This window comes from Dipodomys spectabilis, unplaced genomic scaffold (assembly GCF_019054845.1).
Source record: "Dipodomys spectabilis isolate Male_0828 unplaced genomic scaffold, ASM1905484v1 ptg000005l, whole genome shotgun sequence".
NCBI classification, from domain to species: domain Eukaryota; kingdom Metazoa; phylum Chordata; class Mammalia; order Rodentia; family Heteromyidae; genus Dipodomys; species Dipodomys spectabilis.
This window is the reverse complement of record NW_024870682.1, coordinates 198196-342374: the sequence shown is the minus strand read 5'-3', so window position 1 is coordinate 342374 and position 144179 is coordinate 198196.

The window sequence follows — 144179 nt, the reverse complement described above, 5'->3', positions numbered from 1 at the left end:
CGGAGTTGGGCCCTGGGTAGGTAGATTTTGGGTTAAACACAGGGACAGGGTGCTGACCTTGAGCTCAGAGGAGAAGCTCTTTGCTTTACCATTTGGTGTCACTGATTCATTTCTTGTATCTTTGTGTGTGTGTGTGTGTGTGTGTGTGTGTGTGCGTGCGTGTGTGCGTGCGTGTGTGCATGCATGTGTGCGTGTGCATACACCAGCCCTGGAGCTTTTATTCAGGACCTGACCACTGTACCTTAGTTTCTCCTGTACAAGGACAGCACTCTACCACTTGAGCCACACAGGCTTTTTTTCTAGGGATGTGGTACTGAGGATTCAAACCCAGGGTTTCATACATGCAAAGCATTCTACCCCTAAGGCACATTCCCATCACTCCACTTCAGGTTTCTTGATTTCTTTTCTTGTAAGTTGGAGGAGTTGAAGCCTGGGCCTGGGTGCTGTCTCTAAGCAATTCAGCTCAAGTCTAGAACTCTACCACTTGAGCTACAGTGCTCCTCCATGCTTTCTGGTGTTTCTTTGGAGATAACCATCTCAAGGAATCTCCTGCCGACGCTGGCTTTGGAACATGATACTCAGCTCTCAGGCTCCTGAATAGCTAGGGTGAGAGGTGCGATTCACTGGTGCCCAGCTTCCACTTTAAGTTTCTAAGTGGTGAATATGAGATAATAGTCGAGATAATAGTCTCATGGGACCTTTTGTTTCTGGGATAGTTTGGAACCCAAATCCCAGCTTCCTTAGCAGGCAGGATGATAGACCTCAGCTAAAAACAACTAAGCGGTGACACTTTCTACAAGGGGGTTTTTGGTTCCGCATGGTAGAGTGCAAGCCATGAGCCCAAGAGGAAAGTCAAGCGCCTAGGCTCTGGGTTGAAGGTTCATGATGGAGAAAACGAAACCAAACCAATTGTCAGCAGGAGACAAGTCACTAGAGTTCAGTACATACATAAATTTGGCCCTGCCTTGGGGACATATCTGAGCCTCAACTTTCTCATCTGCACAAACATCTTACTTGTGGAGCTCTAACAAGGACCAGATGAAAGAATACACCCCATGAAGGACTCAGCACATAACACCTCAGCAGCCTGCCCACCAGGAGGACTCATCACATAGCTCTATCCCACAAGCTGTCATTAGAATTCGGGTGCTTTCATCAGTATCACCATTCTTTCAGAAAAACGTCACAAACCACAAAAGTTCACATCTAATGGTTTAAAGATGTGGTTAATGGAGGGGAGGGTCCTCAGCCTTGGGGATTGCACTCATAGGTTGAGGGTGCTCTCCTAAGACCTTTTCCTCAAGGCTAGGACTCTACCACTTTGAGCCTCAGCTCAAAGTCTCACAGACTTCCTGCCAGGGCTGAGTATGCAAACCACCAGTTTCAGAACTCATCCCCGAGCAGTTAGCGGTGAGACAGCAGCATCTGGTTCCATGGAGTTGGTTTGTAGCTGTTGACCTCTGGGTAAGTCAGGTTAGACGTCAGCCATCAGCTTCAGACTCCTTGCTTGCTCTGTCATGAGGTATTTGAAGCCCTGTCATTCTATAGTTGCAGTCATAACATTCTAACTTGTTTTTGGTGCTTCAGTGACAGCACCACTTCTGGCTTTTTCTTTGCATGTGATAGTGTGGAAATGAACCCAGAGCTTCATATATCCTAGGCAAACACTCTACCACTGAGCTCCAGTAGTAACAAGTGTAGAAATAGATATGGTTTGTTTTATATATATATGTATATATATATAAAACAAGAGAGAGATGTCTGTATATTATTAAGTTATATATACTATATTACTACCAAGTATCAATAATTAAATTATTTCTTCCTTTATTGAGATATCATGTTTGAATTCATAAAGTATTAATTGAAAATTAGGCAATGTACTATGATTATTGTGTATAATTTTATAATATAAACATACACTAAGTACTAATGTAATTGTTACTTTTACAACATTCCATTCATATGGCTGTCTATTGGAATGCATTTTTTAGGATCTCCTGACATTTGTAGGTGGCGGGGATTTGAACCCCGGACCTAGTTTGCTGGTATGGGCTATGGCTTCCCTGATAGCCCATCAAACTTCAGCAGTGCAAGATCACGTACACTTTCTGGGCCCTGTCATTTAGACCCAAGATGGTCACAATTCAAAGGAAAAAAACTATGTAAAACCACCTTCTGGAACTTCCCAGTTTTATCCTTCTACTTCCTTCACCCTCTTTTTTTTGTCAGTTGTCAGGAAGAAGTCTGAGTCTGTACACTGTCCCTCAACTCTTCAGCTCAAGGCTATCATTTTACCACTTGAGCTATAGCAACACTTCCGGCTTTTTTCTGATTATGTGTTGCTGAGGAATTGAACTCAGGACCTTATGCATGCAAGGCAAGCACTCTACTACTGAGCCACCTTCCCAACACTTCACCTTTTTTGCCACTCCAAAGATTTGAACTCAGGTCCTAGGATCTCAGGATGGGCTGTGGGTCTAGAGACTGCACCTCAGCCTAGAGTGATCAAGGCTGAGGCAGAGTTGCCACAAGCTGAGTTCAAGGCCCGGGCCTGGCCAAAAAAATTAAGGCCCTGGCTTGGAATTGGCACCATTTTTCTGGAGGCCTGGGATTTGAACTCAGGGTCTGGGGAACTCTGTGGCACTGTGGGGGAGGGGAAGCTCACCGTCTTTGAAGACAAAAATTTCAGACCAATTTCAAGGGCCTGAATTCAAGCCCCATCACTGGAAAAATAATACTCATATATGAGATCTTTTTACATACATGGGTTTACTCCATATGACATTTATTACCCTTCTTTATTCATTGCTTATTTTATTTAGCATTATTACATATATAATTTTTTTCATTTATTATATCTTATCACATGGATATATTTGCATATGGATTATACATCATACTGAGACACAGGACTTTTACAGAGAAGGAAAAAATGTGTCAAAGTTGACTTCTTACTGCACATATAAACTTTTGGCAATCCTGGGATTTGAACTCACAGGCCACAATGCATAATTTATGAATGGGTCAGTTGTAGAACAAAAGCCATTGGCAAACTGAGCTGCCAGCCAGTTCTGAGGACCTGAGATTAAGCCATAGTAGTGGGCTATATATATATATATAAATAGATACATTGTTAGATATAGACATAGATAGATAGACAGATAAATAGATAGATACATAGATAGAAAGACAGTAGATAGATAGATAGATAGATAGACAGACAGACAGACAGACAGACAGACAGATAGATAGATAGATAGATAGATAGATAGATAGATAGATAGATAGAAAGACAGTAGATAGATAGATAGATAGATGTGTAGTTTGCTATATATATGAGAGAGACAATGTGAGGATATTAAATTATATATATTAAGAATTATTAGTTATTAAATTAGGTCTCCATTTAATGCAGTCTCATGGTTGAATACTTACTAAAGTATTAATGTAAAAGAAGTCAGTATTCTTTAATTAGGAGAACCAAACCAGGGTGTTAGAATGGAAGACATAATCCAATAATTTTTGTGTATTCTATAAGAGAATCATTAACTCTCAATTTATTTGTAACTTTTATAAATTCCATTAAGCATTCCCATGGATAGGAATGATTTTCTCAAGATCTCCCACCATTTGTAGGTGGCAGACCTGGCATTTCAACTCCAGGCCTGAGTAGTTTACTCAGAAATGCAAACCATTAGAATGACAATGTGAAGATTTCAGATTGTCATGAGAAAAATAGAACAAGAAGAAAAGAAAGCCAAGTGTCAGTGGATCCTGCCTGTAATTCTAGCTCTGCAGGAGTCTGAGAGGTAGAGAATGACAATTTAAATTCAGTCGGGACAGGAAAGCCCAAGACAATCTTATTTCTAAGGAATCACAGGAATCAAAAAATAAACATGAGTGGGGCTGTGGCTCAAGGGCATAGCACTACCTTTGAGCAAAAGGAGCTCAGGGACAGTGCCTAGGCTCATCGTATAACCCCCAGACTTGCCAAAAACCAAAAACAGTAACTCCATGTCTACCCATGTATGTATGCATGTATTTCTATCGGTGAAGATCCAGAGTCCCTATGTTGAAAGGCACTCAGCTAGGAAATTTGCTTTGAATAAATTTTTTTCATAGCACAGAGAGTGCTTTCAAGACAGTGCATATTCTGGGGCTCCCCTCACTGTCCCCAGTGTAACCTGAGGGTTTCTGCAAACCTCAGGCTGCTGGAGGAAGTCTGCCTCATTGTTGAAACAGGCAGACAAAAGGCCTCACTCCTGTACAGCTGTGTAATAAACAACTCCATCTGGGCCAATTAGTGAGGATGAGTGTGGGCGGGCTCTGAAGGTCAGGAGAAAAAGACCTCTTTGTATCCAAAACTATCTCTTTCCCCAGTGCTCTTTTTGGACAAGAAACCTTCATTTGTGCCACCTCCTCTGGCAGGCCAAGTTCCTTGTACTTATCCTGTCTTTGTTAGACTATGTCCAAGTGTTGAAACAAACTGCTACAATTAATTCAAGGGTCCTTCTGGCAGACAACTAGAGAGCTGAACCGAATTAAAAGATTCCTAATTGGCAAAGTTGCCCCCTTAGGTTTCCAGAAGCTCACTGAATCTAAGAACATGGGTAATATCACAATGCTTCCTGTCAGCTAGGGCTGGTGAAGCTCATCAGGTTTTGAAACCTTTGACCCCTCCTAGTTGAGCCCTGGATGGCTAGTTTTTGGAGTTGAACACAGGGCCTAGGTGCTAACCATGAGCTCAGAACCGAAGCTCATTGCTTTACCACAATTTGGTGTAACAGCTTCACTTCTGATATCTGTGTGTGTGTGTGTGTGTGTGTGTGTGTGTGTGTGTGTGTGTGTGTGTGCATACACTTGTCCTGGAACTTGAGGACCTGAGCACTGTACCTGAGTTTCTCCTGTACAAGGATAGAACACTAACACTTGAGCCACAGGGCCACTTCAGGCTTTTGTTTTAGTGATGTGGTACTGAGGAATCAAAACCCAAAGATTCATACATGCAAAGCAGTCTAAAGCTTCCTCTTCAGGTTTCTTTCTTTCTCTTCTTGTATGTTGGAGGAGTTGAAGGTCTAGGCCTGGGTGCTGTCCTTGATTCTTCAGCTAAAGCCAAGTGCGCTACCACTTGAGCTACAGCATTTCTTCAGGTTTTTGTTGGGTCACTGGAGAGTAGCATCCATCTCAAGAATTTCCTGCCCAGGCTGGCTTTGGACCCTAATCCTCAGCTCTCAGGCTCCTGAGTAGCTAAGATGACAGGCGTGTGTTAGTGGTGCCCAGCTTCCACTTCAAGTGTCTAAGTGATGAATAGGAGATAATATTCTCATGGGACGCTTTGTGTCTGGGATAGTTTGGAACCCAGATCCTCAGATCTCAGCTTCTTGAGTAGGCAGGGTGACAGACCTCAGCTACAGATGCCTAGATCTAACTCTCTGTTGCAAGAGGGTCCTTGGCTGCACATGGTAGGGCGTTAGCCATGAGCCAACAGGGAAGGGTTAGTGCCTGGGCCCTGAGTTCAAGGTTCACGACTGAGAAAAATAAATAATTGTCTGCAGGAGACAACTCACTAGATTTCAATACATACATAATTTTGGTGAGCCTCAAGTTTCTCATCTGCACCATCATCTTACTTGTGGAGCTCTTACAAGGATCAGATGAAAGAATGAACCCCATGAAGGACTCAGCACACACCTCATGAAGGACTCATCACATAGCTGTATCCTACACGCAGTCATTAGAAGTTGGGTGCTTTCATCGGTATCACCATGCTTTCAGAAACACGTCACAAACCACACAAAATTCACATCTAATGATTTAGAGGGATGGGTCTTTTTGGGAGGGCTGGGAGTCAGCCACAGGGAATGCACTGTTGGTGGTACTGTTGTAAGATCATTTGCTCAAGGCTAGTGCTTTACCACTGTGAGCCACAGCTCAGAGTTTTGCAGAATTCCTTCAAGGGCTGGGTTTTAAACCCACCAGTATCAGATTTCAGCCCCTGAGTATCTTGGATGACAGGGTTGAGTGAGCCAGCAGCATCTGGCTCCATGGGGCTGGGTTGCAGTGGTTTACTTCTGGCTAAGTCAAGTTAGATGTCAGCTTTCAGCACCAGACTCCCTGTTTGCTCTGTGATGAGGTATTTGCAGTCCTATCCTTATATCGTTGCAGTTAGAACATTCTATTTTCTTTTTTGGGGTGCCAGTCCTGGGTCTTGAGTAAGGCTCTAGACACAGTCCCTAAGCTTTTATGCTCAAAGCTAGTGCTCGACTGCTTGATGGACAGCATGACTTCCAGATTTTTCTGTGCACGCGGTAGTGAGGAATCAAACCCAGGGCTTTGTACGTACTAGGCAAGCACCCTACCACTGAGCCCCAGGAGTGACAAGAGTATGAACAGATAAATGTATAGATTGGTTGACACATAAATGGATGTATATGTATACAACAAGAGAGAGATGTCTGTATACTATGTAACTGCATATAGAATATTACTACTGATTATTGGCAATTAAATTCCTTCCTTTTTAAAGTATCATGATTGAATACATAATAAAATATTAATTGAAAAATAGTCAATGTATTATAATTGTTGTGTATAATTTTATAATATAATCGTACACTAACTACTAATGTAATTGTTACTTTTATAACATTCCATTCCTATGGATGCATATAGGAAAGGGTTTCTTAAAATCCCCCGCCATTCATTAGTGGCAGTCCTGGGATTTGACCTCCAGACCTAATTTGCCTGTTTCAGCTATGGCTTCCTTAATTGCTGCCAAACATCAGCAATGCAAGGTCATGTACACTTTCTGGACTTTGGCATTTAGACCCAGGATGGTTACAATACAAAGGAAATAAAAATGTAAAACTACCTTCTTGAACATCTCAGTATTATGATTCTCCTTTTTATTTTTTATAGGTTTTGCCTGTCCCGAGATTTGAACTCAGGTCCTAGGATCCCAGTGCTGGCAGTGGCAGAGATGCCAAGACCTGACTTCAAGTCCCGTACTTGGCAATAAAAATAATAATAATAATAATACCCTGGCTTGAATTTGCACAATTTTTCTGGCAGGCACGGGATTTGAACTCAGGGTCTGGGTAACTCTGTGACATTGTGGGTAAAGGGGAATGGCTCACTGTCCTTGAAGACAAGAAATTCAGACCAATTCCTAGGGCCTGAATTGAAGCCCCAGCACTGGAAAAAATAATGTTCATATATGAGATCTATTTACATACATGGGTTTACTGCGTTGACATTTATTACCCTTATTTATTTAGTATTATTACACATATAACATTCCTTTTATTATATCATATCACATAGGATATATTTTATACATCATACTGAGACCAAGGACTTTCGCAGAGAAGGAAAACAATGTGTCAAAATTGGCTTCTTATTACAAGGAATAAATTTTTAGCCATCCTGGGATTTCAACTCATGGACTACAATGCCCAATCCATAAATGGGGTCACAGTCTTAGCAGATCGGACTCTGGCAAACTGAGCTGCCAGGAAGTTCTGAGGACCTATGACCAAGCCACATTTGACCCATATATATGTGACTAGTACATATATATATATATAATTTTTAATGAGACTAGTACATATATATATATATATATATGGGACTAGTATATATATATATATATGGGACTAGTGTGGCTTGATCATAGGAATCATGATTTATGTATATTATATACAAATATACATATATGTTGATAGATGTGTAGATTGAGATATATATATGTATATATAAATATAATACATATATATATATAGAGAGAGAGAGAGAGGGACTGTGAGGATATTAAATTATATATATTATTTCCAACTATTAGTTATTTGTGCTTCCATTTAATGAAGTATCCTGGTTGAATACTTATGAAGGCATTAATTCAATATCCTTAATCATACCATGATGCTAGAACGGAAGATATAAATCCAATAATTATTTTGTGGCATTCTAAAATAGAATCATGAAGCAACTGCACATTTAATTATTACTTTTATAGCATTCCATTAGCATTCACATGAATAAGAATGAGTTTGTCAGGATGTCCCTCCATTTGTGGGTGGCAGACCTAGCATTCAAACTCCAAGCCAGTGTAATTTAACTTGAATGCAAACCATTGGAAGGACACCATGAAGATTTCAGATTGTTATGATTTAAAAAAAGAACAAGAAGAAAAGAAAGTAAGGTGTCAGTGGCTCCTGCCTGTAATCCTAACTCCTTAGGAGCCTGAGATGTAAAGAATGCCAATTTGAATTCAGCCGGGGTGGGAAAGTCCATGATACCCTTCTTTCTAAGAGGTCACATGAAGAAGAAAAACCATGAATGGGTCTATGGCTCAAGGGCAGAGTGCTACACTTGAGCAAAAGGAGCTCAGGGACAGAGCCTAAGCTCATAGTACAACCACAGACCTGCCAAAAAAAAAAGAGGAGGCAATAACTCCTTGTATCATTGTATGGATGATGAACATTCAGCAGGTTGCCCATGCCCAGACACCCAATCTGGGCAAGCTGGGACAAGCCCTCAGAGAGTACTAAGTCTGAGCTGGCAACTTGAACAAAGCATCCTTCTCTGCCATTTAAAGAACTGAAGCATTATGTTCTGGCCGAGGTGTCCCATTGGGACACCTAGAAGCCAGACACTACCTCCAGGGAGACCACAGTTCTAGGCTATAGGAGTTGTCGAAGGTTCTGGCTTCATATTTTCTATCCCTCTGTATGATGTGAGCCTAGACCTCCGGGGCTCATTCCTCATTTCCAAGTCACAGGCTAGTCCCAAATATTGGCAAAGATATGAAATAGTCAGTGATTTCTACAACAAAAGGAGTAAGCTAATAAACCCCACCTTCATAACTCCCATTAGAAGTGAGCCTTGTGTTGTGTATGTGGCTTAGTGGTAGAGTGTTTAGATAGCATGCATGCACGAAGCCTTTGGTTCTATTCCTCAGTACCACAGAAACAGAAAAAGCCAAAAGTGGCACTGGGGCATAAGTAGTAGAGTGCTAGCCTTGAGCAAAAGGAGCTCAGGACCATGACCAGACCCTGAGTTCAAGCCCCAAGACTGGCAAAAAAAAGTTAGCTTGGTGAGATATATTGTTCTGGGACTCAGAGGAGGGTCGAGGTTATAGGTTAGAGGTAGGGTAGAGGGCAGGTGCTGGTGGCTCACCCCTGTAATCTTAGTTACTTAGGTGGCTGAGATCTGAGGATGACAATTGCAAGCAGGAAAGTCTTTATGAGACACTTTTCTCCAGTTAAACACCCAAAAAGCCAGAAGTAGAGCTGTGGTTCAAGTAGTAGAGCGCTATCCTTGAGCACAAAGGCTCAGGGATAGAATAGCATCCAGACCATGAATTCAAACCCCAGGAATGGCACACACATGCACACACACACACACATACATACACACACACAACCTCACACACATACACACACACACACACACACACACACACACACACACACACACACACACATCAAGATAGAGAATTTGCCACTCAGCCTGCACAAGAAACTTAATACTAAAAAAAATAGAGGGAGATTGGAAGGAAAGACTTGCTCCATGAGGTGATATAACCAGTGCCAAAATTCCACAGGAGTTCTAAGATGTGAAAGAGGACAGAGAGCCTCAGGCAGAAGGTCCAGCATGGGCAACGGTCCTGAGGTGTGGTTTAGAGCAAGTGGTGTGGGTGGAATGAAGGTACTGTGGCTTCAAACAAGTCTGGCAGGACATTCAAGGCTGTGTCAAGGTTTGTACTTGAGTCACAGGTAGGGCAGTGGTTAGGGTCCCAGAATGGGGCCCAGGGGGAAGATTATCTTGTCTTTTCACCATGGACCCCAGCCATTTCCTGTGGCTGGAAGCCTATTTTTCACAGCTCCTGACCCTCAGACCTCCTTTGCATGGAGGAGTCAGGGCAAATGCAGGGAAGAAATCTTGCTTAAGAAAAGCTTCTAGGGGCTGGGAAGGTGGCTCAGTGGTAGAGCGCTTGCCTTGCATGCCTGAGGCCCTAGGTTCGATTCCTCAGGACCACATAAGCAAAAAAGAAAAAAGCTGGAAGTGGTGCTGTGGATCAATTGGTAAAGCACTCGCCTTGAGCTGAAGAGCTGAGGGACAGCGCCCAGGCCCAGAGTTCAACCCCCAGGACTGGACACCCCCCCCCAAAAAAGAAAAGCTTCTAGCCTAATGCCACCAGTGGCTCAACCCCTGTAAATCCTAGCTACTCAGGAAACTGAGATCAGAGGGATGAAATTACTGAGACTCTTCTTGCCGATGAACTACCAAAAGCCAGAAATGGAGCTGTGGCTCAAGCCCCAGTACTGGCACCTAAAAAAATTTAAAAAAAGCTTTCAGGAGCTCCTAGTCCACTGTAGTGAAACTCCAGATCAGCCCAGCACCGGTAGCTCACACCTGTCTTCCTAGCTCCTCAGGAGGCTGAGACCTGAGGATCACGGTTCAAAGCCAGCCCAGGCCAGAAAGTCTGGGAGACTCTGAACTCCAGAGAACCTCCAGAAAACTGGAAGTGGCGCTGTGGCTCAAGTGGTAAGCTGAAGAGCTGGGGAACAGCAACTAGGCCCAGAGTTCAAGCCCCATGACCAACAACTGGCCTGCTTGGACTTCACTCTGTGGCAGAATATTTTCCAATGGGCCCCTGATGGACTCGCAATGTCTAGGTGTCACACCAGTCTTCAGAGCAGCCTCTTTGGATATCTTTCCCTACAGAGTAGGCCACAGTATCAGAGAAGGGTCAAACCTTGGGGCACGGAGGTCATCAGTCGAGTCATCAGAATGGCATCTATCATGGGTGCAGTATGGATCTGAGGAGTAAATCTACGTCTCATACCAGGGTTCTGGGCCAGGAGGGGCAGGAGCTGCAAGATGACACAACAGGTAATGCCCACTCACACAAGTATCACAAAAGTGTGAATCTGTCAGGCACACCTTTGACGGGTGTTGAGTTGGGCTCATGAAAGACTTGTAGGCTTAGGAATCCACGGGTGGCTGGTTGCTGCTTGTAGCAGTCACTACTCCTGGAGTCCCAAGGTTTGGAGCCTTGCTTTCCTCACCAGTGCTCAGGGGCAGATGAAGGTCCGAAATCGTGGGCCAACTACAAAGAGCATCCATAGTGTCCTTCTCTTGGTCCTGTGGCCCCGGGCATTAATGGAGGGGCAGGTTCCATGGAACTTACTGCCATGACCCAGACCCCTCAGCTCAAGAAGGACTTAGGGAGAAACAACTTGATCTGCCTTGAGAGTTTACTATGATTATGCCTCAGGACTGCCCACAGTTCTACCTCAGCTCATCATTAACACCTGTGTGTGTGTGTGTGTGTGTGTGTGTGTGTGTGTGTGTGTGTGTGTGTGTGTGCATGTGTGTGCATGCATGTGTGCGTGCACATATTTGTACAGGGGTTTGAACTCAGGACTCAGGCTCTGTCCCTGAGTTTTTTCATTGAGGGCTAGTACTTTACCACTTGGGCCAGAGCTTTTCTTCCAGCTTTCTGTGGTTATTTGCAAAAGAGAGTCTCACTGGCTTTTCTAGCTGGGCTGCCACTGAATGGCAATCTGCAGATCTCAGCCTCTGAGGAGATAGGAATATGAAAGAATGAGCTATTAGTATCTAACTGGCCACACATTCCTTCTTGGATAAAACAGAGTACCTCTCTGTCCCAGCCGAGCATCCATGTTCAGCTACTTCTCCAACCCAGGCTTCAGACAAAACATACCCTCCACTGAGGACAAAGAAATGGGATCAGGTTTGAGCTTTATGTTCTCCACACAGTCAGGGGCTGCTAGGAGCTGATGTAGAGATCAGAAGTCTAGGCCAGGGCAAGTAGACAGCTGTAGAACAGAAGAGCGTATGAAAAGACATCCTTGCAGCTGGGTGCCATTGGCTTATGCCTGTAATCCTAGCTACTCATGGCTGACACCTGAGGATCGATCAAGATTCAAAGCTAGCCTGGGTAGACTCTTATCTCCAATGAATCATCAAAAAGCTGGGAAGGAAAGTTACACTAGTTCACACGGTACAGCACCAACCTTGTGCAAACAAGTTAAAGGACAGCACCTAGGCTCTTAGTTCAAGTCCCAGTAAACACACACACAGACACACACACACACACACACACACACACACACACACACATCTTTAGCAGATGCCAATGTCTCATACCAGCTATCTAGTACTCAATAGGCTGAACTCTTAGAATGGCAGCTTGAAGCCAGCCCAGGCAAGTAAATCCGTGAGACTCTTCTCTCCACTAAACTACTAAAAAAGATGAAAGGTGAGCTGTGATTCAAGTGGTAGAGTGTTAGCTCAGGGACAGTGCCTAGGCCCTGAGTTCCAGTTCTGAGATTTTTTTTGGGGGGGGGAGGTCCGGTCATGGGGCCTGACCTAAGGGTCTGGGCGCTGTCCCTCAGCTCTTCAGCTCAAGGCTAGCACTCTACCACTTGAGCCACAGCGCCACTTTCGGCTTTTTCCTTTTTGCTTATGTGGTGCTGAGGAATCAAACCCAGGGCCTCAGGCATGTAAGGCAAGCGCTCTACCACTGAGCTACCTTCCAAGCCCTCTGAGTTTTTTTAAAAAAATAGATACCCTTTGCCATCCCCAACCCCACAGGCCATAAATCCAGATTTTGGTCATCCTAGATCTCACTTCCGTTCCTGCTACTTCCACAGCACTGTCACAAGTAGCCTGTGTGTGGCTAGCTCTGGGTTAAGAATTGAACTTACACAAGGGGGACATAACCAGGTCAAGGCTCATGCCCCAGATCATTGAGGTACTGGCCATACCAGTCTCTCACCCCCTCTACCCTGACCCTGGAATCTAGTCTGTGCTCTGTATTATGGTTATCCGGAATTGTTTAGAAGGACTTGAGAGGCTCAACTGGGCGGGGGGGGGGGGGGGGGGGGGGGAGGGGAGGGGAGATAGACTTTCCTGCGATAAGGTACTTTTACGTTTCCTAGACACCAATGGGTACTTCGAAGACAACTTGGCCTCACCTTCCATGTAGCCCCAGGTCCTCTTTTTTGGGCGGCCTTCAGTCAGCTATCAGGCTGATGTTGGCCAGAGGCTTTGGCAACCACCCTTCCCCCACTCCATTGCCAGCCTGCTAGGATGGACATGCATCCAGAGGCCCAGCTGAGGAAAAGGAAAGGACATGCATGACTGAGCCCCTCTCCTCCATGGGCAGGAGAGAACCTATGTCAGCTGGCCCTGCTGACCCAGAAGCCTCTGGAGGTGGCCAAAGTTATGGACAGCCAGACTTGGGCCCCAACAAAAAGCTAGAATATACAGGTCTCTGGCAATTTAGGACTCATTGTAGACCCAGATAGGGGGCTATAGGCAGGGTGCCATGGAGGAGGGGCTCCCTCTGAAGTCAGGAAGAGGCAGACAGGTGCCCAAGAAGGGGACAGAGAAAGATGAGGGAAAAATACACACACACACACACACACACACACACACACACACACACACACACACACACACACACACACACACACAGGAGTAGCCCAAGGCCTCAGCAGTCCCTGAGCACCTGAACATCCCAACCCCCGAGAAGGTAGCACTATCATCCTCAGACCAACTGTAGAAAAAACACAGAGCATCTCACAAGTCTGGAATGGCTCATAACACAGCATGGCATTTCCTACTTTATACACTCCTATGCAGAAAATTCAGCTACCTTATTTTTGGTTGTTGGTCATGGGGTTTGAACTTTGGGCCTTCACACAGTCCTTTAGCTCTTCAGCTGAAGGTGCGCGCTCTACCACTGGAGCCATACCACCACTTCCAGTTATCTGGTGGTTCAAAGCCAGCCTAAGCTGGCTTTGATCTGCGATCCTAAGATCTCAGTCTCCCAAGTAGCTAGGATTACAGTTGTGAGCCACTGGCAGCACCCGGCTTCAGTTACCTTCTTATACCCAGGGAAACCCAACTTGTCAGGCTATAAATCACATGCAGTCCTTTGCTTCGGACTTTGAACCAGCATCCAAAACCATACTTCCATGGATGGAGAGAATAAAATTGACACTACCCTCCCACCCCTGCTCACATTCACCCCACTCCCTGCCTAAGACAGGAAACATCCTCTGGAGTTCTTGGTAAGGCAACACCCACCCTGCTGTGATTTCATAATCAGGCAAACCTGGGGATATCTTAGAAATTTCTGTACATTGAGGCCAGCACCTGGTCTCCCAACCACAGCACCCCCACTCCTTCACTATCTCTTGCAGGCAAGGGGTGTCTTTCCGTTGGTTTTTTTTTGTTGTTGTTGTTGTTGAGGAGCTTTAACTCAGGGATTGGGTACTGTCTCCGATGATTATTTTTGCTCAAGGCCAGTGCTCTACCATTTGTGCCATGGAACCACAACCAGTTGGAGATTGGAGATGAGAAGTTTCCTGCCTGAGCTGGGAAACGGGATCCTCTGGATCTCAGCCTCCCAAGTAGCCAGGATGACAGGTGTTGGACACCAGCCCAGGGCTTATGGTGTCTCATTCTTTAGAATTTCCTCCTAGTCCTCCTCTAGACACTACCAACTAGATACTCCTCTACCGCCCTCAGGGACAGAAAAGGGAGGCTTGGAATCTGGGTAGGGCCATGGGCATTAAAGGGTCCCCTCCACATCTCTACCCCTCTCTAAGTTCCCATCTGCCTCCTGTGGATGGTCTGGTCATCCGGAGCAGATCAGACCCACTAGGACTTCTGGGGCCTGCCTGTATCCCCCTGCCCCACCCAACAGGTACCTGAGTATTTCTAGGGCCAGCTGCTTCATGTCCTGGTGGAAGGTGTTGGGAGGGTTGCTGATAACCGGGTCCAGGTTTTCAGGGCAGAAGGAGTGTCCAGTTCCCCACTGTCAAAGAAGGAGACACAAAGCATGGATGGATCTACTAAAAACTACAGGGCATAGCCATCCACCCATCACCAAGGACCCTTGGAGTGCTGTTTTATGTTGACAGTCCTAGGGCTTGACCTGGGGGCCTGAGCACTGTGTAGGAGCTTCTTTTGCTGGAGGCGAGCGCTCTTCCACCAGAGCCAAGGTGCCACTTCCTAATTTTTCTGTGTATGTGGTACCTAGGAATTGAATCAAGGGTTTCCTGTGTGCTAGCGAGCCAATACTGCTAAGACACAATCCCAACCTTGGATAGCTGTTTTTCTGTGACTCCTTGGGCCTGTCTCGGGACAGTCTTGCACATCTGTACCGAGTTTCTCAGCAGCAGCCATGGCTGGAAATGATCATGCCCAGCTATGTTGTCCTTTATCTACAGCATCTTTGCTGGGGAGAGGGAGAAAGAGAGAGAGAGAGAGAGAGAGAGAGAGAGAGAGAGAGAGAGAGAGAGAGAGAGAGAGAGAGAGAGAATGAGTTTCAGGGATACCTACACCCATCTCTGTGGTGCCTCATCCTCTCAGTGGTGAGTCCATCCTGGATCCCCACCCCAAGGAAGGTGGGTAGGGAGGGTATGTAAGGTCACATCGAGTGGAATGATCTGAATTCTATTCTGCAACTGAAGCCTGGAGAGATAATGAAGAGAAGGAGAGGTTTAGAGGAACATCAAAGGAAGCCCCTTATCTTTGGCTACAAGTACCAGAGAGAAGACTGAATTCATCCTTTTCGGTAGTAAGATAACAGGTAAGATAACATTTATTTTATTTTATTTTTTGTGAGTCCTAGGTCTCGGATTCAGGGCCCGGGTGTCATCCCTGAGCTTCTTTTTCTCAAGGCTAAGGCTCTACCACTTGAGCCACACCACCACATCTGGCTTTTTTGTGTATGGGGAGAGGTTGTTTATGGGAGATAAGAATCTCACAGACTCTCCTGCCTGGGCTGGTTCTGAGTCACAACCCTCAGACCTCTGCCTCCCAAATAACCATGATGACAGGCAGGAGCCAGTAGCACCTGACTGCCACCTTCCATTTATAATCTCCTAGGGCCAGTTCTGGGCTACCCACACTGCACCCCCTTGTGGTGAGTGGGAAGCCGACATGGGTGGGTTTTATACATCAACAGCCTGTGAGCATTGTTCTGGATCAGTCTGATGGCAGCTTCCTCCTTATTGACAGCAATGACTTGGCTCTGTCACAAGAACAAATGTTCCCCAAGAGGTATCAGGCCTAGGGTCTTTCCTCTACATACTGCCCATCCACCCCAAAACAACCCACTCCAGCAAAGCAAAGTAGAAATAGAGTGGATTCATTTTCTTTTAACCAGGGTCTGGCGAGATAAGTGGTGGTGAGGATCAGAGGCCCAGGATCGTGCTGGGTGGGAAGACAAAGTGACACCTCCTTATATCCACTTTCCTTTAACTGTCTTAGCAGAAGGTAGTGGGGAAGGACTCGCGGGAGGGACAGACGATGAATATCCAACACAGTCTAACCCAGGCACAGAGGGGCTTACCTCAGGGAGCTAGTTCAATAGGCTGAGCGCGGCAGCTCCTGACCCACAGTCCACCTCCAGAATGGGAGGGCCACCTTGACTCCCAGCCACATGGGGACCCTGGGCTACCTCCTCCAGCACCCATTCAACCAGTTCCTGTGTGAGAGAGATAGGTAGGGAGAGAGACAGAGACAGAGAGAGACAGAGAATGTGAGAGAGAGAGAAAGAAAGAAAGAAAGAAAGAAAGAAAGAAAGAAAGAAAGAAAGAAAGAAAGAAAGAAAGAAAGAAAGAAAGAAAGAAAGAAAGAAAGAAGGGAAGAAAGAAAGGAAGAAAGAAAGGAAGAAAGAAAGGAAGGAAGGAAGGAAGGAAGGAAGGAAGAAAATCTGAATTGCACTTTAGCCGGGTGTCGGTGGCACAGGACTATAATGCTAACTACACAGGAGGCTGAGATATGAGGATCATGGTTCATAGCCAGCCCAAGCAGGAATGTCTGTGAGACTCTTATCTCCAAAGAACCACCAGAAAATTGGATGTGATGCTGTGGCTCAAGTGGTAGAGTGCTAGCCTTGATCTGAGTAGCTCGGGGACAGTGCCCAGGTCCAGAGTTCAAGCCTCACAACTGACAAGAAGTGGACTTGCCACCACAAGAAGGGGACTGAATAACATTCACTGTCCTAGGGAACATGGCAGATAAGTCAGGCTGAGCTTGCTATCAGCTGGGGATCATGAGAAGGTCGCCTAGCATCTCCATGCCTCGTTTTCCCCAGCTACAAAACTGAGCACAGTGAAAGATCCTTTTCCTCATGGGGATAGGGTAAGGATGAAAGAGAGCCATGTTTTGTTTCATAATCCCGTACCTGTTGCATCATAAATAACAGGCCCCATCTGAGCGCTTTCTGGGTATCTTCCTGTCATATGCTCATAGAATTTCCAAGAACCATATCTGACAGCCTCTCCCTCTATGCCTGGCTCTGCCCCAGAGATCCCCTTATATTGATTCCTTGTTTCCTCACAACTGTCGCGGGAGGAGACTGAGGACCAATGGTCGAGGCCCAACGCAGAGCTTCACCTTAGGTCAAGAATCGGCTGCCATGGACTAAGAGTTTGGGACAATCCATCTAAACCAATGACTGAGCATGGCACTACATGTCTAGCATTCCAACTAAAGAAGACCAGGCCTGCTGGTGCATGCTTGTCACAGATAGGAGGCCTGTGATCCAGCCCAGCCTGAGCATATATTATCTATTTCGGAGATGCCCAAGACAGAAAGGCTTAGCTCACATGGTAGAAGACCTGATTGGCAAGCCTAAGGCTTTGAGTACAAAACCTAATATACCAAAAAGAATCAGAGGTTTTGTGCCAGAGGCTCAAGCATGTAATTCTAGCTACTCAGGATACTGAAATCTGAAGATCACAGGTCAAGATTTAAAATAGGGTTGGCCTCACACATGAGACGTCATTATGAGAAGAACCGGTCTCTGACCCATACCAGTGCACTCCATACTAACAGGGCTCACATCCTTACTAAGGGCTGGCTATGCTGTCTGTCTCCCTGGGGAGTCACCCCCTGCGAGCCCCACCCCAAGGTCCTCCTGAACTCTCTCTGCCACCAACCAGGCCTAAGGGAGTAGACATCTCCAGGGCACACAGATCCTTTGGTCTTATAATTTAATGGTGCTGAGTCCCCTTCAAGTGTTCCACCCTTCCAGGCCCCTAAACCTCTGCCAAAAAACCCATGCATCCCCCAAAGATAGCAGTTATAAGTTACCAAAGGGTCCAGTGCTCCGTGTTACAACCTACTTCTACACACAGACACACACACACATACACACAAAGCCGGCACGGGTGGCTCATGTCTGTCATCCTAGCTACGCAGGAGGCTGACATCTGAGGATCACGATTCAAAGCCTGTCTATGCAGGAAGGTCTGTGAGGCAACTATCTACAGTGAACCACCAAATAGCCAGAGGTGGAGCTGTGGCTCAAGTGTCAGAGCACTAGCTTTAAGCACAATAGCTCAGGAACAGCACCTAGCCCCTGAGTTCAAGGCCCAGTTCTTCTACCTCCAAACACACACAAACACAGTCACACACACAGACACACACAGACACAGACACACACACACACACACATACACACATACACACACATACACACACACACACACAGATGGACAGCCCAAGGCTTCAGCAGTCTCTGAGAAGAGAACCATGAACTCCCTCCATTAAGATCACATCCCACCCCCGAGAAGATGGCACTCCCGACTTCAGACCCACTGTAGACAAAACATTGAGCTTCTCACATACCTGGAATGTCTCATAGCCCAGCATGGCATTTCCTACTGTACACACTGCTATGTGGAAAACTTAGTCACTTCTTTTTTTGTTGTTGTTGGTCTTGGGGTTTGAACTCTGGGCCAGGGCACTGTCCTTCAGTTCTTCAGCTGAAGGTGAGCACTCTCCCACTTGAGCCACAGCGCCTCTTCCTATTCTCTGGTGGTCCACCGGACATCAAGTCTCACAGAACTTTTCTGCCCAAGCTGGCTTTAAACCGTGATCCTCAGATCTCAGTTCCTGAATAACTAGGATGACACACATGAGTTACTGGCAGCCTGCCAAAGATACTTTTCCATGCCGTTCATCCTATCTCCTCAGGAGACTGAGATCTGAGGACTGCATTTGGATGCATCCTTCTCAGCAAAGTACATGAGAACTCTTTATCTCCAATTAAACACCCAAAAAAGTTGGAAGTGGAGCTGTGGCTCAAATGGTAGAGTGCTAGCTTTAAGCATCAAAGACAAGGGATAGGACACAGTATCTAGTTTCAAGCTTTTTCTAGCAAAGACCCACCCAAGAAAAGGAAGCAGATGGGCACACTGGAGCTCAAAGCTCACACATAATACTTAAGACTCCCAGAACAGACCCAATCCTGGTCTGATTCTCTAGATTCTATCTCTTACATCATGGCAATCTGAGATGGAACAGACCATGCACCAAGTTAGGACGTTCAAGTACAATCTCATACTGAGGATTCCTGACCTTATAAGAGACTCAGGATCTCTCACTGTCCTGCATTGACACTGGGCAGTGAGGTGAGGTCTAGTTATCCAACCACAGGATGTGGCAACAAAAGGATTTCACAGCCAAGGGAAGCAGACAGGAGGGATCTATGTCCCTCTCTCTCAGGAAGGAGAAAAGGCCTGATCCATCCCAGTAATGTTCCTGGGTTGTGAGTATACTCAAAAACAACACTGCTCAGAGCGCAGGGCCTCTGGTTTTCCCACCAGCCTCTACCCAAGCCTGCACCACCTTCAGCTGGCCCTCTCTGAATCCCAGATCTGCCATCTAGACTAAAGGCTGAGCCAGAAGAGAAACCCACCTCTGCCTCTGAGAATGGCAGTCAAGAGGTCCTAGTGCCCCCTAGAGGAAGTCTCTGGGCTACATGGGTCCCTACTCCCATCCTCATTTCCTGTCTGTTCTGTGCCAGTGGCACACTTACCTCTGTCTCTGGTGGAGGAATGAACACCGGGGGTGTTGTAAAGCCTAACTCGGAAATCCTTACCCAAAAGACCACCAGAGACTATCACCAATGTAAAAGCAAAGGAGTCTTTATTGGAAGCTTGAGCTTGGTCCCCCCAGTGTCCATGGCAGCAGCCCATGATGTTGAGAGGCCCCGAGCCCATAGTTACAACACTTTTCATACACTTTTTCGGGAAGGTAGGGCTTTGTGTACATCATAATTTCTTGTAACAAATCACTACAAACCCCAGGAAAATCACCAAATAACTCTATAGTATGATTGGCACACTAAAAAGAGGGAAAGGACCAGAAACAAGTTGTTGGTTAGATCAAGGGGGCTGACGTTCTTTAAACTGGTTGGTATGCACCACAGGAGAGTCTCAAGAGGATACATGCTAAACTGCAGAGTTCCTTTTTTAAACAAACACCACCTGTGGCCTGACTGCAGGGTCACCAAGCACTCCAGCACCTGCCTGCCTGCGGTTTTCCCAAGGATTGTTTATGTTCCTAGTCCCCTGGGAATTGCTTCTTCTGTTCATCCCCAGGTCGGGTTCATTGCCAGCTGCATAACTCATACCTCAGAAGATGCTCACTAGCTCAAGATGGAGTCACCCAGGCCTCAGTCTTCTCAGTATCATCTTCAGATTGAGCCCGGGAATGTCCAAGTCCCCAAGGATGTACTGCACAGGCATCCTGTGGCAGATGACAGCCAGGTGGTCAGTGGTGAACCCAAGGTGCCAGGACTTTTATTAGCCATGTGGCTGGGTCGAAGGCTCTATCACTGACGGTTGAGGTTGTCAGGTGAGGTCATGGCTCCAATGTCCTGACACACCTGACCTGGGATCATCATCCCTCTTCATCCTCCTTGCTCCACCTCCCCCGCCTTGACACTCCCTCACCCCAAAACCTCCCTAGATCTTGGACCAGAAAATAAACTTGTTGGGGCTGGGGATGTTTGAAACCTGGTGACACACCCTGAGCCCTACGGTCTACCTGAGGCTGCTTCCCTTTGCAGTCGGTGACCACAAAGCTCCTGGATGTCATAAAGTAGCTGAGGGGTCATTGTCTTGGTCCTACATACTGTCTTTAAGCTCTGAAACTGTCCCCACAGAGATTGTGAATGGTTGGCTGCCTTGATGCAGGGACTCCAAACCAAGGCTCACATTCTCCCTTCTTCCCTTTCTTTCTTCTTTTTCTCCCACCATCCTCCTCTCTCTTTCCTTCCTTTCTCTGACTCCTGAGCCTTGAACTCGGAGCCTGGGTGCTGCCCCTGAGTCTTTGTACTCAAGGCCAATGGACTAAGGCTTGACCCACACATCCACTTCTGGCATTTTCTTTTTGGTAGTTAGTTGGAGATAAAGTCTTACAGGCTTTCCTGCCCAGAACTTAAGCCTCGATCTTCCCATCTCAGCCTCCTAAGTAGCTAGGATGACAGGCATGAAGCACAGGCATCCAGCTCAAACAAAGGTTTCTTTATGTGTTGTGGAACCAGCACTGGAAATTTTCATCATCTATAACCACCCCCCCCCAGAGCCTGGCGCACACTTTAACTCTGTGTTGGATAAATAAATAAGCATCTGTCTATGACAATACTACAGAAAAGTCCCATCTGATTCTGGTAAGCATCTTGGGTGGACAAAATATGATGTAGCTCTCCCACAGTTCTCCCTACTCCCTCTTGCTATCCTTCTTGCGCAAACATTTAACTCTTTTGGCTCTGAGGACGTGAGCCATGATGTACTCGCTGGATTCTGGGGCCTCTGGGATGCCTAGCTTCTCAAAGATCTCTGTCCAGCTGCTGACCAGCTTTGTGGCACTCAATTCCCCACTCAGGTGTGAACAAGGTTCCCGTGAGCTAAACGCCTGGCTCAAGGGGCATACTCTCCACCACCTGGGGCCAGACAGGATGGTCTACCATATCCGGCCTCCAAGTTTCATGTTGCAGAGAAAGGATCCTTGAGACATCCCAGGTCTCTGAATCTCCCAGAGTCCAGTGCTAGGAATCGTCTCTGCTCACAGCTGGCAGGCTGGGGATGGCGAGGTCACAATCTCTGCTCCCCACAACATTCTAGACTGTGGTGTCCACCCTAGAGAGTGCCGGAGCTAATCAGTAACTGCTGGAGAAAGGCAGTCAGGGCACAACGTTCATAGCAGGAGACCATCTGGCTAGGGAACTCTACCTGTGCTGCTTTGAACATCATTGTTTGGCAGCTGAAATGGTCCATCTAATTTGACCCATAATCCCAGGTGTTAGTGGAAATTGACAAATTCAAGAAAAAACTTTGGAAAAGATGACATTTCACTTGTCCCAATCAAACTTAAAAGGTTCCAAAGTCAGTGGACCCTTTTCCTTCCAGCCTACAGCAGGTTACAGAAACTGGCAGTCAGAGAGCCCTAGATAACTGCCATGTCCTGATACTGAGCAGGCTCCAGCAGAGAGAACACACTTGCCTACCACTGCTCAGCTGGAAATGGCTTAGGCGGGACACAGACTGGAGTCTGCAGGACTCCAGGGAGGACTGCACAACAGTGCACTGACCCGGAAGGGAATCCACACCACCAGTGGGGGCCTGGAGCCCCCTGCCCAGATGCCCACAGACACCATCAATGCCCTGGGTATGGTTCCCCTCTCATCCTTTGTCGCGGTGAGCCATCTGCCATATCACACCATTCACCACTTCCCAGACCCTCCTAGCTTCACAGCCCCTGCTCTCTTCCCCCACATCTCATTCCCTAATTATGTTTGGCAGACACATTCCCAAGCCTTGAATTAGCTCCAACTATACACACGAGAGCAGAGTGTCTGGATGGAAGAGTGCGGCTGTGGTCACACTCATGAGCCTTTTGGCTGAAGACAGAAGGACAGGTGTCCACTCTGGTCTGCGTTTCCCACAGGTCTCCTAGTGGAGACCTACACAGGCCCAGCAGCTACAGTTGGCTACAGGAAAGGGGAAAATGGAGGTGGAAAGAAGTGGAAAGGAAATCTACTGAAACCTTCTCCAAAATGATGGAGAAAACAGAATTTGTGGCTGGGCTTGTACTGGGCATTCATGATAAAAGAACAACAAATACACACATACACACAAATAAAATGCTTTTGCTCTTTTTAGATACGGTGACTTAAATATATTTTCATTGTTCTCATCTCCTTACTCTCCCAACACACACACACACACACACACACACACACACACACACACACACACACACACACACACACACACAAATCCAAACCGGTGACAGAAGACTAATCCATGCAGCACTTGCAATTTACCACCTGATCATTCACCTGAGCACATTCAGTCTGTACAAGGAGAAAGATGATCTCTCTCTCTCTCTCCCTCTCTCTCTCTCTCCCTCTCTCCCCCATCTCTCTCTCTCTCTCTCTCTCTCTCTCTCTCTCTTTCTCACACACACAGACTCAGAGCATTGTCTCTCCTGAGTTAGTTGGTTCCTCATATGGGAAATGTACAAGCTCTAGCATGGGGGTCCCTGGTCAGAACCAGGGGATCCCACCAAGGGGAACATTGCTCTAAAAACACAGAACCACCCTGCCTCTCCCTTTCTCCAGGGACAGACCCTTCCCATTGGGAACAACCAGCATTGAGTCCCCATTCATTAAAACCCTATGCTAAGACTCTGGGTGAAGGCATGCTGAGACTGATGGCTCCTCAGAACCAGGAGAGAAAACAAAGAAGGGGTCATGGTGCCTCCAGAGGGGTGTCTGACCTGGGGTGGGGGCATTGTTGGGGAATTTGATGGGTTCCTAAGGGCTATATACATGGATGGACCTCCCTACTTCCAGACTAGATGCTTCTGGGTGACTTGGTGGATTCTTGAGGAGGACGAGAAGACCAGATGAACCAGGAGCACTAGCAGAGCTGGCAGAGCTGGGAAATGTGATCACCCTGGGAAAACTGTTAACACCTGAGGTGGGGGGGGCAGGACAGGTGTATGTGTGTTGGAGGAACACGCCTCCCAAATATTCACCTCCTATCTGACCCCCAGTGCCCTCACCTCCCTTCTGGGCTCTTCTGGAACATCCTCAGATGAAGATGTGACTGAGCACAGAAGACAGACAAGGGCTCCCACAGCAATAAGGGGGCTTATCTTCTGCATCCAACACCCTCCACCCCCAGAAAAAAAGGAAAAGACCCGAGAGGTGCTGCTAACCACCTCTGACTAAAGCCATCAGGTTCCCACCAGGGAGAAGAAGGGTGCAGATATGTGGCTGTGTGGCTCACACTGCTCCAGGTCAGGGGCTCTGTGGTGTCTCCTCCTCACTCATTTCTTCATCTCCCCTTTTCCTGGGGACACTGGCCGCTAGGGATGGGGGTGGGATCCCAGGGTCGACACCCCACCCCAGCAACTAGGTCTCATTTGTGGCAGTGCCAGGGTGGACTGTGGGACACGAGGCAGGTGCGGGTGGGACAGGAGAGGGGAGGCAGGAGACGCAGGTCTGGATCCACTGGGGGGGGGTGACAGGGAGTCATGAGGTACAGGGGTCACGGGGTGTGGCCCCAAGGGGCAGCCACTTATGTATGCTACTGGGGAGAAGCTGTAGGTGGCGGCATCTGGTGCTTGAGGGCCCTGGAGTCTGAGGTCGGGGCTGCAAGCAGGCTAGGGCCGGGCCATTTCTGCCAGGCAACTGAGAGAGGCACCAAGGATCCGAGCTGGCAGCACCATGTGTGAAATGCGGCACTGCTGGGAGGGGGCGGGGGCGTCTGAGGGTGCCTGGGAAGGCTGTGAGCTTCCTCTGCTCCTCCTCCTCAGATGCTGCTGCTGCCTGTTCCTCAGCAGACTCTGCCACCACCTCAGCGGCCTCCTCCCCAGGAGACAGTACTTCCACCACCGCCACAGCCTAAGCAGCCACCATCTCCATTGCTGCTCCTCAGCCACTACCACCTTGCTCCCCCCGCCAGGATCTCAGACTCAGGGGCGCCATGGCCACCTCTTCTCTATGGGGCTGCTCGGCAATGTTCCTGTCGTGCTGGCTCCACGTGCTGTCTGCTCCTGGCCAGGATCTGCACTATGATCCAAGTGGCCATCAGCTGCTGAAGCCGCTTCCCCTCCTGCATGTGATTGCTCTTCTCTCTGACTTCACTCTCTGCCCTCCACTCCTCTCCTCGGCTGCCCCACCCCCGCCCGTGCATTTGCGCCCACCCCCTCGGGTCCCTGGCCTTGGCTGCCACTGCACTGTGCCCCTGGGACCCCCTTCCCCTGGGTTCTCCCCCTCACCCCTGACTGCAATCGCAGCTCTGACTGGGCTCTGAACCTTCCAGGCCAAGGAAGCTTCCTGGCCATGGCAATTGCAGCCTCAGCATAGCACTCCCCACCAACCCCAGTACCTGCCTGGGGGGAACTAATCTCCCCTCAGCCCCATGGCTTGAGGAGACTCTCTTCCATGCCCACCCACTCTACACACCAAGCAGGTGCATGGAGACCCTCGTGTGTGTATATGTGTTTGTGATTGTGTTTGTGTGTGTGTGATTGTTGGGGATAACTACCACTCAAGAACTCAGAACATAGCAACCTTTGGAATGACTCAGTACACAGCACAATTCCAAAAACAGCACAAAGCACCCTGTGTAAAGGATTCAGCACACAGTTAACTTTGAAGGACTCAGCAGATAGTATCCTTTGTAGAGTACTCAGCACACAGCACTTTTTGAAGGAGGGAGACCATAGCCCACAGTGTAAAGGACTCAGTGCATGACATGTTTTGAAAAACTAAGCATGTAGCACTCTTTCCCAGGTACTCATTACATAGCACCCTGGGTTAAGACTCCAAACACAGCACCCTCTAAGGGCTGAGTACGTAGAACACTATGTAAAACACTCAGTGCACAGCACCCTTTGAAAAACTCATCACATAGCACAATTTTTAAGGACTCAGCACAATCAAATTGTGGAAGGTCTTAGCACACAGCACCATTTGAAGGACAGTACAGAGCACCCTGTGTAAAGGACTCAGCACACAGCACTTGAAAAACTCACCTCATCCCTCTCTTCCCAATGGTGCTGCTATGTGCTGAATGGAATGAATTAGCACACCACACTGTTTGAAGGACTCAGCATACAGTACATTGTGTAATGGACTCTGCACACAGTACCTTTGGAAAAACCAGAACAGCCCAACCCTCTTAGGGACTCAGCACATAGCACCTTTTGTGATGACTCAGCAAACAGCACCTTTTTGAGGACTCAGCACAAAACCCCCATGGGGGAAGGACCCAGCAAACAGCACCCTGTGAAGGAATCAGCACATAGCTGTAATGACACAAGTTCAGCTGTCATTAGAATTAGTGTGCTTTCTTCAGTATCACCATTCTTCAGAAATACTTCATAAATCCTACTAGTTCACATTTAGCTAACCTGTATTTTATGGAGGAGGGTCAGCTGGGGGTCTTGAAGTCAAAGCTTGGGAGCCTTGTCTCTGAGCTATTTGGTTCAATGCTAAAGCTTTACCATTTTGAGACACAGCTCCAATTTTGATTTTTTGGGGGGTGGGGGTTGTTCTTTGACAGGCCTTACAGTGATCAGAAAGGCTAAGTAGGGGTGTCCGTGGGCAAAGGCTCTTAGCTTGGCCTGGAGCTGACATCTCCCTTCCTTGTGCCCCTCGGAGCCGGGCCTCCTGGAGCTCTCTTGGCCTAGGGTGGAACAGACCTGCTCTGGCATCAGCACTCATGGTGATCAAAAATCAGCTTGGACCTGGTCACTTTCCCAAATTGAACTGTAGAGGACTATGGGGGGGGGGAGGGGCGATGTCCCGTGTCTGGCCACCAGGGAGCAGGAGTCTCCCACCATAGGGATTGTACCTGTGTTGTGTTTACTCTTGCTTCCCTGGGGCCCCCATCATGCTTCAAAGCCACCCTGGACAGGAAAGTCCTTGAGGCTCTTACCTACATTTAACCATAGAAAAGCAAGTGGGGCTGTGACTCAAGTGGCAGAGCACTAGGCTTGACCAAGAAAACTCAGGGGTAGAGCTTAGGCCCAGAGTTCACACACACACACACACACACACACACACACACACACACACCACATGCATGCAAAATCAAGGATTTCTACACTGCAATCTTCGGGTATTCTCTACCTTTTCCCCACTAAGCCTGGTGGTTGTTGACCTAAGAGTTTGATGCATACAACACTACCTGGCATCTTTGATTTTAGGGAACAGAATGGATAGAAAGTCAGACTTCCCCCATCCCAGCTCCTTGGTTGTGTCAAGGTTTTTCCAGGCCCTTTGGGGCTCCTTTTACAGACACGCCAAGAAGCCTTGAAATGGTATCACATGCTGGACACTGGTAGCTCACTCCTGTCATCCGAGCTACTCAGGAAGCTGAGATATGTAGCATTATGGTTTCAAGCCAGCATGGGCAGGAAAGTGTGTGAGACTCTTATCCTCGCTGAACCTTCAGAAAACAAGAAGTGGCCCTGTGGCTCGTGATGAGTGCCAGCCTCGAGAAAAAGAGTTCAGGGACAATTCTCACAGCCAACAACAACAAGGAGAGGTATTGCATGTTGGCTTTGGGATTAGCATGGGCCAAATGTAATTGGAATTTTCAAGTGCCCCAAGAAAAAGCAGTACCTCCTTTAGTCCCATGCTCCTCCATCTCATCTCACCCCCTGACCTTGGCCATGCTTTGGATCAGCTTGGTCCTGGCTGGACAGGAGTACTTCAAGGAGGAAGATCCCAGAACAATCTCCCCGCCTCCTTCTGCCCTGCTCACCCTGCTGTTTCTGCTCTTTGCCATAGACCTTCTTCCTGGAATCCATCTGTGAGGTCATCACCACCAACATAGTGGTGAGTGGTGGTGGTCCAGGCTAACACAGGCAGTCAGAGGTGGAAGTGGGTCTGGGACTAAGACCTTCCACCCTAAGTATGGGCTGAGGCCAGGACTGACCTTTATTTCATCCTGAGCCTTGCAGGGGTGGGGAGTCAGTGTAGACTACACATAGAGTCAGGTAAGATTGGAATCTGGAGAACCATTTGTTTGGGGAAAGATGTGGGGCTCAGGGGGGCACTGTTGTTGGTACTCCTCTCTCAGGACTCCCCTCTCCCTCTCTCATCCCTCAATGGTAGAAGAGAAACTTCAACTAAGAGTGTAGGAAGCGAGGGCAGAGGAATATTTCTGTGTGAACCAGACTTGTGCTTCATAGTCATCCTAACCCTACTTCCTATTTATCTGAGGAATGGCCATATGGGTTTGGGAGGACAGGGTATCATCCTAGCTGAGAATGTGTCTTAGCTGTAGAGTGTGTGCCTAGCATGCCTGAAGCCCTGGGTTTGGTTCCACACAGAAAAAGCCAGAAGGAGAGGTGGCGCTCAACTGGTAGAGCAACAGCCTTGATCAAAAAGAGCTCAGGGACAGTGGCCAGGCACTGAGTTCAAGCCCCAGGACTGGAAGAACAAATCTTTGTTGGAGGCTTTTTTCCCTTTGAAAACAAATTATTCTTTGTGATAAGCATAATATGGGCCTCTTCCCTGGCCACCAATGGTCCATTAGATGTCCCTTGAATTTGGGCCACCTCCTGGCTGCCTCTGCCCTACCCGACCCGCAGTTTACCCTTCCCATGACCCAGCAGATTGAGGCCTGAGAGAAGGCAAACTGGCAACCTACTTCTGGTGACTGCTGAAGATTTTGAGAGTCATTATGTCACATAGAGAGTTATCATCCTCATGAGTCTACAGAAGAAAAGGAGGGAGTGCTCCTTGCCCAAGCCCTCCAGCAGCCTACAGCTGTAGGCTGCTCTGGTTGTGGGGCATCTGCCGCAAGACGTGCTCCGGGGGGAGTCCTCTATGTGGTCGGGAACCCCGACCTCTCCTTTAGCAGTTTCCAAGCTGTCTTGAAGTTGCAATTCTTCAAAACCTTTCTGCTCCAGCCTCATTTCACCCACTCCGGAGCCTGAGGCGTCTGAAGGAGCGTGGTGGCAGGGGGCTCAGCCTGTGCAGGCATCTGGAGCATTCTGTCAGCCCCTTCCCCTGCGAGGACCAACAGCAGCTCTCACAGCTCTCTCTTCTTTCTCCATCTTCTGGGAGAGCTGGCACACATGCTTGGCTTTCTCTAAACACAGCTCATGAAGGACGAACAGCTGCTCTTTACACGCCACTAGGGACTCCTCTATGGTGCAAATGTCTGCCGACAGCTAGCTGCATCGATGGTGGAGTTAATCTGCTGGACTATGGAAGTCCACCTCATCATGCAGGTCATGGACGAAGCAGATTTTCTTCTCGGATGCTCACGTGTCCCACTTCCCATCCTCATGCCTGCTGTGGTAGTAGCTCATGGGGCGGGGTGTTTGTGGCTCCAGCTCTACCTTGCACTGAGCTGCTGTGTTGGGAGGGTGCCTGCGATAGGGCTGCCGCTCCTGCAGGAGTTTCCCCCTGTGGAACTCAGCCTCTGAGAGTGCTCGTAGAGCCATGTCACTCTAGGTCTGGGGCATGTCTCCGTCTTCTGCGATGGTCACGTTGGGAGAAGTCACCTCCTCACATTTTGCTTCTCCAGGGCTCACAGCTTCCCCACCCCAAGAAAAGCCAGGAAGCTCAGCAGGGCCTGCAGCCTCTCCTCCTGTAGTCTGGTCACTTCCAGGCACTTAAAAGTGTCCTGCCACTTTGGGGGCACCACCTGGTCCACCCTGTTGGTTGGGCCATGCACTTGCTTCAGCTGCTCCAGCAGCTGGGTCTGCCTCTGCAGGATCTATTGTAGGGCCTCCTCAGAGTTCAGCCACTCATTGGAGGCAATGTGCTGCTCACAGGTGGCTCTGAGCTCCTGCAGATGGGCCTGGGACTGCTCCTGCCGCTGTTGCAGCTCCCAAGATGCTTGGCTCTCTCTCTCTCTCAGCCACCTCTTTACATTTGTCTATCTTATCCTCTGAGTGGACTAGCTGTTCCCACAGATGTTTCTTCACCTGCTGCTCTGAGTCCAGGATGCTGATGAGCTCCTCCTTCTCACCACTTACCCTGTGGAGAGCATCCCACAACAGAGCCAGCTGTTCCTCTTGCTATGGGTTGCACACACATGTGCATCTTGGGGTCTCGGGGATTTCCTGCCAATCCTTGGACTTCTCCTCCAGGCTCTATAATTGCTCCTGCTGCTCAGCATTCTGGAGACAGAGCCGTTGGTTTTCCTTGACCTGGATGTGAAGTTGTTTCTCCAGGTTTTTCAACTCCATCTGTCTATGGTATTCCTGGGCCTGCAACTGCCGCTCAGCCTGAGATGGTTCTGCCAGCTTCCTCCTCAGTTCCCCCAGCTCATTCTCTAGGTCCAGAACCTGCCTCATCCTTTGCTCCTTCTCTTCTGTCAGTTGGTTCACCTGGTCGGTGAGCCAAGGAACCTCCTCCCTCCATGCAGACCTGTCAATGCTCAGGTCCTCTGTGAAGGAGTCTCTCTCCAGATTTGCTGAGTTCACCATCCAGCTCAGGTTGTCCAATAGTCTCTTCAGTACCCACGCCCTGCCAGCACTTGGGGGAACTTGCAGATTCTGTTCTTCCTGTTACTCTTCTGTGTCCAGAGCACTTCCAGCTTCTCCTGAAATTCTGTGTTCAATTGCTCCAGGTCATCAAAACTACTGGTCTTTTCCTCGAGTTGAAGTGTCACATCTTTCAGCAGTTTGAAGAATATTTCTATCTCCTTCTGTGCAGTAGTGACCACAGAAGCTGCCATCTCCAGCTCTGCCATGCACCGCTTTTGACCTACAGGTGGCTGGTGAGAACTCATTGCTCTATTTTTCTGCCATTGGCTGCCTGCTTGACTTGGGCTGGTGCAGATTGTAAATCGCTTTCTGCTGAAACCAACCTCTCTGTATGGGTGGCTTGTGGATCTCTAGCTTTGTTTTTGGTGCTTCCTGCACCTGAGCTATCTTCTCCCTCTCTTTCTCCAGTCAGTCCCTCAGGTCTGTCTTTTCCTGCTTCAGTGGTTGTACCTTGGCATAGAGCGCCTGGTTTCTTTTGTTGCAATCCAGATGAGCATCACATGTGGCCAGCACCTCTGCAGATCCTTGGTAGTATCGGGAACATTGACACTCTGACCCTGGTGACTGTGACTGTGTCCAAAGGCAAGGGAGGCCCGCAATCAGCATCAGCTTTGGCCAGGTGCTCCGTTGAATCACGCTCTTCAGTGGTGTTTGTCTTGGGGATCCCTCCCTTTTTTGTGTTCTTTGTTTTTTTGAATGATGCAGGTCTGATGGGAGGATTCTTCTGCCGGTGTTCTGGCAGTAGTTTCTTGTCTGCAGCTCTCTCATGGAGTCTTGTTGTTTCAGACATCTGAGCACTGGGATGGGAAAGATGGGCTGGCCACATTACCAGACTCTGGGAAATCCTCTATTCTCCCACTCACTGACTAGGTCGTCAATTTCCTATTCTACTCCAAAGTCTCCTCCTTGAGTCTCCTGCTCACCACTCAGCAACCTCTACCTTCCTCAACTGCTGGTGGTAGTGTCAACCAACTGAGGGAATCTTGGTGCTGGGCAGCATGGAATGTGGGCATGGCTACAATTCTTGTATCGCATTGGTCAGAAAGAACCATGAAAAAATGGGGGTGTGGCCAGAATTCTGTGATGCAGGCAGCATGGGCGGAGTCAAGATGACAGTGGTGCCCCCAGCCCCTTTCCCAGGGAACTCTGTCCAATTCAGTTGGGTACAAGAGGGTGACCTGCTTTAGCTGGATGGTTGCACAGATTGTTGTGTATGTCTGTTTGTTGCCAGTCCTGGACCTTGAACGCAGGATCTGGGCACATTCCATGAGCTGTTTTTGCTGAAGGCAAAAGCACTACCACTCTACCACTGGAGCCACACAGCTGTACTTCTGGCTTTGTTGACACTGAAGTTGGACCTGGGTTTCAAGGACCTTCCTGCCTAGGGTGAATTTGACCATGATCTTCCTATCACAGCCTTGTAAATATCAAGGAGGACTGCTGAGAGCCACTGGTTCCTGCTGAATCATTGATCTTGCTGTTCTTGGACAGACCAGTGAGTTCCCTATCCTTGCGTTTAAGTGGTGGGAGCTGGAGCTCACAGTTTCAATCCTGGTCCTGCCACCTCCAAATGGCAGGAGAGCCTTAGAAATTCATTCCTATCTATACGAATATCAATGGAATGTGATGTATGTTATGACTGAATGGGCAGTTCTTGAATGATTCTACGATAAAATTATACACAATTTTATTATAGAAGACTGAATTTTATTCAATACTTTATGAAGCATTTAAACAATCACATTCATTAAATGGAGGCATAATGAAATACCTAAGAATTGGGCCTCACATAGTATAAAGGTATCATTTTTTTCTGCCAGGACTGAGATTGGAACTCTTAGTCTGGGTAACTCTGTTGCACAGTGTAGAATGGGGAAGCTGGCCTCCTTGAAGTCAAGAAATTCATGTGTACACCTCAGGTCTGAAATCGATCCCCAGCACTAGAAAACATCCTATTTATGTACACTTTAAATATGTGATTTATATTTACATACATATGTTGACTCCATATTGCTTTCAGTGCAGTTATTCATTTTATGTTTTGTTTCATTTATGTAGTGACTGTTTATTTTATTGATTATTATGGCACATAGAACATTGATTACATTTATTACATAGGATATAGGTCTGCATACGTATTACACTTATACCTGACACCCAGGATATTCACAGGAAAGGAAAACATGTGTCACCATCAGCTTCTTACTCCACGATTCATTTTGTGGGAGGGCTGGCATCTGAACTCACGGCCTACAAGGCCCAATTCATAAATGGGTGAGTGTCAACACACCAACCTGTGGCAAATTGTATTGACAGGCATTTCCTAGGACCTTAACACAAGCCACAGGTTTTGAAAAAATAAGAACAGAGTGACACCCAGATGGTAGTATGCTAATAAATATATGTCTTTATAGAGTGTCAGAGATGTCTATCCATAATTCAGATATAAAGACTACATTCCTATCAATTCTTGGATATTTATTATGCCTCCATGTAATTAATATTATTATTTTCATCCTTAATAAACTATTAAGTAAATCAGTGTCCTGAAATTATTGCATCCCTGTGAGAAATAGTATTCTTTTAATGCTTCATAAGATAATTAAATAAAATCAATCAGCTGACTGAAATCATGAAGTCTAATTTTATTCAAGTATCATTCATGAACAACCTATTCATCCGTGACATTGATAACATTCAAGCGTTATTCCTGTGAATGGGAATGCATCTCTCAGGATCTCCCACCATCCAGAAGTGGCATGACTGGGATTTGCACTGTAGGCCTATGTTGCTATACGGGAACTATGGCTTCCTCAAAAGCCCACAATTTAAAAAAAAACATTTAGCTCCCTGGTTCGCAATTCATGCCATTTTTTCTGCCAGGCCAAGGATTTGTACTCAAGGTCTGGGTAAATATGCAGCACTGTGAGGGATGGGAATCTGACCATGCTTAAAGACAAGAAAGTCAGTCCTGTTCCCTAGGCCTGAATTCAAGCCTCAGGCCTGGAAAACATACTCCTTATAACCATTTTAAAGATAGAATATATATTTTCATACAGATATTCAGTCCATATTGTGTTTGGTGTGGTTATTCATTTTATGTCTTGTTTTATTCATTTATTTACCAATTATTTTATTGACTCGGATGACACCTCTACCATTTATTACATTGTTTACATCCTATCACATAGCATCTAGATTTGTAGATATGCTCTCTATCATATCTGACACCCAGGACTTTCCCAGAAAAGGAAATCATGTGTTACACTCGACTTCTTACTCCAAAATTAAATATTTGGCAGTGCTAAGATCTGAACTCAGGGCCTAGCAGGCCCAATTCATGAATGGATGAGTGTGAGCATGGCAACCTCTAGCCAATGAAGCTGGCAAGTGGTTCCCAGGTGCTGAGATCCAGCCCCAGGTTTGGCCAAAACAGTGATACATGGATAGGCAGATGGTGCTATACAAATAAATACATATTGGTAAAGAGCACCAGAGCTGTCTATCTACGATTGAATGACACCTACTACATTCCTACCAACTCTTAGGCATGTATTATACCACCATTGAAGGAATATTATTCTTTTCATGCTTAATAAACTATTAATTAGTATCAATTAGCTTCCTAGGATTATTGCATCCAATTTTAGACTAGACCGAAGCATGAACTACTCTTTCAATTGGTATTCCTATGCATAGGAACGAGTCTCTTGTGATCTCCTGCCATTGGTAGGTGTCAGGACCGGGATTTGAACCCGGGACCTATGTCTTCCCTGATACCCCACTAGCCTTCAGCAATGGCAGGTCAGGTCCACTTTGCAACCGTTTCCTTCAGACCCAGGATAGTCACTGTGCAAAGAAAAAAAATGTAAAATCCCCAGCCCTCTGCAGCTCACCACTTTTTTTCTATGCTACTTTTTTTTTCGTCCTGCAAGCCCTGTGGGCCTAGGATCCCAGGATCGGCTATGGGTCCAGAGGCTACACTCCAGCCTTGGGCGATCGAAGCTGAGGAAGAGTTGCCACGACCTGAGTTCATGCCCTCTGTTGGCAAAATAAAGAATAAATTAAAAATTAATTATTTAACTAAATTAAAAAAGAAAGAAAGCTCCCTGATTTTGAATTTCTGCCAGTTTTGTTTCCTAGCCTAGGATTTGAACTCAGGTCTCAGTAACTCTGTAGCAGTGTGCACGAAAGTGAAGAGTTGCCACTTCTTGAATTCAAGCCTGGTGCAAAGCCAAAAATAAAAATTAAGTCACTGAGCTCGGCAGGGGGAGTAGATGTGGAGATGGGAGCGGGGGGATGGTAGGTGGAACACAAAGGAGGAGGCTACAATCCTCAATAGGAAATATAATCATTACCTTGCTCATTTAACTGTTATCTCTCTGTACAAAATTTTTACAATAAAAAATGAAAAAAAAGTAGTGCTCAGAGAAGCAGTTTGGGGGTAAGGGAAAGAGGTTTGAATAGATTTACAAAATTCCACACTGATTTTATTTTAATGTTCAGTATGGAACTGAATAATCATAGCTGCTTCCATTAAAAAGAATTAAGTCACTGTCTTGGAAATGGTGCCAGTATTTCCTTCAGTGCTTGGATTTGATCTCACCATCCAGATAACTCTTTTGCACCTTGGGTGAAAGCAAAGCTTATTGTCCCTGAGTAAAAGAAATCCAGGTTAGAGTTACCAGGGTCTGAATGAAGGACCTGCAATGGAAAAATATTTCTATATGTGTGTAATATATTATATATATTTTCTTATGTATGTTTATAACATATTATGATTTTTATTATTGATTTTGTATTTATTTTACTTTTTACTTGATTCATTTATTTTAGTTTTTACTTGATTCATTTACTTATTGTCTATTGTATTTAGTATTTTTGGTGGGGGAGTCCAGTCGTGGGCCTAAGCTCTGGGCCTGGGCGCTGTCCCTCAGATCTTCAGCTCAAGGCTAGCGCTCTACCACTTGAGCCCACAGTGCCGCTTCTGGCTTTTTTTTCTGCTTATGTGGTGCTGAGGAATTGAACCCAGGACCTCATGCATGCAAGGCAAACTCTCTACCAGTGAGCCACCTTCCCAGTCCCTATTTAGTATTATTACACACATAATATTTAATATATGTTGTACAACTATTATAAAATTATACACAATAATATAGGGCTGAGTTCTGGGAAGATGGTGGAGGCGAAGCTGGGGGCAAAACAACTCTCCTATAGAAAGCAGTTTTAGTGCTCCAATGAACAGTCCTAAGCCAGAGAATCACAAAGTTTGCCATCACAGTAAAGAGTGTTAGGCTAGAGGGGAAAATCCAGGCAAAGAGACAGATCTGAGCACTTGCCAACAGCCGTGGCTGCGGTGGCAGTGGCAGTGGCAGTGGCAGCAGCGTTGGCGGTGGCCATAGACCCCATACCTGCAACACAGAGAGTCCAGGACAAATTTTGCCAGATGCGTAAAGTGAGTGCATTCTACTCAGCACCAGCAAGAACCGACAAGGAGCACACATCATCATCCTGCAGTTCACAGACCAGAGATGACCCAGGAACCAAGACTCTGGCTCGAGTAGAAGCCTGACATCCTCTCAGGGAGCAGAGGAGGGAAGGCCACCCCTCCCCCCCCACTATGGGAGATCTCAAGGCTGAGCAGCTAGCTCCAACTCAGTCCTTGGAAGAAAACAAAAGAGTCATTAAGCAGGTCACAGGAACCTAACTTGACCTGCCAGGCTCAGCTCAACCTAAGGAAAAGTCACCAAGCCTGGGCCGCCAGCCCAGGAGTGTCTTTCTTCACTGGGTAAACAGAGACAGAGGCTTCCCCTCTCTACAGCAGCCTTGACAATCAGTTGAAATTCATTAAACATAAACCCTGAGAATGGCTCCAGGCAGGGCTCTGTGAGTATCTCAGAAGCTAGCCCCTCAGGGAAAAGCTAATGTTTGCTGGAAGGCATCAACTTTACCCAGAACCTAGCCTAATCACAGCATCTCCAAACTAGAGAAAACAGCCATCTTCCTCTTCTGTGATACTCAAAGCAGATTTCCCTCCCATTGAACTAGCCTGGGAGGAGGATCACAAAATCCTGGGTAAAGCAGAGCATTTTTCTGCTTGCTCGAACAAACTGACTTAAGAAACCAACCAAGCCACAGGAAAATCAAACACCACAAGCAGACAAGAGACTCCAACTAGAGACTGGTTACAGACACAAGGGAGATACAGGATCTTCCCATTCCACCCAAAAAACTCAAAGAACTCTTTTTTTTGTACCGTTTATAAAGAATTTTTTTCTAAAACTGTTTTTAATTTTTAATTATTAACTTAAAAAAATTTGTTTTCTTTTAACTTTTTTCTTCCTCTTATAATTTTTATTTTAGGGGTATATGTGTGTGTGCTTTTTTTTCTTTTTTAAAACTTTTTTTGTTTAGCTTTATTGACCTTTTGATCCTTTTTTGTTCTTTCCTTCTCATTCTTTTCACCTTTTCTTCTCTTTCATTCTTCTTTCCGTGACTTAATTGATGTTCTGCTCATCCTGAGATATACTCCTAGTCGATTATTAGACCTTATCCCTCATTGTGTACACATTTAATCCAGAAATTTATTACTCAATTCAAAACCTCTTAGACTTAAATTCCTTAATAGCAGTACCATATCTTTATACTTATATATTTTAAGCATTTTTATTTTTAAGTTTTTCACGTCTCCTTTCTATCCCTACCCTTCTCTTATCCTATCCATGTTCTTCTCTAAATATTATGTTTTTAAATTTGCATAATTTTTTATAAGTGTTTCACTTTTTAACTTTTAAATTTTTTCTATTTTCTTGTCTCATTTTTCTCTTTCTCTTTCTTTTTTTTCTCTCTCTACTAATATTTTATCCAACTTATTTCCTGCTTTGAGATTAGGACTTAGTTAAGTGAACCTTTTCAGCCTGTCCACATCCCTCTATTCCTATTTTTACTCACATCTCTCCCTAAACCTAATAATTTCTGGTTTGCCAAATTCTTCTTTGTAGTTCGTAACCCATTAATACATAGTTGTTAGATGTTGAATAGATATATCTGTTGAACTAGATTGTATATGCAGACTTTTGACTGTGCAACTACAGAGTTTGGTTGATGCTTCCCTTAAGATAGTGTTCTAGCACAAAACTGGTATTAATTTCATCACAAATGGGCAAGGCTGAGAACACTCAAAGAGAATTACAGGAATTGCGTGGGCGTGAAGAAGCTAATCAAAGAGTAATACAGGAATTGAGAGAGCTGGAAGAGAATACACAAAGATCACTAAAGGCATTCATGGAATCCATAAACATAAAGTTGAAAGAAGTCAGGGAGACCACAAAGGGAATGCTGAATGGAAACCAACAGAAGGAATGGGAGTCCAAGGAAACCATAAGCAATCAACTAAGTGATTTGAGAATAAACACTGAACACCAAATTAAGGAAGTAAAGAAGTTCATACAAGAAATAAAACAAAGCTTCAACAAAGAATTTGAAGCAATCAAAACCAACCCACTGGAAGGAAAAGAAATAAAAAACAAAGTAGAAAGTCTTGATAGTAAGTTAGACCATGCAGAAGAACGAATTTCAGAGATTGAAGACAGCCTAGATATTATAGAGAAAGAACATACAACCATCTAAGACAAATCCAAGAAATAGGATAGATCTATTCAACACTTGGAAGACACCATCAGAGGGCCTAATCTGAGGATAATGGGTATAGAGGAGCACCTAGAGACACAAGTTAACGGTCTGGGAAATTTAATAGGATCCTAGCAGAGAACTTCCCAAACATGCAAAAAGATAAGCCTAGTCAGATACAAGAAGCTTTTAGAACTCCAAATAGACCAGACCAGAACAGGACAACCCAGCATCACATTGTAATCCTCACAGGATCAATTCAGACCAAGGAAAACACCCTTAAAGATGTCAAGGAGAAAGGATCAATCACTTATAAAGGGAAACCAATTAGAATCACCTCAGATTTCTCAGCAGAGTCGATTAAAGCAGGAAGAGCCTGGAATCATGTATGCCATGCCATAAAGACAAACAAGTATCAACCATGTATATTGTACCCAGATAAACTCTCCTTCATAACCGAAGGTCAAATAAAAACTTTCCATATCAAGGAAAAATTGAAACAATTTATCCCCACCAAACCAGCCGTACAAATGATTCTTAAAGATGTCCTACAAATAGAAAACCAACAAGACTACAAAAAGGCAAAGATACCGCAGCCAAACTGAGAATCCAAGAACCATAGAAAGAACCCAGTTGCCACAGCTCACAAGAAGGTGGATAAAATAGCAGGAAATCCCAAATACTTCTCAGTTCTGTCTCTCAACATTAATGGATTTAACTCTCCAATTAAGCGACATAGACTGCCTAGTTCGATAAAAAACCAAGATCCTTCTATCTCCTTCCTTCAGGAGTCACAATTTGCCCCCAAAAAACAAACACATTTTCAATGTGAAAGGCTGGAACAAAATCTACCAAGCAAACGGCCCCCATAAAAAGGCGGGACTTCCAATCCTAATATCAGATAAAATAGACTTCAAAGTAAAATTAGTGAGGAGAGATAAAGAAGGTCGCTACATACTTATTAAGGGATCTCTCCTTCAGGAGGATATTACAATTCTAAATATCAATTTGCCAAATAACTGAGCATAAAAATTTATCCAAGAAACACTACTTTCCCTCAAATCCCACATAGATCCAAAGACATTAATTGTTGGGGACTTTAACACACCACTATCCACACTAGATAGATCAACTTGGCAAAAACTCAACAGAGAAACCGCAGATCTAAACACCTGTATAGATCAAGTAGATTTAATAGACATCTACCGAATATTTCACCCAGCAGCATCAGAATACACGTTTTTCTCAGCAGCATATGGAACATTTTCCAAAATAGACCACATTTTAGGCCACAAAGCAAACTTGTCCAAATTCAGAAACATTGAAGTTATACCTTGCATTCTCTCTGACCACAAGGGAATAAAATTAGAACTCAACAGCAAAAGCCACCAAAGAAAGTCCTGTAACACATGGAGGTTGAAAACACACTGCTGAGTCACGAGTGGGTCATGGAAGAGTTTAGAAAGGAAATGCAAAATTTCATGATATTCAACAAAAATGAACAAACAAATTACCAGCTCCTCTGGGACACAGCAAAGGCAGTACCCAGAGGCAAGTTTATAGCTCTGAGTTCCTACATCAACAAATTGGAGAGGCCTGAAACCAACAACTTAATGAGATATCTGAGCCTTCTTGAAAAAGAGCAGCAAGAAAAACTACAATCCAGTTGATGGAAAGAAATAATTAAAATTAAATCAGAACTCATTGAATTAGAATCCAAATAAACCATAGAAGGAATAAAAAAAAACCGAGTTGGTTCTTGGAAAAAATTAACAAAATTGACAGACCCTTAGCAAATCTTATCAGAAAAAGAAGAGAACACACCCAAATAAATAAACTCAGAGATGAGAATGGAAACATCATCACAGGACAACCAATATTCAAAACATTATAATACTTCTCAAAACTTCTCAAATACTTCTCAAAACTTTATGCTAATAATTTGATAACTTGGCAGAAATGGACCTTTTCCTAGCAAATACTGACATGCTGAAACTAAACCAAGATGAGTTAAGCCATTTTAACAGGCCCATATCAAGCATTGAAATAGAAACAGAAATAAGAGACCTCCCTCCTAAGAAAAGCCCAGGCCCGGATGGATTAACAGCAGAATTCTACAAGGCCTTCAAAGCAGAGGTCACACCCATACTCCTCCATCTCTTCAATGAAATTGAAAGAGAAAGTTCACTACGGAACTGATTCAATGAAGCTATCATAACCCTCATCCAAAACCAGGCAGGGGCTCATCAAAGAAAGAGCAGTATAGACCCATTTCTTGGATGAACATTTATGAAAAACTTCTTAACAAAATTTTCACCAATCATCTTCAACAATTTATCCAAAAAAAATCATACACCACAATCAAACAGGATTCATTTCATGGATGCAAAGCTGGTTCAATATATGGAAATCAATAAGGATGATTCATCACATCAACAGGAGCAGGGATAAGAACCACATGGTTATCTCAATAGATGCAGAAAAAGCATTTGACAAGATTCATCACCCCTTTATGATTAGTTCTGGAAAAATTAGTAATTCATGGAACATTGCTCAATACAATGAAGGCTGTTTATTACAAACCTACAGCCAGCATTATACTTAATGGTGAAAAAATAAAGCCATTTCCTCTTAAATCAGGAACAAGACAAGGATGTCCACTCTCTCTATTTCTCTTCAATGTAGTATTAGAATGCCTAGCTACAGCAATAAGACAAAATGCAAACATAAAGGGGATCCAAATAGGGAAAGAAGAAGTAAAACTCTACCTAGTAGCAGATGACATGATTTTGTATTTAAAGAATCCCACAGACTCCACTCCTAAATTACTCAAGCTGATTCAAAACTAACCCTCACAAATCATTGGCTTTTCAGTATGCCAACAATGAGAAAAATGTGGCTGAAATTAGGAAAGCAACTCCATTTATAATAGTCACTCAAAAAATAAAATAATTAGGAATTAACTTAACCAAAGAAATGAAGGACCTCGATGATGAAAATTTTAAAAACCTGAAAAAGAAAATAAGAACAGAATTTACAAAGTGGCAAAAACTCCCATTTTCCTGGATTGGGAAGATAAACATCGTGAAAATGGCAATACTTCCCAAGGCTATCTACAAATTCAATGCAATACCTATCAATATTCCAACCTAATTCTTCAAGGGAATAGAAGATGCAATCCAAAAATTCATATGGATTAATTGAAGACCCCGAATGGCAAAAACAATTCTCAACAGAAAGAACAGTGCTGGAGGCATATCAATACCAAATTTCAAACTCTACTAAAAAAAACATAGTAATCAAAACAGCATGGTACTGGCACAAGAACAGACCTCAAGACCAATGGAATAGAACTGAAAATCCAGAAATGAATGCACAGACTTATAGCCATCTAATCTTTGAGAAGGAAGCTAAAAAAATAGAATGGAAGAAAGACATCCTCTACAGTAAATGGTGCTGGCAAAATTGGTTAACTACTTGTAGAAAAGTGTAGCTAGATCCTTATATATCACCCTGCACCAGAATCAACTCCGAATAAATCAAAGACCTCGGAGTCAAAGCAGACACTCTGAAAACATTACAGGATGGAATAGGAGAAACCCTAGGTCTCCTTGGCACAGGGCTAAATTTTCTTAATAAAGACCCAGAAACACAACAAATCAAAGAAAGTTTGGACAAATAGGGTCGCATGAAATTGCAGAGCTTCTGCATGGCAAAGGACATAGCAAGCAAGATTAATAGGAATCACACAGATTGGGAGAAGATCTTCACTTGCCATAGAACAGACAAGGGTCTCATATCTAAAATGTACCTGGAACTCAAAAAATGAAATCCCCCAATAACAAATCTTGAAAAAAACAGCTGCCCAATAAATAAGTGGGCTAAAGACATAAAGAGAAACTTCTCTGAAGAGGAAAGAAGGATGGCCAATAGACACATGAAGAAATGCTCAACCTCCCTAGCATAAAAGAAATACAAATCAAAATAACATTGAGATACCACCTTACCCCAATTAAAATGGCAATAATCAAGAACTCTAATAACAACAGATGCTGGAGGGGATGTGGACAGAAGGGAATCTTACTGCGTTGTTGGTAGGATTGTGAACATGTTCAACCACTTTGGAAAGCAGTATGGAGTTTCCTCAAAAGACACATAGAACTCACCTATGACCCAGAAATCCCACTTTTGGGCATTTACCCAAATGTTCAAAACAAGAACACACTAAAGCTGCAAGCACAACTATCTTTATTGCTGCATTATTTACCATAGCTATGATACGGAATCAATCCAGATGCCTCTCAGTAGATGAATAGATCAATAAAATGTGGTACATATGCACAATGTAATTCTATGCCTCCATCAGAAAGAATGACATTGCCCCATTTGTGAGGAAATAGAAAGACTTGGAAAAATTATATTAAGTGAAGTAATCCAGGCCCAAAGAAGCATAGGTCCCATGGTTTCCTTTATTTGCAATGATTAGTATATATCTGAGTCAAGCAGAAAAGGTCAGATAAGTTGATGTTAGGGAAATGAACCCTAAGATATGTATTCAAAAGTTTTTTTTTTCTTTCATGCTATTGTTTCTAACACATTTATAAGATTATTTCTTTGTTGCTTTGTATGTCCCTCCCTGTGGTATAACCCCTGCTTTCACTGTATTTGATGTCAGTGTAATTTGTGGAGGGGAAAGGAAAAAACAAATCGTTTAAATAAGGATATAGGTGGACCCACTGCAACAATGAGATGTACAAGTTGTTATGTTGAAAACAAACTTTACAACTTTGGGGGAGGAGGATTTGGTGGAGGGTCGGGGGGAGGATGGGAAAGGATGGGAAGGGGAAACAAAGGAGGAGGCTACAATGCTTGATAAGAAATGTACTCATTATTTTGCCCATGCAATTGTAACCCCTCTGCACAGTATTTTCACAATAAAAAATATTATACAGCAAAAATTTAATAATATAGGACATTGACTCATTTTTCATTAATACTTTTTTTTGTTGAAACATGATACATAATTAAATGGAAGCATTGTCATGGTCTTCACATGTTTAGAGTCTCTCCCAATTATGAGCTTTGTCTTCTGTGTCTTTGGACACCTTCCTATAGAGATTTCTTTAAATGATTTATACTCAGAAGCAAGTTGAGGCATAAAATTGTAAGGGTGGGGCTAGAAATGTGGCTTAGTGGAAGAGAACTTGCTCAGCATGCATGAATGCCAGGGTTTGAATCCTCAGTGCCACATACAAAGAAAAAGCCAGAAGCTGTGGATTGGCTCAAGTGGTAGAGTGCTACCCTTGAGAAAAAGATGCTCAGAGACAGTACCAAGGCCCTAAGATAAAGTCCCAGAACTGTCAAAAACTATCAGCCAGATGCCAGTGGCTCCCAACTGGAACACTAGCTTCTTAGCAGGCTGAGATCTGAAGACCACAGTTCAAACACAACCTAGGCAAGGAAAGCCTGTTAGCCTCTTACCTTCAATGAACCACCAAAAGACCTCATGTGGTGCTGTGGCTCAAGTCTAGTGTTCGACTTGAGCTAAAGGGCTCAGCAACAGTGCGCAGGCTTGAGTTCAAGACACACAACTGGAAAAAGTGAGGGTTAATCAAAGTACTTTTCCTATCTGATAATTAGGAGAACATTCTCTGGAAAATGAATCCTGATGTACACCAGAATTTGATTCAAAGCTCAAGGTTCAAGTGTAGCTCATCCATATGACCAGACTTTCAGGCTCTAGCATTATATCCTTGTGTCCTACAAGGTTCTGAAAGGTCCAATGTTGAAAGGCTTAATATGCTCCAGAAGCTCTTTGTGATAAGCATTTTGACTTGTATTGTCAATGTAATTACATTTCTGAACCTGGCAGAGAACCAATAGCTCATGAGTGTCACCCTAGATCAGGAAGCTGAGGTCTGAGAATCACAGGGTGAAGTCAACCAGGGAGGGAAAGTCTATGACACTATGAATTCCACTGCTGAAAAGTCAGAGGTTCAAGAGCGTCCTGGGTTTTCCTTGGAGATGTTACTTGTACTCTAAATGTTCTTAGAATTCTTGAGCTATGGAAGCATGAAAGAAACATTATTCTCTGGCTTAGGACTGTTCACTGGAACTCTAAAACTGCTTTCCTTGTGAGAGCTTGGTTAGCCTCCAGCTTCTCCTCCGCCATCTTCCCGGAAGAAGGGATGGGAAGGGTAATCAAAGGAGGAGGCTACAATGCTTGATAAGAAATGTACTCACTAACTTGCTCATATACTTGTAACCACTCTCTACACTATTTTCACAATAAAAAATAAAAAAAAAAAACATTATTTACCCATCCTGGGGTCAAATGAAATTCTCAGGATCCAAGCCTTAGCCCTGTTAGCAGGAAGAATTCCAGTGTAACACTGTATTTGAAGGACAGGAAACAGTTTCGAAAGCCAGGCTGGGTGAAGAGACCCAGGCCTCAGGATTAGGAGGCAGATTGTACACACTCAACAGGAAAATGAGTTGCAAAAGCACTTCATTCATTCCAGGCACGCCAGCAATGAGGGGAAACCTGAAACATTTGTTAGAGTTACACCAGGGTTAGGCTTTTCTCAGCCTCTTCAAACAATGAATAATTAACATTCCTCCCTCAGGTGAAGGGAGCTCCAGGCTATCTTTAGGTTAACAATAGAGAGCCAATTCATTGGGGGAGAGGGGAGGAAAAGAATGCAAAACCCTGCCCTCTGAACACACCCACATAAATAAACTCAGAAATGAGAATGGAAACATCACCAGGGAAACAACCAAGATTCAGAACATTATAAGGGAATACTTCTCAAAACTTTATGCTAATGAGTTTGAGAATTTGACAGAAATGGACCTTTTCCTAGCAAATATTGACATGCCAAAACTAAACCAAGATGAGTTAAACCATCTTAACAGGACGATATCAAGCATTGAAATAGAAACAGCAATAAGAGACCTCCACGCTATAAAAGTCCAGGACCAGATGGTTTTACACGGAATTCTACAAGGCCTTCAAAGCAGAGCTCACACCAATACTCCTCCAACTCTTCAATGAAATCGAAAGAGAAAGTTCACTACCGAACACATTCTATGAAGCCATCATAACCCTCATCGCAAAACCAGGCAGGGACTCATCAAAGAAAGAAAACTATAGACCCATTTATTTGATGAACATTGATGCAAATCTTCTCCACAAAATTATGGCCAATCGACTTCAACAATTCATCCAAAAAATCATACACTACGATCAAACAGGATTCATTTCAGGGATGCAAAGCTGGTTCAATATATGAAAATCAATTAATATTATTCATCACATCAACAGGAGCAAGAATAAGAACCACATGGTTATCTCAATAGATACAGAAAAAGCATTCGACAAGATCCAACACCCCTTTATGATGAAGGTTTTGGAAAAATTAGGAATCCATGGGCCATTCCTCAATACAATAAAGGCTGTTTATGACAACCTACAGCCAGCATTATACTTAACGGTGAAAAACTAAAGTCATTTCCTCTTAACTCAGGAACAATACAAGGATGTCCCCTCTCTCCACTTCTCTTCAATCTAGTATTAGAATGCCTACCTACAGCAATAATACAAGATGCAAACACAAAGGGGATCCAAATAGCGAAAGAAGAGATAAAACTCTCCCTCTTTGCAGATGACATGATCTTGTATTTAAAGAATCCCGTATACTACACTCCCAAATTACTCAAGCTGACTCAAAATTTTGGCAAAGTAGGAGCGTATAAAATTAACACCCCCCCAATTCAATGGCTTTTCTGAATACCAACAATGAGAAAAGTGTGGCTGAAATTAGGAAAGCAACTCCATTTGTAATAGCCCCACAAAAAATAAAATACCTAGGAATTAACTTCACCAAAGAAGTGAACGACATCTATGATGAAAACTTTAAAAACTTGAAAAAGGAAATGGCAAAACCTCCCATGATCCTGGATTGGAAAGATAAACATCATGAAAATGGCAATACTTCCCAAGGCTATCTACAAATTCAATGCGATACCTATCAAAATTCCAACCTCATTCTTCAAGGAAATAGTAGAGGCAATCCAAAAATTTATATGGAACAATAAAAGACCCCGAATAGCAAAAACGCTCCTCAATGGAAAGAACACTGCTGGAGGAATATCAATATCAAATTTCAAACTCTACTATAAAGACATAGTAAACAAAACAGCTTGGTACTGGCATTAGAACAGACCTCAAGACCAATGGAATAGAATTGAAAACCCAGAAATGAACCTACAGACCTATAGCCATGTAATCTTTGATAAGGGAGCTAAAAAAAAATAGAATGGAAGAAAGACAGCCTCTTCAGTAAAGGGTGCTGTCAAAATTGGTTTACTACATGTAGTAAACTAAAGCTAGATCCTTATCTATAACCTTCCACCAGAATCAACTCCAAATTGATCAAAGACCTCAGAGTCAAAGCAGACACTCTGAAAACATTACAGGATGTAATAGGAGAAACCCTAGGTCTCCTTGGCACAGGCCGAAATTTTCTTAATAGAGACCTGGAACCGCAAAAATTCAAAGAAAGGTTGGACAAATGGATAAATGGGATTGCATGAAGTTGCAGAGATTCTGCATGGCAAAGGACATAGCTAGCAAGATCAATAGAAAGCCTACAGATTGGGAGAAGATCTTCACTAGCCATACAAGGGACAAGAGTCTCATATGTAAAATATACTTGGAACACAAAAAATTAAATCCTCCAACAACAAATCCTCAAAGAAACAACTGCCCAATAAATAAGTAGGCTAAAGTCTTAAAGAGAAACTTCTCTGAAAAAGAAAGAAGGGTGGTCAATAGACACATGAAGAAATGCTAAACCTCCCTAGCCATAAAAGAAATGCAAATAAAAACAACATTGAGATACCACCTCACTCCAGTTAGAATGGCTATAATCAAGAACTCTGGCAACAACAGATGCTCCAGGGGATGTGGACAGAAGGGAACCTTACTTCATTGTTGATGGGAATGTAAACTTGTTCAACCACTTTGTAAAGCAATATGGAGATTCCTCAAAAGTCTTTACATAGAGCTCCTCTATGACCCAGCAATCCCACTTTTGGGCATTTACCCAAATGTTTACAAACAAGACCACACTAAAGCTACCAGCACAACTATGTTTATTGCAGCATTATTTACTATAGCTAAGATATGGAACCAACCCAGATGCCCCTCAGTAGATGAATGGATCAAGAAAATGTGGTATATATACACACAGGAATTCTATGCCTCCATCAGAAAGAATGACATTGCCCCAATTGTTAGGAACTGGAAAGACTTGGAAAAAATTATATTAAGTGAAGTAAGCCAAGCACAAAGAAACATCTGTCCCATCGTTTCTCTTCTTTGCAATATCTAGTATATGTATGAGTCAAGCAGAAAAGGTCAGATAATGTGATGTGAGGAAAATGAACCCTTAGGTATGTATTTTAATGTTTTTTTTCTCTCATGCATTTGTTTCTAACGATTTATAAGATTATTTCTTTGTTGCTTTGTATGTCCCTCCCCCACAGTATAACCCCTGCTTTCACTCTATTTGATGTCAGTATAATTTGTGGAGGAGATAGGGAAAAACAAGTCGTTTAAGGATACAGGTGGACCTGTTGCAACAATGAGAAGTACAAGTTGTCATGTCGAAAACGAACTTTGCAACTTTGGTTCGGGGGGGTTGGGAGGATTGGTTGGGGGGGCAAGGCGGAAGCTGGGAAGGGATGTAAAGGGTAAACAAAGGAGGAGGCTGCAATGCTTGATAAGAAATGTACTCATCTTGCCCATGTAATTGTAACCCCTCTGTACAGTATGTTCACACAAAAAAAATAAAATTAAATTAAAAAAAAAAAAAAAAAAAAACCCTGCTCTCTGATCTTAGCAAGTGGGTTTTTGATTATCTGTCAGATTTGAAGTCACTTCTTCTACTTTGCCAGTCCATTCTCCTTTCTTCATTCTCCACATAATGAATGCAAATGCCCAGTCCATGGAGAGGCAGGGCCCTTTCTCTACTGACTCCAAGCACCTGAGTTAGAACCTGGTTCTGCCCTCCTGGCTTTGGTGTCTTCTGCTGCCTGAGAAGTGGGTCAGAGACGGTCTTCCTGCTCTGTGTTTGTGTGAAGGCATTGCTGGAGTCCTGGCACACTGCAGAAGACCTCATGACTGGGACTTGTTCCTTCTTTCCTCCTGAAGTCCAAGACCATATTCATCTATCATCTATCTATCTATCTATCTATCTATCTATCTATCTATCTATCTATCTATCTATCTATCTATCTATCTATCTATCTATCTATCTATCTATCTATCTATCTATCTATCTATCTATCTATCTATCTATCTATCTATCCATGTCTCTACCTACATACCTACCAACCTAACTAGCTGTCGCTTTGCCAGTTCTTGGGTTGAACTCAAATCCTGGGCACTGTCTCTAGTAATCTGCTACATGAGTCACAGCATGAATTCTCATGTTTTTTGTGTGTGTGCTACTGAGGAATCAAACCCAGGGCTTCTTGCATGCTAGGCAAGCACTCTCTCACTAATCCACATTCCCAGCTCCCTCATCTTTTTCTTAGTTGAAGTTTTTACATAAGTATGCCACCATCTTACATCTCGAAGTTCAATTTTCTGAATACCGGTTATTTCTATGAAATCTAAACTTCTCTTCCCCTACCTGATTTGTGACTGTACCAGCCTTGGCCTCATAATGAAATATAAATAAAGGCTGTTGAGAATTTAAGTGCATCATATAAGGACCCAAGCCTGGAACCCTAGAAGAGAAAATCGATGGGCGTGAAATGAAGAGAATGATGTGGTATGTGCAAGAATCATATCTGAAAAATTAATCAGTAAATAAAAGCAGAAGCATTGCATATGATCTGTTTGCCCTCAGGGAGATAATATACACACATAAGTAGGTAGAGCACTGATACATAACATGACCTTCTCTTTTTGAATTTTTATGGCCATCCCAGGGCCAAAAGTCAAGCCTCATGTATTCCTCAGATGTTTTGCTCAAGGCTGAGGCTATACCACCACCACAGCTCCACTTCCAGCCATCTGGAAATTAATTGGATATAAGGACCACCCAGGCTTGCCTGGTTGGGCCTGTATTTCCTGCTCAGCTCTCTCAAAGCTGGAGCTCTTCTGTCTGGGCCACTGCTCCACTTCTGGTTTTCTCGTGGTTTATTGGTGATAAGAATCTCACAGACTTTTCTGCTTGGGCTGGCTTTGGATGGCGATCTCCTGAGGAGGCTTCAAGCAGCTTTCCTCAGGGATTCGCCAAGGAGCCGCTCCACACAAAACCTTAGTCTAAATCTCAGGAGGTACTAGAGAAAAACAGAAACATGAAGATGTTTCTAGTGTGTTCTAGATATTTAAGGTTGGAGACACATAACACTCATAACAATTACATCATTTTATAGGCAAAAGGACCAATGAAGACAGTGTGAGAATCACTTCAGCTTTTGGTCCTATTATCCGGAGACAGTAAATTCACTGCAGCTCAAAGCTAAGTGACAGAGCTGGCATGAGCTGTGGACTTTAGCTCCCAAATCCTATGGCATTCATTTCTCACTTTTGGCTTCTAATCTGTTACCAGAGGTGAAGATAAGGATAGCCAATCCTTCTCAGAGAAAGCAGCTATAAAGAACATTGGGTAGTTTACTTATAAAATCAAACCATTGGAATGACCCTGTGAAGAAGTCAGATTGTCCAGATTAAAAAATGATGAAGAAAAGAAAGGCAGGTGCCAGTGTCTGCTGACTATAATCCCAGCTCCTCAGACGGAGGAGATGTAGAGATTATCAGTTTGAATCCAGCCCAGGCAGGAAAGTCCTTAACATGCTTATTTCTAAGAAATCACAGAAAAACCCAGATGTGGGACTGTGATTCAAGGGTAATGAGCGACCCTGGAGCAAAAGGAGCTCAGGGACAACCCCTAGGCTCATAGTTCAACCCCAGGACCTGCCCCACCAAAAGAGTCTGTACCTCCATGTCTTTGTGTATGTATGGATGCATTCCTATAGGGGAATCTCCAGAGTAGCTTTTGTGAATGGCACCAAGCTAGGAAATTTGTTTTCAATACAATGATTTCATAGCACAGAGATGGCTTTCATGACAATGTATGTTCTGGGGATCCCCTCACTGGGCCCAGTGTAGCTTGAGTGTTTCTCTGCACCCCAGGCCTGCTGGAAGAAGTCTCTCACATTGTCTGAACAGGCAGGCTAAAGGCATCACTCCTGTACAGCTATGTAACAAACAATTCCATCTGGGCCAATTAGTGAGGATGAGTGTAGGTGGGCTCTGAAGGTAAGGAGAAAAAGGCCTCTTTGTACCCCAAGCTCTCTCTTTCCCCAGTGTTCTGATTTGACAGGAAGCCTTCATCTGTGCCACCTCCCGTGGCAGGCCAAGTTCCCTGCACTTATTCTGCCTTTGTGAGGCTATGTTCTGGTGTTCATATAGAGTGCTAAATATAATTCAGGAGTCCTTCAGGAACACAACTAGGGCACTGAACCTAAGGAAATGTTTCATTGCAGATGATGATGAGCCTATGATCCCTCTCCTAAGTTTCCGGAAGCTTGGGAAATACAAGCACATGTCATATATCACAATACTTCCTGTCATATGGGGCTGGCAAAGCTCATCTGTTTTTGAAACCTTTGACATCTCCTAGTTGGGCCGTGGATGCCTAGGTATAGTTGTGAACACAGGGCCTGGGGGCTGACAATGAGATCAGAGCAAAGACTAGTGCTTTACCATTTTGTGTCACAGCTTCACTTCTGCTTCCTGTGTGTGTGTGTGTGTGTGTGTGTGTGTGTGTGTGTGTGTGTGTGTGTGTGTGAATACACTAGTCCTTGAACTTGAACTCAGGACTTGAGCACTGTACCTAGTTTCTCTTGTATAAGGATAGCCCTTTCCCACTTGAGCCACAGAGCCAGTTCAGGCTTTTTCCTGGTAATGTGGTACTGATAGCCCAGAGTTTCATATATGCAAAGCACTCTACCCCTAGTGCACATTCCCAGCCCTGTACTTCAGGTTTGTTAGTTTGTGTTTGTCTTTTTTTGTTGTTGTTGTTGGTTGTGAGAATTGAAGTCTGGGCCTAGGGGCTGTCCCTGAATTCTTCAGCTAATGTCTGGTGCCTTACCCTTTGAGCCAGAGGCCACTTCAGGTTTTCTAGTGGTTCATTGGAGCTAAATGTCTCAAGGACTTTCTTGCCCAGGCTAGCTTTGAACCATGATCTTCAGATCTCATCCTTCTGAGTAGCTAGGATAACAGGCATAAGCCACAAACACCCAGCTTCAACTTCAGTTTTCATAGTGGTGAATTGAAGATAAAATCTCATGGGACCTTTTGTGTTTGGAATAGTTTGGAAACCTGATCCTCAGATTTCAGCTTCCTGGGAAGGCAGGATGACAGACCTCAGCTATCCACCCCTAGGCCGTGGCACTCTGCTGCAAGGGGGTCCTTGGCTCCACATGGTGGAATGCTATCTATGAGCCCAAGAGGTAAGGGTCAGTGCTGAGGCTGCAATTTCAAGGTTCATGTCTGAGAAAAAACAAAACAAAACAATTGTCTGCAGGAGAGAACTCACCCACTCTTTAGTAATACAAAATTTTGTCCCTGCTATGGGAACATATCTGAGTCTCAATATTCTTGTCTGCATAATCATCTCAATTGTAGAGCTTTACAAGGACCAGATGAAAGAATGCACCCTGTGAAGGACACAGCACATGGCACTTTTTGAAGGACTCAGCACACAGCACCCAATGCAGGACTCAGCACACTGCACCCTATGAAGAACTCTGCACATAGCTCTATTAACCAACCTCTCATTAGAATTAGGGTGCTTTCATCAGTATCTCCATTCTTTGAGGAACATTTCATAAACCATACAAGTTCAAATCTAATGGTTTAGTGGGGTAGTTTTTTGTGGGGATTACCAATGGGGTTTGAACTCAATGCATGGGCATACTGTTCTAATTACATTTGTTCAAAGTTAGAGATTTACCACTTTGAGCCACATTTCCAGGAGTCTCACAGACTTCCTGTCAGGGCTGGGTTTTAAAGCCCCCTAGCAGCCAGGGTGACGGCGGTAAACCAGCAGCGTCTGATTTCTTGGAGCTGTGTTGCAGCGGTTTACATCTGGCTAAGTCAGTCTAGGCGGCAGCTGTCAGCGCCAGACTCCTAGCTTGCTCTGTGGTGATGTATTTGAAGTCCTGGCCTTCTATACTTGCAGCTAGAACATTCTACCTTTTTTTGGCAGCAGTCCTGGGCCTTGAGTAAGGGCTTAGACACTATCCCTAAGCATTTGTGCTCCAGGCTAGCACTCAATTGTTTGAATGACAGCAGAACTTCTGGATTTTCTGTTTATGTGTCACTGAGGAATTGAACCCAGGGCTTCCTGCTTACTAGGGAAGCACTCAACCACCGAGCGCCAGGAGTGAACAAGGTATAAACAGCTGGAGATTGCTGTATATAAATATCACGTACACAAAAAGAGAGATATCCCTATATTATTAACTTATAGATATTACTGCCAATTACTAGATATTAAATTATGTCTTCACTTAATGATGTGTCCTAGTTGAACAATTAATAAAGCATTAATTAAAATTACTCAATATCCTGTTATTATCATATGTGTACATATATACATACATATATTTACATATTTTATAGAATGAGACAGATGTCTATATATAATTAAATTATGCATCATGTGTCACAACCAAATAATAGGTATTTAATTATGACTCCATGCAATTTTTATTCTGTTAATTCTTAATAAAATATTAATAAAACTTAATAAACATCCTATAATTATTGCATCTAATTTATTTACAATGATACACTAATACAACCCTTCATCATTTATTATAGTGACAATTATTCCACTTTTGACATCCTATTACATAGCATATAGATTTGCACCTGTATTATACATCCTACCTGACACCGAGCACTTTCAAAGAGAAAGAAAATGTGTCATGCTCGGCTTCTAACTCCAATATTACATTTTTGGCAGTGCTGGGATCTAAACTCAGGGCCTAGAATTTCATAATGGGTGATTTTCAGTGCAGCAGCCTCTAGCCAATTCAGCTCTTAGGCAGTTCCCAGGCCCTGAGATCAAGCCCCATATTCTGACTCCATATTGTGCTTAGTGTAGTTATTCATTTAATTTTTTTGTTTTATTCATCTATTTACCATTGATTTTATTGACTGTTATTACACATGGAATATTTATTACATTTATTACAGAGAATATAGATTTGCCTATGTATGAAACTTCACACCTGACACCCAGGACTTTCACAAGAAAGGAAAATGTGTCACCATGGGCTTCTTACTCCACGATTCAATTTTTGTGAGTGCTGGCTTCTGAACTCACAGTCTACAAGGCTCAATGCATGAATGGGTGATTGTCAGCATGCCAGCCTGGTGCACATTGAGCTGACAAGTAGTTCACAGCACCTGAGATGGAGCCCCAGGAGTTGACAAAATAAGAACAGATTGACATGCAGATGGTAGTACACAAATAAATATAGATCTTTATAGAGTGCTAGAGATTTCTATACACTATTCAGTGATATATGCTACATTCCTACCAAATCATAGGTATTTAGTATGCCTCCATGTAATTAATATTGTTTTCATCCTTAATGAATTATTAATTAAGTCAATCACTGTCCTGGAATTATTGTGTCCATATAATTAATAGTATTCTTTTAATATGTAAAAAATATTCATTAAAATCCATCGGTATCCTAAAATCACTCTAATTTTATAGTAGTATCATTCAGTAATGACTAATTCAACCTTGACATTCACAACCTTCCAATGGTATTCCTATGAATAGGAATGAGACCCTTAGGAACTCCCTCCATTGGTAGAGATCAGGACCCTGCTTCAAACCCAGGGCCTATGTTGCCATGTTGGCCTGTGGCTTCCCTGGGAGCCCACCAGCCTTCAGCAATGCCAGGTTACCAACACTTTTCAGCCATGTCATTCAAACCGAGGAAGGTCACCTTGCAAAGAAAACAAATGTAAAACCTGCAGCTATCTGCAAGTTGCTGGTTTTTATTTTTTCCTGTGTCGTTTTATTTTTTTTTCCTGTCAGCCTTTGGGGCCCAGGATCCAGGTTCGGCTGTGGGCCCAGTGGCTGCACCCTAGCCTAGAGTGATCGAAGCTGAGGCAGAGTTGCCACCACCTGAGTTCAAGCCCTGTCCTTGACAAAATAAAAAAATATACATACATACATACATACATACATGCATACATACATACATACGTTGAAAATATTTAAAAATTTTTGAGCTCTTGGCTTGGAATTCATGCTATTTTTTTCTGTCAGAACTGGGATTTGAACTCAGGGTCTGGGTAAATCTGCAGCATAGTGGGGGAAGGAGAAGCTCACCATGCTGGAAGACAAGAAAGTCAGCCCTGTTCCCAGGGCCTGAATTCAAGTCCTAGCATTCATATACATTTTAAATCCATGGTTTATATTTACATACACATGTTTACTGCATATTGCAGTTAGTATAGTTATTCATTTTATTTTGTGTTTTATTTATTTATTATGTATTTTAGTATGATTACACATATAAAAATATTTTTTACATCCTATTACATAGGATATAGATTTGCCTATGTATTATAGATCATTTCTGAGGCCCAGGATTTTCACCAATAAGGAAAATAAGTGAGACAATTGGCTTCTTCCACCAGGATTTTTTGGCAGTTCTATGATTTGAACTCAGGGCCTAGGAAGCCCACTTCATGAATGGTCAATGTTAGCCCACCAGTCTGATGCAAGTGAAGTTGTTGAGCTAATTTGAGGACCTGAGATCAAGCCCTAGGAGTGGCCAATATATAAACACATAGATGTGTAGAATGAAGTGTGTGTGTGTGTGTATTTACATATGTATATGCATCTATAAATGTATACAGAGACACATAAGTATTTATGTAGATTCTAGTGTATAACTCTATATAAAGAGTGATGTCTATATCTTATTTTTATATGTCCTATTACTACCAATTATTTGGTCTAAAATTATGCCTCCATTAATTAATCATGGTAGAAGACTTAATAAAGTATTAATTCAATTAATCAATGACCTATATTTATTGTGTACAATCTTATACTAGATTGACTAGCTAATTAGTAATTCAATTAGTACATTTCAAACATTCTATTACTGTTCCTATACATAGGAATGAGTATCCTAGGATCTTCAGCAGTGTATAGGTGCCAGTCCAGGGTCGAACTCAGGGCCTAGGTGTCTGGGTTGAGCTCAGGCTTCACTGACAGCCCACCAGCCTTCAGCCATGCAAGGTCACGTTCAATTTTCAATTTTTAAGCTGACTCACTGAGATCCAGGATGGTCAAGTGCAAAGGAACAAAGGTAAAGCGGTTGTCTAAAACTTCCTGGTTTTTTCCTTCTCCATTTGTGTTGGTTTGATGTTTTTTTGCCAGTGTTGGGAGTTGAACTCAGGCCCTAGGATCCCTGGATCATCTGTGGGTGTAAACGCTGCACCCTATCCTAGGGTAATCATGGTTTAACACACAATAAAATGCTTCCTTGAGCAAAATCAGTTCAAGGACAATGTCTAGCCTAACAGTTCAAGTCTCAGGATCTGCCACACAAAAATAGAGCCAGTAACCCCATGTGTATGTATGAATGTATTTCTATTGGTGAACATCCCGAGTCTCTATGAAGAAAGGCACCCAGCTAGGAAATTTGCTTTGAATAGAATGATTTCATATCACAGAGAGTGCTTTCAAGACAGTGTATGTTCAGAGGCTTTCCTCACTGTTCCCAGTGAAGCCGAGGGTTTCTCCATACCCCAGGCTGCTGGAGGAAGTCTGCCTCATTGTTGGAACAGGCAGACAAAAAGACTCACTCCTGTAAAGGTATGAAACAAACAATTCATCCGGGGGCATTTAGTGAGGATGAATGTGTGTGAGCTCTGAAGTCCAGGAGAAAAAGGCCTCTTTGTAACCCAAGCTCTTTCTCTCCCAGTGCTCTGTTTTGACAGGAAGCATTCATTTGTGCCACCTCCCATGGCAGGCCAAGTTCCCTGCACTTATCCTGTCTTTGTTAGATTATGTCCCAGTGTTGAAACAAATTGCTACAATTAATTCAAGAGTCCTTATGGCAGACAACTAGGGAGCTGAACCTAATGAAATGATTCATTATTGGCAACGGTGCATCCCTAGGTTTCCAGAAGCTTGCTAAATCTAAGTACATGTGTAATATCACCATGTTTCTGGTCATCTAGGGCTGGTGAAGCTCATCAGGTTTTGAAACCTTTGACCTCTCCTAGTTGGGCCCTGGGTGGCTAGGTTTTGCAGTTGAACACAGGACCAGGGTGCTGATCATGAGCTCAGAGCAGAAGAACTTTGCTTTACCATTTGGTGTCACAGTTTCACTTCTGGTATCTTCGTGTGTGTGTGTGTGTGTGTGTGTGTGTGTGTGTGTGTGTGTGTGTGTGTGTGTGTGTGTATGCATACTCCAGTCCTGGAGATTGAACTCAGGACCTGTGCACTATACCTGGGTTTCTCCTGTACGAAGATAGCACTTTCCCACTTGAACCACAGAGACATTTCAGGCTTTTTTTCTAGAGATGTGGTACTGAGGATTCAAACCCAGGGTTTCATATATGCAAAGCACTCTACCCATAAGACACATTCTCAACACTCCACTTCAGGTTTCTTGCTTTCTTTTCTTGTAAGTTGAAGCAGTTAAAGTCTGGGCCTGGGTGCTGTCTCTGAGCACTTCAGCTCAAGTCTAGCACTCTACCACTTGAGCTACAGCACCCCTTCAGGCTTTTTGGTGGTTCCCTGGAGATAACCATCTCAAGGAATTTCCTGCCCAGGCTGGTTTGGACCCTGATCCTCGCTCTCTGCCTCCTGAGCAGCTAGTAATACACGCGTGAGTCTGTGGCACCTGGCTTCCATTTCAAATTGCTAAATGGTGAGTAGGGGATAATAGTCTCATGGGACCTTTTGTGTCCGCGATAGTTTGAACCCAGATTGTCAGATCTCAGCTTCCTGCGTAGGCAGGATGACAGACCTCAGCTACAGATGCCTAGGGTCCTTGACTCCACATGATACACACTAGCCATGAACCCAACAGGGAAAGTTCAATGCCCTGAGTTCAATATTTACAACCAAGAAAAATAAACCAAAACAATTGTCTGCAGAAGACAACTCATTAGAGTTCAGTACATACATAATTTTGGCCCTGACATGGGGATATATCTGAGCCTCAACTTTCTCATGTGCACAATCATCTTACTTGTGGAGCTTTTATAAGGACCAGATGAAAGAATGCACCCCGTGAAGGACTCAGCACACAACACCTCATGAAGGACTCATCACATAGCTGTATCACACAAGCTGTCATTAGAATTAGGGTGTTTTCATCAGTATCACCATTATTTCAGAAACACTTCACAAACTGCACAAACTTCACATCTAATGGTTTAAAGGGGTGGGGTTGTTTTAGGGGGGAGTTAGCCACGGGGATTGCACTCAAAGTTTGGGGCTACTGTCCTAAGACCTTTAACTCAAGGCTAGAGCTCTAACTCTTTGAGCCACATCTCAGAGTTTTGCAGATTCCTGCCAGGGCTGGGTATTAAACCCACCAGTGTCAGATCTCATCCCTGGGCTATCTTGGATGATAGGGGTGAGTGAGCCAGCAGCATCTGATTCCATGGAGCTGGGTTGCCTGGCTAAGTCAGGTTAGATAGCAGCTGTCAGCACCAGATTCTCAGCTTGCTCTGTGATGAGATATTTGTAGTCCTATCCTTATATCGTTGAGGTCAGAACATTCCTTTATTTTTTTATTGTTGGTGCCAGTCTTGGGTCTTGAGTAAGGGTCTAGACACAGTCCCTAAGCTTTTATGCTCAAAGCTAGTGCTCACTGCTTGTGCGATGGCAAAACTTCCGGATTTTTCTGTGCATGTGGTAGTGAGGAATTGAACCCAGGGCTTTGTATGTATTAGGGGAGGAGTCTACCACTGAGCCCCAGGAGTGACAAGTGTATAAACAGATAAATGTGTAGATTGGTAGATAGATAGATAGATGTATATGTGTAAACTAAGAGAGATGTCTATATTATGAAATTGTATATACCATATTACTACTAATTATTGGTAACTAAATTGTTCTTTCCTTTTTTAATTATCATGATTGAATACATAATAAAGTATTAATTGAAAATTATTCAATGTAGTATAATTGTGTAAAATTTTATGATATGAAAACAATACACTACTAATTTAATTGTTACTTTTATAACATTCCATTTGTATGGATATATCATCAGAATGGGTTTCTCAGAACCTCCCACCATTCATTAGTGGAAGTCCCGGGATTAGAACTCCAGGCTGGTTTTGGCTATATAGCCCGACAAACATCAGCAATGCAAGGTCATGTGCACTTTCTGGGCCTTGTCATTTAGACCCAAGATGGTCACAATACAAAGAAAAAAAAAGTAATATCACCTTCTTGAACTTCTCAGTTTTATCCTTCTCTTTGTTTTTGTTTTTTTTTTTGTCACCCTGATATTTGAACTTTGGTCCTAGAATGCCAGGGTTGATTGTGGCAGAGGTGCCAAGACCTAAGTTCAAGCCTCGTGCTTGGCCAAAAATAAATAAATAATAATAATAAGGCCCTGGCTTGGAATTTGCACCATTTTTCTAGCAGGCCTGGGATTTGAACTTGGGACCTGGTTAACTCTGTGACATTGTGAGTGAAGGGGAAGCTCACAGTCTTTGAAGACAAGAAATTCAGACCAGTTCCCAGGGCCTGATTTCAAGCCTCAGCACTGGAAAAAATAATATTCATATATGAGATGTTTACATAAATGGGTTTACTGCATATGATGTTTATTACCCTTATTTATGTATTATTATTACACATATAACACTTCATTTACTACATCATATCACCTAGATTATATTTGCATATGGATTATACATTGTACTGAGACCCAGGACTTTCACAGAGAAGGAAAAAAATGTGTCAAAATTGTCTTCTTACTCCACGAATAAATTTTTGGCCATGTTGGGATTTCAACTCACTGCCTACAATGCCCAATCCATAAATGGGGTCACAGTCTTAACATACCAGCCTCCAGGAAACTGAGGACTTTTGATCAAGCTACAGTAGTGCCCAATATATACATTGATAGATATGTATATGTGTATGTGTCTCTCTCTCTATATATATATATGCATATATATATATATTACATTATGCCACCATTTAATGAAGTATCATGGTTGAATACTTATAAAAGCATTCATTAAAAATTAGTTAATATCCATCCATTAGGGGAATCATACCATGGTGCTAAAATGGAAGATATAAATCCAATAATATTTGTGTGGTATTCTAAAATAAACTCATGAATTAACTGCAAATTTAATGATTACTTTTATAGCATTCCATTACCATGCACATGAATAGGAATGAGTTTGTCAGGATCTCCCTCCATTTGTGGGTGGCAGTCCTAGCATTCGAACTCCAAGCCTGGGTAGTTTACTTCTAATGCAAACCATTGGAATGACACTGTGTAGATTTCAGACTATCACAATTAAAAAAAGAACAACAAAAAGAAAAGAATCCAGGTGTCAATGGCTCCTACCTGTAATCCTAGCTCCTCAGGAGGCTGAGAATGTAGAGAATGCCATTTTGAATTCAGCCAGGGCAGGAAAGTCGGTGACACTCTTATTTCTAACAGATTGCCAGAAAAAAAAAACGTGAGTGGGATTGTGGCTCAATTGCAGAGTGCTACCCTTGAGCAAAAGGAGCTCAGGGACAGGGCCTAGGCTCATAGTACAAACACGGAACTGCTCCCCTCCCCAAAAGCAGGCAATCACTCCATGTCTCTGTGTATGGATGGATGATGTATGGATGATGGGCATTCAGCAGATTGCCCATGCTCAGCCCACTCAACTTGGGCAAGCTAGGACAAGCCCTCAGAATTCCTAGGCTGTAGGAGTGGTTGAAGGTTCTAGATCCATATTATCTATCCCTATGTAGTATGTGAGCCTAGACCTCTAGGGCCTGCTGGCTCTCACTCATTCCTCATTCCTCGTTGCAGAGTCACAAACTGGTCCAAAATCTCGGCAAAGATATGAAATAGTCAGCGATTTCTATGCTGAAAGGGGTAAGCCAATAAATCCCACCATCATAACTCCTGTTACAAGTCAGCCTTGGGCTACGAATGTGGATTAGCGGTAGAGTGGTTACCTAGCATGCACGAAGCCCTGGGTTCGATTCCTCAGTAATACAGAAACAGAAAAAGCCAAAAGTGGCACTGTGGCTAGCCTTGAGCAAAAGAAGCTAAGGAACATGCCCAGACCCTGAGTTAAAGCCCAATGACTGACAAAAAAAAAGTGAGCCTGGTGATACATATTCTTCAGGGACTCAGGAGGGCCGAGGTGAGAGGTAAGAGGTAGAGGGCAGCTGCTGGTGGCTCACCCCTGTAATCTCAGCTATTCAGGAGGCTGAGATCTGAGGATCACAATTACAAGCAAGAAAGTCTTTATGAGACACTTTTCTCCAATTAAACACCCAAAAAGTCAGAAGTAGAGCTGTGGTTCAAGTAGTAGACTGCTAACCTTGAGCAGAAAAGCTAACGGATAGTGTCCAGGCCATGAATTCACACCCCAGAACTGACACTCACACACATACACACACACACACACACACACACACACACACACACACACACACACACACACACACACCAAGATAGTGCATTTACCAGTAAGCCTGCACAAGTTCCACCTCTAGAGAGAGAAAGGAAGGAAAGATTTGCTCCAGGAGGTGATATAACCAGTGCCAAAATTCAACAGGAGTTCTAAGGCTTGGAACAGGACAGAGAGCCTCAGGCAGAAGGTACAGAATGGGAAAAGGTCCTGAGGTGTGGTGTAGAACAGGTGCTGTGTGTGGAATGAAGGTTCTGTGGCTTCAGACAAGTCTGGCAGGACATTCAAGGCTGGGTCAAGGTTTGTACTTGCGTCACAGGTATGAAAGTGGGTGGAGTCCCAGAATGGGGCCCAGAGGGAAGATTAGCTTTTCTTTTCACCCTGGCTGGAAGCCTATTTTTCACAGCTCCTGACCCTTAGGTCTCCTTTGCATTGAGGAGTCAGGGCAAGTGCAGGGACGAACACTTGCTTAAGAAAAGCTTCTGGGCTGGGAAGGTAGCTCAGTGGTAGAGCACTTGCCTTGCATGCATGAGGCTCTGGGTTTGATTCCTCAGCACCACATAAGCAAAAAGAATAAAAACGGAAGGGGCGTTGTGGCTCAAGTGTTAGAGTGCTAGTCTTGAGCTGAAGATATGCGGGACATTGCCCTGGCCCAGAGTTCAGGCCCATGACCGGACCCACCCCCCCAAAAAAAGAAAAGAAAGAAAAGAAAAGCTTCTAACCCAATGCCATCAGTGGCTCAACCCCTTTAAATCCTAGCTACTCAGGAGACTGGGATCAGAGACTGCGGACCAAAACCAGCTCAGGGAAGGAAAGTCAGTGAAAATCTTCTTGCCAGTGAACTTCCAAAAGCCAGAAATGGTGCTGTGGCTCAAGTGGTAGAGTGCCAGCCTTGAGAGAAAAGTTAAGTGACTGGAGACCAGACCCTGAGTTCAAGGCCAGTAATTGCATTAAGAAAACGCTTTCAGGAGCTCCTTGTCTACTGTGGTGAATGGCCAGATGAGCTGGGCGTCGGTAGCTCACACCTGTCCCCCTAGCTCCTCAGGAGGCTGAGATCTGAGGAGCATGGATTAAAGCCAGCCCATACAGGAAAGTCCGGGAGACTCTGATCTCTAAGGAAGCACCAGAAAACTGGAACTGATGCTCTAGCTTAAGCAATAAGCTGAAGAGCTGAGGGGACAGCGCCCAGGCCCAGAGTTCCAGTCCCATGACCAACTCCCCTGGCCTGCTTGGAACTCACTTTTTGGCTCTAGCCAGAATACTTTCCAGTGGGCACCTGAGTTTCTCCCAATGTCTAGGTGTCCTACAAGTCTTGAGAGCAGCCCATTTGGAGGCCTTTGCTTACAGTGTGGGCCACATTATCAGAGAAGTGTCCAGCCTTGGGGAACGGAGGTCATCGTCTGGGTCATCAGAATGACATATGTCATGGGTGCAGTGTCGATCTGAGCAGTAAATCAACTTCTCAGACCATGGTTTGGGGCAAGGAGGGCCATAAGCTGCATGGCAGGTAACGCCTGCTCATGTGGTATCACAAGAGTGCAAATCTGTCAGGCACACCCCGAGAGGGTGTTGAGTTGGGCTCATGAAAGACCTGTGGACTCACAAATCCACAGCCAGCTGGCTGCTGCTTGTAGCAGTTGCTATCCCAGGAGTCCCAGGGCTCAGAGCCCTGTTTTCCTCACCACTGCTTGGGGGCAGATGAAGGTCTGCAATCGTTGGCCTACTACAAAGGACAATACCTAGTGTCCTTTCCCTTGGTCCTGTGGCCCCATTCATGGATGGAGGGGCAGGTTCCATTGAACTTACTGCCATGGCGCAGACATTTCAGCCCAAGAAGGACTTAGGGAGAAACCACGTGAACTGGCTTAAGAGTTTACTACTACTTTGCCTCAGGACTCCCCCAATTCTGGCTCAGCTCATCATTACCACCTTTCTGTGTGTGCACGCATCTTGGTATTAGGGCTTGAACTCAGGGCCCGGGCTCTGTCCCTCAGTTTTTTTCATTCAAGGCTAGCAATCTACCACTTGAGCCACAGCTTTCCTTTCAGCTTTTGGGTAGTTATTGGGAGAGAAAAATCTCACACACTTTTCTAGCTGGGCTGCCTCTGAATGGCAGATCCTCAGATCTCAGCCTTCTGAGTAGCTAGGAATATGAGAGCATGACCTATTAGCACCTGGCCACACTGTCCTTGGTAAAGACGAAGTGCCTCTCTCCCAGCCTAGCACCCATGTACAGTTACCCCTCCTACCCCACCCCTAATCCTCCAGGCTTCACAGGAATCATACCCTCCCCTGAGGACAAAGAAATAGAATCAGGTTTGAGCTTTTTGTTCTCCACACAGTCAGGGGCTGCAGGGAGCTGATGTGTACTGTAGTTCAAGTGGTTGAGCGCCAACATTGTGCAAACCAGCTAAAGGATACCACCTAGGCTCCGAGTTCAAGCCGGCAACCTCACACACACACACACACACACACACACACACACACACACACACAAAACACACACACACACAAATATCCTTAGCAGGGCCCAATGTCTCATACCAGAAATTCTAGCTACTTAAGAAACTGAGCTCTTAGGATAGCAGCTTGAAGCCATCCCAGGCAGTGAAATCCGTGACTCTTCTCTCCATTAAATTACTTAAAAAGATGAAATTTGGGCTGTGGTTCAAGTGGTAGTGTGTCAGCTTTGAGCAAAAGAAGCTCAGAGACTGCACCTAGGCCCTGAGTTCCAGCTCTAAGATTTTTTAAGATACCCTTTGCCCCCACTCCACCCCGAATCAGGCCATAAATCCAGATTTTGGTCACCCTGGATCTCACTTCCATTCCTGCCGCTTTTACAGCACTGCCACAAGTGGCCAGTGTGTGGCCAGCACTGGATTAAGAAGTGAACGTACAACAAGGGGGGCATAGCCAGGTCAAGGCTAATGTCCCAGAATATTGAGGTATTGGCCATACTAGTCTCTAATCCTCCCAGTTTCCTGGACTTAGAATTTAAAGTGTGTGCATCTGTATTCTGGGCATCCAGAATTTTCTAGAAGGACATAAGAGGCTAAGCTGGGGTGGGAAGATAGACTTTGCTGCAACAAGGTACGTTGACAATTCCTAGACACCGATGGATACTTCCAAGCCACCTTGACCTCAAATCCCATGTAACTCCGGATCCTCCTTGCTTGGGCAGCCTTCAGTCAGCTATCAAGCTCGAGTTGGCCAGAGCCACCACAAACCCTCCTTCCCCCACTCCACTGCCAGCATGCAGGGAGGGATGTGAGCCAGAGACCCAGCTGAGGAAAAGGACAGGACATCACATGACTAAGGCCCCCCCAGAGGCAGGGGAGAACTTATGCCAGCCGGCCCTGCTGACCCAGAATCCCCTGGAGGCACCCAAATATTTGGACCGGCTGGATTTGAGCCCCAAAGAAAAGCTGGAATCCAGGCCTCTGGCAATTTAGGACTCACTGTTGACTCTGATAGGAGGCTAAAGGGCAAGGTCAGTGTGGAGGAGGGGCACCATCCGAGGTCAGAAAGAGGCAGCTCAGGAAGGGGGCAGAGGAAGATGAGGGAAATACACACACACACACACACACACACACACACACACACACAAACATGCACACAGGTAGCCCAAGGCCTCAGCAGTCCCTGAACACCCTTACAATCCCACCCTCAAGAAGATGGCACTACTATCCTCAGACCAACTGTAGACAAAACTCAGGGCCTCTCACAAGTCTGGAATGGCTCATAACATAGCTTGGTATTTCCTAAATGTACACACCATTATGCAGAAATCTCAGCTACCTTATTTTTGGTTGTCGGTCATGGGGTTTGAACTCTGGGCCTGTGCGCAGTCCCTCAGCTCCTCAACTAAAGGTGAGTGCTCTACCACTGGAGCCACAGTGCCACTTCTGGCTTTCTGGTGGTTCAATGGAGATAAAGTCTCAGAAATTTTCCTGCCCAAGCTGGCTTTGAACCGCGATCCTCAGATCTCAGCCTCTACCATCCCACACCTGCTACAATTCATCCAGTCCCTGCCTGCCACAGGCCATGACCTCTGGAGTTCTTGGTAAGGCACTGCCCACTGTGCTGTGGCTTCACATTGGGGCAAACCTGGGGAGTTCTTAGAAATGTCTGTACAGTGAGGCCAGCACCTGTTCTCCCAACCACAGCACCCCTACTACTTCACCATCTCTTATAAGCAAAGAAGGGGTGGCTTTCTTTCCTTCTTTCTTTCCTTCTTTCTTTCTTTCCTTCTTTCTTTCTTTCCTTCCTTCTTTCCTTCCTTCTTTCTTTCCTTCTTTCTTTCTTTCTTTCTTTCTTCTTTCTTTCTTTCTTTCTTTCTTTCTTTCTTTCTTTCTTTCTTTCTTTCTTTCTTTCTTTCTTTCTTTCTTTCTTTCTTTCTGTCTTTCTTTCTTTCTTTCTTTCTTTCTTTCTTTCTTTCCTTCTTTCCTTCTTTCCTTCTTTCCTTCTTTCCTTCTTTCCTTCTTTCTTTCTTTCTTTCTTTCTTTCTTTCTTTCTTTCTTTCTTTCTTGTTGAGGGGCTTGAACTCAATGCTTGGCTACTGTCTCTGATGTCTATTATTCCTCAAGGCCAGTGCTCTAACACTTGAGCCACAGCTCCATTTCCAGTTGGATTGGAGATGAGGCTCTCGTGGTACTTTACTGCCTGGGCTGGGAAATGAGATCCTCTGGATCTCAGCCTCCCGAGTGGCCAGGATGATAGGCATGGGATGACAGGCATGAGCCACTGGCACACAACTTATGGTATCTCGTCCTTCAGAATTTCCATTAGTTCTCCTCTAGATGCCACCACCTAGACACTCCTCTACCTCCCTCAGGGACAGCAAAGGGAGGCTGAGAATTTGGGTAGGGCCATAGGCTTTAAAGGGCCCCCTCCACATCACTAGCCCTCTCTAAGTTCCCATCTGCCTCCTCTGGATGGACTGGTCGTCCAGGGAAGATCAGACCCACTAGGAGTTCTGGGGCCTGACCTGTATCCCCCCACACCACCCAACAGGACCTGCAGATTTCTGGGGCCAGCTGCTCCATGTCCTGGTGGAAGACGTTGGGAGGGTTGCTGATAACTGGGTCCAGGGGTGTTCAGGGCAGAAGATTGTCCAGCTCTCCTCTGTCAAAGAAGGAGACACAAAGCATAGATGGATTTACTAAGAGCTTCAGGGCATAGACATCCACATGTCACTAAGATCCCTTGGAGAACTGTATCGGGACAATCTCGCACATCTATACCAAGACTCACACAAATGTACCGAGTCTCTCACCTGCAGCCCTAGCTGGAAATGAACATGCTCTGCTATGCTGTCCATCATCCCTTTGCTCTCTGTGTTTCCTGTCAGATCCTCCTTCTTAAGCAGGACCCCCTTTTCAAGTGCTGCCTCCAAGAAGCCCATTTCGATCACCTTGGCAGAGCTGGAGCCTCTCCGCTCTGCAGGCTGCCGGCTTTGTCACACTCTGCCTTCTGGCCAGTGTGGGTTGAGAGTACACAAAGAGGCCAGGCCTGGGTTCCACTGCTGGATTTCTGAAGGCCCTGATACACCACACAGGGACAGGTGTTTTATCACACTCTGTGAGAGGGCACTCGAAGCCCACATAGTCTGTGGTCATAAGACAGGGCCATTTCTTTGTGTGGGCTTGAACTGAAGATCTGGGAGCAGACATTCTGAGTTTTATTGCTCAAGGCTGGTTCTCTACCTTTTGAGCCACAGCTCCACTTCTGGCTTTTTGGTGATTCCATGGAGAGTAGAGTCTCACGGGCTTTTCAGCTTATGGCTGGGTTCAAATAGTGATCCTCAGATCTCAGCCTCCTGAGTAGCCAGTATGACAGGGATGAGCCTGAGCCCCAGGTGAGAGGCACCAAATGCTTTTTTTTTTTTTTGCTCTTGTTTATCTCCAGTCAACTAGCAAGCCCAATTTAAAATAATCAGTTACTGGGGATCAAAACCCTCTCCTATGTCAGTTAATCCAAAGAGATAAAGTGTCTTTGGAAAAGGCTAGTCTGAGTTGGCTAGGGGTATTTGTGTGTGTGTGTGTGTGTGTGTGTGTGTGTGTGTGTGTGTGTGTGTGTAAGTGTCAGGGATATCTACCCTTATCTCTGTGGTGCCTCATCCTCCCAGCAGGGAGTGCATAAAGGTTCCTGACCCCAAGGAAGGTGGATGGGCAAGGGTACTTAAAGTCATATCCAGGGGGAAGATCCGAATTCTGTCCTGCAATGGAAGCCTGGACAGATAATGGTGAGAAGGAGAGGTTAATGGGAACATTAAGGGAAGCCCCTTACCTTTGGCTAGAAGTACCAACCAGCTCGAAGACTGAATCCATCTTTCTTGGTAGTCAGATAAAAGGTGGACACTGTTCATTTATTTTATTATGATTGTGTGAGCCCTAGGGCTTGGATTCAGGGCCTGGGTGTTATCCCTGAGCTTCTTTTGTTGAAGGCTGAGGCTCTACCACTTGAGCTACACCACCACATCTGGCTTTTTTGTGTGTGTGGGATTGGGGGAGATAGGTGGTTTATGGGAGATAAGAATCTCACGGACTTTTCTGCCTGGGCTGGTTTGAGTCACGACCATCAGCCCTCAGACTCCTGAATAGCCAGGATGATGGGTGGGAGCCACAAGCTCCTGACCACCATCATCCATTTATAATCCATTAGGCCCAGGGTTGGGCCACCCACACTGCACCTCCTTGTTGGGAGTGGGAAGCAGACATGAGTGGATTTGATACTTCAACAGCCTACCTATCTTTGAGCATTGTTCCAGGTCAGTCTGATGGCAGCTTCCACCTTATCCACAGCAATGACTTGGCTCTGTCACAAGAACAAATGTCCCCCGGGAGGTGTCAGGTCTGGGGTCTTTCCTCTGCACCCCACCCCCCCAAGCTGGCTTTGAGTTGAACCGTGATCCTCAGATTTCTGCTCTTGAGTACTTAGGATGATAGCCATGAGACACCGGCACCTGGCCAAAGATACTTTTCCAAGCCTGTCATCCTATCCCTTCAGGAGACTGAGATCTGAGGACTGCAGTTGGATGCACCCTTCTCAGCAAAGTCCATGAGAACTCTTATCTCTAATTAAACACCCCAAAAAATTGGAAGTGGAGCTGTGGCTCAAATGGCAGTGTGCTAGCTTTGAGCGTAACACAAGGGATGGGACCCAGGCCCTAGCTATAAACTTTTTCTAGCATAGATCTCCCCAAGAAAGGGAAGCAGGTAGGCACACGGGAGCTCAAAGCTCACATGTAATACTCAAGACTCACAGAATAGACCCCATCCTGCTCTGATTCTCTACATTCTATGTCCTAGATTATGTCAGTCTTAGATGGGACAGACCATGCACCAAGTCAGGACGTTCAAGTACAATCTCATACTGAGGATCCCGTGACCTCATCAAGGCCTCAAGATCCCTCGACACTGGGCGGGCAGTCAGTTGAGGTCTAGTTATCCAGCCACAAAATATGGGATTGAAAGGATTTCTTGGTCAAGGGATGCAGACTGAAGGGCTGTAGGTCCCTCTCTCTCGGGAAGGAGAAAAGGCCTATCCATCCCAGGAATGTTCCTGGGTTGTGACTATCCTCACTGAAACAACCCTGCTCAGAGCTCAGTGCCTCTGGTTTTCCCACCACCCCCTACCCAGCCCTGCCCCACCTTCAGTCGGCCCCCTCTGAATCCCAGATCTGCCATCTGGACTAAAGTTTGAGCCAGCAAAGGGACCCACCTCTATCTCTGAGAATGGCAGTCACGGGGCTCTACAGTCCCCTAGAGGAAGTCTTGGGGCAACAAGGGTCTGACTTCCCCCCTCATTCTCTGGATGTCCTGTGCCAGTGGCAGGCTTACCTCTGTCTCTGGTTGAGGAATGAACACTGGGGGTGTCATCTTCAGATTGAGCCAGCAAAAGTCCCAGTCCCCAAGGATGTACCACACAGGCATCCAGCAGTGGATGACAGCCAGCTGGTCAATGGTAAACCCAAAGTGCCAAGACTTTTAACAGCCATGTGGCTGGGTCAAAGTCTCTATCACTGATGGTCTAAGTTGTTAGATGAGGTTATGGCTCCAATGGCCTGACACACCTGACCTGGGATCATCCTCCCTCTTCATCTTCTTGCTTAGCACTTGCCACCCTCCTCTTGACACTCCCTCAGCCTATACCTCCCCATACTTTGGACAATTTCTTCTTATCTGACTAGAAAATAAACTCGGTGGCCCAGGGGAGACTGAAATTTGGTGACACACCCTGAGCCCTAGGGTCTACCCAAGGCTGTTTCCCTCTGCAGTCGGCGACCACACAGCTCCTGGATGTCATGAAGTTCCTGAGGGGTCCTACATACTGGCTTTAGGCTCTGAAACTGTCCCCACAGAGATTGTGAGTGGTTGGCTTCTTTGATCCAGGGACTCCAAACCAAGGCTTACATATTCCGTTCTTCTTTCCTTTCCTCCTTTTCTCCCTCCATCCTTCCCTCCTCTTTCTCTTTCCTTTCTTTGTGTCACTCCTGGGCCTTGAACTCAGAGCCTGGGTGCTGTCCCTAAGCCTTTTTACTCAAGGCCAACAGTCTACAGCTTGAGCCACTCATCCACTTCTGGCGTTTTCTTTTTGGTAGTTTGTTGGAGATAAGAGTTTTACAGGCTTTTCTTCCTGGGACTTAAGCCTCAGTCCTCCCATCTCAGCCTCCTAAGTAGCTAGTATGACAGGTATGAAGCACCAGCATCTAGCTCAAACCAAGATTTCTTCATGTGCTGTGGAACCAGCACTAGAACATTTCATCATCTATGATTCCTGGACATGGCACACACTTTAACGGTTTGTTGGATAAATAAATGAGCATCTCTCTATGACAATACTACAGAAAACTCCCATCCAACTCAGATAAGCATCCTGGGGGTGGAGGGGTTAGTGGGGGATTTGTTGAAGCCTGAAGTAGCTCTTCCACAGTTCTCCCTCGCCCCACTTCCTGCCCTCCTGGAGCCACCGCACTTAACTCTTTTGGCTCTGAGGATGTGAGCCACGATGTACTTGCTGGATTCTGGGGCTCTTCGATGCCTCTCTTCTCAAAAATCTTTGTCCAGCGGCTAACTCACAGTTTGGCACTCAATTCCGCCCTCAGGTGTGAATGAGGCACATGAAGTGAAAGCCTGGCTCAAGTAGCCTCCTCTCCTCCCCCTGGGGCCAGACAGGATGGTCTACCACATCCGGCCCCCAAGTTTCATGTTGCAGAGAAAGAATCCTTGAGGGTTCCCAGTTCTCTGAATCTCCAAGATTCTAGTGCAGTGCTGGGAATCGTCTCTGCTCACAGCTGGCAACCTGGGGATTGCGAGGTCACGATCTCTGCTCCCCATGATGTCCTTGACTGTGGTGGTCACCCTAGAGAGAACCAGAGGAGAATCAGTAACTTCTGGAGGAAGGGAGTCAAAGCAGGATGTTCCTGACAGGAGACGATCTGGCTTGGGAACTCTGCCTATGCCGCCTTGTACATCATTGTTTGGCAGCTGAAATGGTCCATCTAATTTGACCCATAATCCCAATCATTAGTAGTAATTGCCAGCTTAAAGAAAAAATCCTGGAAAAGCTGGCATTTCAGTTGTCCCAATCAAACTTAAAGGCTTCCAAAGTCAGTGGTCCCCTTTTCCTTCCAGACAGCCTACAGCAGGTAACAGAAAGTGGCATTCAACCAGCCCTACCTAATTGCCCATGGCCTGATACCGTGCAGGCTTCAGCAGGGGGAACGCACTTGCCTACCACTGCCCAGCTGGAAACAGCTGAGGCAGGACACAGATTGGAGTCTACAGGACTCCAGGGAGGACTGCCCACTGGTGCACTGCCCTAGGAGGGAATCCAGGCCACCAGTGGGGGCCTGAAGCCCCCTGCCCAGATTCCCATGGACACCGACAAAGCCCTGGGTAAGGTTCCCCTCTCATCCTTGTTTGTGGTGAACCATCTGCTATGTCACACCATTCGCCACCCACCAGACCCTCCTAGCTTCACATCTTCTGCCCTACTCCCCCCATCTCATTCCCTAATTTTGTTTGGCAGACACATTCCCAACCCTTGAATTAGCTCCAACTCTACACACCAGAGCAAGTTGTCTGGCTGTATGAGTTTGGCTGTGGTCACACTTGCCTCACCAGCCTGAAGACAGAAGGACAGGTGTCCACTCTGGTTTGTGATTCACACAGACCTCCAAGTGGAGACCCACGCAGACCCAGAAGCTACTGTGAGCTACAGGAAAGGGGAAGAGAGAGGTGGAAAGAGGTGGAAAGGAACATCTACTGAAACCTTCCCCAAACTATTCATGTAACAGTGAAGGAGAAAATAAAAATTGTGGCTGGGATCATACTTGGCATTGATGACAAAAGAACAATACACATGCACAAAAATAAAATGCTTTTGCTCTTTTTAGACATGGTGACTTAAATATGTTTCCATTGTCCTCATATCCCTGCTCTCCCAACATGCACGCACGCACACACACACACACACACACACACACACACACACACACAAAATCCAGACCTGTGACAGAAGACTGGTCCATGCAGCACCTGAAATTTGCCAACTGATCGCTCACCTGAGCACAGCCATGCTATACAAGTTGAAAGATGATCTCTCTCTCTCCTCTCCCTCCCTTTCTCTCTCTCTCTCTTTCTTTCTCTCATACACACACACACACACACACACACACACACACACACACACACACTCAGAACAGTGCCTCTCCTGAGTTTGTCAGTTCCTCATCTGGGACAATATACAAGCTGGGGCATGGGGTTCCCTTGTCAGAACCAGGGGATCCCACCAAAGGGGAGAACCACTCTAATAAAAAAGAACCACCCTGCCTCTCCCTTTCTCCAGGGTCAGAATCTTCCTCTTGAGAACAACAAACCTTAACTCCACATAAACCAAAACCCTAGGCCAGGATGCTGGATAAAGGAGTGCTGAGACAGGTGGCTCCTCAGAGCCAGGACAGATAACAAGCAGGGGTTCATGGTTCCCCCAGAGGGGTGTCTGACCTGGGATGGGGGCGGTATTGGGGAAATGGATGGGATCCTAAATGTTACATACATGGATGGACTTCCTACTTTCAGCCTAGATGCTTCTGGGCGACTTGGTGCATTTTGGGGGAGGATGAGGAGACCAGATGGACCGGGAGCACCAGCAGATTCTGGCAGAGCTGGGAAATGTGATCACCCTGTGAGAACTGATGACAGCTGGAGTGGGGAGAATAGGCTGGGAGTGGGTGAGAGGGGGTGTGTTTCTCCCAGATATTCATCTTCTATCTGACCCCCCAGTGTCCTCACCTCCCTAGTGGGCTCTTCTGGGACCCTCCACAGGTGAAAGGGTGACCAAGCATAGAGGACAAGGGCTCACACAGCAAGGGGGTCTATCTTCTACATCCAACACCCCCACCCCCAGAAATAAAGGAAAAGACCTGAGAAGGCAGGTTTGGAGATGCTGCTCCCCACCTCTGACTGAAGGCACCAGGTTCCCACCAAGGTGAGGAAGGGTGCAGATGGGTGGCTGTGTGGCTCCATTACTCCAGGCCAGGGTCTCTCTGTCGCCCCCTCCTCACCCAACCCTGCATCTTCCCGTTTCCTGGGACGCTGGCCACTAGGGACATGAGAGGGATCCTCGGGTTTCCACCCACCCCCACCCCCCACACCTGGGGTGCATTTGCGGCAGAGCCAGGGTGTACTATGGGATGCAAGGGAGGCACAGGTGGGACAGGAGTGGGGAGGCGGGAGGCACGGGTCGGGTCCGGGTTCGCAGAATGGGGGAGACTGTGAGGGGGGGTCGAGGGGTTCACTGGACAATGGGGTCCCAGGGTGTGGGCCCACAGGGTGGCCACTCACGTGTGCTGCTGGGAGAAACTGTAGGCAGTGGCTCCAGGTGTGGCAGGCCCAGAATCCAAGGACCAGGGACCTGGACCGGGTCACTGAAACAAGCCAGCCAGTGGCACATTATCTCAGCTGGGAAACAGAGAGGCAAGCCGCGTCTAGGCTAGCAGTGCCATTTTTGAAACACCGCACCTTGGGGAGGGCCTGGGAGGGAGAGGCGGGATCTGAGGGCTCATGGTATGGCAAGCGTGGCCTCTCCTCCCCTTCAGCTGCAGACAACTCAGCTCCTGCCTCATCCACAGCCAGACGTGTTTCCGCCGATGCCGCCATCACCCATGCCACTGCTGCCTCCAAGGCTGCCTCTTTAGCTACCTCCTCCTCAGTGGCCTCCTCCTCTGTGGCCACTGCCACCACCATGATAATTGGCACCTTGGACTTGGGACAGCCCATGGCCACCACGCCACCATGGGGCTGCTTGAGGTGATGTGTCTGCTGTGCTAGTTCCTCATGCTCTGCGCTCCCAGTCACGACCTTCACTTCAATTGAGGCCTCAGCCAGCCACTGAAGCCACTTCCTCTCGTGCATGTACTTACTCCTCTCTGCTCTCTCTCTCTCTCTCTGCCTCCACTCCTCTTGTGGGCCACTTCAACCCCTCCACGCAGGCCTGCCTGCCACTGAGAGCCCCTGGCCACTGCTACCACAGTGAGCCCTCTGGGCCCTGCCTCCTCCTACCCTCTCCCCCAACCCCTCCTCTCCTCAACCCCCCCTACTCCCCTCAGCCCCGCCCCCCACCCTTGCCTACAAGAGCAGCCCCGCCTGGGCCCTAAGGCTTCCAGGCCATGGGAATTGCAGCCTCACCTCAGCTCAGCACTCCCCGCCAACCTTAACACTTGCCCAAGGAATCAAATCTCCCCTCAGCCCCACCACTGGAGGGGACTCTCCTCCATTCCTCTCCACTCCACACATCAAGCAGGTACACGGTGACCCCTGTATGTGTGAATGTAGGTGTCTGTGTGTGTGTGTGTGTGTGTGTGTGTGTGTGTGTGAGCGAGAGAGAGAGAGAGAGAGAGAGAGAGAGAGAGATTGTTGGGGATAATTACCTCAGAACAAAGCACCCTTTGGGATGACTCAGCACACAGAACACTTCAAAAAACAGCACAAAGCACCCTGTGTAAAGGACTCAGCACAGTGTGCCCTTTGAAGCACTTAGCATATAGTAACCTTTGGGAAAACTCAACATACAGCTCCCTTTGAAGGAGGAAGTCCATAGCATGCAGTGTATAGGACTCAGTTCATGGCACGCTTTGAAAAACTCAGCACGTAGAACTCTTTTCCAGGACTCATCACATAGCACCCTGTGTTAAGGCTCCACACACACCACTCTTTGAAGGGCTGAGTATGTAGCACCCTGTGTAAAGCATTCAGTGCACAGCACCCTTTACAAAACTCAGCACATAGCAGAGTTTTGAAGGACTCAGCATATACCACCCTGTGGAAGGGCTCAACACACAGCACCATTTGAAGGACAGTACAGAGCACCCCATATAAAGGACTCGGCACATAGCACTTGAAAAACTCACCTCAACCGACTCTTCTCAAGGATGCAGCACATTGCACCCATTGGGATGACTCAGCATACAGCCCCTTTTGAAGGACTCAGCAAAAGTACTCTGTGTAAAGGACTCAGCCCACAGCACCCATTGAAAAATTCACCTGTCCCTCCCTTCTCAAGGGCTCAGCACATAGCACCCTTTGGGATGAATTAGCACACTGCACCTTTTGAAGGATTCAGCATAAAGTACATTATTTAATGGACACAGCACACAGCACCCTTTGAAAAACCCAGCAAGGCCCACTCTTCTCAAAGACTCATAATATAGCACCCTTTGTGATGACTCAGCACACAAATGCTTTTGGAGGACTCAGCACAAAACCCCCATGTGGGAAGGACCCAGAAAATAGCACTCTGTGAAGGACTCAGCACATAGCTGTATGTCACAAGTTCAGCTGTCATTAGAATTAAGGTGCTTTCTTCTGTATCACCATTCTTTAGAAACACTTCACAAATCCTACTAGTTCACCTTTAGTTAACCTGTTTTATGGGGGAGGGTCAGCTGGGGGTCTTGAACTCACAGCGTGGGGCCCTGTCTCTGAGCTCTTTGGTTCAATGTTAGAGCTCAACCACTCTGAGACATGGCTCCAATTTTGTTTTTTTGGGAGGTGGGGGTTGTTCTTTGACAGGCCTTACAGTGATCAGGAAGGCCAAGTTGTGGTGTCCATGGCCAAAGGCTCTTAGCTTGGCCTGGAGCTGACCTGTCCTTCTTTGTGTCCCTGGAAGCCAGGCCTCCTGGAGCTCTCGTGGCATAGGATGGAACAGATCTGCTCTGGAATCAGCATTCAGGGTGGGCAAAAGTCAGCTTGGCCCTGGTCACTTCCCCAATTGAACTCTACATGACGATAGTCCCCCACGATGGCACGGGGCCACATGTCCCGCATCTGGCTACAAGGGGGCAGGAGTCACCCACCATAGGGATTGTACCTGGGAGTTGTGTTTACTCTTGCTTCCCTGGGCCCCTATCATGCTTCGAAGCCACCCTGGACAGGAATGTACTTGAGAATCTTACCTACAATTAACCATCAAAAAGCAAGTGGGGCTGTGGCTCAAGTAGAAGAGCACTAACCTTGAGCAAGAAAACTCAGGAATAGAGCCTAGGCCCTAGGCCCTGAGTTCACACACACACACACACACACACACACACACACACACACACACACACACACACACACACCACATGCATGCAAAATCAGAGATTTCTACACTGCAATCTTTGGGTATTCTTTACCTTTTCCCCACTAAGCCTGGTGGCTGTTGACCTAGGTATTTGATGCATCAAACACCAGCTGGCATCTTTTATTTTGGGGAACAGAATTGCTAGAACATCAGCCTTCCCCTATCCCAGCTCCTTGACTGGGTCAAGGTCTATCCAGACCCTTTGGGGCTCCTTTTACAGAATAGCCAAGATGCCTTCAAAAGGAATCACATGCTGGGCACTGGTGGCACATGCCTGTCATCCTAGCTACTCTGGAAGTTGAGATCTAGAGGACCTCGGTTCAAAGCCATCTTGGGCAGGAAAGTATGTGAGACTCTTATCCTCGATGAACCATCAGAAAACAAGAAGTGGCACTGTGGCTCAAGTGGTGGAGTGCTAGCCATGAGAAAAAGAGCTCAAGGACAGTGGCCAGGCACTGAGTTCAAGCCCCAGAACGGGAAGAACAAATGTTTGTTGGAGGCTTGTTTTCCCTTTGAAAACTATTCATTCTTTGTGATAAGCATAACATGGGCCTCTTCCCTGGCCACGAATGGTCCATTAGATGTCACTTGAATATGGGCCACCTCCCAGAAGCCTCTGCCCTACCTGACCCTCAGTTTCCCTTCCCATCACCTGGAGATGGAGGACTGAGAGAAGGCCACCTGGCCACCTACTTGTGGTGGCTGCTGAGGCTTTTAAGAGTCAGTATGTCACATAGAGAGTCATCATCTGCATCAGTCTACAGAATAAAGGGAGGGAATACTCCTTGCCTGAGCCTGTGAGCTGTGGGTGATCTGCATGTGTGGCTTCTGTGGCAGGATGTGCTCCATCGGGGAGTCCTCTATGGGGTAGGGTACCCCGACCTGTCCTTTGGCAGTTTCCACACTGCTTTGAAGTGGCAATTCTTCCAAACCTTTCTGCTCCTCCCTCATTTTGACCACCGCGGAGTCTGAGGTGTCTGAAGCGGTGGTGGTGGCGGGGGGCTCAGCCTGTGCTGGCATCTGGTGCCTGCTGTCCATGCCTTCCCCTTCACAGGGGCTCCCACAGCTCTCTCCTTTTCATCTTCTCCTGGGACAGCTAGCACATGTGCTCAGCTTTCTCCGGGCACAGCTCACAGGACTAACATCTGCTCTTTACACACCACGAGGGAGTCCTCGATGGTGTGGATGTGTGCCAACAGCTGGGTGCATCAATGGTGGTTCTCATCCACTGGATTCCAGACGTCCACATCAACAGGCAGGTCGTGGACAAAGCAGATTTTCTTCTCGGATGCCCACGTATCCTGCTTCCCATCCTCACATATGCTGTGGTGCCAGCTCACAGGGTGGGGGGCCAGTGGCTCCAGCTTTCTCTGGCACTGAGCTGCCAAGTGGACTGGGCACCTGCAGTGGGCTTGCCACTCTTGGTGCAGGAGTTTCTCCCTGTGGATTTCAGCCATGGAGAGCGCCCCCAGATCCACGTCCCTCTCGGTTTGGGGGATGTCTCCATCCTCTGCGATGGTCATGTCTGGGGGAGTTGCCTCCTCACCTTTTGCTTCTCCAGGGCTCTCAACTTTCCCTTCCCCATGGAAAGCCAGGAAGCTCAGCTGGGCCTGCAGGCTCTCCTCCTGTGGTCTGGTCACTTTCAGGCACTTGAGGGTGTCCTGCCACTTTGGGGGCACCACCTGGTCCTGACAGTTGGTGGGGCCTGCACTTGCTTCAGCTGCTCCAGCAGCTGGTCTGCCTCTCTAGGTGCTGCTGCAGGGCCTCCTTCTCAGCGCTCAGCTGCTCATTGGAGGTGATGTGCAGCTCACAGGTGGCTCTGAGCTCCTGCATCTGGGCCAGGGACTGCTCCTGCCGCTCCTGCAGCTCCCAAGCTGCTTGGCTCTCTCTCTCTCAGCCACCTCTTTCCATTCCTCTATCTTCTTCACTGTGTTGTCCAGCTGTTCTCACAGATGTTTCTTCACCTGCTGCTCTGAGTCCAAGATGCTGGCCAGCTTCTCCTTCTCACTGCTCATCATGTGGATGAGCAGGCCCTCAGCAGGGCCAGCTGTTCTTCCATCTGTCCGTTGCACACATGCGCATCGTGGGATCTTGCAGATCTCCTGCTGATCCTTGGCCTTCTCCAGTCTCCACAGTTGCTTCTCCTGCTCCTTGTTCTGGAAATGGAGCCTTTGGTTTTCCTGGACCTGGATGTGCAGTTGTTCCTCTGGGTTTTTCAACTCCATCTGCATGCAATAGGCCTGGGCTTTCATCTGCTGCTTGACCGGAAATGGTCCCGAAGGGAGCCATGTCTCTGCCAGCTTCCTTCTCAGTTCCCCCAGCTCCTTCTCTAGGTCAAACACCTGCCTTGCACCTCGATTCTTCTCCTCTGTCAGTTGGTTCACCCACTGGGTCAGCCGCCGGGCCTCCTCCTTATGCACAGACCTCTCAATGCTCAGGTCTTCTGTGAAGGTGTCTCTCTCTAGATTCGCTGCAGTCACCATCCAACTCAGGTTGTCCAGTAGTCTCTTTAGTACCTCACGCCCAGCCAGCACTTGTTGGAACTTGCAGATTCTGCTCTTCATGTTGCTCCACTGTGTCCAGAGTGTTTCCAGCTTCTCCTGCAACTCAGTGTTCACTTGCTCCAAGTCATTGAAGCTTCTGATCTTTTCCTTGAGCTGAAGGGTCACATCATTCAGCTGTTCAAAGAACATTTCGGTCTCATTCTGTGAGCAGTGACCTCAGAAGCCGCCATCTCCAGCTCTGCCATGTGCTACTCTGCGGTCTGCAGGCACTTGGTGAGAGCTTCATTGTCCCTTTCTCTGTCATTGGTCGCCTGCTGCACGCGGGCTGGTGAACATTGTAAATTACTTTCTTCCCAAACCAACCTCTGTATGGGTGCCTTGTGGATCTCTAGCTCCCTTTTCATTGCTGTGTGCAGTAGGGCTATCTTCTCCTCTCTTACTCCCATTCATCCTGCAAGTCTGTCTTTTCCTGCTTCAATGGTTGGATCTTGGCACGGAGCGCCTCTTTTCTTCTTTTGCTGGGATCCAGGGTGGGCACCACATGTCAGTACACCTCTGCAGATCCTTGGTGTTATCGGGACCATTGACACTCTGGACCCTGGTGGCTGTGGCTGTGTCCAAAGGCAGGGGAGGCCCATGGTCAGCATCACATTTGGCTGGAATATCCTTTGAGTCACACTCCCCAGTGGTGTTTGTCTTGGGGATCCTTCGCTTTTTCAAGTTCTTAGTTTTCTTGAATGTTGCAGATCTGTTGGGAGGATTCTTCTGCCAGTGTTCTTGTGGCAATTTCTTGCCCACAGCTCTCTCATGGAATCCTGTTGTTTCAGACATCTGAGCACTGGGAAAGATGGGCTGGCCACTTTCCCAAGGTCTGGGAAATCCTCTATTCACCCACTCACTGTCTAGGACTTCAATTTCCTACTCTACTCCAATGTGGCCTAGAGTATCTTGCTCACCAATCAGCCACCTCTACCTTCCTCAACTGCTAGTAGTGGTGTCAACCAACTGAGGGAATCCAGGTGCTACTGGGCAGCATGGAATGTGGGCGTGTCCACCATTCTTGTTTCCCATTGGTCAGAAAGAAACATGAAAGAATGGGGGTGTGGACAGAATCCTGTGATGCAGGCAGAATGGGCAGAGTCAAGATGACAGCACCCCTTTCACGTGAAACTCTGTCCAGTCCAGTTGAGGACAAGAGGGTGACCTGCTTTAGCTGGATGGCTGCACAGATTGTTCTGTATGTCTGTTTGTTTCCAGTCCCTGACCTTGAACTCAGGATCTGTGCAGAGCCCTTGAGCTGCTTTTGCTCAAGGCTAGCCCTCAACTAGTGAAGCCACATGACTCTACTTCTGGCTTTGTTGGCACTGAAGTTGGACAGGGGTCTCAAGGACTTTCCTGCCTAGGGTGACTTTGACCATGATCCTCCTATCACAGCCTTGTAAGTATCAAGGAGGACTGCTGAGAGCCATTGGTGCCTGCCTAATCATTGATGTTGCTGATGTTCTTGGACAGACCAGTGATTTCCTTATCCTCAGGTTTAAGTGGTGAGAGCTGGAGCCCACATCCTGGTCCTGCCACCTCCAAATGGCAGGTGATCCTAAAAAACTCAATCCTATCCTTATAAATACCAATGGCATGTGATATATGTGATTGAATGGGCAGTTCTTGAATGATTCTAGGATAAAATTATACACAATTATATTATAGGACACTGATAAATTTTAATTAATACTTTATGAAGCATTTAAACAATCACATTCATTAAATGGAGGCAGAATGAAATACCTAAGAATTGGACATCACATAGAATACAGTTGCCATTTTTTCTGTCAGGACTGGGATTGGAACTCATGGTCTGGGTAACTCTTTTGCACTGTGTGGAAAGGGGAAGCTCACCTCCTTGAAGTCATGAAATTCAAGTCTGTTCCTTAGACCTGAAATCAATCCCCAGCACTAGAAAACATCCTATTCATGTACATTTTAAATATTTGATTTATATTTATATACATAGGTTGACTCCATATAGCTTTCAGTGTATTCATTTTATTTTTTGTTTTATTCATGTATTGGCCATTTATTTTATTGACTATTATGGCACATAGAACATTAATTCCATAGGATATAGATCTGTATATATGTTCCACTTCATACCTGACTCCTAGGACTTTCACAAAAAAGGAAAACGTTTGTCACCATCAGCTTCTTACTCCACGATTCATTTTTTGGAAGTGCTGGCATCTGAACTTCGGCCTACAAGGCCCAATTCATGAATGGGTAAGTGTCAACACGCCATCCTGGGGCAAATTGAGCTGATAGGCAGTACCAAGGACCTTAGATCGAGCCCCAGGGTTTTACAAAATAAGAACAGAGTGACACCCAGTGGTAGTATGCTAATAAATATATATCTTAATAGAGTGCCAGACATGTCTACACATTATTCAGTTATGTAGACTACATTTCTACCAATTCTTGTGTATTTATTATGCCTCTATGTAATTAATGTTATTGTTTTCATCCTTAATAAACTATTAAGTAAATCAGTGTCCTGAAATTGTTGCATCCCTGTGAGAAATAGTATTCTTTTAATGCTTCATAAGATAATTAATTATAATCAATCAGCTGACTGAAATCATGAAGTCTAATTTTATTCAAGTATCATTCATGAACAACCTATTCAACCATGACATTGATAACATTCCATTGTTATTCCTGCGAATGGGAATGAGTCTCTTAGGATCTCCACCATCCAGAAGTGGCATGAGTAGGATTCGAACTGTAGGCCTATGTTGCCATGCGGGACTATGGATTCCTCAAAAGCCCACAATTAAAAAAATGTATTTAGCTCCCTGGTTCGCAATTCGAGCCATTTTTTCTGCCAGGCCAAAGATTGGTACTCAAGGTCTGGGTTACCCGATAGTCTGCTAGCCACGACCAATGCAAAGTGAGGTACCCATTGTAGCCGTGTAATTTGGACCCAGGTTGGTCACCATGAAAAGGAAGAAAATGTAAAAAATCCATCCTGTGGCTATTTTTCTGTGTGGGTTTTTTTTTTTTTACTCCTGCAAGGCTTCAGGGCCTAGGATCACAGGGTCTACTATGGGCCTATGGCAGCCCACCTGCCTAAAGTGATCGAAGCTGAGGCAGGGTTGCTATGAAGTGAGTTCAAATCCTTTGGTTAGCAAAAAAAAACAAAAAATAAAAAAACCCTAAAAACTAATAAAGCACTCTAGTTCAGAATTTGCACCATTTTTCTGCCACAGCTCAGATTCCAACTCAGGTCTAGGTAACACTATAGCACTGTGGGGGAAGGGGAAGCTTACCATCCTTGAACACTACAAGTCCAGGTCTGCTCCCAGGGCCTAAATTGAACCCCCAGCACTGGCAAAAATCATATGCCCATCTATTTTAAACATAGGATCTCTATTCACATACATTCATTCAGTACAATTATTCTTTTTATTGTGTGTCTTAGTCATGGATACATTTTGTTTATTGAGCATGATGACAGATATAACTGTGCTATCATGGATGACAATCTATTCCCATGTCTATAGAGTTGCTTAAGTCTTCTCCATCCTAGCTGAGACCCAGAATTTTCACAGGACAGGAAACAGGTGGATTCTCACACCTGCATTCCTCTTTTGGCAGTGTTGGGATTTGAACTCAGAGCCTAGCAGGCCCAATTGGAGAAAGGGTCAAGGTGAGGACACCATGATGTGAGTATCTAAGGAACTAGGCTGTTCCCAGGACCTGAGATTGAACCCTGAGGATAGGGCAGGTGGAGAGGACAATAGTCATCCATTCATAAGCTGAAGATAGTATGCATATTTGTTTAGAGTAGGAGAGATGGCGACCTGTGATGGAATCCAATCTACCTTGTGACTACTGATTCTTGGATCTTTCCTGATGCCTCCATTTCATGACTGTGATGATTATGGTCACGCTTCATCAATTCTACATTAAAAATAATCGATACCCCAGGAATCTTGCCTATCATTTAATACTCACATCCTGCAGGAACTACTCATTCAAGGATGAGATTGATCACATTCCACGACTCTTCCTAGGTCCGGAAACAAGTATCTCAGGATCTCACGCCAATCCTTCAATGTAGGGGGGCTGACTGGGATTCGACCTCTGGGCCTCTTTGCCTGGATGGCCTGGGGCTTCCCCAACAGCTGCAGGCCTTCAGCCATTCCAGGTAACCTTCACTCTGTAGGTCGTTGGGTTCAGACCCACCATGGTCATGGTACAAAGGAAAATGAACGTAAAAGTACCAGGTGGAACTTCCCACAGCTTTTTTTCCCTTGCAGCTTTCTCTTTTTCCTGCAAGCCATGGGGTCCTAGGATTCGAGGATGGGCTGTAGGCCCAGAGGCCACAGCATAGGATGATCACAGCTGAGGCAGAGTTGCCACTACTTGAGTTCGAGCACCGGGTCTGGTTAAAAAAAAAAAAAAAAATATATATATATATATATATATATATGCATATATATATATATATATATATATATATATGTATGTATGTATATATATGAAGGAAGGAAGCACCCTAGCGCAGAAATCGTGCCATTATCCTGCCAGAGCTGAGATTTGAACTCAGGTCTGGGTAACTCTGTTGCACTGTTGGGGAAGGGTAAGCTAACCATCTTTGAAGACTACAAGGTAAGGACTGGTCCCAGGGCCTGAATTGAAGCCCCAGCACTGCCAAAAATCATATGCCCAACTATTTTACACATAGGTTCTCTATTTACATGCATATATGGAATGCATCATGCTTTCAGTGTAGTTATTCTTTTTACTGTGTCTTAGCCAGGGATGCATTTTGTATTTTATTGAGTATGATGACAGATATAACTGTGCTGACATGGATGACAACCTATTCCCATGTCCATGGAGTTGCCTATGTCTTCTCCATTCTAGCTGAGACCAAGGACATTCACAGGACAGGCAAACAGGTCGACCTATGGGTTCTCACATCAGGATTCTGCTTTTGGCAATGTTGGGATTTGAACTGAGATCCTAGCAGGCCCAATTGGTGAAAGAGTCAAGGTGAGGACACCAGCATGTGAACAACTGAGGAGCTAGGCCATTCCCAGGACCTGACAATCAGCCCCAGGGAGGGCCAGGATAGGAATAAATTCATACTTGAAACATAGTATCTCTATTGACATATATGTGTGGGCAGCATCTTGCGTTCGGTGCATTTCTTCTCCTTAATTTATGTCTAATTCATGATGGTATTGTGAACTTTACTGAGTATGGTGACAGATATAACTGTACTGACATGGATGATGACCTGTTCCCATGGTTAAAAGGTTGCCTATGCATTCATTCTCCATCCTAGCTGAGACCCAGGACTTCCACATTAGAGAAAATCAGGCACAATGACTGGCTTCTGACATCAGGATGAATCTTTTGTCAGGCCTGGGATTTGAACTCAGGTCTGGGTAACCCCGTTGCACTGTGGGGGAAGGGGAAGCTTATCATCCCTGAAGACTAGAATGTCAGGCCTGGTCCAGGGCCTGATTCGAAGCCCCAGCAGTGGACAAAATAACAAGCTTACCTTTTTTAAACATAGGATCTCTATTTACATACAGGTGTGGTATGCATCTTGCTTTCAATGTAGTTATTTTTTAAATTTTGAGTCTTATTCATGGATGTATTGTGTATTTTATTGAGTATGATGACAGGTATATCTGTGCTGCCATGGATGACAACCTATTCCCACAGGATGACAAGGCAACGGAGGCCCCGAGGTCGAATCCTGGTCAGCCATCCTACATTGAGGGAATGGCAGGAGTTCCTGAGATACTCAATTCTGGCATCACTATTACTGTGGATGGGAATGAGTCTCTTAGGATCTCTGCCCTCTGGACGTGACATTAGTGGGATTTAACACTAGGCCTACATTGCCTTGCGAGACTATGGCTTCCCCAATAGCCCGCCATCCTTCAGCAATGCAAGGTGAAGTACCCTTTGGAGCCATGTCATTCAGACCAAATGGTCACAGTGCAAAGGAATAAAATGTAAAAACGCAATCGTGCCACTTTTTGGGGGGAAGGGTTTGGTCATAGGGCTTGAACTCTGGGCCTAGGCACTCTGCCTGGGGTCTTCAGCTAAAGGCAAGCACTCTACTGCTTGAGTCACAGCGCCACTTACAGTGTTCTAGAGTTTTCTTGGAGATAAGTGTATCATGGACTTTCCTCGCTTTGAACCGAGATACTCAGATCTCAGCCTCCTGAGTAGCTAAGATTACAGGTGTGAGCCACCGGTGCCCGGCTCTGCCACTATTTTCTGTACATATTTTTTTCCCAGCACAAGGCCTGGAGGTCTAAGATCCCAGGATGGGCAGTGGCTCCAGCGGCTGCACCGCAGCGTAGTGTGATAGAAGCTGAGACAGAGTGCCATCACTGAGATCAAGACCTTGCTTCGCAAAACAAAACAAAACAACAAAAAAAACCCTCCTCCCACCCCCCCGCACACAAAAAAAAATTTAGCTCACTGGCTTGCAATTCTCGCCATTTTTTTACTTTGGATTTGAACTCAGGGTCTAGGAAACTCTGCAGCACTGTGGACGAAGGGAAGCTCACCAGGCTTGAAGACAAGAAATTCGGGCCTGGTCCCTAGGCCTGAATTCAATCCCCAGCCCTGGAAAACATACTGTTTATATACATTATAAAGATAGGATTTGTACTTACCTATAGATGTTCAGTCCATATTGTGGTTATTGATTGTATTTTTGTTTTATTCATTTATTTACCGTTTATTGACTGTGATGACACGCATTCCATTTATTATATTGATGACATCCCATCACATAGTATCTAAATTTGTAGACGTTTTCTCCATCATGTCTGACACCCAGGACTCTCAGAGAAAAGGAAAACAGGTGTCACACTCTGCTTCTTATTCCATGATCCAAATGTTTGCAGTGCTGGTATCTGAACTCAGGGCCTAGCAGACCCAATTCATGAATGGGTGTGTCAACACGGCCACCTCTAGCCAAGGAAGCTGCCAGTCAGTTCCCAGACCCTGAGATTGAGCTCCAGGGGTGGACAAAGTAGCCATACATGGATAGCCATGTGGTATATATCAATAAATATATATTTGTATAGAATTCCAGAGACATCAACCTATGATTCAATGACATCAACTACATTCCTACGAACTCTTAGGTATTTATTATGCCTCCATTGAAGAAATAGTATTGTTTTCACGCTTAGTAAGCCATTCATTAAGATCAATCAACATCTTAGGATCATTGTATATAATTTTAGACTAGAATGATGCCCGCAGAAACTTCTCATGCATTCATGAGTTTGCTCACATTCCATCGTTATTCCCATGCATAGGAAAGAGTCTGGTGGGAAGTCCCCCCATTGGTAGGTATCAGGACCAGGATTCAAAATCAGGGCCTATAATGACATATGGGCCTGTGGCTTACCTGATAGTCTGCTAGCCACGGCCAATGCAAAGTGAAGTACCCTTTGTAGCCGTGTAATTTGGACCCAGGTTGGTCACCATGCAAAGGAATAAAATGTAAAAAAATCCATCCGGTGGCTATTTTTCTGTGTGCTTTTTTTTTTTTACTCCTGCAAGGCTTTAGGGCCTAGGATCACAGGGTCGACTATGAGCCTGTGGCAGCCTACCTGCCTAAAGTGATCGAACCTGAGGCAGGGTTGCCATGAAGTGAGTTCAAATCCTTTGGTTAGCAAAAGAAAAAAAAACCCTAAAAACTAATAAAGCACTCTACTTCAGAATTCACACCATTTTTCTGCCACAGCTCAGATTCCAACTCAGGTCTAGGTAACACTATAGCACTGTGGGGGAAGGGGAAGCTTACCATCCTTGAAGACTACAAGGTCAGGCCTGCTCCTAGGGCCTAAATTGAAGCCCCAGCACTGGCAAAAATCATATGCCCATCTATTTTAAACATAGGATCTCTATTCACATACATTCGTTCAGTACAATTATTCTTTTTATTGTGTGTCTTAGTCATGGATACATTTTGTTTATTGAGAATGATGACAGATATAACTGTGCTAGCATGGATGACAATCTATTCCCATGTCTATAGAGTTGTTTAAGCCTTCTCCATCCTAGTTGAGACCCAGAACTTTCACAGGACAGGAAACAGGTGGACTGATTGGATTCTCACACCTGCATTCCTCTTTTGGCAGTGTTGGGATTTGAACTCAGAGCCTAGCAGGCCCAATTGGAGAAAGGGTCAAGGTGAGGACAACATGATGTGAGCATCTAAGGAACTAGGCTGTTCCCAGGACCTGAGATTGAGCCCTGGGCGTAGGGCAGGTGGAGAGCACAATAGTCATCCATTCATAAGCTGAAGATAGTATGCATATTTGTTTAGAGTAGGAGAGATGGCGACCTGTGATGGAATCCACTCTACCTTGTGAGTACTGATCCTTGGATCTTTCCCGATGCCTCCATTTCATGGCTGTGATGATTATGGTCACGCTTCATCAATTCTTCATTAAAAATAATCGATACCTCAGGAATCTTGCCTATCATTTCCTACTCATATCCTGCAAGAACTACTCATTCAAGCATGAGATTGATCACATTCCACAACTCTTCCTAGATCTGGAAACAAGTATCTCAGGATCTCACGTCAATCCCTCAATGTAGGGGAGATGACCGGGATTCGACCTCTGGGCCTTTTTGCCTGGATGGCCTGGGGCTTCCCCAACAGCTGCAGGCCTTCAGCCACTCCAGGTAACCTTCACTCTGTAGGTCGCCCGGTTCAGATGCACCATGGTCACCGTACAAAGGAAAATGAACGTAAAAGAACCAGGTGGAACTTCCCACCACTTTTTTTGCCCTCACAGCTTTCTTTTTTCCTGCAAGCCCTGGGGTCCTAGGATTCGAGGATGGGCTGTAGGTCCAGAGGCCACAGCATAGGATGGTCAGAGGTAAGGCATATATATATATATATATATATATATATATATGAGTGTGTGTGTATATATATATACACATTCATATATATATATATGAATATGTATACACACACACACACACACACACACACACACACGAATGAAGCATTCTAGTGCAGAATTCGCACCATTTTACTGCCAGAGCTGAGATTTGAACTCAGGTCTGGGTAACTCTGTTGCGCTGTTGGGGAAGAGGAAGCTAACCATCTTTGGAGACTACAAGGTCAGAACTGGTCCCAGGGCCTGAATTGAAGCCCTAGCACTGCCAAAAATCATATGCCCAACTATTTTACACATAGGGTGTCTATTTACATACATGTGTGGAATGCATCATAGTTTTTTTAATTGTGTGTCTTAGTCAGGGATGCATTTTGTATTTTATTGAGTATGATGACAGATATAACTGTGCTGACATGGATGACAACCTATTCCCATGTCCATGGAGTTGCCTATGTCTTCTCCATGCCAGCTGAAACTAAGGACTTTCACAGGACAGGAAAACAGGTGGACCTATAGGTTCTCACATCAGGATTCTGCTTTTGGCAGTGTTGGGATTTGAACTGAGAGCCTAGCAGGCCCAATTGGTGAAAGAATCAAGGTGAGGACACCAGCATGTGAGCAATTGAGGAGCTAGGCTGTTCCTAGGACCTGACAATGAGCCCCAGGGAGGGCCAGGATAGGCATAAATTCATACTTGAAACATAGGATCTGTATTGACATATATGTGTGGGAAGCATCTTGCATTTGGTGCATTTCTTCTCCTTAATTTGTGTCTAATTCATGATGGTATTGTGAATTTTACTGAGTATGGTGACAGATACAACTGTACTGATATGGATGACAACCTGTTCCCATGTTTATAGGATTGCCTATGCTTTCATTCTCCATCCTAGCTGAGACCCAGGGCTTCCACATTAGAGGAAATCAGGCACAATAACTGGCTTCTGACATCAGGATGAATCTTTTGTCAGGTCTGGGATTTGAACTCAGATCTGGGTAACCCCGTTGCCCTGTGGGGGAAGGGGAAGCTCATCATCCCTGAAGACTAGAATGTCAGGCCTGGTCCGGGGCCTGATTTGAAGCCCCAGCACTGGACAAAATAACAAGCCTACCTCTTTTAAACATAGGATCTCTATTTACGTACAGGTGTGGTATGCATCTTACTTTTAATTTTGAGTCTTATTCATGGATGTATTTTGTATTTTATTGAGTATGGTGGCAGGTATATCTGTGCTGCTATGGATGACAACCTATTCCCATGGCTATAGAGTTGCCTATATAGCATTCTCCATCCTCGATGAGGCCCAGGACCTTCACAGGACAGAAAGTCATGTGGATCCATTGGTTTCTCACATCAGGATGAATCTCTTGGCTCTGCTCGGGTTTGAACTCAGAGCTTAGCAAGCAGAATTGGGGAATGGGTCAAGGTGAGCACACCAGCCTGTGAGCCACTAAGGTGCTAGGCCGTTCAAAGGACCTGAGCTCATGCCCCGCGGGCGTCAATATACTCATGAATTCATAATTTAAAGACAGGAGCTATATTTCCATACATGGGTGGGCGGCATCTTGCATTCAGTGTACTCATTCTCTTGATTTCGTGTCTTATTCATGGATGCAATATGTATTTTACTAAGTGTGATAACAGTTATAACTATCCTGACATGGCTAGCAACCAATTCCCACGAGTATAGAGTTGCCTATATGACATACTCCATTCTAGTTGAGACCCAGGACTTTCATAGCATAGGAAAACAGGTGCAACCATTGGCTTCTCATATCAGGATGAATCTTTTGGTAATGCTAGGATTTGAACTCAAGGCCTAGCAGGCTCAAGTGGTGGATGAGTCATGGTGAGCACACTAGCACATGTGCCACTAAGCATCTAGGTCTTTCCTAGGACCTGAGATCAAGCCCCGGTGGGCACTATGGTAGTCATAAATTCAGAATTTAAACATAGGATATCTAGTTCCATACATGGGTGGGAGGCATCTTGGGTTCGGTGTAGTCATTGTCTTTATTTGGTGTCTTACTCATTGATGTATTGTGTATTTTCTTGAGTATAGGATGGCAGATATAACTGTGGTGAACTGGATAACAAGCTATTTTCATTAGTATAGAGTTGCCCATGCATTTTCCATCCTAGCTGCGGCCCAGAACTTGCACAGCACAGAAGAACAGGTGCACCGAATGGTTTCTCACATCAGGGTGAATTTTTGGAAGTGCTGTGATTCGAACTAGGGACCTAGGAGGCCCAACTGCCCAATGGGTACACATGAACAAACCAGCCTGTCAGCCACTAAGGAGCTGGGCTGTTCCCAGGAGCTGAGATCAAGCCCCAGGGAGGCCACAAGAGTCCTCAATGCATCATTGAAACATGGGATGTATATTCACATCCGTGTGTGGACTGCCTCATGAATTGAGCGTAGTTATCCTCTCTATTTTGCATGCCATTCATGGATGTATTATGTATGTTCTTGAGTATATATGACAGGTGTAACTGGGCTGACATGGATGACAACCTTTTCCCATGGCCACAGGGTGGCCTATGCATTCTCCATCCTAGCTGAAACCCAGGACTCACACAGGAAAGGAAAACAGGTGCAACGTCTGGCTTCTGACAGGATGAATATTTTGGCACTGCTGGGATCTGAACTTAGCACCTAGCAGGCCCAGTAGGCAAATGGGTAAGCACACCAGCCTGTGAGCCACTAAGGAGCTAGGCCATTCCCAGGACCTGAGATCGAGTCCCAGGGGTAAGGCAGGGGAAGCACAATAGTCATCCATTCATAAGCTGAAAGTAGTAAGCAAATAAGTACCTATCTGTATAGAGTGGGAGAGATGGTGACCTATGATGGAATCCAATCTACCCTGTGACTACAGATTCTTGGATCTTCCCCAATGCCTCTATTTAATGTCTGTGATGATTATGGTCACGCTTCATCAATTCTTCACTAAAAATAATCGATACCCCATGAGTCTTGACTATCATTTCCTACTCGAATCCTCAGGAACTACTCATTCAAGGAAGAGATTGATCACATTTCACGGCTCTTCCTAGGTCAGGAATTGAGTATCTCAGGAACTCCTGCCATTCCCTCAATGTAGGATGGCTGACCAGGATTCGACATCGGGGCCTCCGTTGCCCGGTTGTCCTGTGGCTCCCCCGATAGCCAGCAGGCCTTCAGCCACACCAGGTCACCTTCAATCTGCAGTCCACCGGATTCGGTCTCACCATGGTCAACATTCAAATGAAAATAAACCTAAAAGAGCCAGGTGGAACTTCCCACCGCTTTTTTCTCCTCCAGCTTTTTATTTTTTCCTACAAACCCTGGGGTCCTAGGATCCGAGGATGGGCTGTGGGTCCAGAGGCTGCAGCCTAGGATGATCAGACCTGAGGCAGAGTTGCTACAACTTGAGTTCAAACCCCAAGTCTGGCAAAAAAATATTAAAAAAATTGAAAAATGATGAATGAAGCACCCTAGCTAAGAATTTTACTGCCAGAGCTGGGATGTGAATTCAGGTCTGGGGAATTCTGTTGCACTGTGGAGGAAGGAGAAGCTCATTATCGTTGAAGACTACAAAGTCAGGCCTGGTCCCAGGGCCTGAATTGAAGCCCCAGCTCAGGCAAAAATCATATGCCCACCTATGTTACACATAGGATCTCTATTCACATACATGTGTGGAATGCATCATGTTTTCAGTGTAGTTGTTCTTTTTATTGTGTGTCTTAGTCAGGGATGGATTTTGTATTTTATTGCATATGATGACAGATATAACTGTGCTGACATGGATGGCAACCTATTCCCATATTTATAGAGTTTCCTACACCTTCTCCATCCTAGCTGAGACTCAGGACATTCTCCGGACAGGAAAACAGGTGGATCAATGGGCTTCTCACATCAGGATTCATGTTTTGGCAGTGTTGGGATTTGAACTGAGAGCCTAGCAGGCCCAATTGGCGAAAGAGTCAAGGTGAGGGCACCGGCATGTGAGTAACTAAGGAGCTAAGTCATAAACAGGCATAAATTCATAATTGAAACATAGGATATGTATTGACATATATTTGTGGATAGCATCTTACGTTCAGTGCAATCCTTCTCCTTATTTTGTGTCTAATACATGGAGGTATTGTGTTTTTTACTGAGTATGGTGAGAGGTATAACTCTGCTGACATGTATGATGACCTGTTCCCATGGTTATAGGGTTGCCTATGCTTTCATTCTCCATCCTAGCTGAGACCCAGGACTTCCATAGGAGAGGAAAACAGGTGTAAAGACTGGCTTCTGACATCAGGATGAATCTTTTGTCAGGCTTGGGATTTGAACTCAGATCTGGGTAACCCCGTTGCACTGTGGGGGAAGGGGAAGCTCATCATCCCTGAAGACTAGAATGTGAGGCCTGGTCTAGGGCCTGATTTGAAGCCCCAGCAGTGGACAAAATATCAAGCCTACCTCTTTTAAACATAGGATCTTTATTTATATACAGGTGTGGTATGCATCTTGCTTTCAATGTAGTTATTTTTTAATTTTGAGTTTTATTCATGGATGTATTTTGTATTTTATTGAGTATGGTGGCATGTATATCTGTGCTGCCATGGATGACAACCTATTCCCATGGCTATGGAATTGCTTATATAGCATTCTCCATCCTTGATGAGGCCCAGGACTTTCACAGGACAGGAAAACAGCTGTAAGGATTAGTTTCTTACATCAGGATGAACCTTTTGGCATTGCTGGGAGTTGAACTCCAGGCCTAGCAGGCCTAACTTTCTAATGGGTCCATATGAGCACACCATCTTTGAGCTATTAAGTATCTAGGCCCTACCCAGGACCTGATATTGAGCTCCGGGGTGGGGTTTGTGCACCATATTCATCCATTCAAAAGCTGAAGCTAGTATGCTAATAAATACCTACTTGTATAGAGAAGATGTGGCAAGCTTTGTTGGAATTCTATCTGCCACGTGACTACCAATTCTTGGATCTTTCCCAATGCCTCGATTTCCTGAATGTAATTATTATTGTCACATTTCGTGAAGTCTTAATGAAAAATAATTGTTGTGCCAGAGGTCTTGCTTATCATTTCCTATGTGAATCATGCATGAACTTCTCAACTCTTTCCTAGGCCTGAATTCAAGCACCAGCCCGAAAAATGTAACATTTATACGCATTTTAAATATGTGATTTATATTTACATCTATATATTCAGTCTGTATCGTGTTTGTTGGAGTGATATATTATTATTGATTGATTGAGTTAACCTTTATTTTATGGACTGTGAGTACACCTATATCATTTATTACATTTTTTCCAATCTATTCCGTAACATGTAGCTTTGCACACATATTATGTACACCATACCTGACACCCAGCATTTGCACAGAAATGGAAAACAGGTGTCTCACTTGGAATCTTACTCCGAGATGAAATTTTTGGCAATGCTGGTACCTGAACTGAGGGCCAAGAAGTCCCAATTCATGAATGGGTGAGTGTCAGCATGGCAGCCTCTAGCCCATTCAGCTGCCAAATGGATCCCAGGACCTAGGATGGAGCCACAGGTTTGGCCAAAATAGCAGTACCTTTCTATGCAGATGATGGTATACAGATAAATATATATTTAGATATTTTGATACTGCCAGTGATGTCTATGTAGAATTAAATGACATATACTATGTTCATACAGATTCTCAGGTCTTTAGTGAGGACTCCATTTAATGAATAGTATTCTTTTAATGCATAATAAACTATGAATTAAAATCAATCTGTACTTAATTAAAATCAATTTATACTAGACTGATTGATGAACTACTCATCCAACCATGACATTGATCACATTTCTCTGGCGTTCCTATGGACAAACAATAGTTTCTTAGGTTCTCCAGCCCTTTGTAAGTAGCATGACTGGGATTCAAACTCAGGGCCTAGGTGTGCAGTTTGGCCTATGGCTTAGGTGACAGCCTGTCAGCCTTCAGCAATGCCAGATGACCTACAGGTTGCAGCAGTGTTATTTGGACACGGGATGGTCACCATGCAAGGAAGGAAAACCAAGGAACTGCCATCCATAGGTGGTTCCTGGATTTTTTTTTTTTGGTGCTGTTTTCATTTTGTTTTCCTGTCAACCCCCGAGGCCTAGTATCCCAGGATGGTCTGTGGGTCCAGAGGCTGCACCATCCCAGCCTAGGTTGATGTTAGCTGAGGCAGAGTTGCCACGATATGATTTCAAGCCCCGTGCTGGGCAAATAAATATAAAAAATAAATACTTTAAAAAATATTAAAAATATCCTGGTGCCAGCTATGGTTCATGCCTGTAACCTTAGCTACTCAGGATGCTGAGATCTGAACATCACAGTTAAAAGCCAGCCAGGTCAGGAAGTCTGTGAGATACTTATCTCCAATAAACCACTAGAAAACCAGAAGTGGTGCTGTGGCTCAAGTATTATAGCACTCGCCTTGAGCTGAAGAGCACAAGGACAGCTCCCAAGACCAGAGTTCAAGTCCCATGATATATATATATATGTACATACATACATACATACATATATATATATACAAACATACAATACTAATGAAGCTCCCTGGCTTGGAATTCATGTCCTTTTTTTCTGCCAGGCCTGGGAATTGAAATCAGAGTCTGGGTAACTCTAATTCACTGGGGGGATGGGGAAACTCACCCTCTTGGAAGACAAGCAATTCAGGCCTGTTCCCTAGGCCTGAATTCAATCCCCAGCCCTGTTAATGTAATATTCATCCACGTTTGAAATAATGATTAATATCTACATACTTATGTTTATTGCAATTTTCTTTGAGTGTATTTATTTTATGTTTTGTATTATTCATTCATTATTTTATTGACTATTATTAGACTTATAACATGTATTAAATTGATTACATCTTATGAGAAATATACAGATTTGCATATGTATTATATATCTTACTTCAGACCCAAGACATTCATTGAAATTTTATAGTAGATCATCCCATGCTTAGAAAAACAGAAAGAATACATCAACCAAATTAATTTATCCCTAGGCACCCCAGTGGCTCACATCTCTAATCCCAGCTACTCAGGAGGTGAGAACTGGAAGATGAAGTTTCAAAGCCAATCCAGGCAGCAAAGCCTGAGAGATATCATCTCCAATTAACTAGCAAAAAGCCCATCTACAGGTATGGCTGAAGTGGTAGAAAATTAGCTACGAACAACCAAGCCAAGAAAGTGCAAGCTGAGTTCAAGTGCGGGGAGAGAGGGGTAGGGGGATAAAGGGGAGGGAAATCCTCCAAAAACAGAGAACAAAAAAACAGTACACAAATCCCACTTAATTTATGGTACCAACAAACTGAAAGAAAATCAATCTTGTGCATTTGTATAATTTTACATGAGCCCATATGTTCTTAGGTACACTTCAAAGCTATGTTTTTAATAATATGTGTATATATAAATTAATCATGTATATCTATAAATAAACTAAGAAACCAGCCAATGAAAAAATACTTCTAAATTAGTGCCTTAACCATGGCATTATAAATTATTTGTACAAAAAGTATGTTCAAAGTTTCTTTCTTTAGAATCAATCTTAAAATGATTGTTCATGTATCAGGCATCAGTGGCTCACACATATAATCCTAGTTACTCAGGAGGCTGAGAGCTGAGGATGGCAGTTCAAGGCAAGCCCCGGGAGATTCTTACATCCAATAAACCAGTAGAAAACCGGAAGTGGCAATGTGGCTCAAGCTGTAGAGTGCTTGCAAAGAGCTGAAGAGCACAGGGATAATGCCTAATCCCTGAGTTCAAGCCCCACCACCGACAAAAAAAAAAAAAGGAAAGAAGTTTATTCCTACAAAATCCTAACATTCTGAGCCTTAGGAAACTTTTCTTCCTGGGTCTTATGCTCTTTAGGCAACTATTCCACTACTGAGCTACATCTTAGTACCAATGTTTTTGTTTTTCATTTTAGAATCCATTTATTCCCAAAATGCTTACAAGTAACTACTGTCCTCACAGAAGTGAGTGTTTATTCAGAAACTCAACCTTTGGTGGTATGAGGACTCCCCTAGTCTATTTCGTGGTAGGCACTGAGGAAAACTCACAGGACACAATTGCAAACATTTCATAATTATAAAAATAACTCTAAATAGAAATAACATCAACTGCCAGGCACGGGTGGCTTATGCCTATAATCATAGCTACTCAGCAGGTTGAGATTTGAGGAAGGCGACTCAAGGCTAGCCAGCGAGGAAAGCCTGTGACACTCTTATCTCCAATAAACCTCTAGAAAACTGGAAGTGGTGCTGTGGCTCAAGTACTTGAGCATTTGCCTTGAGCACAGGGACAGCAACCAAGCCCCACAATCGACAAATTAAAAAAAAATAGAAAAAATAAGAAATAACATCAACTGTCCCAAACTTCAAGGGAGAAATGATATCCTCATTTTCATTCTCACTCTTCATGGCAGATGGTCAAAACCACCAATGTGCTATGCTGAAGTGTAAAATTTAAACACGTTTTTTGAAAAAAAAATCTCATGTTATAAAATCAAAATGTTTCAAATAAAGTCAAAGTGAACTTTAAAAAAATATTAAAAATGCTAATGAAACTCCTTGGCTTGTAATGTGTGCTTTTTATCTGCAAGGGCTGGGATTTGAACTTAGGGACAGGGTAACTATGTTGCACTGTGGGGGAAGGGGAAGCTCACGATGCTTGAAGACCAGAAATTCAGGCCTGTTCCCTAGGCCTGAATTCATGCCCCAGTCATACTCCTTATATATATTTTAAAGATAGGATTGAACTTCCATATACATGTTCAGTCTATATCATGTTTGGTGTGGTTATTCATTGTATTTGTTGTTTTATTCATTTATTTACCGTTTATTTAACCGACTATGAGAACACCTAAACATATGTGACATTGTTTACATACTATCAAATTGCATCTAGATTTGTAAACTTGTTCTCCATCATGCCTGACACCCAGCATTCTCCCAGAAAAGCAAAACAGGTGTCACACTTGGCTTCTTACTCGAGGCTGAAATTCTTGGCAGGCACTGAGATCAAGCCCTAGAGGTGGCCAAAATAGCCATACATGGATAGGCAGGTGGTACTATGCCAATAAATGTGTATTAGTAGAGAGTGCCAAAGCCGTGTATCTAGTATTCAATGATATCTACTATGTTCCTACGAAGACTTAGACATTTAGACAGCCAAGATATTATGGAGAAAGAACATACAACCATCCAAGAAAAGTCCAAGAAATATGATAGATCTTTTCAACAGTTGGAAGACACCATCAGAAGGCTTAATCAGAGGATAATATGTGTAGAGGAACACCTAGAAACAGAAGTTAATGGTCTAGGAAATTTGTTTAACAGGATCCTAGCAGAGAACTTCCCAAACACGCAAAAAGATAAGCCTATTCAGATACAAGAAGCTTTTAGAACTCCAAATAGACAAGACCAGAACAGGACAACACAGCATCACATTATAATCTTCACAGGATCAAATCAGACCAAGGAAAAGAACCATAAAGCTGTCAATGAGAAAAGATCAATCACCTATAAAGGGATACCAGTTAGGATCACCTCAGATTTCTCAGCAGTGACAATCAAAGCAAGAAGAGCCTGGAATGATGTATGCCATACCGTAAAGACAAATAACAATCAACCAAGAAAACTGTACTAAGCTAAACTCTCCTTCATAAACGAAGGTCAAATAAAAACCTTCCATAGCAAAGAAAAAATGAAACAATATATCTGACAAAACCAGCCCTACAAAAGATTCTTAAAGATTTCCTACATATAGAAAACCAACAAGACCACAAAAAGGCCAAGAAACCACAGCCAAACTGAGAATCCAAGAACCTTAGAAAGAATCCAGTTGCCACAACCCCAAAGAAGGTGGATAAAATGGCAGAAACTCCCAAATACTTCTCAGTTCTATCTCTCAACATTAACGGACTTAACTCTCCAATTAAGAGACAGACTGACTAGTTGGATTAAAAAGCAAGAACCTTCTATCTGCTGCCTTCAGGAGTCACATCTTGCCCATAAAAACAAACACATTTTCAATGTTAAAGGCTGGACCAAATTCTACCAAGCAAACCGCCCCCATAAACAGGCATGAGTTGCAATCCTAATATCAGATAAAATAGAATTCAATTTAAAATAAGTGAGAAGAGTTAAAGAAGGTTGCTACATACTAATTAATGTATCTCTCCTTCAGGAGGATATTACAATTCTAAATATCTATTCACCAAATGGAGCACCCAAATTTATCCAAGAAACCCAACTTTCTCTCAAATCCCACATAGATCCAAAGACATTAATTGTTGGGTACTTTAACACACCACTATCCCCACTAGATAGATCAACTTGGCAAAAACTCAACAAAGAACGTGCATATCTAAACAACTGCATAGATCAACTAGATTTAACAGACATCTTCCGAAGATTTGACCCAGCAGCATCAGAATACACGTTTTTCTCAGCAGCATATGGTACATTTTCCAAAATAGACCACATTTTAGGCCACAAAGCAAACTTGTCCAAATTCAGAAACACTGAAGTTATACCTTGCATTCTTTCAGACCACAAGGGATTAAAAGTAGGACTCCACACCAAAAGCCACTAAAGAAAGTCCTGTAACACATGGAGGCTGAACAACACTCTGCTGAATCATGAGTGGGTCATGGAAGATATTAGAAATGAAATTCAAATATTCATGATATTCAACAAAAATGAGCACACAAATTACCAACCCCTCTGGGATACAGCAAAGGTAGTACTCAGAGGCAAGTTTATAGCTCTGAGTTCCTATATCAACATATTGGAGAGATCTGAAACCAACAATTTAATGAGACATCTGAGCCTCCTTCAGAAAGAGCAGCAGAATAAACGCCAGCCCAATGGACAGAGAAATTAAATCAGAATTGAATGAATTAGAATCCAAAAGAGCCATATAAAGAATCAATGAAACAAAGAGTTGGTTCTACGAAAAAATTAACAAAATTGACAGACCCTTAGCAAATCTTATGAGAAAAAGAAAAGAACATACCCAAATAAATGAACTCAGAGATGAGAATGGAAACATCACCAGAGAAACCACCAAGATTCAGAACATTATAAGGAAATACTTCTCAAAACTTTATGCTAATAAGTTTGATAACTTGGCAGAAATGGACCATTTCCTAGCAAATACTGACATGCCAAAACTAAGCCAAGGTGAGTTAAATCACCTTAACAGGCCCATAACAATCACTGAAATATAAACAGTAATAAGAGATCTCTCATCTAAGAAAAGCCCAGGTCCAGATGGTTTCACAGCGGAATTCTACAAGGTCTTCAAAGCAGAGCTCACATTAATACCCCTCCAAATCTTCAATGAAATTGAAAGAGGAAGTTCACTACGGAACTCATTCTATGAAGCTATCATAGCCCTCATCAAAAACCAGGCAGGGTCTTATCAAAGAAAGAGAACCATAGACCCATTTCTAGGATGAACATTCATGAAAAACTTCTCAACAAAATTTTGGCCAATCGACTTCAACAATTCATCCAAAAAATCATACACCACGATCAAACAGGATTCATTTCAGGGAGGCAAAGCTGGTTCAATATACGCAAATCAATTAGTATAATTCATCACATCAATAGGAGCAGGGATAAGAAACACATGGTTATATCAATAGATGCAGAAAAAGCATTTGACAAGATCCAACACCCCTTTATGATGAAGGTTCTGGAAATATTAGGAATCCATGGAACATTCCTCAATACTATAAAGGCTGTATATGACAAACCTACAGCCAGCATTACAGTTAATGGTGAAAAACTAAAGCTATTTCCTCTTACCTCAGGAACTAGACAAGGATGTCCACTCTCTCCACTTCTCTTCAATCTAGTATTAGAATGCCTAGCTACAAATAAGACTAGATGCAATCATAAAGGGGATCCAAATAGGGAAAGAAGAAGTAAAACTTTCCTTCTTTGCAGATGACATGATCTTGTGTTTAAAGAATCCCACAGACCCCACTCCCAAATTACTCAAGCTGTTTCAAAACTTTGGCAAAGTAGCAGGGTATAAAATTAACCCTCAAAAATCAATGGCTTTTCTGTATGCCAACAAAGAAATAGTGAGGCTGAAATTAAGAAAGCAACTCCATTCGTAATAGCCCCACAAAAAAAAAAAAATACCGAAGAATTAACTTAACCAAAGAATTGAAGGACATCTATGAAGAAAACTTTGAAAACGTGAAAAAGGAAATCAAAACAGAACTTAGAAAGTGGAAAAAACTCCCATGCTTCTGGATTTGAAAGATCAAGGTCGGGAAAATGGCCATACTTCCGAAGGATATCTCCAAATTCAATGCAATACCAATCAATATTCCAACCTCATTCTTCAAGGATTTAGAAGAGGCAATCCAAAAATACATATGGTACATTAAAAGACCCCGAATAGCAAAAACAATCCTCAACATAAAGAACAGGGCTGGAAGAATATCAATACCAAATTTCAAACTCTACTACAAAGCCATAGTAATCAAAACAGCATTGTACCTGCATAAGAACAGACCTCAGGTCCAATGGAACAGAATTGAAAACCCAGAAATGAACACACAGACCTATAGCCAACTAATCTTCGATAACGGAGCTCAAGAAATAGAATGGAAGGAAGACACCTTCTTCAGTAAATGGTGCTGGCTAAATTGGTTAACTAATTGTAGAAAATGAAAGCTAGATTCTTATATATCATTCTGCACCAGAATCAACTCCAAATGGATCAAAGACCTCAGAGTCAAAGCAGACAATCTGAAAACTTTAAAAGTTGGTATAGGAGAAATCCTAGGTCTCCTTGGCACAGGCCGAAATTTTCTTAATAGAGACCTAGAAACACAACAAGTCAAAGAAAGGTTTAACAAATGGGATTGCACAAAATTGCAGAGCTTCTGCATGGCCAAGCGCATAGCTAGCAAGATCAAAAGAAAGCCCACAGATTGGGAGAAGATCTTCACTAGCCATACAACTGACAAGGGTTTCATATCTAAAATATACCTGGAACTCAAAAAATTAAATCCCCACATAACAAATCTCCAAAGAAACAGTTGACCAATAAATAAGTGGGCTAAAAACTTACAGAGAATCTTCTCTGAAGAGGAAAGAAGGATTGCCAATAGACACATGAAGAAATGCTCAACCTATCTAGCCATAAAAGAAATGCAAATCAAACCATAGAGATATAACCTCACACCAGTTAGAATGGCAATAATCAAGAACTCTAATAACAACAGATGCTTGAGGGGATGCAGAGAGAAGTGAACATTACTACATTGTTGGTGGGAGTGTAAACTTGTTCAACCACTTTGGAAAGCAATATGGAGGTTCCTCTATTTCCCAGCAATCCCACTTTTGGGCATTTACCCAAATGATCACAAACAAGACCACACTAAAGCTACCAGCATGACTATGTTAATTATTGCAGCATTATTTACCATAAGGAAGATATGGAACCAACCCTGATGCCTCTCAGTAGATGAATGGATCAAGAAAATGTGGTATATATACACAATGGAATTCTATGCCTCTATGAAAAATAATGACATTGCTCCATTTGTTAGGAAATGAAAAGGCTTGGAAAAAAATATATTAAGTATATTTGTTAGATTGGTAGTTAAACAAATGATATTATTGTTAATATTAATTTTAATGCAATTTCAGGGAACTCTCCTGTCTTTGACCTCCTAACACTTGTATTTTGGGATTTGTCCCTGAAATCTAGGATTCAGCAGGACTCAAAATAAGCCAAGGTCTTGCCCATGTAGTTGTAACTCCTTTGTGTAATATTCTCACAATTAAAAAATAAGCCAAGGGTATTTGAATTCTACTATTAAGTTTTAATGATAGATCTCTACTGATCTTTCTCTTAAGTGTGTTGGAGAAACCAAACCTGAAATTAACTTGGACTTTTGTGGTGGATGTAAATGTCTTAACTACCATTTCTGGTAGTTGGTACCATTAAATTTCAATTAGCCATCACAGGTTCAAGCTTGTAATACTAGCTACTCAGGAGGCTGAGATCTGAGGATCGTTATTCAAAGCCAGCTCGGATAGGAAAATCCATGGGACTCTTACTCTAATTGACAGCCAAAAAGACTAGAGGTGGAGATGTGTCTCAAGTGGTAGAGTGCTAGCCTTGAGGGACAAAGCCCAGGTTCTGAGTTCAAGCCTAGATACTGACCATCAATTAACAAACTCAGAGTTTCCACTATGAGTGCTATATTCTTTTAGAGACTGAAGTATTTTTTTTTCACATAGTCTTTCAAACATCAGCATCTCTAATGGTGAATCATTCTAGATCCTTCTTTTCCACTTGAATAATTGTTATTCTCCAGGTGTAGAGTGGCCAAGAGTCTTGCAGATCAAGAGCTCGGACATTAAATTGGCTAAAAAGAGATCAAATTAAAATTTATTCTTTGGTTGCAAATACCACATTTTTGGTATGTGTTTGCTAGCCCTGGCACTTGAACTGAAGGCCTGGGTGCTGTTCCTGAGCTTTTGTGTCCAAGATTATTGCTCTACCACTTGAACCACAACTCTACTTCAGGCTTATTAGGGGTTATTGGAGATAAAATTCTCACAGACATTCTGGACCTGAGTGGCTTCAAACTAGAATGCTGAGTAGCCAGGATTACAGGTATATGCCACCAGCATCTGGATCAAATACCACCTATAACGTTAAAAGTCAAGGATATCTGTTAACATCTATCTCTGACAGATGTACAATGTTTTACTCCTCACTGAATGAATGTTCCTTTGAACAGTATTACATCAAATGGAGTGGACTCAAGTTAGGTCTTGAACACCAACAATCTGGTTTGGTGGAAGTGGCCTTATTTTTCTACACCTATTTGGCCATTGGTGTGGATTGTAGAAAAAAAGACAATTTCGTAAAAACAAATTCAAAGAGTCTGAGACACTTACACAAGTTCTGGACATCACTTCCTCATGGGCTGTTGTTGTGCAGGCCTAATATTTGATCTGAAGAGAAACTTGGAATTACAAAAGTTAAAACCCAAAGTCTAGTAACCTCTAAAACGCCTGTGTAACTCCTTGGTCCTCATACCTGATACTAGCTATTGCAGACCTCTCCCTTAGTGAACAATAAGTTACCAACTTCATTCCTGGTTCCAGCACAGACTTGGCTCAGGTCTGTGAACCTGTGTAGACGTTTGAATCTTCATAGTGTGAATGGAAATTTGGCCTCCTACTAAGATAGCAGTTTGAGGGACTTGGATAGCTGTGGGCAAGTCTCTTTTTAATAGGCTGTTTTTTGTACACATTTGGTTTAGATGTAGGGATGCATAACTAACTAGTCGTAGTGGTCACCTCAGGGTAGAGCAAGAGAGACAGAGTAGAGGGACAGTGATCAAGCTCACACCATCTGCCATTTTATGTTGCTTTAATTGACATGTTCTTCATGTATTTTAGTAATTCAAGAATAAAAATTAACATTGCATATAGATTTTTTAATTGCTTCTTTGTTTCTGACAAAAATTAAAAGTAAAAATGAATTTAAATAGAAAGGCAGTATGATAAGAGCAGGGAAAAGGAATGGAACAATGATCATGGGAAGCTCCTAAAGACCAACCTGGAGGTTTTATTTACCAACATTGGGGAATAAAATGAAACTATGTAACAAGACAGGCCTGCCTGCTTTTTCTCAGCAACAAGGCAGCCCTGTCTGCTTTCCTTAGCAACACAACAGCCCTGCCTGTGTTCCCTCATTTATGCCAGAGTCAAAGGGGTCAATAGACCATGACTAAGGGAGGAAATTAAAGCTGTCATTTAAAGATCAAAAAGAACAATCCGTGGATATGTCCGGAAACCTATAAAGCATCTGAATCCTTAAACACATAGGAATTTCAGCGAGAAAGCCAAGATGTGCTCTGAGGTCTGTAGATTCCCTTACTCAGAGAACACACAGACCTCCCAATGACAGAATCATCCCTGCCAACAATAGAAACTTCCTAGTGAGGCTCAGGGAATAAAAGGCACATTAAACTTTTCTCACTGCCAGAAACCAGCACACACTCAGAGGGCACCAGGACAATACAGGAGGGAGGGCTCAGCCCTATTGCAAATAATGGATGAAGCTCAGAGGCCCACACCTAATGTCATGATGTACTCAGACCTCCTAAAGGTCCAACAGCTTCCAGATGGTGTCTGCAGCCCTTCAAAAAGATCAATCTGTGATGCCCAGCTCTAAAGCCCACCCTGTGTTTAGGAGCCCCCTGAGCTCAGCTTCTGCTCCTGAACCTGCCCATGTATTCTGTAAAGAGCCCAGAGAAACCCTTGGCATTTGTTGTGCCCCAGAAGTCAGGCCACAGTGAGGCTTCTGCATCCCCCACCCTTGCTCCAAGCATAGCCACCAACAAGGGAACACCCCCAGGTTCCACCAAAGACCTCTTATTTGTAATAAAAAGAGACTGTGCTTGTGCTGACACAGTCACCAGTCAGCAGTCCAGGCAAAGGGGCATCTGCTAAGGCCACCCCAAGTAGCTGTGGAGCTCTGACATCAAGACAAAGGCAGGCAGGTGCACCCATACAGGCTCCCCTTCCAAGTGCAGGCCTGCCTGGTGGCCTTTGAAGCAGAATATGACACTGCAAAATTTCACAGCACACTAGAGGAACCAGACAAGCAATGGCCCTGTGCTCAGAGACCTAACCAACGCAGGAAATGAGAGAGAGAGAGAGAGAGAGAGAGAGAGAGAGAGAGAGAGAGAGAGGCTATCTGAGCTTAATAGCTATTTCAATATCCTTGGTGAGTAATGCATATTTTTATCAAGAAATAAAGAGGAAAACTTCAAACTCTAACTCTGATGGAGTAGCTAGGATCAATCTAAACTTCCTACCATAAACAATCACAAAAGTGGAAGCTGTGTAAAACTATATATGTATATAAATGTATATATAATATAAACATGTAGGCATATATATGTATATTCACATATACAATGTGAATATATAATGTACTATATATATATATGTATATATATATATATATATATATATGTATACTGAGGGAAAAATAGAAATACATACTATTTGAAGAAATAAAAACCAATACCTTCCCAATTGTGATTGAAAGCATGAACCCTTCCATGCAGGAATCTATCAGCTCAAAAAAGTCAATTAACATAATTACACAGGTCCACATTAAGACACATTCTAATTAAACAAAAACAGCAAACCCCCCAAAGCACAAAGACACAACTCATCACACACAAGTAATCTTCAATGATATTAAGACAAATTTCTCATCAGAAACTAGATTCACTATTAGACATCAAGGGCAACAAATTTAAAGTGTTAAAAGGACATATCTAAAACCCACCTTTCTAACAAATATACTTGCTCCAAATGTAAGAGATGAGCTAAGTACCTACCGATGGCTCAGGCCTATAATCCTAACTACTCAGGAAGGTGAATTGTGAGGGTGGTGTCTCAAAGCCACCCTGGAACTTGTCCCCTCAGGAGGAAGTTGTAGGACACAGCTCTCCTTGAGAAGGACAGAGGCCTTTGTGCAGTGCTACTGCTGGAAAAAGACATTGGATAAGGTGGCCATGAAGAATGGAGGCTATTAGCTAGTGTCTCCAGAGAAGCAATTTATAAGATTCAGTAGTACTCTAGAAAATCAGAGGATTTTGACCACTGTCCTAGTGGTTTCAGAAATGCCACGAGAATGACCAGAGCAACCTCAATCCACATGGATTCCTTAGCAACAGTCTTTGAGGTCTAAGAGCTAAAGCGTCAATGCTGGCAGGCTGTGATTGGTCCGATATTTCTCTGACCTCACTGGCCCAGACTATGATTGGTCCATTTCTTCTATGACATCACTATGCCTGGTTGTGATTTCTCCATTGTGTGAGGTCATGAAGGATATATAGGAAACCACTGTGCTCCAACCTATGTCAGTTAACAGAACTTGGAGCTCTTGCTTGATGACCCGCTGGACTGAATCAAAGTTAAATGATTTTTTGGTAGTGGGGACGGGCTGTTATTTGCATTTTGGTATTTCTTTTTACTCTTTCTGGGTCTTCCTTTATTTAATTTAATTTATTTAGATAGACTTGCTACCTGCCATTGTAGCAGAAGGATGGAAGTACAGAAAGAATCAATTTCAAGCTCCTTGAAGGAGGAGATCATCAAACAATACCAGAAGAAAGAGCTCTTCGACACCGGTACCTACGGAAAAGTGAAGCTGGCCCATTTCCTCCTCACAGACAAGGTTGTGGCATTTAAAATACTCTGGAAGTGAGAGTCCTCATCATTGGATAAAGAATGAGATGGACATTTTTAAGAATATATGGCACAAACACATCATCAGGTTGTACCAGGTAATGGAGAAGGAAGAGTATGTGTATCTCATAATGGAACTGGCCACTAGGGATACCTCCTGGGGTGGATCTGAAAATTCTGCCGCCTATATGAGGATGAAGCCAGGAGGCTTGTCACACATGTTGTAAGTGCTGTTCACTACTTACACCAAACAAAATTATACACGCAGACCTTAAGTCCAACAATATCCTTTTGGACACCAAAGACAGTATCAAGGTCAGTGGATTTGGTCTGAGCATCTGGCTCACCCTGGGGCATTTGCTAATGAATGTATATGGTACAGTGCTATTCCATCCCTCTGAAATGTTCTTGGAAGAAATGATGGCCTGGTGCAGGTGTCTCACACCTGTAATTCTAGCTATTCAGGAGACCGAGATCTGAGGATCAGGGATCAAAGCTCTACCCACTGAGCAGACTCGAACTTATACCAAAGACTAATTTGTGTAGGAAACGGCAGAGGATAGAGGTGGCTAGCAAAATAGCTACCATACTTCTCAGAACAAGCTGCTGAATGTGGGCCCAGATGAATTGGTTTATAAAATGTGAGGTGTGCATAAATTATGACTCATCCACAAAAGGCTGCAATTAATATATGCCTGTCATGGATGGACACAAAATTATTTATGTGAAATATATTGACTAAAAAATTTCATAAGGGAAAAATGGAAGATTAAAGGTTTCTGGGGCTGGGGGACGGTGGTTCACACCTGTAATCCTAACTACTCAGGAGGCTGAGATCTGAGGATCACAGTTGAAAGCCAGCCCGGGCAGGAAAGTATGTGAGACTATTATCTCCAATAAAACACTAGAAAACCAGAAGTGGCGCTGTAGCTCAAGCGGTAGAGAACTTGCCTTGAGCTGAAGAGCACAGAGACAGTGCCCAACCCAGAGGTCAAGCCCCATGACCGACCAAAAACAAAACAAAACAAAAGTTGCTGGTACAGGTCATTGTGTGGATTCCATCAGTATTGAAAAGAAAGTTCACAAGCAGAGGTAATGGCTAAAAAGTAGTGTGGATATGGGCTGGGAAGATGGCTCAGTGGTAGAGCACTTGCCTTGCATGACTGAGGCCCTGGGTTCGATTCCTCAGCACCACATAAACAAAAAGAAAAAAGCCGGAAGTGGCGCTATGGCTCATGTGGTAGAGTGCTAGCCTTGAGCTGAAGAGCTGAGGAACAGCGCTCAGGCCCAGAGTTCAGGCCCCACAACCGGACCCAAAAATAACAACAACAACAAAAAAAGTAGTGTGAGTATAATTAATGTCACTGAATTTTATACCCAGCAAGCATGAGGCCCTGTGTTCAAACCCCTGAACTTCCAAAAAAATGCTAAATCTTCCCTCTGTTACCTTCCTTAAGTAGTAGGTGCTCTTCTACTGTTATGATTGTATTGCTCAGAGCTTCTCTGGTGGATGTCTATTCACGCTTTTACACATAAAATCCATTATTTGAATATTGATGTTGACTTTTAAAGTGTAATTTGTGTATTAAAATAAGGGCAAAGCCTGTATTTCTAACTCAAGAGGCTAAAGCAGGAAGATGCCTATTCAGTCAAGGCTGCATAGAGAGGTCCTTCCTAAATCCCCATGCTAGTGCTGAAACTGGAGGGACAATTGTTTGTAAGTAATTACAAGTGAGAGATAAGTTTCTGATCATATTAGGTGTTGGTCATGTCAGTTTGGATTTAATATTTACATGAATTTTAAAATTTTTCCTTTTCCCCTTACTCTCAGTATGTCATTTTGAAACTTTGTAGTACATTTTTGTTTGCTGCACTTAAAAAAAAAAACAGTTTTCCTTTGTATCATATTAAATATGATTTTTTCTGTATTACAATTTATTATTTATTTTTGACATTTTTTATGTTTTTTTCTCCATTTAGGGACTGACCACTGTCTCAGATTTTGCTCAGTTCTGTCAATTGAGCTACAGCTCAACTTCCAGCTTCTTTCTTTTTGAAGAGTCTCATTAGAACCCCAGTACTACTAAGGAGGCTGAAATCTGAGGATCTTGGTTAGAAGCCAGTCTGAGCAGCAAAGCATGAGGGTTTTTATTATTATTTTGCCATTGGTTATGGGCCTGAAAACTAGGCTTTGGCGCTGTCCATCAGCATTCCAGCTTAAGGTTAGTGCTCTATCAACTGAGCTGCAGCAACATTTTTGGCTTTTCCTGCTTATGTGGTTCTGAGGAATCAAACCTAGGTCCTCATGTATTCAAGGCTAGCACCCTACCACTGAGCCAACTTCCCAGATGAAGTCTGAGATTCTTATCTCCAATTAATCACCAAAAAGCTGGGGGTTGTAGTACTCTAGACGTGAGTAAAACAGGGCAAGTTCAACCTCTAGTACTGGTAATTACATACACAAATCTCATGGACTTTCTTGGTGGTGCTAGCTTTGAACTGTGCCCAGGGTAGCTAGAATCTACAGGCATGAGCAACCAGCCTCTGACATTTTAATATATTTACTCAGCTCTTTTTTGACTTCAACCCCAATGCTTTTTAATTGCAGTCAGTAGACCTGATCTCTAGGCCTCATTGCTGTTTCTTACCTATTTTTAAGGAGGGTGGAGTTGAACCCTCGGCCTGAATGCTGTCTTTGAGCTCTTCAGCTTAAGGTGAATGCTCTACCATTTCAGCCACAGAGCCACTTCAGGTTTTCTGGTGGTTAATTGGAGATAAGTACTCATTACCTTTCCTTCGCAGGTTGGTTTTGAACCATGATTTTCATATATCAAACCCCTGAATATCTAGGATTACAGGCTAGAGTCTCAGCGCCCTTATGTTTATTAGTTTTTTCACTCAAGGATTATGTTTCACAACTCAAACATAGCTCCACTCCTAACTTTTTGCTGGCTGATTGAACATAAGATTTTAATGTACTTTTCTGGATAGTCTGGCTTCAAACCATGATTCTCAGATTTCAGCTTCCTGAAGTGCTCTGATTATACACATGATTATAAACAAATGGATTGTTCATTTAAAAACGTTAATATGTCATTTTTTCCAATTTTTGTTTTTAAAAATTTCCTTGCTTGTTATTTTTGTTTATGTGCTAGTCCTGGGGCTACAAATCAGGACCTGGATACAATACCAGAGCTTTTTCTTCAAGACTAGTGGCTTACCACATGAGCCAAAATATAACTTGTGGCTACACTTGTTTTGTCTTGGTGCTTGAAATAAGGCCCTGAGTGCTGTCCTAGAAAGTGATTGCCCAGTTTTCCCCTTGAGTCACAGCTCAACTCCAGTTTTTTTTTTTTTTAATTCTTGGTAGCTAATAGGAGATAAGAGTCTTATGCAAAGCCCAGCATTGATCAGTTTTCTGAAATCTGAGGATCATGGCTCAAAACCAACCAAGGCAGGAAAGTCCATGAGAATCCTAGCTCCCATTAATCAATGAAAAGTTGGGAGTGGTGGAGCTCTATCCTTGAACAAAACAGCACAAGTTCAAGCCATAGGACAGCACACTGATGCACACACAGAGAAAGCCCCATGGACTTTCTTGCATGGGCTAGCTTTGAACTATGATCCTCAGATTTCAGCCTCTCTTCATCTTTTCTTCTTTGAAAATTTTATTGGTCCTGTGGTTTGATCTCTAACCCTAGGGCCTATATCTTACCTTTTACACTCAAGGCTGATGCTTTTACAACCTCAGCCACAGCTCAAGGTTTTGTGCTGTGTAGATGAAGATGAGTCTCAAGCACATTCCTGCCCAGGCTGATTTGACATTGCAATCCTCAGAAGTCAGGCTCTTGTATAGTAAGGATTACACATACCCAGCAACATTTGGGTCATTTAAAAAGTTTAATATGTGCTTGATTCCACCTTTTCTTATTTTCTTCATTTTTGCTTGTCCTAGGAGTAGAAATTGAAGCTCAGATGCTGTCTCAGTACATATATGGGACTAACCATAACATTTGGCTTTTGGGAGGAAGTTAACTGGAGAAAAGAGACTCATAGAGGTAGGTCAGATTCGGGAAGCTGAAAATTGAGGAAAGTCCTTACCACTCTTTTCTCCAATTAATCACTAAAAATCTGAAAGTAAGTAGGTCATTGAAGAAAACAGTGCAAGTTCAAACACAAGGATTGGCACAGAGAGAGAGACAGAGAGAGATAGAGAGACAAAGAGATACAGAGAGAGAGAGAGAGATCTTATGAACTCATATAACTCAGCTGAGCTTTAAACAGTATCCTCAAATTTCAGCCTGAGTAGCTAGAATCACAGATATAAGCCACCAATGATTGGTGGTATTGCCTCTTTCTTCTCTTCTTCTACCCTTCTTTTCATTTATTTATTTTTGTGTTTGTTGGTCCTGGAGCTTGAACTCATGCAAGGCCTGGCCTGATACACGAGGCTGAAATTTGCCCATCATAGTTTGAAAGCAGCCTGAGCAAGAAAGTCCATGAAACTCTTATTTCCATTCAATCAAAAAAAAATCCTATCTCCAGTGTGGCTACCACACACAAAACAGTCTCCTGGAATTTCTTTTTTTTTCCCTTTTATTGTGAAAATACTGTAGAGAGGGGTTACAATTACATGGGCAAGGTAATGAGTATATTTCTTATCAAGAATTGTAGCCTCCTCCTTTGTTTCCTCTTCCCATCACTTCCCATCATCCCCCTACCCCCCCACCCAATCGTCCCCTCTCCCCCTCCCCCCCCCCCGCACCAAAGTTGTAAAGTTCGTTTTCAACATAACGACTTGTACATCTCATTGTTGCAATGGGTCCAAGTGTATCCCTGTTTAAACGATTTGTTTTTCCCCTTCCCCTTCACAAATTATACCAACATCAAATACAGTGAAAGCAGGGGTTATACTGTGGGGGAGGGACATATAAAGCAACAAAGAAATAATCTTATAAATGTGTTAGAAACAATCGCATGAAAGAAAAAAAAAAACATTTGAATACATATTTAAGGGTTCATTTCCCTAACATCACCTTATCTGACCTTTTCTGCTTGACTCAGTACACAATGGAATTCTATGCCTCCATCAGAAAGAATGACATTGCCCCATTTGTTAGGAAATGGAAAGACTTGGAAAAAATTATATTCAGTGAAGTAAGCCAGGCCCAAAGACACATAGGTCCCATGGTTCCCTGGAATTTCTTGACTGGGTTTGCCTTTACACTGGATTTTATATTTCAACCTTCTGCTTTTCTAGAATTACAGACATGAGCCAACAGTCCAAGGTTCTCTACTTTAATCATTTAATTCTCTTATTGTGATCCTGAGTCTGGATCTCTGAGCCAGGGCACTGTTTCATAGGTTTTTCCTCAGAGCTGGTGCTTTCCAACTACAAGCACATCCTCATTTCTGGATTTTGTTGCTGATTAGTTGGAGACTTAGGCACTTTCCTGCCCAGTTTGGCTGTGAACAACAACCTTTAGATTTCAGCCTTCTGAATCACTAGAATTAAACACACCAACCAAAAATTCATAGATAATTTTGAAACTTTAATTGGATGTTCTCACACATTTTTTTCCCTAGCCTTGAGGCTTGAAATCAGGGCTTGGGCACTGTTCCTGAGTGTATTTTACTGAAGGTAAGGACTCTACTACTTGAGCCACAGTGCCACTTCCAGCCTTTTCTGTTCATGAGGTACTGAGGAAACAGACCCAGGAATTCAAACATCCTAGGCAAGCACTCTATCACTAAGCCATAATTCCTGCCATTCTTACACCTTTTTATTTGTATTTTTATTTCCTTGTGTATGCTGGTCCTGGGTCTACAAATCAGCCCAGGAGCTATCCCCGAGGGGTTTACTCAAGACTAGCAAATTAAGACATGAGCCACCGCACAACTTGTGGCTATTTTTTGATGTTGTTTGGTTTTAAGTAGCTACTTCGAGTTGAGTATATGAATTCTCCTATCTGGGCTGGCTTTCAACTGTGAGCCTCAAATTTGAGCCTCCTGAGTAGCTACCATCACAGGTGTTTGCCACCTATGCTTGGCTCATTTTAAACTCTGAAATTGGCTCTTTCTTCTCCCACCCTCCTCCACAGTTATTTTATTCTTTGTATGTGTGTTGGCCCTGAAGCTAATATAAAGATCTGGGTGCTGTTTCAGAAATTATTTTCTCATTTCTGCCATTGGAGCCACAGATCAATCGCCAGTTTTTATTTTTCTTCCTTTTGGAAATGAGTCTCATATAAAGCCCAGCAAGCCTCAGGAGGCTGAAATCTGAGTATCCCAGTTTGAAGCCAACCTGAACAGGAAAGTCCATGTGATTCTTTTCATCAACTACTAAGATGCTGGGAGTGGTAGAGCTCCTACACAAATTCAAACCCTAGGTTGGCACAAAGAAAAAAGCCCCATGTCCTTTCCTGTTTGGACTGGCCTTTCAATACTATCTTCAAACTTCAGCCTCCTGAAAGCTAAAATTATAAGCATGAACCACCAGCACCAGGCTTATTTTTAAATCTCAAATTGTCATTTCTTCTCTTCTTTCAGTTTTGTTTTTGGTCGACTTTGGGCTGAATTATAGACCAGGAATCCGTTTCCCAGATTTTCGCCATATTTCAGTACTTTACAACTACTATCACACCTTAATTTCCAGCTTTTGCTGGGTAGTTGAAGATAAGAATTTCAATGACTTTCCTACCCAGGCTGGTTTTGAGTTGTGATCCTCATATTTCAACTTCTTCAGTAGCTGAGGATACACAAATAAACCAACAACCCATGGCTCATTTTGAAATGATAATTTTCTCTTTCTCTCATCTTTAATATTTTGTGCTCTTTTTTCTTTGTTTTTGTATACCACATGAACCAGAGCACAGCTAGTGTCATATTTTTGGTGACAAATGAGACATACGGGTCTCATGAATTCTCCTACCTGGGCTGGCCTTCAATGGTGATCCTCAGATTTCATCCTCCTGAGTTGCTGATAGAACATTGGTGAGCTACCAATGCTTGATTTATTTAAACCTTTGTCATTAGATCTTCCTTCTGTACTTCTAGCCTCTCTTTCTTTCTTTTTTTTTGTTTTGGTCCGGTTGTGGGGCCTGAACTCTGGGCCTGGGCGCTGTCCCTCAGATCTTCAGCTCAAGGCTAGCGCTCTACCACTTGAGCAACAGCGCCACTCCCGGCTTTTTTTTCTTTTTGCATATGTGGTGCTGAGGAATCGAACCCAGGGCCTCATGCATGCAAGGCAAGCGCTCTACCACTGAGCCATCTTCCCAGCCCACTAGCCTCTCTTTCTTTAATCCTTCTGTGATTGTCATGGGGCTTGAACTCAGGTCCTGGTTGCTGTCCCAGAAACTGATTGCCCAATTCTGCTACTTGAGCAATAACTCAATTCCCAGGCATTTTTTTCTTTTTGACAATCAATTGGAGATAAGAGTCTGAGGAAAGCCTACCATGAATCAAGCCAGGCTGAGAAGGAAAATCCATGAGACCATGACCTCTAATTAACCACTGAAAATCTTGGAGTGGTAGAGCTCTGTCCTTGAACAAATCAGCACAAGTTCAAGGAGGCACACACAAGCTGCAAGATGGCACCCAGATGCACACATACCAGAATGTCTCATGGATTTTCTTGCATGCATTAATTTTGAATTGTGGATCCTCACATTTCAGTCTCTCTTCTTCTGCTCTCCTTTGTATTGATTGTTTGTTGTTTGTAATTTTTAGTGGCCCTGCAGCTTGACCTCTGGCTCTGGGGACTGTTTCTTAGCTTTTTAACTGAAGGCTGTTGTTTACCACCTCAGCTCCAGCTCAGGGCTTTGTGCTTGGAAGCTTGGATAAGTATCTCAAGCATGTTCCTACCCAGGATGACTTGTTACCACAATCCTCAGATGTCAGGCTCTTGTGTAGTTAGGATTATCCACAGGACCAACAACCCTTGTGTCATTTTAAAACTTTAATATGTGCTTGCCACTTCCTTCTTTTGTTTACTTTTTATTTTTTGTATGTGTGTGCTGTTCCTGGGTCTACAAATTGGGGCTCATATTCTGTCCTAAATGTTTTTATTCAATGATATCCTCTATTACATGAGAAACATCATAACTTTTTGGCATTTTTTGGGGGGGTTGATTAATTAGAGACAAGAGTCATGGACTCTCCTGCCAAGGCTGGCCATGAACCATCATCCTCAGATTTCAAGCTCTTGAATAGCTAGTAAAACATGTATGAGCCACTGATGCTTGATTGATTTTAGCCTTTGTCACTCGCTCTTCCTTGGTTACTTCTACTCTTCTTTCTTTCTTCTGTGCATGTCCTGGGGCTTGAACTCAGGGTCCGCGTGGAGTTCCAGAAAATATTTGCCCAGTTTGCCACTTAAGCCACAGCTCAACTTCCAGCTAAATAAGGTAGCTGAAATCTGAGGACCATGTTTCAAACCAGCCTGGACAGGAAAGTCCATGACACTCTTATCTCCAATTCACCACCCAAAAGCTGGGAATGCTAGGGCACTAGGTAAAGGATACTACAGAAACACACACATCACACATAGAAACACACACACACACACACACACACACACACACACAAACATTCACACATACACACACATACACACACAAAGTCTCTTGGACTTTGCTTTTTGGTTGGCTTTGAAACTTGATCCCAAGATTTTTGTAGCCAGGTATCAACTACAGCCATGATCAACAAACACCAGGCTTATATTTAAATTTACAATTGGCCTTTCTTCACTTCTCCTACAATTTTTTGCACTAAGAATTGAACTCTGGGTCAGCAGTTTTTTAAATTACCTTTTGCACCAAATACAGTGCTTTACATCTACAGTCATATCTGTACTTCCAGCTTTTGGCTGGGTAGTTGGGGTTAACAGTTTCATGTACTTTCCTGCCCAGTCTAGCTTTGAAACTAGAATGGATAGGAATACACACATGAACCAACTTAAACCTTAGTTTTCTTTTTCCCATCATTTTTTTAAGTCATGGGGGTATTTGTTTGTTTGTTTGTTTTGAAATGTATGTCTAGGACTTCAACTCAGGGCCTAGGTTTTGTCCCAAAGTTTCTATTTGAGACTAGCACTCAACCGAATGAGCCAAAGTACAAATTGTAGCTTATTTTTGGTGGCAAATTAGATACATGTGTCTCATGGACTTTCCTGCCTGGGCTGACCATGAACCATGAATCTTAGATTTAATTCTCCTGAGTACCTTGTACAACATGTGTGAGAAACCAATGTTTGATTCATTTCAACCTCTGTCATTGACTCTTCCTTTTGTAATTTTATCCTCTTTTTATTTCTTCTCTTTGTTCACCAGCTTGAACTCAGGGTCTGGGCGCTGTCCCAGAAATTTTCCCAGTTCTCACAATTGAACCACAGCTAAACTCCAGGATTTTTTTTCTGTTTTGGTATTTAATTAGCAATGAATATAATGTAGAGCCAGACCAGATTTATGAAGCTGAAATATGAGATCAAAGTTGGTGCGAGCCTGGGCAGGAAAGTACATGATATCTCCAATTTTAACCACTAAAAAGCTGAGATTAGTAGAGCTTTGAGCAAAACAGTAAAAGTTCAAGCAACAGGACTCACACACAGACATACTTACACACACACAAGTCTTAGATACTTTCCTACTCGGTTTGGCCTTTAAATATTATCCAAACGGGCTGGGAAGGTGGCTCAGTGGTAGAGTGCTTGCCTTGCATGCCTGAGGCCCTGGGTTTGATTCCTCAGCACCATATAAGCAGAAAGAAAAAAGCCAGAAGTGGCGCTGTGGCTCAAGCGGATAGAGTGCTAGCCTTGAGCTGAAGAGCTGAGGGACAGCGTCCAGGCCCAGAGTTCAGGCTCCACAACCGGACCCAAAAATAAAAATAAATAAATAAATAAATATTATCCACATTTTAGCCTCTTGAGTAAACAGAATTACAGTTATGAACCACCAGTGATGGGCTGATTGGCTCATTGCAGCCTCAGTTATTGGTTCTTATTTCTCTTCTAGTCTTCTTTGCATGTATTCATTTCATTTTTTGTGAGTGTGCTAGTGCTGGAGCCAGAACTCATGCAAGGCCTGGCCTGTTTCAGGAGGCTGAAATCTTACCATCATGGTTCAAAGCCAGGCTGACCAGGAAAGTCTCAGATCCTTACCTCCAATTAACTGCCAGAAATCTGGGAGTACTACAGTTCTAGCCCCAGGATGGCCCACAAGCAACTGTCTTCTGGATTTTCCTGCTAGAATTGGCCTTTACACTGGATACACATATTTCTGCCTCCTGGAGAAGTACAGGCATGAGTCACCAGCCCCAGATTCTCTTCTTATTGACATTTTTGTGATCCTGAGGCTGGATCTCTGAGCAAGGGCACTGTTTCATAGCTTTCTCACTCAAGCCTGGTTCTTTACAACTCCACTGCAGATTCACTACTGTTTTCTTGTTTTGCTGGTGATTTGAAGATGAGAGACCAGAGCCCTCAGATTTAATCTATCTTAGTATGTAGGATTACACACAAAAAGAAGTGGCACTGTAGCTCAAGTGGTAGACCACTAGCCTTGAAATGAAGAGCTGAGGGACCAGCGCTCAGGCCCAGAGTTCAAGCCTTACAACCGACCAAAAAAAGAGGATTACACACAAAAACCAAAAACTCATGACTCATTTTGAAAATTTAATTGGATTTTCTTATACATTTTTTAATTTCTACTTTTTATTTCCATATGTATGCTGCTTGGAGCTATAAATCAGAGCCTAGGTATTGTCCCAGTTCCTTTTTTTTTTTTTTTGCCTGTCTTGGAGCCTGAACTCTGGGCCTGGGCGCTGTCCCTCAGCTCTTCAGCTTGAGGCTAGAACCGTACCACTTGTGCTACTGCTCCACTTCTAGTTTTTCCTGCTTATGTATTGGTGAGGCATTGAGCCCAGGGTCTCATGCATGCAAGGCAAGCACTCTCCCCCTGATTCACCTTCCCAGTCCCCTCCCAGTACATTTTTAATACTAGCCCTCTAAGATGTGAGCCACAGCACAATTCAGAGCTTTAAAAAAAAACTGTAGTTGGCTAATTAGAGTAGAGTTCATAGACTCCCCTGCCTTGGCTGGCCTTGAGTAGTGATCCTCAGATGTGAGACTCTTGAGTAAGTACAGTAACAAGTGTAAACTAACTCAATTTTGCTCATTTTAACCTCTGAAATCGGCTCTCCCTTTTCTTCTTCTGCCTTTCTTTTCATTTATTTATTTTATTCTTGTTCGTGCTGGTCCTGGAGCTTGATCTCAAGGTGTGGGTGCTGTCCCAGAAATCATTGTCTCATTTCTGCTATTGGAGCCACATCTCAACCCCAGGTGTTTTTTTTTTTTCTTCTTTTTGGTGGTTCATTGGAGATGTGTCTCATGCAAAGCACAGAATGCCTCAGGAAGCTGAAATCTGATTACCAGTTTGAAGTCAGCCTGCACAGAGAACTCCATGAGACTCTTTACCTCCAATTAGCTGGTAGTCATCCCACCGATTAGCTGAGAGTAATAGAACACCAGCCTTGAATAAAGTAGAACAAATTCAACCCCCATGACTGGCACATACAGAAAAAATGTCCCATGTACTTTCCTGCATGGGCTTGATTTTAAATGTTATTTTCTGATGAAGATGGCTGAGGAGAAGCTGGGGGCTAAACAAGCTCTCTCATAGAAAGCAATTTTAGTGTTCCAATAAACAGTCCTAAGCCAGAGAATCACACCAAGTGTGCCATCAAAGGACAGAGAGTTAGGCCAGAGAGGGAAAATCCAGGCAAGGAGACAGATATGAGCACTTTCCAGTGGCCACGGATGTGGCGGCAGCAGCAGCCATAGCCACCATACCTGCAACATAGAGAGTCCGGGACTTAAGCGCCAGACGGGGCAAGTGAGCGGTTTCTACTCAACATCAGCAAGAACTGACAAGGAGCACACATCTTCATCCTGAAGTTCGCAGACCAGAGATGAGCCAGGAACCAAGACTCTGGCATGAGTAGAAGCCTGACATCCTCACTCCTTCTCAGGGAGCAGAGGAGGGAAGGCCAACCCTTCCCACCCATTACCGGAGATCTCCATCTTGGATACTGACAAAGCGTGGCTGTGTAGCTAGCTCCAACTCAGGCCTTGGAAGAAAACAAGAGTCATTTAGCAGGTCACAGGAACCTAAGCTGACCTGCCAGGCTTAGCTCCTCCCTGGGAAAAGTCACCCAGCTTGAGCAGCCAGCCCCAGGAGTGGCTTTATTCACTGGGTAAACAGAGCCAGAGGCAGCCCCTCCCTACAGCAGCCTTGACAATCAATTGAAATTCAGTAAACATAAACCCTGAGAATGGCTCCAGGCTGGGCTCTGTGAGTTTCTCAGAAGCTAACTCCTCAGGAAAAAGCTGCTGTTTGCTGAAAGGCCTCAACTTTACCCAGAACCTAGCCTTATCACAGCACCTCCAAATTAGAGGAAACAGCCATCTTCCTCTTTTGTGAAACTCAAAGTAGATCTCTGTCCCATTGAACTAGCCTGGGAGGAGGATCACAAAATCCTTGGTAAAGCAGAGCATTTTTCTGCTTGCTCAAACAAATTGACTAATGAAACCATACAAACCACAGGAAAATCAAACACCACAAGCCGACCAGATAATCCAACAAGAGACTGGTTATGAACACAAGGAAGATACAGGATTGTCCCATTCCCCCAAAATATCAAATTCTCTTTTTTTGTACTTTTATAAAAAAAATTTTCTGAAACCTTTTTTTTAAATTTTAAACTTTCAAAATTTTTGTTTTCTATTAACTTTTTTTTCTTCCTCTTATAATTTTTATTTTGGGGTTATATGTGTGTGTGTTGTTTTCTTTTGTAAATTATTTTATTTTGTTCTTTTTTCTTTTTTTTATTGTGAACATACTGTACAGAGGGGTTACAATTACATGGGCAAGATAATGAGTACAATTCCTATCAAGCTTTGTAGCCTACTCCTTCCTTTACCCTTCACATCCCTTCCCAGCCTCCCACCGCCCTCCCGCCCAATCCTCCCCCCATCACCTGCAACAAAGTTGTAAAGTTCGTTTTCGACATGACAACTTGTACTTCTCATTGATGCAATGGGTCCACATGTGTCCTTATTTAAACGACTTATTTTTCCCCTTCCCTTCCACAAATTATACCGACATCAAATACAGTGAAAGCAGGGGTTATACTGTGGGGGAGGGACATACAAAGCAACAAAGAAATAATCTTATAAATGCAATACAAACAAATGCATAAAAGAAAAAAAAACATTTACATACATATTTTAGGGTTCATTTTCCTAACTTCACCTTATATGACCTTTTCTGCTTGACTCATACATGTACTAGATATTGAAAATAAGGGAAACATGGGACCTATGATTCTTTGGGCTTGGCATACTTCACTGAATATAATTTTTCCCAAGTCTTTCCATTTCCTAACAAACGGGGCAATGTCATTCTTTCCGATGGAGGCATAGAATTCCATTGTGTATGCCACATTTTCTTGATCCATTCATGTACTGAGGGGCATCTGCGTTGGTTCCATATCTTAGCTATGGTAAATAATGCTGTAATAAACATAGTTGTGCTGGTAGCTTTAGAGTGGTCTTGTTTGTAAACTTTTGGGTAAATGCCCAAAAGTGGGATTGCTGGATCATAGGGGAGCTCTATTTGGAGTCTTTTGGGGAACCTCCATACTGCTTTCCAAAGTGGTTGAACAAGTTTACACTCCCACCAACAATGAAGTAAGGTTCCCTACTGTCCACATTCCCTCCAACATCTGTTGTTATTAGAGTTCTTAATTTTTGCCATTCTAACTGGGGTGAGGTGGTATCTCAATGTTGTTTTGATTTGCATTTCTTTTATGGCTAGGGAGGTTGAGCATTCTACATGTGTTTATTGGCCATGCTTCCTTCTTCTTCAGAGAAGTTTCTCTTTAAGTCTTTAGCTCACTTATTTATTGGGCAGTTGTTTCTTTGAGGATTTGTTATTGGGGTATTTTGAATTGCAAGTATGGTTTACATAAGAGACACTTGTCGGTTGTATGGATAGCGAAGATCTTCCCAATCCGTGGGCTTTCTATTGATCTTGCTAGCTATGTCCTTTGCCATGCGGAAGCTCTGCAACTTCATGCAATCCCATTTGTCCAAACTTTATTTGCTTTGTTTTATTTCCGGGTCTGTATTAAGAAAATTTCGGCCTGCTCCAAGGAGACCTAGGGTTTCCCCTATTCCATCCTGTAATGTTTTCAGAATGTCTGCTTTGACTTCAAGGTCTTTGATCCATTTGGAGTTGATTCTGGTGAAAGGTGATAGATAAGGATCTAGCTTTGGTTTTCTACAAGTAGTTAACCAATTTTGCCTGCAGCATTTACTGAAGAGGCTGTCTTTCTTCCATTCTATTTTTTGAGCTCCCTTATCGAAGATTAGATGGCTATAAGTCTGTAGGTTTATTTCTGGGTTTTAAATTCTATCCTATTGCTCCTGAGGTCTGTTGTTTTGCCAGTGCCAAGCTGTTTTGATTACTATGGCTTTAGAGTAGAGTTTGAAATTTGGTATTGATATTCCTCCAGGAGCGTTCTTTCTGTTGAGGAGCGTTTTTGCTATTCGGGGTCTTTCATTGTTCCATATGAATTTTTGGATTGCCTCTTCTATTTCCTTGAAGAATGAGGTTTGAATTTTGATAGGTATTGCATTGAATTTGTAGATAGCCTTGGGAAGTATTGCCATTTTCACGATGTTAATCTTTCCAATCCAGAAGCATGGGAGTTTTGCCATTTTCTAAGTTCTGTTTGGATTTCCTTTTTCAAGTTTTTAAAGTTTTCATCATAGAGATCCTTCACTTATTTGGTATTTCATACCCTGCTACTTTGCCAAAGTTTTGAATCACCTTGAGTAATTTGGGAGTAGAGTCTATGGGATTCTTTAAATACAAGATCAAGTCATCTGCAAAGAGGGAGAGTTTCATTTCTTCTTTCCCTATTTGCATCCCCTTTATGTTTGCATCTTGTCTAATTGCTGTAGCTAGGCATTCTAATACTAGATTGAAGATAAGGGGAGAGAGTGGACATCCTTGTCTTGCTCCTGAGTTAAGAGGGAATGGCTTTAATTTTTCACCATTAAGTATAATGCTGGCTGTAGGTTTGTCATATACAGCCTTTACTGTATTGAGGAATGTCCCATGGATTCCTAATTTTTCCAAAACCTTCATCATAAAGGCGTGTTGAATCTTTTCAAATGCTTTTTCTGCATCTATTGAGATAATCATGTGGTTCTTATTCTTGCTCCTGTTGATGTGATGGATAATATTAATTGATTTGCGTATATTGAACCAGCTTTGCATCCCTGAAATGAATCCTGTTTGATTGTGGTGTATGATTTTTTGGATGAATTGTTGAAGTCGATTGGCCAAAATTTTGTTGAGAAGTTTTGCATCAGTGTTCATCAAAAAAATGTGTTTATAGTTCTATTTCTTTGATGAGTCCCTGCCCGGTTTTGGGATGAGGGTTATGATAGATTCATAGAATGTGTTCAGTAGTGAACTTTCTCTTTGGATTTCATTGAAGATTTGGAGGAGTATTGCTGTGAGCTCTGCTCTGAAGGCCTTGTAGAATTCCGCTGTAAAACCATCTGGTCCTGGAATTTTCTTAGCTAGAAAGTCTCTTATTGCTGTTTCTATTTCAATGCTTGATATGGGCCTGTTAAAATGGTTTAACTCATCTTGGTTTAGTTTTGGCATGTCAATATTTGCTAGGAAAAGGTCCATTTCTGTCAAGTTCTCAAACTTATTAGCATAAAGTTTTGAGAAGTATTCCCTTAAAATGTTCTGAATCTTGGTTGTTTCCGTGGTGATGTTTCCATTCTCATCTATGAGTTTATTTATTTTGGTGTGTTCTCTTCTTTTTCTGATAAGATTTGCTAAAGGTCTGGAAATTTTGTTAATTTTTTCGAAGAACTAGCTCTTTGTTTTGTTGATTCTATCTATAGTTTTTTTTGGATTCTAATTCTTTTAATTCTGATTTAATATTAATTATTTCTTTCCGTCTACTGGATTGGGGTTTATTTGCTGGTCTTTTTCAAGGAGGTTCAGATGTCTCATTAAATTGTTGGTTTCACATATCTCCAATATGTTGATGTAGGAACTCAGAGCTATAAACTTGCCTCTGAATACTGCCTTTGCTGTGTCCCAGAGGAGCTGGTTATTTGTGTGCTTATTTTTGTTGAATAGCATGAATATTTGAATTTCCTTTCTAATCTCTTCCATGACCCACTCGTAATTCAGCAGAGTGTTGTTCAACCTCCATATGTTACCGGACTTTCTTTGGTGGCTTTTGCTGTTGAGTTCTAATTTTATTCCCTTGTGGTCAGAGAGAATGCAAGGTATAACTTCAATGTTTCTGAATTTGGACAAGTTTGCTTTGTGGCCTAAAATGTGGTCTATTTTAGAAAACGTTCCATGTGCTCCTGAGAAAAACGTGTATTCTGATGATGCTGCATGAAATATTGGATAGATGTCTTTTAAATCTAGTTGATGTATGCAGCTGTTTAGATCTGCGGTTTCTCTGTTGAGTTTTTGCCGAGTTGATCTATCTAGTGGGGAGAATGGTGTGTTAAAATCTCCTACAATTAATGTCTTTGGATCTATGTGGGATTTAAGGGAAAGTAGTGTTTCTAGGATAAATTTGGGTGCTCTGTTGCTTGGCAAATAAATATTTAGAATTGTAATATCTTCCTGAAGGAGAGATCCATTAATAAGTATGTAGCGACCTTCTTTATCTCTTCTAACTAATTTTAATTTGAAGTCTATTTTGTCTGATATTAGGATTGCAACTCCAGCTTGTATATGGAGGCCATTTGCTTGGGAGATTTTGTTCTAACTTTTCACATTGAAAATGTGTTTGTTTTTATGGGCAAAATTCCTGAAGGTAGCACAAAGAAGGATCGTGCTTTTTAATCAAGCTAGACAGTCTATGTCGCTTAATTGGAGAGTTAAGTCCGTTAATGTTAAGAGATAGGACTGAGTGGTATTTGGGAGTTCCTGGCATTTTATCTCTTTCTTGGGGGCTGCGGCAACTGGGTTCTTCCTATGGTTCTTGGATTCTCGGTTTGGGTGCAATTTTTGGCCTCTATTGTTGTCTTGTTGGTTTTCTAGGTGTAGGACAACTTTAAGAATCTTTTGTAGGACTGGTTTGGTAGAGATGTATTGTTTCAATTTTTCTTTGTTATGGAAGGTATTTATTTGGCCTTCAGTTATGAAGGAGAGTTTAGCTGGGTACAGTATTCTTGCTTGATAGTTGTTTGTTTCTAAGGCATGGCATGCATCATTCCAGGTTCTTCTTGCTTTGATTGAATCTGCTTAGAAATCTGAGGTGATTCTAATTGGTTTCCATTTACAGGTGATTTATCTTTTCTCCTTGACAGATTTAAGGATCTGTTCCTTGGTCTAAATTGATCCTGTGTGGATTATAATGTGACGGTGGGATGTCCTATTCTGGTCTGGTCTATTTGGAGTTCTAACAGCTTCTTGTATCTGAATAGGCCTATCTTTTTACATGTTTGGGAAATTCTCTGACAGGGTCCTGTTAAACAAATTTCCTAGACCATTAACTTCTGTTTCTAGGTGCTCCTCTACACCCATTATCCTTAGATTAGGCCTTCTGATGGTGTCTTCCAAGTGTTGGATATTTAATATTTCATATTTCTTGGACTTGTCTTGGATGGTTGTATGTTCTTGCTCTATAATATCTAGGCTGTTTTCAATCCCCAAGATTCGACCTTCTACATGGTCTAACCTGCTGTCAAGACTTTCTACTTTGGTTTTTATTTCTTTTCCTTCTAATTGGTCAGCTTTGATGGCTTCAAATTCTTTGTTGAAGCTTTGTTTTAAATCTTGTATGAACTTCTTTACTTCCTTAAGTTGGTGTTAAGTGTTTGTTCTCAAATCACTTAGCTGATTTGTTATGGTTTCTTTGGACTTCCATTCCTGTTGTTGGGTTCCATTCAGCATTCCCTTTGTGGTCTCCTTGACTTCCATCAGCTCTTTGTTAATGGATCCCATGAATGCCTTTAGCGATCTTTGTGTGTTCTCATCCTGCTCTCTCAATTCCTGTATTACTTTTTCCTTAGCTTCCTTCCGTTCATGCCATTCCTGTAGTTCTCTTTGAGTGTTCTCAGCATGTGCACGCCATTCCTGCCTTTCTCTTGGAGTATTCTCAAGCTGTTCAAGCAAATCCTGTATCAGTTTTTGAGTAGCTTCCTCACGCTCATGATATTCCTGTGTAAACCTTTGGATTGCCTCCTCTCTCCCTATCACGCTCATACAGAGTCCTTTGTAGGTTTTCAATCTTTTCATTTATCATGTTTGCCAGCAGTGTTTGTAGAGCTTTTTGGGAATTCTCCTCTGGATTATTCATTATCTGTTCTGTCCCCTGATTATCATGAGTGGGAGTTGAGATACCTGGACTTGCCATTTTTCTTGTGTTTTTTCAGGCTTACTCTGCCCATTTGGGATGAAAATAACACCAGTTTTGTGCTAGAGCACTAACTTAAGGCAAACATCAACCAAAGTCTGAATTTGCACATTCCATAGTCTGCAGATACAATCTAGTTCAACAGATACATCTATTCAACATCAAACAACTATGTATTAATGGGCTATGAACCACAAAGAAGAATTTGGAAAACCAGAAATTATTAGGGTTAGGGAGAGATGTGGGTAAAAAATAGGAATAGAGTGATGTGGGAAGGGACAGGGAGAGTAAACTAAGTCCTAATCTCAAAGCAGGAAATAGGTTGGATAGTATGAAAGTAGAGACAGAGAAAAAAAGAAGAAAAAGAAAGGGAAAAAATAGAGACCAGAAAAAAGAGAAAAGTAAAAATTATTATGCAGAATCGAAAACAAACTATTCAGAGAAGAACATGAATATAATGAGAGAAGGGGAGGGATATAAAGGAGATGTGAAAACCTTAATAATAAAAATACTTAAAATATTATATAGGTATAAATTGGTAGTACTGCTATTAAGGAATTTAAGTCTCAGAGGTTTTGAATTGAGTAATAAATTTGTGGATTAAGTGTGTACAGAATGGGGGATAGGGTCTAATAACTATGGGTTTATCTGAGGATGTGCAGTACAACAATTAAGTCTCATAAAGAAGAAGAAAAGAGAAGAAAATGTGAAAAGCATAAGAGAGAAAGAAAAAAGATAAAAAGTTCAGTTGAACTAAACAAAAACAAAAAGAATTTTTTTTATAAAAAGAAAGAAAAAAAGTAAACGGCATACACACATGTACTCCTAAAATAAAAATTATGAGGAAAAAAAAGTTACTAGAAAACAATTTTTTTCAAAAAACATAAAAATTAAAAATTAAAAAAAAAGTTTTAGAAAAGAAAAAAAAATTATAAAAGGTATAAAAAAAAGAAGAAGAGAAGAAAAATTTCTTTGAATTTTTTGGGAGGGTTGGGAAATATCCTGTATCTCCCATGTTTCCGTAACCAGTCTCTTGTTGGAGACTCTGTCTGCTTGTGGTCCTGTGGCTTGGCTGGTTTCTTAAGTCAGTTTGTTTGAACAGGCAGAAAAATGCTCTACTTTGCCCAGGATTTTGCAATCTTCCTCCCAGTTTATTCCAATGGGAGGGAGATCTGCTTTTAGTATCACAAAAGAGGTAGGTGGCTTTTTCCTCAAATTTGGAGATGCTGTGATGAGGCTAGTTTCTGGGTAGATTTGAGGCTTTTCAGCAAATAGTAGCTTTTCCCGGGGGCTAGTTAGTGAGAAACTCACAGAGCCCTGCCTGGAGCCATTCTCAGGATTTATGTTTACTGAATTTCAATTGATTATCAAGGGTGCTAAAGGGAGGAACAGCCTCTGGCTCTGATTACCCAGTGAAGAAAGCCACTCCTAGCGCTGGCGCCAGAGCTTGGTGAATTTTCCCTGGTAGGAGCTGAGTCTGGCAGGTCTGTTTAGGTTCTTGTGACCTGCTAAATGACTCTAGTTTTCTTCCAAGGCCTGAGTTGGAGCTAGCAGCTCCGCTGAGCTTTGTTGGTATCCAAGATGGAGATCTCCAGTACTGGGGAGGGGAGGGGTGGCCTTCCCTCCTCTGCTCCCTGAGAAGGAGTGAGGATGTCAGGCTTCTACTCACGCCAAGTCTTGGTTCCTGGGTTGTCTCTGGTCTGTGAACTGCATGGTGAAGATGTCCGCTCATTGTTGGTTCTTGCTGGTGTTGAGAAGAATCCGCTCACCCACTGCATCTGGCTCCTTTGTACCAGACTCTCTGTGATTCAGGTATGGTGGGTTCAGTCACCAGCGCCACCGCTGCTGTCGCAGTGGCTGCGGCTGCTGGCAAGAGCTCAGATCTGTCTCCCTGTCTGGATTTTCCCTCTCTGGCACACTTGGTGTGATTCTCTGGCTTAGGACTGTTCACTGGAACTGTAAAACTGCTTTCTATGGGAGAGCTTGTTGTGCCTCCAGAATCTCCTCTGCCATCTTCCCGGAACTCTCTCTTTTTATCTTTTAAAATAAATTTTTTTGTTTAGTTCTAGTGACCGTTTGATCCTTTCTTTCTTTCCTACTCTTTCTTTTCACGTTTTATTCTCTTTCATTCTTTGCATGATAAATTGCTGTTCTCATCCTCATATATACCTGTAGTTGATTATTTGACTTTAGCCCCATTGTGTACACACTTAATCCAGAAATTTATTACTCAGTTTAAAACTGCTTAGACTTAACTTCCGTAATAGCAGTACTACCTCTTAATACCTATATAATATTTTTAGCATTTTTATATTTAAGTTTTCCGTATCTCCATTCTATCCCTCCTGTTCTCTTATTCTATCTGCGTTCTTCTCTGAATATTATGTCTTAAAATTTGCATAATTTTTAAGTGTTGCACTTCTAAATTTTTAATGTTTGTTTTTCTGTTTTTTCTTGTCTTTTTTCTTTCTCTTTCTTTTTTCTCTCTCTACTATCATTCTATCCAAGCTATTTCCTGCTTTGATATTAGGATTTGTTTGAATTAACTCTCCCACTGCCTTTCCACATCCCTCTATGCCTATTTTTACCCACATCTCTCCCTAAACTTAATAATTTCTGTTTGCCAACTTCTTCTTTGCTGTTCGTAGCCCATTAATACTTAGTTGTTTGATGTTGAATAGATATATCTATTGAATTATATTGTATCTGCAGACTTTTGACTGTGCAACTACAGACTTTGGTTGATGCTTGCCTTAAAATAGTGTGCTAGCACAAAACTGGTTTATTTTCATCCCAAATGGGCAGAGCAATCTGGAAAAACACAAGAAAAATGGCAAGTCCAGGTATCTCGACTCCCACTAATAATAATCAGGGGACAAAAAAGATAATGAATAATCCATTGAAGAGTTCCCAAAAAGCTCTACAAATACTACTGGTAAACATGGTAGATTAAAAGATTGAAAATCTGCAAAGGACTCTCTATAAGCGTGATAGGGAGAGAGAGGAGGCAAAACAAAGGATATCATGAGTGTGAGGAAGGTACTCAAAGATTGATACAGGAATTGCGAGAGTAGCTTGAGAACACTTAAAGGGAAATAAAGGAATTGAGTGAGCAGGCTGGGATCAGTCAAAGAGAAAGTCATGAATGTCATGAGCAGGCTGAAAACACTCAAAGAGAACTACAGGAACTGTGTGAATATGAAGAAGCTAATCAAAGAGTAGTAGAGGAATTGAGAGAGGGGGATGAGAATACAGAAAGATCACTAAAGGCATTCAAGGAATCCATAAATAGAGAGCTCAAACAAGTCAGGGAGGCCACAAAAGGGAATGCTGAATGGAACCTAACAGAAGGAATAGGAGTCCAAGGAAACCATAACTAATCAACTAAGTGATTTGAGAATAAATGCTGACACCAAATTAAGGAAGTAAAGAAGTCCATACAAGATCTAAAACAAAGCTCCAACAAAGAATCTGAAGCCATCAAAGCCGACCAACTAGAAGGAAAAATAAAAAACAAAGCAGAAAGACTTGATAGTACGTTAGAACATGTTGAAGATCGAATTTCAGGGATTGAAGTCAGCCTAGTTATTATAAAGAAAGAACATACAACCATCCAAGACAAATCCAAGAAATATGACAGAGCTATTCAACACTTGGAAGACAACATCAGAAGGCCTAATCTAGGGCTAATGGGTGTAGAGACAGAAGTTAATGGTCTAGGAAATCTGTTTAGCAGGATCCTAGCAGAGAACTTTCCAAACATGCACAAAGATAGGTCTATTCAGATAAAAGAAGCTTTTAGAACACCAAATAGACGGGACCAGGATAGGACATGCCACCGTCACATTATAATATACACACGATCAATTCAGACCAAAGAAAAGTTCCTTAAAGCTGTCAAGGAGAAAAGCTCAATCACCGATAAAGGGAAACCAATTAGAATCACCTCAGATTCCTCAGCAGAAACAATTAATGCCAGAAGAGCCTAGAATGTTGTATGCCATGCCCTAAAGACAAACAACTATCAACCAAGAATACTGTACCCAGATAAACTCTCCTTCAAAACCAACTAGATCACAATAAAGGCCAAGCAACCATACCCAAACTGAGAATCCAAGAACCATAGGAAGAACCAAGTTTCCACAGCCCCCAAGAAGGTGGATAAAATGGCAGCAACTCCCAAACACCTCAGTCCTATCTCTCAACATTAACGGACTTAACTCTCCAATTAAACGACATAGACTCTCTTCTTGGATTAAAAAGCAACATCCTTCTATTTGCTTCTTTCAGGAGTCACATCTTGCCCATAAAAACAAACACATTTTCAATGTGAAAGGTTGAAACAAAATCTACCAAGCAAATGGCCCCCATAACCAGGCGGGAGTTGCAATCCTAATACCAGATAAAATAGACTTCAAATTAAAATTAGTGAGAAAACATAAAGAAGGTTGCCACATACTCATTAAGGGATCTCTCCTTCAGGAGGATATTACAAATCTAAATATCTATTCGCCAAACAACGGAGCACCCAAATTTATCCAAGAAATACTACTTTCCCTCAAATCCCACATAGATCTAAAGACACAGGCCGAAATTTTCTTAATAGTGACCCAGAAGCACAACAAATCTAAGAAGGGTTGAACAAATGGGATTGCATGAAATTGCATAGCTTCTGAATGGCAAAGGACATAACTAGCAAGATCAGTAGAAAGCCCACAGATTGGGAGAAGGTCTTCACTAGCCATATAACAGACAAGGGTCTCATATCTAAAATATACCTGCAACTCAAAAAATTAAACCCCCCAACAACAAACCTTCAAAGAAAAAACTGCCCAATAAATAATTGGGCTAAAGACATAAAGAGAAACTGCTCTGAATAGGAATGAAGGATGGCCAATAGACACATGAAGAAATGCTCAACCTCCCTAGCAATAAAAGAAATGCAAATTAAAACAGCATTGAGATACCACCTCACCGCAGTTAGAATGGCTAGAATCAAGAACTCTAATAACAACAGATGCTGGATGGCATGTGGACAGAAGGGAACCTTAATGCATTGTTGGTGGGAGTATAAACTTGTACAACCACTTTGGGAAGTAGTATGGAGGTTCCTCAAAAGACTCCACATAGAGCTCCCCTATAACCCAGCAATCCCACTATGGAGCATTTAACCAAATGTTCACAAACAAAACTACAAGAAAGTTACCAACACAGCTATGTTTATTGCAGCCTTATTTACCATAGCTAAGATATGGAACCAACCCAGATGCCCCTCAGTAGATGAATGGATCAAGAAAATGTGTTATATATACACAATGTAATTCTATGCTTCCATCAGAAAGAATGACATTGCCCCATTTGTTAGGAAATGGAAAGACTTGGGAAAAATTATATTAAGTGAAGTAAGCCAGGCCCAAAGACACTTAGGTCCCATGGCTTCCCCTATTTGTAATAACTTGTTTAAGTCTGAGTCAAGCAGAAAAGGTCAGATAAGTTGATATTAGGGAAATGAACCCTATGATATTTATTCAAATGATTTTTTTCTTTCATGCAATTGTTTCTAACACATTTATAAGATGATTTCTTTGTTGCTTTACATGTGCCTCCACCACTGTATAACCCCTGGTTTCACTGTATTTGATGTTATCATTTGTGGAGGGGAAGCGAAAAAACAAATCATTTAAATAGGTGGACCCATTGCAACGAGACATACAAGTCATTATGTCAAAAACGAACTTTACAACTTTGGTGGGGGGGATGAGTGTTGGGTGGTGGGACAGGGGGAGAATGGGAGGGGAAGGGGAAACAAAGGAGGAGGCTACAATGCTTTATCAGAAATGTACTCATTGTCTTGCCCATGTAATTGTAACCCCTCTGTACAGTATTTTCACAATAAAAAAGTGGTCTAATTTGGAAAATGTTCCATGTAATGGTGAGAAAAAATGTATTCTGATGCTGCTGGGTGAAATATTCAGTAGTTTTCTGTTAAATCTAGCTGATCTAGGCAGTTCTTTTGATCTGCAGTTTCTCTGTTGAGTTTTTTCGAGTTGATCTATGTATTGTGGATAGTGGTCTTTTAAAGTCCCCAACAATTCTTATCTTTGGATCTATTTGAGATTTTGGGGAAAGTAGTATCTGTTGGATAAATTTCGGTGATCCATTGTTTGGCGAATAGTATTTATTATTGCAATATCCTCCTGAAAGGAAGATCTCTTAATTCGTATGTAGTGAACTTCTTTATCTCTTCTCACTAATTTTAATTTGAAGTCTATTTTATCTGATGTTATGATTGCAATTCCTGTCTGTTTATGCGGGCCATTTGCTTGGTAGATTTTGTTCCAGACTTTCATGTTCAAAGTGTATTTGTTTTTATGAGCAAGGTGTGATTCCTGAAGGCAGCAGATAGAAGGATGTTGCTTTTTAATCCAACTAGACAGTGTATGTCGCTTAATTGGAGAGTTAAATCCGTTAATATTGAGAGAAAGGACTGAGAAGTGTTTGGTAGTTTCTGCCATTTTATCCGCCTTCTTGGGGGCTGCCTCAACTTGGTTCTTCCTATGGTTTTTGGATTCTCAGTTTGGGTGCCATTTCTTTGTCTTTATTGTGATCTTGTCCGTTCTGTCTGTGTAGGACATCTTTAAGTATCTTTTGTAGGACCGGTTTGGTGGAGATATATTTTTTTTCAGTTTTTCTTTTCTATGGAAGATTTTTATTTCACCTTCGGTTATGAAGGAGAATTTAGTTGTTTACAGTATTCTTGGTTCATACTTTGTCTTTAGGTCATGGCATGCATCATTCCAGGCTCTTCTTGCTTTAATTTACTCTGATGAAAAAAATGAAGTTATTCTAATTGTTTTCCCTTCATAGATGATTGATCTTTTCTCATTGACAGCTTTAAGGATCTTTTCCTTGGTCTGAATTGATCTTGTGCATATTATAATGTGACGGTGGGATGTCCTGCTCTCGTCTGGTCTATTTGGGGCTCTAAACGTTTCTTGTATCTGAATAGGCCTATCCTTTTGCATGTTTGGGAATTTCTCTGCTAGGATCCTGTTAAACAAATTTCCTAGACCATTATCTTCTGTTTCTAGGTGCTACTCTACACCCATTATTCTCAGATTAGGCCTTCTGATGGTGTCTTCCAATTGCTGAATATATCTATCATATTTCTGGATTTGTCATGGATAGTTGTACATTGTTTCTGTATAATATCTAGGCTGTCTTCATTTACCGAGATTCGATCTTCTGCATGGTCTAACCTACTGTCAAGACTTTCTTCTTTGTTTTTTATTCATTTTCCTTCTAATTGTTTGGTTTTGATTACTTCAAATTCTTTGTTGGAGCTTTGTTTTAGATCTTGAATGGACTTCTTTACTTCCTTAATTTGGTGTTCAGTTCTTATTCTCAAATCACTTAGTTGTTTGGTTATGGTTTCCTTATACTCCCATTCCTTCTGTTGGGTTCCATTCAGCATTCCCTTTGTCGTCTTCCTGAATTCTTTCAACTGTCTGTTTATGGATTCCATGAATGCCTCTATTGAACTTTGTTTATTCTTGTCCCTCCCTTGCAATTCCAGTGTTACTCTTTGATTAGCTTCCTCATTTTCATGCAATTCCTGTAGTTCTCTTTGACTGTTCTCAGCTTGTTCATGCAATTCCTGACATTCTCTTTGTCTGTTTTCAGCCTGCTCATGCAATTCCTATAATTCTATGATGGTTCTCAGCCTGCTCACACAATTCCTTTATTTCTCTTTGAGTGTTCTCAACCTATTCATGCATTTCTGTATCAATCTTTGAGTAGCTTCCTCATGGTCATGAGATTACTGTATTGATCTTTGGTTTGCTTCCTCTCTCTCCCTATCATGTTCACACTGAGTCCTTTGCAGGTTTTCTATCTGTTCATTCACCATGTTTCCAAGTAATATTTATTGAGCTTTTGGGGAACTCTCCTCTGGAATACTGGTTATCATGAGTGGGAATTGAGATACCAGGACTTTCATTTTTCTTGTGTTTTTCTGGCTTGTTCTGCCCATTTGATATGAAAGTTTTCTGCTAGAATACTTTTTGAAGGCATGCATCAACCAAAGTCCTGCAGTTGCACAGGCAAAAGGACACAGATATAATCAAGTTCAACAGATACAATCTATTCAACATCAAACAACTATGGATTAATGGGCTAACAACAGCAAGGACGAATTTGGCAAACCAGAAATTATTATATTTAGGGACAAATGTGAGGAAAAATAGGATTAGAAGAATGTAGAGAGGTAAAAGGAGAGTGAATTTAACCAAGTTCTAATCTCAAAGACGGAAATGGATTGGACAGAATAGTAGGAGAGAGAAAAAAGGACAAGAAAAAATGGGAAAAACAAATATTTAAGTTTAATAAATGAATCTTAAAAATTATCTAAGTTTAAGGTGATATTGAGAGAAGAAAAAGATACGATGAGAAGAGGGGAGGGATAGAAAGGAGACATGAAAAACTAAAAAATAAAAATTCTCAAAAATTATATAGGCCTAAAGAGATAATACTGCTATTACAGAATTTAAGGCTAAGACGTTTTGCTTTGAGTAATAAAATTCTTGATTAATGTGTATACAATGGGGGTAAGGTCTAATATTTGACAATGGGCATATATCTGAAGATGAGCAGAACAGCAAATAAGTCACACACAAAAACAAGGAAACAGAAGAAAAATGAAAAGAATGAAAAAGAAAAAAAGATAAAAGGACCAAAAGGTCAGTAGACATTTAAACAAAGCACACTCACACACACATACACCTAAAATAAAAATTAGGAGGGGAAAAAAAATTAATAGAAAACAATTTTTTTAAAAAACTAAAAATTAAAAAAGGTACAAAAAGAGTTCTTTTTTTTTGCGGGGGGGGGGGGGAAGTAGATGTGAAGATCCTGTATCTCCCTGTGTCTGTAACCAGTCTCTTGGTGGAGTCCTTAGTCTGCTTGTGGTGTTTGGTTTGCCTGTTGCTTGATTGGTTTCTTAAGTCAATTTGTGAGAGCAGGCAGAAAAATGATCAGGATTTTGTGATCCTCCTCCCAGTATAGTTCAATGAGAGGGAGATCTGCTTTGAGTTTCACAAAAGAGGGAGATGGCTGTTTCCTCTAATTTGAAGATGCTGTGATGAGGCTATGTTCTGGGTAGAATTGAGGCCTTTCAGCAAATTGCAGCTTTTCCCTGAGGGGTAACTTCTGAGACACTCACAGAGCCCAGCCTAGAGCCATTCTCAGGGTTTATGTTTACTGAATTTCACTTGATTGTCTAGGCTGCTGTAGGGAGGGGCAGCCTCTGGCTCTGTTTACCCAGTGAAGAAAGTCACTCCCCTCAGGGCAGAGCTTTGTCTGCCTGGGCTGGGTGACTTTTCCCAGAGAGGAGCTGAGCCTGGCAGGTCAGGTCAGGTGCCTGAGACCTCCTAAATGACTCTTTTGTTTTTTTTCCAAGGCCTGAGTTGGAGCTTGCTGCTCAGCTGGGCCTTTTCAATATCAAATATGGAGGTCTCCGGGGGTGAGGATGGTAAGGGTGGCCTTCCCTCCTCTGTTCCCTAAGAAGGAGTGAGTATGTCAGGATTCTACTCACGCTGGAGTCTTGGTTCCTGGGTTGTCTCTGGTCTGTGATAAGCAGGATGAAGTATCTGCTACTTATCAGTTCTTTCTGGTTTTAAGTAGAATCCGGTCACCTGCTGTGTCTGGCACCATTGTCCCAGACTCTGTGTTGTTCTTTTGGCGGCTAGGCTGCTGCCGTTGCCGCCACCACCACAGCTGCAGCTAATGGCAAGTGCTCAGATCTGTCTCCTTGCCTGGATTTTCCCTCTCTGGCCAAACTGTACTGTGATGGCACACTTGGTCATTCTCTGACCTAGGACTCTTCAGTGGAACACTACAACTATTTTCTATGTGAGAGCTTGTTTAGCCTCTAGCTTCTTCTCCTCCATCCTCCTCTAAAGTAATCTGTTGTTGCTTTTTAAAAAACTGGTGACAGTTTCTCATGCCTGTAATCATAACAACTCAGGTGGCTGAGATCTGATAATCGAGGATTAATAACAGCCTGGGTAAGAAGGTCTGTGAGACTATTATCTCATTAACTGGTTACCAAGAAACTAAAAGGGCCCTGTGGGCCAAACTAGTAGAGTGATAGCCTTGAGCACAAGAGAATAGGGATTTCAATCAGGCCCTCAGTTCAAGCTTCTCATATTAAAAATTGTTAAAAACAATTTGCCATCATTTGTAATTTCAGCATCCTCAACTAGTGGTTTATTTAAAGCCAATTTGCATCTCATTTTGCACGTATTTGGGTGGGGGAACTAAACTTATATAACATTTAAAAGAAAATAAATGAGCACAAGGGTACAGGTGGCTCACGCCTGTAATCCTACCTTCTCAGGAGGCTGAGAAATGAGGATGTTGGTTCAAAGCCATTCTTGGGCAGAAAAGTTCCCATGAGACTGCTATTTCCAATTAACCACTAAAAAACAAGAAATGGCACTATGGTTTAATCTTGTATGGCAGAGTGCTAAACTTGAGCAAAGAAGCTCTGGGACAGCACCCATGCCCTGTATTCAAGCCTATGTCTGAAGGAAAAAATAAAGATTTCAGGGCTGGGAAGGTGGCTAAGTGGTAGAGTGCTTGCCTTGCATGTATGAACCTTTGGGTTCGATTTCTCAGTACAACATAAGCAGAAAAGCCAGAAGTGGCACTGTGGTTCAAGTGGTAAAGTGATATCCTTGAGGTGAAGAGCTGAGGGACAGTGCCCAGACCCAGAGTTCAGGACCCATCATGGACAAAAAACAAACAAACAAAAGAGTTCAAACAAACGATGTGCACAATAGACTATACACTAAAGATGAAAGATTAAATTAATACATTAATAATTAAAATGATGAACATTGTTCCAATTTTGTAGGTGGTGAATGTAGCAGAAAAAGTGATAAGATATAATGATTCATTTCTAACAACTCCTCCATTTTTCAAACTCATTTACTACTTTTAAACTAACGAGGCACGTAAGTATCACTTTACAGAAAAACAAAACTGTACATGTATTTTAGCCTGAATTCCACATTTTATAATTTGCCTTTTAGTGAACAATCTATCTTTTCATATAAAATACTTGTGATACCTTTAATACTTCACATCTTTCCAGTATTTGGTTATATCAAAATTCCTCCCTTCCTTCTTTTCTTCCATCCATTCCTTCATATTCTTTCCTCCTTTCAATCTTAGCAATTAAACTCAGGGCTTCATGAATTTTAGGTAGGTGCTCTACAAAGTGAGCCATACACCTGCTCTTTTCGCTTTAGTCACTTTTGTTTTTGTTGGTCATGTGGTTTGAACTCTGCACCTCTACACTGTCCCTGCACTCTTCAGCTCAAGGCGAGTGCTCTACTGTTTCAGCCACAGTGCCACTTCTAGTTTTCTAGTGGATTATTGAGATAGGAGTCTCACACACTTTCCTGCCTAGAGTTGCTTTGAACTGGGCTCTTCAGATCTCAGCCTCCTGAGTAGCTAAGATTACATGCATGAGCCACCTGTGCTCAGCGCTGCTGTAGCCATTTTTATTACAGGGTTTTCCGTTTATGACCAGGCCAGCATGGATCAAAATCCCTCGATGACAGGGAGGGTTGTGTGTAGCAAGTCAGACACAGTGGGGAAACAACTTTCTCTGCCCATCACAGGGAGAATTTTGGAGGGTTGCATTAGAAATTTCTAGAAGTGGGTTGTGAGGAGAATTCTGCTTCCAGGAGTCTCTTCCCACTTCCCAGCATTCTAGTCCTGCCACAAAGGGTCTATGGTAGAAGGCTCAAGATGGAGAGGGCAGACTATCATTTTCCTTGTCACCAATCTGCCCACAGCATCAATTGTTCCATCTTAACTATTTCGAAGGACTTCTACCTTGATGATTTTTATGAGCACAAGAAACTTGACATCCTGAAAAAACTTACACAGTATGACAAGCTCAACATGCCCTCTTCAGACTTGCTGTTCTGCTTACATATTCTTCTGGACCAGCTGGAGCAATGCATGACCCGTGAGACCAAGGAAAAGAGTAAATAGTCCTTGTTTAGATGCCTTAGAGCTTTTGAGTAGGGATGGAACCTAGGTCTCAAGGGATGGGCCTGCTTTGCCAAGAGCCCTTTGTACTACCCAGCTTGGCAAAATGTTCTTTTATGGATGTTCTATGCTGGGTAATGTCTGTTCCCTTTTTAAAAGAACTTGGACATAACCACTCATTAGAAACACCCTACCTTCTCATCAGTGTTCAGCCCAAACTCAAGTTCTACAGCTTCTCCTACTAAATCCTCATAGTTTAGTCACACTTTAACTTCTAGAGTCTACTCTAAGACTCCTGTACCTATTTACATTCTTATGTTTGTGTCACTGCAGAGAACTTCCTGCTGAACTCCAGATAAAGAACCCATCAGTGATGTCGCCTATGGTGACTGATGGAGATTGGAAGCCAAAACTGGACTCCAGAAAGTATGTGAACATAGAGACTTTTTTCAATGTGTAGAAAGGCCCAACTAGGTTTTGAGTCCTGTGGATATCCCACTGGTTCTGAACTCCACATGTGATATAGGGGTACCTGCACATACCACCAAGGAAGAAGATGATCCAGAATGTCTTCCATTGATGTTCACAATTCACCTAGATCACATCCAAACCAGTAAAAAATGTTTTGGTCCTGTAGTGCAGGGTAAATATGTGCTAATGGAAAATGACCCCAGTCTATGTTCAAGAAAACCAATAAGTTAGGTTCAAAGTCTAGATTCAGTTGAGGAAAGGGAATCTGTCCTCACAGAATATCCAGACCAATCTGTCCTTCTGCTGGGGATCCAATTTCCAATTGAGAAATAAGATCTCTCCCTCCCTAGACTCGGGAAGAAAATACTGCCTTTAATGAGGAAGTAGATCCTTTTGAGGACTCTGAGGCAGAATTTGTGTCTGAAGCCAACTTAGAAGACAATCCAGATTTAGAGATTGCTTCCCCCCTTCTTTAGAAAATCGTTATATTTCTTTTTGGTCCTGATTGTTGTAAAATGATCATTCTAGTTATTTTTCTAACGTTATTAAAATGTCAGTATTTATGTTATATTATATAATTCATGAGCCTTAAATGTGTTTTTTTTTCAACCTACAATGTAAAGCACCATGCACATGTGTTCTGTGTGTGGGAAAACAGAGTGACAGTGGGATGATCAAGAGAGCCTACTGGATATAAAGGGAATGGTTAAATGCACAGGGAGTTGCAAGGAAGCCAGGCCATGCCTGCATGGGGTGATAAGGTGGCTACAAAAGATCTAGGACATACCAGATCAGATGACCTAGAAAGCTGTTCTGTCAATTGGGACAAATGCTACAATACTTATAGTGGTATGTGGGACTTTCTTCCAACAGTGAGCTCAATTCTATATACATATTCATTGTGCTTTGGGAAATATTGAAGAAAAATTTGGCTCCATTAACATAAAAATTCTACTTAGGGCTGAATATATTTGACAAAATACATAAGAAATATCAACACTGGAAAGTATAAGCCATCATCACTGCAGGCGCTGCTGGATGGCCGCGTGTTCTGCGCCAATGCCAGCGTCCTGGCCAGCTGAGTGCCTACCTGCTGCTGGCGCCCTCTGCCTCAGGAAATGCTAGTGAGTCAGAGGAGGACCTAGGCACGGGGAGCTTGGAGAGCCATGCCCCTCCCAGCACACATAGGGTGCCTGACTCCAAGTTCCATTCCATTCACGCGAAGCTGAACACCATCACGAAAGGTCACGCAAAGGACAGCCAGCAATACAAAGTCGACTATGAGTCCCAGAGCACGGACACCCAGACCTTCTCCTCGGAGTCCAAACTGGAGATAGAATATGGTCCCTTCCTTAGAGAGATGCAAGACACCCTGAATCACCTGAAGTTCCCCAATGTGCTGAGTCCCAGGGGTGTGCACATCCCCAACTGCGACAAGAAAGGATTTTATAAGAAGAAGCAGTGTCGCCCCTCCAAAGGCAGAAAGCGGGGCTTCTGTTGGTGCGTGGACAAGTATGGTCAGCCCCTCCCAGGCTTCAACAGCAAGGGCAGGGACGACTTGCACTGACTCGGCATGCATAGCCAGTAAACCCCACTGCATCAGTAAAATTGGAGCTCCAATACGCCTTACTTTACACAAAAGACTGCCACGGACAGAACAGTACATGCCTACAGCCTCCACTTACATTACTTTTTGTGATGACCTGGTTTTTTGTGTGTTTTTTAAAGAAAACCAAAGTTTAGACAGAGATTTTAGAAATGTCTATTGTTCCTTTAAATGGTAAACTTGAGCATCTTTCCACTTTTCAGTAGTCAGAAAAGAAAATTAATTTCTCTGTTGCTTTCTGTAAAAATAACTGATACTCCTGCCCAAAGCAGCGGACTTGATCCCCTTCTAGAAACCTCTCAACATCTGCCCATTGGAACAGCTGACCTTCTGCCTCCCTAACTTCAGTGGTTATTGTAGAAGACACCTCCTCGTTGCCCTCCGCACTGCTCAGGCCTCATGGAGAACAGGAAGGTCAGAAACTCAAATCACCTAGACATCTCTACCATACACGAGACCCCTGGGCCTCCTGATACTATCTTTGATTCCAAGCCATGGACCCCTGGGCCGCAAAGCTTCTTCATTATCTGCAAGTGACTTGATCTGCTTGGAAAATACTGGAGAGATTGAGGTGGAATATAACTGACCAAGAAAGTTCTATACTGACCCAAAAAAGTTCTAGCACATTCTGGGAAACTTGTAAATGCAGATCTTCCTGACCTCCCTCCATTAGGCAGCTTTTAAGGATGGAGCCCAGTGGAAGGCCCAGGGTGGCCTTGGCTGTGGTCCAGCAGGGCATGGGGGAGGCTGGGAGTGTACGCCACACCTCACAGGCCTCACCAGTAATGGAGTAATCGCTCTGGAGACAACAACAACAACAACAAAATGTTTTCTAATTTAACTCCTAGTTTGGGGTTGAGGATAATAAACTGTTTAAAGGCAAAAGTTTATTTTCACCCCTCATCTTTATTCTTGACCTAACAAAACAACGGTGTTTAATGTTATCTAAACAGGAAAGATGAACAGCTTGTTGAGAGAGCCTCATAGGGCACTGGGAACATGTAGAGAATACCTTGTGTTTGTTGAACTTGAAGTCCAACTCATACTTTATAATTCACACATATATGCAGAGAGAGAGAGATATGTTCTCAATGGTTAACATTGTATACAGCATAGCCCAACTATAATAGGATTCATAGTAGATAATCCTAGATAATTACTAGAAGGTATAACTATGGCTGTGATCAGGAGAGGACACTCAGTCCAGGCTGGGCTTTTCTCTCCCCAAGGCCAAACCCATGGCAGTGTTTGGTGTGTGGCGATTGTCCTGCCCTACACAGCAGAGAGCTCTCCTTAACAACAAAAAGAGGTCTCAAGACAGTCTGCCTACCTATTACGAGCTTTCCTTTATTTTTTAAATTTTTTGGGGGGGAAAGTATTTTTGAAAAATTTTGTCTTGCAATATATTTATAAAAGTAAATAAAGTTTTACCATCAAAATAATAATTAAAAAAATACTTATAGGTACTGGCAGGAACTTCCTGAATAGAATCCCAGGGGCATAACAGATAGGAAAGAAACCAAAAAAAATGGGACTACATCAAAGGAAAAAACCTACACAGGCTAGAGACATAGCCACTAAACTAAAAAGACAGCCAACAAATTGGGAAAAGATATTTACCTGCAATACATCAGACAAAGGGCTAATTTTCAATGTATACATGGATCTCAAGAAACTACCCCTCCCAAAACTAATAAACGAATCACCAAATGGGCAGAGGAGCTAAGGAGAGACTTCTCATAAGAAGAGGTAAGAATGGCAAAGAAACATATCAGGAAAGGTTCATCATCCCTGGCCATAAAGAAAATATAAATCAAAGTAATTCTGAGATACCATCTTATCCAAATATCTTGAATTAGACAACAAATGTTGGTGGGGAAGTGGAGAAATTAGAAAATGGCAAGGACATTTGCACAACCATGTTCCTTGCTGCTCAATTCACAGTGACAAGAAATGTACACAACCCAGATGCCCCACAATAAATGAATGGAACCAATAATTATGCCATCTATATACAATGAAATTTTACAGAGCCATTAGAAAGGATAAAATAATGTCATTTGCAGGGAAATGGATGACACTAGAATAAATCATGTTAAGAAAGTTTAGCCAACATCAAATTGACAAATGGTACCTGTTCCCCTGATATATGGAAGAGAGGTTTAAAACACCATGGGATATGATATACTGTACAGGATTCTAGACATCATTTACAGTAAGAACAGAAGAGGAAGCATTTGGCGAAAATCACAAAGTTATAATACCCAAGCACCTTTTCTACATAATACTATATATATATATATATATATATATATATATATATATATATATATATATATTGAATTGCAATGATAAGGAAACAAAGGAACTTTTCTTAATTTGTCTTTTCATTTTCTAATGAGTCTGTATTCTTCACCTAATATACAGGGAAGATGGGGGAAGGGCACAGAATTAGTGGGAAGTGGGTGAAAAAATGCAGCAGCAGAGCCCTCTGGCTCTACTGGACATTGTTGAAAGTGAACCATGCAAGTCGAGGGTCAAGATGGGAGGGAGGGTATGGAAGAGAATGTGGGAACAGATGAGATTATGTAAAAGGAAGGAAATGTACTAGTTACCTGACATACAGAAAGGTAACCCAGCTCTATATAGCCGCTAAAACATTTTTTTTTTTGAAGAAGAGTGTTCCCAAATGAGAACATATGAGAATAAGAAAATACAGAGCAGATAATTCTTTTTTATGTCCTTGGTACCTGATAGTTTCATTCAATAGCTATTGTCCTACCAACTGAGTCATACCTCTAAACCCAAAAGTCCTTACAATATTCAAATTTTTCATTGATTTCTTCATATTTTCTATTTACTTTTTCGTGTGTGTGTGTGTGTGTGTGTGTGTGTGTGTGTGTGTGTGTAAGAAATGGAGTGTGATCACAGGATCTAGGTGCTATCCCTGAGCTTCTTTTTTGCTCAAGAGTACACTCTACCACTTGAGACAAAGCTTCACTTCTGGATTTTCTTGAATAGTTTATGGGAGATAAAAGATTCACAGGGACGTTTTTGCACCACTAGATTCAAATCATCATCTTCAGGTCTCAGCCGCTGGAGTAGGTAGTATTATAGGTATGAGTCAAGGCTTCTGGCTTATGAAATGTTGTCCCTTTTTTAAAAAGATGGTGCCAGTGGCTCATGCCTGTAATCATAGCACCACAGGAAGCTGAGATCTGATAATTGAGGTTTAAAGACAACCTGGGTAAGAAAGTCTATGAGACTATTATCTCATAAACTGGTTAGCAAGAAACCAGAAGGGGCACTGGCTCAAACTGGTAGAGTGATAGCCTTGAGCACAAAAAAACAAGGACTGCCCCCAGGCCCTGAGTTCAAGCCCCACATATAAAAATATGTAAAAAAAATTGCAATCACTTGTAATCTCAACATCTTCAATTGGTGGTGTATTTAAAGTTAATTTGCATCTCACTTCGTATGTATTTGAGGGGGAACTAAACATATAACATTTTTTTAAAAAAAATGAGCAGCTGTGTTCAGGTGGCTCATGCCTGTAATCCTACCTTTTCAGGAGGCTGAGAAATGAATATGGTGGTTTAAAGACAACCTGGGCAGAAAAGTTCCCATGAGACTGCTATTTCCAATTAACCACTAAGTGGTTTAAACTGGTATGGTAGAGTACTAGCATTGAGCAAAGGAGTTCTGGGACAATATCCATGCCTTGTGTTCAAGTCCCATGTCTGAAGGACAAATAGAAATCAGGTCTGGGAAGTTGGCTCAGTGCTAGAGTGTTTGCCTTGCATGTGGAACCTTTGGGTTCAATTCCTCTGTACCACATAAGCAGAAAAATCCATAAGTGGCACTGTTGCTCAAGTGGTAGAGTGCAAGCCTTGAGGTGAAGAGCTACGGGACAGTGTCCAGGCCAGAGTTTAAGATCCATGATGGATAAAAAGCAAACAAACAAAAATAATTCAAACATTTAAATGATGATGTGCACAATAGACTCTACACTAAAGATGAAAGATTAAATTAATGAATTAATAATTAAAGTGACCAACATTGTTTCGATTTTGTAAATGGTGAATATAGCAGAAAAAGTGATAAGAAATAATGATTCATTTCTAACCACTCATATTGTTTTAAACTCATTTACTACTTTTAAACTAAAGGGGCACATAAGTATCATTTTACAAAAAAAAACAAAAATTTGTACATGTATTTCAGCCTGAATTCCACATTTTATAATTTTCCTTTTAGTAAATAATCAGTATCTTTTCATATAAAATACCTGTAATCCCTTTATTTAATACTTATCATTCTAGTATTTGATTATATCATAATTCCTCCCTTACTTCTTTTCTTCACATCCTTTCCTCCTTTCTATACTAGCAGTTAAATTAAGGGCTTCATGCACTTAAGGTAGGTCCTCTAAAAGGTGAGCCACATGCCTGCTCTTTTTGCTTTAGTCACTTTTTTTTTTTTTTTTGGTCATGTGGCTTGAACTCTGGGCCTGGAGACTGTCCTTGCACTCTTCAGCTCAAGGCAAGTGCTCTACTGTTTGAGCCACAGTGCCACTTCTGATTTTCTGGTGGTTTAATGGAAATAATAGTCTCACAGATTTTCCTGCCTAGACTGGCTTTGAACTGTGATCTTCAGATCTCACGTCCTGAGCAGCTAAGATTACAGGCATGAGCCCCCGGCACCCAGCTCTGCTTTATACTTATTTTTTTTGGGGGGGGGCTGAACTCTGGGCCTGGCCACTGTCCCTCAGCTCTTCAGCTCAAGGCTAGCACTCTACCACTTGAGCCACAGTTCCACTTCCGGCTTTTTTTTATTCTGCTTATGTGGTGCTGAGGAATGGAACACAGGGCCTCATGCATGCAAGGCAAGCGCTCTACCACTGAGCCACCTTCCCAGCCCTGCTTTATCCATTTTTATGGCAGGGTTTTCTGTTTATGACCAGGCCAGCATGGTCTACAATCCTTCTTTCTACCTTTTCTGAGTAGATGAAATATAAAGCACAATGCATTGTGTTCAGATATTGATTGAGATCCAATATTGTGAATGTTTCCCTGGGCTAGCCTCAAATCATAATCCTCTCTGTATCAGTCAAGACTTAATAGCTGGCATTACAACTATGAGCTACCATGTGTGGCTCAAATTTCTGACAACTAGAACATATGAACAAAGTTTTAATAATTTTAAATGTTGAATTTGAGGAAAATGAGTGCTTTTATTTGCCTAGTTTCAAATTTCACCAAAAAACACAAAAATTAACTTTTGATTTCCTACATTAAATAAGCAGATAAACAATTAAAAAAAAGCAATTAACTATTTAAAGAAAATAGCTAGGACTGGAAAGGTGGCTCAGTGGTAGAGCGATTGCCTTGCATGCCTGAGGCCCTGGGTTCAATTCCTCAGTACCACATAAGAAAAAAGAAAAAAGCCAGAAGTGGCACTGTGGCTCAAGTGGCAGAGGGCTAGCCTTGAGCTGAAGGACTGAGGGACAGCGCCCAGGCCCAGAGTTCAGGCCTTACTATTGGACACCCCCCCCCAAAAAAAAAGCTAAATAGTAATCATCCTTACCACTGTAACTTTGGACTTAACACCTTGTCAAACATTGTTTACATCATAGTTGGTTTTTATGGGCAGTATATTCCATAAACAGATCATGCCACCCCCAATGTCGATGGTCAAACAGCCTATATGCACAGGAGTGAAAGCCAGGCTGTAGGCCATCACACGATCCATGCTCTTATATCTGACTTGCTTTGGAAACAGGATTATTCTTCTATTCTACTTTCTACAAAGTTGCATGATTAGCAAGCATGATTTAGAATGAGAATGGCCTCATACTCCATGTTCCACGTAGGAGTCTTGCTTTCTGTATATCACTCCCATAAATCTACATACTGGACTTGGCTTTATTGTTTCAATGTTGTCTTATTTTTAGTCTTCTATATTGTATTGAACCCTTATACTTAAACTCAGAACTTCTTTCTTCTATTATTGCTATTGTTTCCCTTACTGTTAGCACATGTAAACTTGGGAAATAATGAACAGCACGTACACTCACAAAACGAATGTTCTGAGCACCTTATTCCCATTTAAAATTTGCCTTAATTTACAGAGAACTTACAAAGTTTGAACTCAATGTACTCATGTATAATGTATTTATAAGCAATATAAATTTCATATTTTCTCTTTAATAAGTTGTCTCTGAAACACGTGCTACCTCAGGTCCAAAGGTGTCCTAGTGTTATTTCAGTGAAGCCCGAAAACATTCATTATACCTCAAGCAGCACCATCGATTGTTACTGGAAGTAACTGTTACTGGATGAGGAAACTGACCCCAGGAGAGCAGTGGAACATAGAGGAATAACAAAGTTCAAATTACCTTGTGCTTTCCTTTTTGCTGTACAAGAAAAGTATCCCAAGCCTTGA